The 144179-nt window shown below is 39.1% G+C and overlaps 5 protein-coding genes and 3 non-coding genes across 8 annotated transcripts in view; 4 read left to right on the top strand and 4 right to left on the bottom strand.

Annotated features, from left to right (window-relative positions):
* Nucleotides 1-18607, bottom strand: part of LOC127535052 (ankyrin repeat domain-containing protein SOWAHC-like) — a 21180-nt gene extending 2573 nt beyond the window's left edge. Inside the window, exons 1-4 of the mRNA XM_051951889.1 lie at nt 17747-18607; nt 8209-8281; nt 1021-1116; nt 1-848 (exon numbers count right to left, since the gene is read on the bottom strand). The exon at nt 1-848 is cut by the window's left edge and continues 2573 nt beyond it. Of these exons, the coding sequence (XP_051807849.1) occupies nt 706-848; nt 1021-1116; nt 8209-8281; nt 17747-17785 (351 nt within the window). The 5' untranslated portion in view covers nt 17786-18607 and the 3' untranslated portion in view covers nt 1-705. The remainder of the gene's footprint in view (nt 849-1020; nt 1117-8208; nt 8282-17746) is intronic.
* Nucleotides 18608-28978: 10371 nt separating this feature from the next.
* trnaq-uug (transfer RNA glutamine (anticodon UUG)) lies at nt 28979-29051 on the top strand. The gene has a single exon. It is a non-coding gene; the product is annotated as a tRNA-Gln (tRNA).
* Nucleotides 29052-31130: 2079 nt separating this feature from the next.
* Nucleotides 31131-95332, bottom strand: LOC110965136 (uncharacterized). Its single transcript, XM_051951541.1, has 8 exons — nt 95221-95332; nt 92115-93603; nt 73225-73384; nt 68387-68555; nt 66103-66239; nt 56457-56678; nt 36933-36977; nt 31131-31460 (listed from the first exon to the last, which is right to left on the bottom strand). The coding sequence occupies exons 4-8, from the start codon at nt 68535-68537 to the stop codon at nt 31326-31328; spliced, it is 690 nt and encodes a 229-aa protein (XP_051807501.1). The 5' UTR covers nt 68538-68555; nt 73225-73384; nt 92115-93603; nt 95221-95332; the 3' UTR covers nt 31131-31325.
* Nucleotides 50348-50420, top strand: trnar-ucg (transfer RNA arginine (anticodon UCG)). Its single transcript has one exon. It is a non-coding gene; the product is annotated as a tRNA-Arg (tRNA).
* On the bottom strand, nt 58876-58948 carry trnar-ucg (transfer RNA arginine (anticodon UCG)). Its single transcript has one exon. It is a non-coding gene; the product is annotated as a tRNA-Arg (tRNA).
* irx5b (iroquois homeobox 5b) lies at nt 75333-80771 on the top strand. The gene is made up of 3 exons (XM_022214072.2): nt 75333-75830; nt 76925-77333; nt 79971-80771. Exons 1-3 carry the CDS (start codon nt 75597-75599, stop codon nt 80582-80584), a joined length of 1257 nt encoding a protein of 418 aa, XP_022069764.2. The 5' UTR covers nt 75333-75596; the 3' UTR covers nt 80585-80771.
* On the top strand, nt 95222-129932 carry rbl2 (retinoblastoma-like 2 (p130)). The gene is given in 25 exon segments (XM_051951538.1): nt 95222-96025; nt 97577-97694; nt 106012-106142; nt 109561-109761; nt 110450-110514; nt 112053-112181; nt 113933-114093; nt 115068-115132; nt 116106-116277; nt 116353-116516; nt 116724-116836; nt 116912-117015; nt 117104-117241; nt 118500-118664; nt 118910-119018; nt 119844-119891; nt 119894-120121; nt 121724-121872; nt 121875-121922; nt 123615-123791; nt 124147-124218; nt 124301-124400; nt 125316-125560; nt 126432-126605; nt 128034-129932. Coding segments are annotated over 25 exon segments (4014 nt in total). The 5' UTR covers nt 95222-95255; the 3' UTR covers nt 128202-129932.
* Nucleotides 129933-132701: 2769 nt separating this feature from the next.
* LOC127534982 (NACHT, LRR and PYD domains-containing protein 12-like) lies at nt 132702-138842 on the bottom strand. Its single transcript, XM_051951540.1, has 3 exons — nt 137518-138842; nt 133963-134136; nt 132702-133355 (listed from the first exon to the last, which is right to left on the bottom strand). The coding sequence occupies exons 1-3, from the start codon at nt 137745-137747 to the stop codon at nt 133049-133051; spliced, it is 711 nt and encodes a 236-aa protein (XP_051807500.1). The 5' UTR covers nt 137748-138842; the 3' UTR covers nt 132702-133048.
* Between the last annotated feature and the right edge of the window lie 5337 nt (nt 138843-144179).

Raw genomic sequence — 144179 nt, 5'->3', positions numbered from 1 at the left:
TCAACATTTCCACAAAATTTAGATTTTTTTATCCCCAAATTTTGGAACTCACCAAAATTTCAAGCAAAAAAGTTAAATTTTTTTAAATGCAAGTCCAGATTTATGGTCAATATTTTTTTTATCTTCCAAATTTTTGAAGTAACTAAAAGTTTCATTTCATTTTCATTGTAAACATCAAAACGGATGCATAGTTTAGATTTTTTATACCAAAGTTTTGGACATCACTGAAAACTCGAAGCATTTTTGTGACAGAAAGTCAACATTGCCACAAAATTTCGATTGTTTTATCCCCAAATTTTGCAAATCACCAAAAATTTCAAGCAAAAAAGCAACATTTTTGTGTTAAAAAGCCAAAATTGAGGCATGAGTTAGTTTTTTTAAATTACCAAATTTTGGAAATCTGGGAAAAATTTTAGCTATAAAGTAACATTTTTGTAAAAGAAAGTCTAAATTTACCGGTCATTTGGGTTTTTCATCTCTATTTTTGAAGTCACTCAAAATTCCAAGCAAAAAAAAGTAACTTTTTGTGAAAGAAATTCATAATTGTCGTATCATTTAGATTTTTCATCCCCAAATTTTTTTAAGTGTCCTAAAATTTCTACCAAAGCAGTGACATTTTTGAGATATAGAAAGTCCCATAGCAGCATCATTTAGATGATTTGGTGGGCGGTGCTTCCACCAGGACAGTGAGGTCATACAGTGATATCATACATAGAGGTCCAAGGCGTCATGTGACGTCGACTGAGGCAGTGTCCCGAAGTCCAGGTGAAGTTGACCCTGACTACGAGATCGAGACAACAGCAGAGGAAGAGCGTAACGCTGAGTCCTCCGACTGCGACTGAACCTGCCTGAAAACACAACAACAACACAGGTAGTACCGCAGTACTTCAACCAGACTGAAGTAATACTGCAATACTGAAAGACTGTAGTACTCTAACACTGTAGCCGTAATAAGTCACTTGTAATAAAATAAATATATTTATTAAATATAAACAAATCAGTTACAATAAATTCACTGACCGGTCTGAGAGCCGGGTTTGTTGAAGACGTCGCTGCTGCCGCTCCAGTAGTGTTCGGCTCTTTTCCCGTGATAATCTCTGATGTTGGTTTTAGCATCTGACGGAGAGAAAAACACGTTACAGACATTAAAGATGGTATAGATGTGAGAGAAGGTATAAAACGTTCTAAAAAAACATGTTTGTTACGGTAATAAAGATGGTGTAGACGTGACTGAAGGTATACGACTACCTGAAAACCTGCTGGTTGCAGTGAATAAAGATGGTATAGACGTGACTCTAAGTGTAAGACTTCCTCTAAACGTGTGGTATTTTTGGCTACATGAGGACAAAAAGCACAAATTGCCTGCAGCTTTGCAAAAAAAAATCATTTTTACATGGATAATTTACAATGTTGAAAGTAAAAATAGAAATCTGTCACTTAGAACGGACATTAGAATCTGCATCGAGGGATAGTTGCTGGACACTGAGGAAATGTGGTCATTTTAACCTTCTGAACCACTAAATCTGCTGTGTCTTCTTTAAAAATGACAAAATGTCAAACTGTCAAAAGAGAAAAATTCTTCAGGTTTTTAGCTAACTATCTGACCATCCTTGAACTAATCGTGTAGTTTTGTCACTAAAATGACCGAGATCTAAGGTTAAAACTGTAATATTTCATCAGTTACATCAAAGTCTCGTTTAAAAAATGCCCCATAATAAAGTGTTTACTACAGATCCTCTAAAAACGAACAAAAAAACCCACAAAAATACTGAGCTGAAATAAAAGCAGCACAGCTCAGAAACAGTGAACAGAGGAGTAAGTTGTGAGTCTATAGAGGTTGTAAAAATGTAAATATTTCCATGCGTTCTGTCATGATTCAGGGTTCATTGCAGGTATCCGAGTGGAAAATTAGTTAACACCATCAATCCCAGTGAACCAGTTTGAATTTATCTACCTTCCACTAACAGGAGGCTCAGAATGAAGCTGAAGACGCCTCAGGAGAGTCACTGAGAGGTGGAGGGTAATTATTAGAGATAAGAGAGTGAGGGGAGGCGGGTGAGAGAGGGGGAGGAAAGGTCAACGGCTCCTTGTAACTGGAAACCTACAGCAGGATGAATGACGGCAGGTTTACTCAAGAGATGCTTCAGTTTTTATCTGAGAGAATCAGTTTGACCTGACCTCCTCAGAATCAGCTGATTCTTTATCTGCAGTAACTCTGTTATATGTATGAATCCATGCCGAGCTTTACCTTCAAACTATGAATATTTTCAGTTACAGATCCTTGAAGTACATAGAGGTGGGTTGAAATTCATGTATTAATACAACAAAAAATATGTAACAATCTATTTAAATCATTTAAATGCATTTATTTAGAAAATGTCTAAACTTTCACCTTTTCACTTTGCAAAATTTCCTTTTTGCGGTGTTGTTTCACTGCAGCATTTTGTTTTATTCTATGAACAGAATATTTCATGCACCAGGATTTTCTTGTTGCTGTAGAATAAGGCATTTGTGTAGAAGTTCCTAAGTTTAATCAGGACACATGCTGCTCGTGTTCATATCCCATCTGAGGAGGCTGGAGGCTGCTAATGGTTACAGCCGGTAACCGACCCTGGTCATTAGCGACAGTTTAACTCCCACCGTCACTCCACCCACCGGCCTCAAACACAGTTTCTGCTGCTTCTCGGAGAAATAAAAGCTCGACTCCGTGGCAGCGAGGAGGCCAAACAAACTTTTCCTGAAACTGTATCTCCACTACAACCACTAGAAACCGAGGAGCTGCAGCAGGAAGTCTGTCCTACGTTATTTAAAGGAGAAACCAAACCGCTGCAGTCAAACTGGAGCAAAGTACTGAAGTATTAGCAAAAACAAATCAAAGGAAAGGTGGTCGTTCTTCAAAGTGTTTAAATGTGGAGTCTTTAGGGTCCTGGAAGATGAGCTTTTTCAACTTTATGTTCATAAAATAAAAGCTTAAGTTAATTTCTAAAGACTTCAGGAGAAACATTTTCAACATTCTCAATAAAGAAGTAAATTCAGCTCCCTCAAAGTAATCAGTAACTGGAGAAATGTTTTGAGACAGTAGATGTTTGGGCGTCCATCTGTCATAGACAGACCCACCAACATTATCCACCTACAATATATAGACAGAAGTGCATTGAAATAATTACATTCAAACAAACTTTTCCAGCAAGTTTTCCAATTAAACATCTGTTTCTTACAAGTAAAATCATATGTGAGGCAAGTTGTGAGATAAGAATCGTACAGGAACAGTAGGAAACATACTTCGATTGTCCACGTTTAACGGAGATGCATATGTTGCTTGTATAAAATCACAATTTATCTAAATCAAATTAGCCAAACCAAACTGTGTAAGGTTGTGCCATGCTCTCCATTACCATTTACTTGGACTTTACAGTGATTATAGTAAAAAGACACCTGTATCTGGAAAGTCCAGTCATTAGTGAATCAGTTCTCCTGGATACAACTACACCATGAAGACAAAACAACACTCCAAGACCTTGTGAAAAGGTTATTGAAAAGTTTAAGTTAGGACATGGATGCAAGAAAATTTCCAAATCTAGAGTAGAGCAGGTATTCCTCAAAAACTGAGTGACTGCACAATTAAGAGACGAGTGATGGAGGCCACCACCACACCTATGACTCCTTTAAAGGAGTTACAAGCTTCAATTGCTGAGATTGGAAACTGTTCATATAACAACTATTGGCTGTTCTTCACCAGTCAAAGCTTTACGATAGAGAAGCAAAGACAAAGGCACTGTTGAAATATTAAATGTTGACAAGAATTCACCAAGTCAACTGGATGAAGGTTCTTTGGTTTGATGAAACCAAAATTTAGCTTTTTGGCCATCAAAGTAGACGCTTTGTTTTGCAGACATCAAACATTGCACGGTGGTGGCAGCATCATGATGTGAAGCATGGTGGTGGCAGCATCATGATGTGCTCAGTAGCAGGCCTTAGAAGGCTTGTAAAGGTAGAAGGTAAAATGAATGCAGCAAAGTATATACAGTGCCTATCATAAGTATTCACCCCCTTTGATGTTTTACCCTTTTATTGCTTTCATAAATCAATCATGGTCAATAAAATTTAGCTTTTATAACAAAAAAATATTGGAAAAAACTCTTTAATGTCAAAGTGAAAACAGATTTCTATAAAGTAATGTTAATGAAAGAAAATTATATAAATGAAAATAATTGTTTGCACCACCATGCTTCACAGTGGGGATGGTGTGTTTTTGGTGATGTGCAGTGTTTGGTTTCCGCCAAACATGACGTCTTGTCTGATGGCCAAAAAGCTCAGTTTTGGTCTCATCAGACCAAAGAATTTTCCACTTGACCATGGAGTCTTCCACGTGCTTTTTGGCAAACTCTAGTTGAGATCTAATATGACTTTTCTTCAACAGTGGCTTTCTCATTGCCACTCTCCCATAAAGCTTTGACCGGTGAAGAACCCGGGCAGCAGTTGCTACATGCACAGTCTCTCCCATCTCAGCAGTTGAAGCTTGTAACTCCTTCAGAGTAGTTGTAGGGGTCTTGGTGGCTTCTCTCACTAGTCTCCTACTTGCACGGTCACTCAGTTTACGAGGGCGGCCTGATCTGGGCAGATTCACACAAGTGCCATATTCCTTCCATTTCTTGATAATTGATTTCACGGAACTCCAGGGGATGTTCAGTGCCTTGGAAATTTTTTTGTAACCATCCCCTGAATTGTACTTCTCAATAACCCTTTCCCTGAGTTGCTTAGAGTGTTCTTCTGTCTTCATGGTGTAATGGTAGCCAGGAATACTGATCAGCCACTCTCTGGACCCTTCAGACACAACTGTTTTACAACTCAATCACTTGAAACACACCCACACCACTCAGGTGATCTTCATTTCACTAATTGTGAGACTATTGGCAACAATTTGATGGACCTCTATTGAATTAGACCATTAAATTATAAAGGGGGTGAATAATTATGCAAACAATTATTTTTATTTATATAATTTTCTTTCATTGACATTACTTTATAGAAATCTGTTTTCCTTTGAGGGCTGCTCAGTGGAGTAGTGGTTAGCACTTTCGCCTTGCAGCAAGAAGATCCCTGGTTTGAATCCTGGGGTGGGCCTGGGATCTTTCTGCATGGAGTTTGCATGTTCTCCCTGTGCATGTGTGGGTTTTCTCCGGGTACTCCGGCTTCCTCCCACAGTCCAAAAATATGCTGAGGTTAATTGATTACTCTAAATTTCCTGTAGGTGTGATTGTTTGTCTGTATATGTAGCCCTGTGACAGACTGGTGACCTGTCCAGGGTGTCCCCTGCCTTTGCCCAAGTCAGCTGGGATAGACTCCAGCGACCCTAATGAGGATAAAGCGGTGTATAGAGGATGGATGGATGTTTTCCTTTGACATTAAACAGTTTTTTCCAATAAATTCTTTTGTTAAAAAAGCTAAATTTTATTGACCATGATTGATTTATGAAAGCAATAAAAGGGTAAAACATCAAAGGGGGTGAATACTTATGATAGGCACTGTAGAAATTCTGGAGGACAACTTGATGCAGAAGATTTAAGACAATGACTTGAAGCAAACAGCCAAAGATACGCAAAATGGCTTAAAGACGACAAGTTGAATGTTCTGTGAGCTGAGTCAAAGCTCAGACCTCAATCCAGCTGAGAACTTGTGGATTTTATTTGAAAAGGGCTGTTCCCTCATGATTCCTGTTAAAAATGACTGAGATTGGGCAGTTTTTTAAAAGAAAAATGAGTAAAAATTGCAGCAACCAGATAAGCAAGACCTATTGAGACCAAAGCAGGCTCAGTGCTGTAGTTTAGTGCATCTACTAAATACTGACTTAAAGGGGTGAATACTTATGCAATCACCTAATTTACATTTTTTATTTTTAATTAATTGACATTACTTTGTAGAAATCTATTTTCACTGTGACATTAAAGAGTCTTTTTTTTAAATTCTTGTAAAAAAAAAAAAAAAGCAAATTAAATTGACCTAGATCAATGTTTAAAGGCAATAAAAGGAGAAAACCTTCCAAGGAGATGTGAATACTTTATTTTAGACATCGTATATGTTAGCATTGACATTAAAACACACTTGGTTTTTGTGGCTGTTAAGTAAATACAGTTTGATTGGCAGGTCTGTTGTCCTGCTGGGTGTTTTATTTTGGCGGTCTCTGAGCGGCGGCCCCGCCCCCTCCATATGGAAACATGTTGTGACCCTGTGGACCACATGTGTCGTCTGCGGTCCGCTCTGACTTGCAGCATATGGCGATCTGCAGCTAGAAGGGGAATCGAACCGGCGCTCTGCAGGGATCATGAGGACTCTATGATGGAGCGTCTGCAGGCTCGGCCGGGCCTCATTAGCAGCCGTATGAACTCCTGCCTCGCCTCGTCCCGGGGAGGCGGAGGAGGAGGTGGAGGTGTGCGATCGGGCCGGACCTGTCAATCTGAGCGTTGGGTGGGTCTTTTGTCTGGCAGCAGCGATTTGCATCAGTGGTTTCTTCACCTCTGCGAGTCTGCGAGGCGTGGAGAAGAAGAATCCCTCGCCGTTTGATTCTCAGTGTGTGAATATCAATTTGAAGCCTCATATGAAGAAAATCCTCACATGTAGCTTCACCGAAAACAGACCGAGCGGAAGGAAAACATGCGTTTTTTTATTCCAGAGGTGATGTTAGAGGCTGGGCCTGCCAATTAAATTACATTCTGCATTGAGAGTGAACAGATGGGGGATGTTTTCTGCTAATATTTAATGTATGTTCTGATTTATAGGTGATCAATAAACTGAAACAAATCCCTTTTCTGTAAAAATGCTGCCTCTATCCATCAGTCTTGGCCTTTTCATTTATCTATGCTCAAGGATGCTCAGCAGCTCATCAAGTACAAATGATGAGCAGCATCTTACAATGGTCTCCTAACAGCAGCTGATGTTTATTCGATTAGTTATTTAGTGAGAAAATGATGAAAAATATCAATTAATGCTTTACAAAGATGATTAATGTCTTGTTTTGTTCACAATCTAAAGATATTCAGTTTACTGTCATAGAGGACGAAAGACACAAGAAAATATTCACATTAAAGGAGCTGGAATCACAGAATTTAAACAGTTTTTTAACCTAACTTACTCAAACACTTTAATCAATTTTATAGTTGACAACTAATCACTTAATCAATGAATCCTTGGAGCTTTAACCACAATAATCCGGGAGACTTTTAGCTTTAGCTCACACTGTTTAAATACAAATATTTTATGATGGTATGGTTTTTGTACACATTATTCATGAGTAGATTGAAATTTTTTGGCAGATTCTAAATGGTTAATTGTATATTTCTCTTGTAATTCAAAAAACACCACAGTAACGTGTTCTCAGTTGTTTTATTTGTTTCATTTTCAGTTTGATGAGTCATTTATCTGCTCTCAAAGTAGATTAAATCATGTATTCAACTCATGTTGCTGTAGCTTTTGTAGAGTATAGCATTAACAGTAACAAATATACAGAAACCTGTTATTTCTTGCCATCAGAAACTGTGCTTATTCTACCTGGATGCATCATAAATAAGGTCAGACTGGTATAATTCATGTTTCTTGTGTTGCACACTGCAGATGTAACGTCACAGAGTCACACCTATCAAACCTAAACCCCTTTTTCCTTTTCTGCAGCTGAAGGTTTCCAGGAGACTATAAAAGATCCTGTAGATTCACAAGCTGTTATGGAAACCTGCCTTGGTGTTTCTAGCAACAGCATCAAGGCAGCTGGAGGAAGCATCAAATTATTTGTAGTTTTATTAATCCCGCACTGCTGCCTGAATAGAAACATAAACCAGAGTCTCATCTGCATATAAACTGATATTTAGCTGAAATTAGGCAGAATGTTGCCAAGTGGGAGTATGTGCAGTTAAAAAACGAAGATGCATGGGTCCTCATAGAGAGCCTTGTGGTACACCGGCAAAGAAAGAGCAGAAAATGAAGTAGAAAAGACAGACGTATACTTGAATGTGTCTGTCATCTTCACGCTCTGGTTCTGCTTTTAAATGATATGATTGATAAACACCACGTAAACCAGGTTTTCTTCCACCTCATCCAAACCGTCCAACAACAAAGATAATGCTGCTTTTAAGTAATCTTTTTTCATTTTGACACATTGAGACCTGGACATTATGGGTGTTATGAAGTCCATAGATATGGATGAGAAAGTTTACTCACTGTAAGTGTTGATCAGGGTTCGAATGATCTCCTGGTGTCCATGGATGGAGGCGAGATGAAGAGGTGTGTAACCCTGCAAATAACAGAGGTCAGGGAAATTTAACCACTTCCACAGATTTAAATAATTACTACAGAACAGATTGGATGTGGAATCAGCAGGAAGTTAAGGAATTTTTCTTAATCTGACTCAGTTCACTTAGCAATGCAAAGAGATGCAAAACAACTCCAAACAGCTACAAAACAACTACAACGATAAGAAAACAGCCACAAAGTGTCAAAAAGATACAAAAACAGCAACAAAAAGCTGCAAAACAACAGCAAAGATACAACAACACTCATAAGCAGATGCAATACAAATATAAATATATGAAAACAACCACAAAGAAAACAAAGTTACCAAAAAGAGACACAAAATCCCCAGAGACATAAAACAACCTCAAAGAAACACAAAACAAACAGAAAGAGAATACAACTAAAGAGATAAAAAACAACCCAAAGTGGCATAACACAACCACGAAGAGACACGATACAACCATAAAATAGTGCAAAAAAAACCAAAAGGACATGGAAATGACCACAAAGACACTAAAACAACTAAAGACATATGGAAACAGTCCAAAGAGATGCTAAACAACCACAAAGATACACAATACAACCATAAAAAGATGTAAAACAACCAAAAAGAGACACAAGCAACCAAAAAGAGATACAAACAACCACAAAGAGACTAAAACAACTAAAGCGATACGAAAATGGTCGAAAGAGACGCAAAACAACCACAGAGACAAATGACTGCTAAGAGACTGAAACAACAAAGATATACAAACATAACCGCAAAGGGATGCAATATACCCATTAAGGGATGCAAAACAGCCAAAAAAGGACACAATACAACCGAAAAAACAAAACAAACCAACCACAAAGAGACTCAAACAAGAGTGACAACAGAGACAAACAACCGCTAAAAGACTGACGCAACGAAAGATATACAAAAACAGATGCAAAACGACAAAAAAAAAACGGATGCAAACGATGACAGAGAGGCAAAGAGTGACCACAAAGACACAAAAACAACCACGAAGAGACCCAAAAGGACCACCACAATACTAAAACAGTCACAAAGATGCACAAACCAACCACATAGGGACACAAATGGAGACATCTTTCTCTATATTTGTGCGTTTTTTTCTGACTGACGTGGTTTCAGTGATTTACTTGTTAACAGTATTTTTCTACACTGTCGTATTGAGATGTGAGAACTTCTCGCAGCTCTTCCTGCCAACCACAGTAACGCTGATTGTTCTTCTTCGGTTCCTCCGGACGTCAGGAAACATCTCTCCGGGTGTCCATCAGCTGTCGGCTCTGATTTCCCTGATGGCCGACAGACGCTCGTCACAGCGTTTACTCTCTGCGAGGATTCGTATGAAGCGGGCGGCCGTCGTTTGTACACTTTAACACCGACGAGTCCCAGAGGACCGGCTGCTCGTCATCCAGAGCTGCTGTCAGAGTCGAACAGACGCCTGCGTTTAAACTCCCGTTAACTGACAGAAGCAGAGAGTTTGAAGTCTATGTTCATTAAGGCGACGGATCTGTAGTTTACAGAGCGTCGTGTCGTTAAACTCTCATCACGGTGTCGACTGTAAATGGGTTCTGTTTGATGTGGAGAACACAAAGACGCCTCGCCGTCACCGTCCTGTCAGCGTCTTCACCCCCATACACATCATAACGCAACACCATATGATGAAAACCTACAGCTCCCAGAGACAACTGTGATCAGAGGAGGGTGTGTGTTGTTTTTGGACAAACAGCTGGTAAACACTAAACGCTGACAAAACACCCAAAGCAGCGAGTCAATCGTCACTTTCAGGAATCTATACGTGCGCCGGTCGCCGTGGAAGACGTCTCCGAGGCCGTAAACACTCCAGCTGACATTTTCCTGAAAGGTTGAGCTGCTTTTTATGTGTTCAAATACACTTTGAGCTCCGTATCAGAGGTAAAGGTTATTTCAGCAGGAGGTCCTGAGAGCCCAGAACATCAAGGTGAGGCCTCAGCTGTGACCGAGAAGCGACGGCGAGTTCACAGATACATCAGCTTATAGAGAACATAAGACACAGGTCTGTTTGTTGTGTGATTTACTGACATCATCCTGATCCCTTATAAAATACAACACATCTGACTTTACCTGCAATCCAGCTGTTAAATAGTGGACCTGATGTTTGCACCAGATGTTTAAAAGAAACACAAACTGTTACCAGGAAAGAAAAAGTCATTCTATCAGGTGATTGTACTGCAGAAACTTCTGCAAACAGAAACCGACTACATTCAAATGAAAGAGGAGGTTTTCTAATTCAGAGGTGTTTTTTGTCTGAACCTGCACACGGAGACAAAAAGCAGTCATAAGGACATGAAAAATGACCACAAAAACACACAAAATCACCACAAGTACACAAAACAATCAAAAACATGCAAAAACACAGAGATCAAGTAACAAGATGAAAAACTGAAACGAAACACACAAAGGGGATGCAAACAACCACCAAAAAGCACAAAATAACCACAAAGGTATGCAAAACAACCACAAGAATACAATGACCACAAATACACAAAACGACTAAAAAGTGATGCAAAACCACAAGAAAGAGACACACAAAACCACCACAAAGAAACCAAAACTCAAACCAAATACCAAAATGGCTGCAAAGACACACAAAAGAATGACAAGGACACAGATGACAACCACAAATAGACACAAAATATCATGGAGATGCAGAACATATCCGGATAACGCCGTAACGAATGAATATTCAGATATTCGGGATATTCGGGTCCAGCCCTACAAGACACACAATGGCTGCAAATGGACACAAAACAACCACATAAAGACCAAAATGCCCACTAAGATTCACAAAAGCAACATCAAGACACACAAAACAACAAAAACAGACACACAATGACCACAAAGGCATACAAATTACCAAAAATGGAGACAAAACAACCACAAAAGGACAGAAAAACACCACAAAGAGTTGCACAACATCCAAAGAGACACACAAAACAATCACAAAAAGACAGAACCACAAAAGGAAACAAAACCAACAGAAAGAGACACAAACCAACTAAAATGGAAGAGACAGGAAACAACCACAGAGACACACAATGACTGCAAATAGACACAAAACCACCACATAAAGACCAAAACGACCATTAAGGTACATAAACGCACCATCAAGACACACAAAACAATCAAAAAAATAAATACAAAATGACTACAAAAGGACACAAATTACGAAAAATAGACACAAGCAACCTTTCAAAGTAACCACAAAGAGACACAAAATGACCACAAAAGGACACAAAACAACCGCAAAGAGACATAAAACGACACCAAAGAGAAACACAACAACCACAGCAACATGATGTTGGCTTTGAGATGTTCCGATTTGAAGACATGTCTTTAACATTTCCGTCTCTGGTCCAGCAGCTGCAGGGTTTTTGGATTTGTGTGTGTTTTCTTGCAGGGTTGGATTTAAGAAATACAATAATCCTCACTACGATTTAACGCCACCATGCAAACATCGACGGAGCAGCAGCTGGAAACCACGATTTCACTGGGATTTGTTCAACTGACAAGATTAAATATGAAAAAAAACGACATCAGAACGTCAACCACAAGAAGCTCCTGAAGTTTCTACCTGCAACATGTAACTGCTGCCTGATATACAAACGTCCACAGTCTGTAAGTAAATTAATCAGCTTGAGGATTCCTGCAGCTCTTTGTGATAAAACCAATGTTATTTTAAAGAGCGGTGAAAGTGATTCGCTGAGAAATGAGATTTGTCTTCTCGCTCGGAGATGTTTTGCCTCGATTCTCTGAAAGCTGCGTCTCTTCCTTCATGTTTTGCCACATTTGTGTAGATTTGAAGGTGCATTAAAACATGACTTACCCCCTTCAGCGAGCGGCATGGAGAGGTCACAGAAATGCAGAGTTAAACACCGGAGATCAAAGACAGAGGCAGTAAACTCATTTCACACCACCGCCACAGGTCATTCCACTCAAGTCAATATTTGTCCAAGCTCTATTTGCTTAAATAGCGTGACATCTAAAGGGAGTTTGCTACGACAGCTCGTCTTTGTGCGCGTTTCTGGAATCAGAAACTCACTTACATGCTGTTGTGGCGTAGAGGAGGGCAAAGAGGGAAGAAAAAGAGAGAAAAACACGGAAATTACTACTTTGAAATGAAGCAACATGAGCTCTGAGAAAACATTTTGACTTTATGAAGTGTAATTTAGCCCTGAAAGGTGAAAATAACATTTTTCTTGACTGTACTTCAGCAACACATTTACAGTACACAAAAAAGGGGCAACGTTACTGAAATGTCAAATGATTCCAGACTGTATTACCAGAAAGATATTTGCTATGAAGGAAAATTAAAAACCAACAGCTTAGATTTGGTTTATTGAAAATGCAGCCCTGCAGTTCAGGCGACATACTTGTCCTGGTCATAGTTTTTACTTCTCTTCTGGAGAAAGTCTTGTGTGATTTTGTGCTTTGGATGGTTCTCATATTGGAATATTCCTCATTTTCAACCATTTGACATTTATTTATCATTTATTGCACAGGGGTGCACTCACTTCTGTTGTATACCAGCCCGGTCTCACGGGGATTCGTGAAACTGTCACGTCAGTTTTTGTTTCGGTTTCGTGCGCACCAACACGATGTCGTCATGTTTTTCGTGCCGCTCACCACGAGCGAAACCCGCTGTGGTAATCACATCTGAAAGTGGTTTATACCGGCGGATTCATGACGATCTAAGCTGTCCATCGGTGTTTGCGGCCGCCACTGCGCCCGCCGCTGCGGCCGCCAGACATTCTTTAAATTCCTATGCAAATTAGGCGGATTCATGACGATCTAAGCTGTCCATCTGCGTTTGCGGCCGCCGCAATCCGCCGGTATAAACCACTTTCAGATCCGGCGGCCGCAATGGCGGCCGCAGCGGCGGCCGCAAACACCAATGGACAGCTTAGATCGTCATGAATCCGCCTAATTTGCATAGGAATTTAAAGAATGTCCGGCGGCCGCAGTGGCGGCCGCAGTGGCTTGCCGCAAACACCAATGGACAGCTTAGATCGTCATGAATCCGCCGGTATAAACCACTTTCAGATGTGATTACCACAGCGGGTTTCGCTCGTGGTGAGCTGCACGAAAAACATGACGACATCGTGTTGGTGCGCACGAAACCGAAACAAAAACTGACGTGACAGTTTCACGAATCCCCGTGAGACCGTGTTGTGTATACTGTTATAATAATACAGTTATTTAATTAAAAGATCCTTTATTTTATATAGTATTATGGATATATTAACAGTCTGAAGGGATCCAGATGAGTTTTACAGTGCAGACACCCCATCGCATTTTAAATCTCTCATATCAAATGTGTTTCATATCACAAGTGGCTGCATCTCACACATTTAGTTCTTTTACAAATTGAGATATATTTTTTAAACTCTTTTGGACTGATTAAACGGTGCTGAGAAAACCAGCGCTGCAGAATTTAAATCTAAATCTGCAGTTCGTCTTTATCTTTTCTCTCTAAGAAACCAATGTCCAGGTGAGTATTTAAAGCGCTGCATAGCTGCGGTGGAGAAAAACCCACCGACTGCAGGAAAATCCATTACAAAAGCATTGAAAGCCCTCCAGTGAGTCCAAAGCGTTAACTGAAACCTGAGCTATTTCTCTCCTCTTAATGCCATTCTATGGATTATTGATCTTTGATTTGCTGGCTGCTCGAGCTGAGGGTCTTTTTATCAGAGCCATTACCTCCTTAACGATTAGAGACAAAAAGTTAATTATGTAATTATGGAGCCAATAAGTGACTTGTCTGCTCCGCTTTGCTCTGGTGGGGCTTAAACATTATCTCCTGTGTGCACATCATCAACAGAGGCAGCCGGGACCAGAGCAGATTAACACTTAGAGAGGCAGATGCTAAATTGAATTCTCCAGGCCCACGGCTGTCTGGGAAGCCATTAAGTAATCACAACATTGGCCTTTTCGAATCAATCCACCGCACACTGCCGCTCTGTGTGTGCGTGAGTGTTAAACAGCACATTTTCATTTTTATCGACTGTGAAAGAAAAGAAACAAACGAGTGCCGAGACCATTTCTGAAGTGAATGAACTGTGAATAATCTGTTTCTTTTATAGATATGTGCTTTTTTTGTGTGTGTGTCTGTAGCAGCAGCAGCAGCACTGAAATGTCTTTTAACCAATGAGCTCATTCTAAGTTAAACAGTAATTATATAGAAGTCGTAATTTAATAATTTTTCATAGATTACATTTTTAGTGTTTCAACTTCTGTGGCCAAGTTTGCTTTTGCACAGTGATCACATAGCAACCTTGGATTTTTCAACTTCTTTTATCTGTTACTTTTACCTAACTAATTCACTAGTTAACTGTGCCTTTAGTTAGTTAAAATGCTAATTATTTAATGTTTATCCATTACTTTTGGCTAGCTGTGTCAACTAGTTTTTAAGCAACTAGCTAGTTGAAATGCTAACTATGTCCACTGTTGAACAGATTAAGACTTATCAATGCTTTTAGCTAGTTAGCTAAAAAGCTAACTGTTTCAGCTGTTTGTTCTTTGCTTGTTACTAACTACTTCAACTAGATACCTGTACTTTTATGTAGTTTAATTGCTGACTATTTCCGCTGTTTGTCATTTACTTTAAGCTAACTACTTCAAGTCTGCCTTTAACTAACAAAAATGCAAATTATTTCAGACAACTAGCCAAACAACTTAATTAAACTTTTATTTAAAATGCTAACTATTTTATATGCATTACTTTTAGCTAGCTACATCAAATATATATGTATGTTTTAACCTTATTAAAATGTTAATCAACTAATTGGTTTATATTTTTAGCTTACCAGTTTTCTATGCTCTAAGCTAGTTCAGTGCTAACTATTTCCACTGTAAATGGATTCATTCAAGCTAGTTACTTCAAGTATGCGTTTAGCTGACAAAAATGTAAACATTTCAGCTTTTTCATTTATTACTTTTAGCTAAATAGCTAAACAATTAAACTGAACTTTTAGTTAAAATGTTAGCTATTTAAGCTGTTCATTCATTTATTTTGGCTAACTGCATTCACTAGCTGTCTATGCTTTTAGCTGGTTAAGTGTTTACTACAAATAGATTTCACAATAGCAAAAAAAAACTTGATTGATATAAAAATTTACTATAGCAATGTTTAATTGTATGTGGTTGTTTATCTTCCTCCACATGAGGATATATGTGTTTTTAAATGAGCCATAGTTTTAGTAGTTTAGGAGCTTGTCTATAGAACAGAGGAGACTCCTTTATGTTGTGAAAATATCTCTGTTATACTGATGAAACATGATTTTAATGTTATTTAACTATTTCTCAGCAAATCAGTCTTTATATTATCCCTCCTGACTGGATTCAATAAACCAACTTGTTTGGGAGCGTGAATTTAAATGTGTTTTTGAACGTGCTTTTGAGGAAATGCAGAGACACTGTGTTTCTATTGTTCATGTAATTGCTGGTTCTGAAATAAGGAAATAATCTTACAGCAATAAGTCACCCTGCAGCTCCTGCAGTTCTGAAGGCTGGTAGAAGAATTTGAAAGCCTTATAATCCTCCTCCTCCATCTTTCTATAAGAGGAAACCGAACACGCTGTGAGAGGCTCAACAGTACAATATGAAGTAACTTAGCCACTAATATTTAAATCAAATTAACTGCACGGATGCTGAAATGAGCGTGTGAGCTGCGGCAGGAGGATTACGGCTGAACTCTCAGGAGGTGTTTGCTGCGTGTCGGCAGGTTAACGCCATGAACTTCACACGCTGACGGGGTAATTGGAGGGGAAAGGCCTCATGGGGAGTCCACTGTACATAACCTCGGGGTTAAAGGAGAGCGCCAATGATATAATTGGATAATCAAAGAGCCCCCGCAGGCTTCAGAGGATGTGAAGGAGAGAGAGTGCAGTACATCTGTGTAGAGTAGCAGGATGATGTTAAGTAAAACCCTAATGGATGAAGCTGATAGGTTCATTTTTGTGCTGTTTATAGAATTTTTTTCTAAATTGTTGTTTCTTGCGCTGTAGTGGTTGTCTTTGTTGCATGAACAAATTCAACCAGTGACCCAAAACGAAAGAAAACAGCAACTGATAGTGAAAGTACACAGCAGGTGAAAAAGGAAGCAAAGAGTAACCAAAACAAGGTAAACAGTGACCAGAAATTCAGGAAATTGCAGCTGGAAACAAAGGAAGACATCAGTCTAAAACAAAAATAAACTGCTAGCAAAAATGACAGAAAAAACTGCAACTGAAACGGAAAGTAAGTACTGAGAAAAATGAAAGAAAGTAGCGATAGAAAAGAAAAGAAGACAGCAACCAAAAACATAAGTAAAGAGCATTCAAAACAGCAGCTAATAATGAAATAATACAGCAATTAAAAACAAATGTGAAGTGCAATCGACAACAAAAGCAGCAACTGAAAAAGAAAGTAAACAGTCAGTGAAAATTAGAATAAACTGAGTGAAAACAAAAAACACTGACAAAAAACAATAACAAATTGCGACAGAAAGTAAACATAAAAAGAAATTGAACAGCAACCAAAAATAAAAGAAAAACGCAACTATAAACAGTGATCAAATACAAAAGTAAATTAAAAAAAGACAATAAAGTAAACACTCAATATGAAAGCAGTGAGTGAAAACACATTTGAAAAACAGCGAGTGAAAACAAAACTAATTGACAGAAAGTATACGTAAACACAGACTTGCAACGAAACAGAACAGCAACTAAAAACAGCAACCAAATGCAAAAGTAAATAAAACTGAAAATGAATGTAAACGGTGACCAACAATGAAAGACAATAGTGGCTGAAAACAAAAGAAGACAGAAACCAAAAACGTATGTAAACAGCAACTAAAGACAGAAGAAAACGGAGACCGAAAACAAAACAGCAACTAACAATGAAAGATAAAATAAGCTAAAAACAAAGATGAACTATAGTCGACAAAAAAGCAGCAATTAAAAAAGAAAGTAAACAGAAAGTTAAATTTAAGTGTGTGAAAACAACAGTAAATGGCAAGAAAAAGTAAATGTAACCATATAATTGCAACTGAAAGGCACTGACCGAACGCAAAAGTGAATAAAAATAGATACGAAAGTAAACTGTGAGTCAATATGAAGACAAACAGTGAGTGAAAATGAAAGTAAACAGCGAGCTAAAGCAAGGCTGAGTTTGTTGATCTGCATTTATACGTAGGTTTACTTAAAATTTTCAAACTTTTACCATAAATAACACGGATATCTGAGATCTAACAGCATATAAATGACAATAAGCATCACATTTAAAATCCCATTTTCAGTGTCAGCATCTCGCTGAAGGAAAGGCAGTTTCTGAAAAAGTGAAACTGTTCCTTTAAGGTGAATATTAGGTACGATCTGTGCTGCAGAGCTGAAGCTGTTTGGTTATTAAAGTGCATGAGGCTGCTGATACACAAACACTCACCGATCTGACGTTGACGTCGGCTCCGGAGCGAAGCATCATGTCCACGGCCTCCTGCCGGCCCTGCTTGGCTGCCCAGTGAAGCGCCGTCTGAAAACATATGGAAATATTACACCTGAAGCACAAACACACACAACTGACACACTCTGTCAGCACTGGATGTGGAAAATATTCTTTCTTTATTACAACAGATCAACTTTAAAGAGCAAAAACAGAATCAGTCGGTGTGTGTTTTCTCTATTAGTCAATCATTTGGTGCGTAAAACGTCAGAAAAAAAGGAAACGTGGTTAAAAAAACATCTTGTCTTGTCTATAAAAACTGTCAAAAACAACAAACGTGCTCTTTTCAAAGTCTTGAATTTTGGTGAAACAACTGACTATCAAATATTTGTGGATCTCTTTCCTGTCACTGCTTCTACATTTGAATATTTGCTTCTGCAGCTCAAAGAGGAGTCGAATATTCCTTCAGACTGAATCCAGCTTTAAACGTATCTGCCATGGATGAGGCAGATGTGTCCAAATATCTTTGCAGTCTTGTTTCAGAGATAGAAACGCAGCTCATTTGAATAAAGTCCCGCTTTGAAGTGAATTCATGGTTAATTAGTTTAAACAGATTTGGCTGCGAGCTGCAGACAGACGCACAAACGGCTCTGCAATAATGTGAGCTTTCATTCAACCCAATGGGAGTTAATTCTCTGCTAAAGAGCCACATTCAAGGACGGTTATCCCATCGCCATTGTGCTGTATTAAAACGTGTTGCTAATCGCGTTTGTTAATGTGTTCCAATCAATCCGAATAAGCGGCGCCATGTGAAGGACACGAGGAAGCGAGGAGTTCATTTACACGAAGCTGAAGGGGAAAAGATGTAAAATATTTTCTAATGTTTCACTCATTTATATCTATAAACTGTTTAAAAGTAAGAAAAAATGCAAATAAACAATGTTTTATGACCTTTAACACAATGCTGTAATTCATTCTACACGAGAAGTATCCTCTGCATGGTTCAAATTATATCGCCTATGAATAATCTTCTGATGAACAGTCAAAAACAAACATTTCAGAAAGATTATACTGAAACAAGAAAAGCATTCAGAGTGCAGTACTCCGCCAAGGCTGCTCAGTCATTGTATCATTTCTGATGGTTGAAATCTTGAAAAAATTTGTGGCAGAAATCACAGCACCACAGAATGTGTCCATTTAATATAGATGTACCCACAAATAAAGTGACCTTGCACTGAGCACAGGCGTGTGTTGTGCGTGTGTACGTTATGTATGGACACCGAATAGCGTGACCTAAATATGTAGCGGCTGGCTGGAATTGATGGGACTCAGAAGCACCCCCACAGTTTAATCAATTCTTCCTTGTATGATTTCTGAGCGATAGGTCCTGATAAGTCCTCAGTGGTGGATTTGTAGTAGGATCACAGTCATGTGATCATCAGCCGGCAGCTGATGTAGTGTTCACTTGTTGTCATGGTTACAATGACGCTGTTCCACTATGTCGCAATGATACAGAAATCTTCAACTAATCCATGGATCCAGACTATAAGCTGCATCACCGCCAAAGTCTAATCAGTTGGTCTTTGTGTCATTTCTGACCTTCCCTGAAAATTTCATCCAAATCTATTGGTACATTTTTGAGTAATGTTACGAACAGACAGACAGACGGACACATTGTCACATAAGTCCAAAGTTCCTTGGCAGAGTAAAAATAGGTCCCAAATTAAAAACTTGATGCAACAAAAATGAACGCACCTGTGATTTTAAATGAGCCTGATTGCATAAACATGGTTATCGGTTTTGGACCTATGGGTCTATCTGCATGTCTTCATCGTGGCTCCTCATGGAAAAGACTTGTCAGAGGAACTGAAAAATCTGATTGTGAGACTTCACAAAGAAGGAAACGAGCCCAGAAATATCGACGAGACAGTAAAAGTCAGTGGAAACACAGTTGCGGCAGTAATCAGGAGGTATAAACCGAGTCATAGTACCACTGATCATGGCTGTAGTGGTTGTCCTTCTCAAATGACACCACAAACAGTGAACCACCCTCACAGTTTAGGTCTGAAAAGCAGACGGGGTAGCATGGACAGTGTGAAGTACACATTAGAACATCAACATCTATGCATGGGTTTAAAAGGAAATACAGTTGCTTGCTTTTTAGCACAATTCCAAGGTGAAATGTTGTTAAAGAACTTAAAAAGAAGCTTTTTGAATACTTTGAGGACATTCTTGGCTCAGAAAACCTCTGTTGTTCACTGTCAGGACTGTGCGGTCACTGTGAAGCAAGGGGCTGTGAAGCTTTGCATCTACAAAGATAAGATTGTCAGACTTTTATCTTGCACCTTCTTGTTTGCACTGAAAAGGAGCTCTCCAATCTCATTGTACACTGTATTAAGACAATAAAGCACATTCTATTCTATTCTATTCTATTCTATTCTATTCTATTCTATTCTATTCTATTCTAAAGCGCTAACACTCTTTACTGATGCTACAACACAAACACACCGGGTCAAACTTACAAACTGGATGTGTCCAAGGGTTTCAAAGAGCCAAAGAGAGGAAAACAAACAATATTAGACCTCAGCAAAACAGTGAAAACCTCATTCCAGAAGTCTGAATAAATATAATTTAACTCAATAACAAGGAAGATAGTAAGATGCAGCACTGAAATACAGATTTTTAATGTGAAATAAGCTGTTTTCATGTTTACAGCTAGTTGGTATGGAAATGTACATAATTTAAGGGTAATGGGAGCAAACAAAAAAACGATGAACAGAATATATAGTATCTTAATAATCTAAATGTCTGGAGAGTATGATGGTGCTGCAGGTTCTAGAGTTTGTTTGTTTGCATCAGGACTGTATTTGTTGTAACACCAGGACGCTGCCGTCCTCCAATCACAGCAGGTGGTGTCTCCTCACACATTCATCCATTCACACGGCGGAACCTCTTCAGGCCACATCTGGACTGGATTTGAGTTGAGCAAACATCATAATCAGCCTGTAAAGATTAGCATCGCCTCCATCCGGCGCACACAGAGTCACAGTAACGGTCTGTATCCCATCTGATTCAACCATTTAACACCAACACCTCTGAACTCTCACCAGGTGAAAACAGCTCAAATCTGTGATTAAGACTCTGAGGTTGTTTTTGCCTTTCTTTGTGGTGGTTTAGCATCTTTTTATGGCTATTTTTTGTGTCTCTGCTGTCATTTTTTGGTCTATATGCGATTGTGTTGTGTCTATTTGAGGTTGTTTTGTGTCTTTGTGGGTGTTTATTGCATTTCCTTTGGTTATTTTGTCTTTTTATGGGTGTTCTGCATCTGTTCGTGGTTGTTTTGTGTCTCTGTGGCTGTATGTGTCTACTTGTGGTAGTTCCACATCTCTTTGTTGTTGTTTTTCATTGATATATGGTTATTTTTTTGTGTCTCTGATGTCATTTTTTGATCTATATGTGGTTGTGTTGCATCTCTCAGTTGTTGTTTTGTGTCTTTGTGGATATGTATTGAATTTCTGTTCATTATTTTTTTGTTTTTATGGTTGTTCTGCATCTGTTTGTGGTTGTTCTGTGTCTGTTTGTGGTGGTTTTGCATCTCTTGACGGTTATTTTTCATGCCTCTGTGGTCATTTTTTGGTCTCTATGTGGATGTATTGTGTCTTTCGTGATTGTTTTGAGTCTTTGTGGATGTTTTTGGCATTTCCTTTGGTTATTTTTTGCCTTTTTATGCTTGTTGTTCATCGGTTTATGGTAGTTTGTCTCTTTTATAGCTGTTTTGTGTCTACTTGTGTTTGTTTTCCATCTCTTTGTGGTTTTTGTGTCAATGTGTTGTTGTTTTGCATCTATTTCTGATAGTTTTGTGTCTACTTGTGGTTGTTTTGCATCTCTTTGGGGTAGTTCCATGTCTGCATCTATCTGTGGTGATTTTGTGCATCTTCACAGTTTTGTGTGTTCCTTTGGTTGTCTTGTTTGTTTTTGTTGTTTGCTTCAGATGGTTTCTCTTTTTGGTTGTTTTTTGTCTTTGTCTTTGGGGTGTTTTGTGTCTCTTTCAGATTGTTTTGCATGCCCTTGTGGTCTTTCTGTATCTTCTTTTGACACTGTTTTGTGTCAGCTTCGTGATGTTTTGCCTCTCTATGGGCATTTTGCATCTTTTGCTTCCCTGTTGATCATTTTGCATCTCATTGTGGTCATTTTCTGTCCCTTTGGGATGATTTTTGTCTCTGTGTGACTGTTTTGTGTCTTGTTGCTGCCAGGATTTAATCCCACATGAGGATTAACAGAAAAATACAAGGATTGTTTTAATTATAATTCATTTTCCTCATTTGTAGAATGCGGTTCAACTGTAGTTGAATTTACAGCCTGACATTATTTTCTCTCACAGATATTTAAGGCATTCTAAATCCAAAAACATAAATGTAACAGTTTTGTTTAGAAGGCAGCATGATTAAGACAATTTATTTCCTGCTGCAATAGTTTCAGGGAAAAATCCGAACACACTTTGATAAGTTTAATTGCGCAGTAATTAATTTGAACTCTTTACCCTCATAACTCCCTGAGACATCCACAACAGGATGCTGTAACTGTGAAAAATGGGTCTAAAAATGCTTCATTCCTCTGAGAGTTTGGACTGATTTGGACAGCTGATAAATCCTGGTCCTGACGTCCACCTTCCTGCTCCTCCGTCAGCGCCTCGTCCTCCTGTTTGGACCCCCTCCCTCGTGTTGCTGCTGTAAACTGGATTAAACAAGCCAAACATTGTTTTCTGCTGTTTTCCGCCCATTTAATTACGCCGCACTGATGTTCCTCATTCAGCCAACAACCGGGAGCGTGAAAATCGAGCGGGGCGCCGCCATCGGGGGGAGACGAGGGAGAAAAAAACCTGTCGCTGTCCACAGGATGGTTAATGGTGGTTTATTTTGGCGGCGTCCTCGTGTTTGATGCAGACTGACCGCTGAGCCTGGACAGGCGGCTGCAGTTTTCATTAGAAGGTGCTAACTGAACCCGGCCTCGCCTGCCGGCCTCTTCCGACACTCGGTGAGATTGTTTGGGCGTCCACCTGAGTCGCACACACAAACACACTCACCCTGACAGCACTGATATTACAAGCTGCTACTGATGCTGAGGCTTCACACAGAGGGCGCTTCACTGGGACTTTCTAATAAGGCATTGTTTATATAAACTCCAAAAATTAATGTATGTATTAGTGGTTTATTAACATTCACTTATGATTTATAGATCTAATAACACATTTGGATAGGCAAATTGTTAAAACTCCTCCTCTAACATGATACTTTTTGGTCCTTTTAGCTGTTTAATTGATCAGGAAGGCCCTCCAATCCATTGTTTGCAAAGTTCTGGATAATACTTGCAGAATGTCTGGACCAAAGTCCTTTCATCAAATACACTCAATTTGCATCTGTGGTTTAGCATTTTGCATTTGGTTTTGCATCTCCTTGCAGTTGTTTTGCATCTTATTGTGATCATTTAGAAGCTTAAATTATAAGTTTAACTTAAAGTTAACTGTAAATACAGTTAATTGTGAAATAGATAGAAACAGCACAATAGCTAAAAATAAATCATGCGAAATGCTTGATGTTATTTTTAGAAAAATGTATTCTCGATAGCTATTTAAAGTCCATAGCTTTATTGTGCATTTCAATCTGTCCCAGTTCCATTCTGAAATAAATATTATACATTAGTTTACAGTTTAATATGCGTAATTATGAGATTTGAGGGCAGCTTTTCCACCAAATCACGGAAAATGTACTGGTATCAGAAATTAGATTAGAGCTACTGCTAGGCTAAACTAGCTACCTTTAGCAGGGGATTAGCTGTGCTTTTTCTTCACTATCATGGACAGATTTGGCTAATACCATATTTAATTATGTGGCATAACAAACTGATGAAACAGACCAGTATAATGGACATTTTTGATCACAGTTGTGGGAAAATAATAAACTAAACTTAGTTCTCTCGCTGAGGCTAGCTAAAACTAAATTTAGCAGTGTAATTACCACCTTTTGTTGCTTTAGCTCTGTAGTCATCTGTCTGTTTCTGACTTTAGCTGTGTGGGTAGTTGTTTTACTATTATTTAGCTGTGTAGCAATTTTCTATGACTTAACCTGTATAATTAACTACGTTCTATGACTTTATCTTTGTTTATAGCGACTGTTTCCCTCTAACTTTAATTGAGTGGCTAGCTTCTCTTGATAACTTTGGCTCTGAAGTTAGCTCTGTTTGTGACTAGCGGTGTTGTTAGCTTGTCTCTATGACCTAAACTGTGTAGATAGCTTCTTTCTATGATTTTAGGTCTGCAGTTAGCTTCGTTGGTAACTTTGGCTCTGCAGTTAGCTTTGTTAATAACTTTAGTGGTGTATTAGCTTCTCTCTATGGCAGAGTGCAGTAGGCATCCTGAAGTTCAGGAATTACAACCCAGAATGCAGTAACTGTAGCCTCCACCAATACACAGACTACACATATTACACATACTGTGCTTTGATTATATTTTTCAAATAGTAGTGGGTCTGTATTGTAATTACTGCTAATTTGTGAAACATTTTCCAGAGAAAACATCTGTTTTTGTAGTGGAATTTGTTTCATATAATATATACAACAACAGATGCCAGAAATGTTTTACAGGTCATTCTGCGTGTTTGTTGTTTGTTGTGCCGTCTGGTGCTTTAAGTGTTGCCTAAAAATGTTTAACAAGCCAAGTAGAAACAGGCCACAGCAGCTCCGTGTTACATTTCCACAAACATGATGGACACCTGTCTGCCTCAGCAGGAAGCTCAGGCCTCCGTCAGCCTCTTGCAGCCGTCGTCCTCTGACAGATCCGGGGGGAGAGCTGACAGTGACCCGGCACAAACCGCCAAATGGCCACCGACAGTCGGCCACGGAGCGCCGGGCATCTGTCGGGCCTTTCGTGGCGGAGGACTGACAGGCAGGATGAGTTAGCGCTGCTCGTCTGAAAGCAGCAGGCAAAAAGCACATCAAACGGCCGTAAATCTCACTGCTTCCGTTTTGATCAAGTGAAGCATGAAAAGGAGTGTAATACTCTCAAGTGGCGCGAGGGTTACACCATTGATGTTGTTATTTCTGCATGGGGAGGTCCATGCAGCTAATAGGGGGGGAACAACAGCGCATTAGGCGAGGCCATATGGAGGGGTCTTTTTTTTGCAAAAAGCTCCTGAATAGGAAGCTTAGAGTCCCATAATGCTGTGTGAAATTCTACTTCTGGCATCGGCGGGGAGTTTTCAAAGCCATCCTGCAACAGCACCACCATATGTGCTGCTCTGAAATTCCGTCTCTTTTATTGGGTGTGGAATCACTCTTTGACTTAACAATGAATCTGAAGAACATATGCCGGGACTTGAGGAGGCGCGTCTCAAAGAGAATAAAGGAAAAATCACTCGTAAACAGAGCCGCAGAAATGAGGACAATCGCGCTCCGTCCCCTGTCGACTAATTTTCCACATCCTCGCTGTAAAACCGTGAAATCGGGGCTTCAGAAAAAATAAGGAACGGCAGCAGCAGCAGCGGAGGGAAAACAGAGGCTCGACTCCAACGTTCAAGCGAATGATTGTGTGAAGAAATTATCAGTCCCTCCCATCTGCCGAGGAGCCGAGTCGCCTCCCTGCAGGCTCAGTGTTTGCTCAAATATTAATTACCATGTAATTACAATATCATTACATCCCCACAGTCTGAGCTGCTGCAACCACACGTTGCCTGATGGAAACATCACCCTGATGCCGCGTCCAGAGGATGAGTCCAGACCAGGTATAAACAACAGACCTCTGGACATTAAGAGGCCCCCCACCGTAATACACAGGGGTAGGACCTCCAGACCGGGAGAGACACAAAACTACCACAAACAGGTGCAAAATAGAGATTAAGAGATGTAGAATGACCCCAAAGAGACACAAAATTACCACAAAGAGACACAAAACTATAAGATACACAAAACACAAAGAGATGCAAAATAAAGATTGCAGGATTCATAAAGACCCCAAACAGACACAAAACTATCACATGGAGACAAAAAATGACCACAAACAGACACAAAATGATTGATAAACGGTTGTTTTTGTCGTGTGGTTGTTTTGTGTCTCTTTGTGGTTATTTTGTGGTTGCTTTGGGTCTTTTTGTGATTGTTTTGTGGTTGTTGTATGTCTCGTGTGGTTGTTTTGTGTCTTTGTGATTGTCTTTTTTCTGTTTGCTGCTGTTTTGTGTCTCTTTGTGGTTGTTTTGTGTCTCTTTGTGGTTGTTTGTGTCTCTCTGTAGTTGTTTTGTGTATTTTTGTGGTTGTTTTGTGTCACTTTGTGGTTGTTTTGTGTCTCTTTGTGGTTAGTTTGTGGTTGCTTTGTGTCTTTTTGTCATTTTTGCATCCTTGTGGTTGTTTTGTGTCTCTGTAGTTGTTCTACGATGTTTTGTGGTTGTTTTTTGCCTCTGTGGTTGTTTTGTGTTGGGGCGGCTGTAGCTCAGGTGGTCCAATGATCGAAGGGTCGGCGGTTCGATTCCCGCTCTTGCCTAGTCATGTGTTGTGTCCTTGGGCAAGACACTTAACCCACCCTGCCTCCAGTGCACTTCACTGGTGTATGAATGCGTGTGAATGTTGGTGGTGGTTGGAGGAGCTGTAGGTGCAGATTGGCAGCCACGCTTCCGTCCCCACTCGAGTGTGAATGTGTGAGCGTATGGTTGAATGGAAGCAATTGTTGTATAAGCGCTTTGAGTACTCTGATGAATAGTAAAGCGCTATATAAGAGCAAGTTCATTCATTGTGTCTTTTTGTGGTTGTTGTATGTCTTGTGTGGTTGTTTTGCGTCTTTGTGGTTGTGTTGTAGCTCTTTGTGGTTGTTTGTGTCTATGTGGCTGTTTTGCGTCTTTGTGGGTATTTTGTGTTTATCTTATGTCTATTTGTGGTTGTGTTGTATCTCTTTGTGGTTGTCTTGTTTCTGTTTGCTGCTGTTTTGTGTCTCTTTGCGGTTGTTTTGTGTCTGTAGTTGTTCTACGATGTTTTGTGGTTGTTTTTTGCCTCTGTGGTTGTTTTGTGTCTTTTTGTGATTGTTTTGTGGTTGTTTCTGTTTGCTGCTGTTTTGTGTCTCTTTGTGGTTGTTTTGTGTCACTTTGTGGTTGTTTGTGTCTATGTGGCTGTTTTGCGTCTTTGTGGGTATTTTGTGTTTATCTTATGTCTATTTGTGGTTGTGTTGTCTCTCTCTGGCATTATTTTGTCCCTGTCTGGTTAGTTTGTGTCTATGTGGTTGTTTTGTGTCTTTGTGGTGGCTTTTTTGTGCCTCTTTTGGTCCATTTCTGTCTCTTTATTTTTTTTTCTGTCTGTGTAATTGTTTTGTCTCTTTGTGGTCATTAGTGTCTTTTTATAGTTGTGTTGTGTGTCTCTGTGGTTGTTTTGCATCCCTGTGATAGTTGTTTACATCTGTTTTGGTTATTTTATGTCTTATTATTGTCCTTTTATGTCTGTTTGTGGTCATTTTGGGTCTGTAAGGTCATTTTGTGTGACTTGTGTTTGATTTTGTGTGTCTATATGAATGTTTTGAGGCATTGTGGTTCTTTTGGTTAGTTGTCAGCATCTGTATAAGTTATTTTCTGTCTATTTCTTGTCATTTTATGTTTCTTTGTGGTCATTTTGTGTCTCCTTGTGGCGGTTTTGCATCTGTGTGACTGTTTTGCATTTCTTTTAAATTATTTTGTGTCTGTTTTGGTTATTTTCTGTCTATTTATTGTTGTTTATTTTTTATATGTGTGGTTGTTTTGTGTATCTGTAGTTTTTTGTGTGTTTGTGGTCATTTTGGGTCTCTGTGTGGTTGTTTTCTGCATCTCATTATGGCTGTTTTTTGTCTATATTTGGTCAGTTTTCATCATTTTGTGGTTATTTTGTATCTGTGTGTTTTTTAATCCCTCTTTGTGGTTGTTTTGTGTTTTATGTATGGTTATTTGGTGTCTCTGTGGTCATTTGGTATCTTTTTGTGGTCAATTTGTCTCTTATTTGGTTGTTTTTTTGTGTCTTTGTGCTTGTTTGGTGTCTCTGAAGGGTCGTTTTGTTTCTTCGTTGGAGACTTTTCTCTGTCTTTATGGTTGTTTTTTGAGTCTTTGCTGGTTTATTGTGTATCTCTGTGGTCATTGTGGTATCGTACACACAGGACAGTGTAAAATGAGGTTTTGTTTAGATAGGATAATGTGAAATGAGTTAAATTTGTGTATGTGAGATGGTGTAAAATGAGGTTTTGCTGATGTGAGATGCTGTCAAATGAGTTTTTATGTACATGGCACAATGTACATTGAGTTTTGTGTACATGAGACAGTGTTTTGTATATGTATTGTGTCTGTGTTTTCCTGCTCGGAGCTGTCAGGGCAGTTTGAAGGCAGGACTACACGCTTCGCACAGCAATGCCGCCTTTCTGCAGCTTCAGTCGACAAACCTGCCAGAAAATTGGACGTCTGCGTGAATCTTATTTACATGAGCAGCATTTTGCATTAACTCTCCTCCTCCTCCTCCTCACGCTGTTCAAAGAGGCGGCAGACGTCCGAACGTCCGACTCCTTCAGTCTGCTGTGATGACGGAGGTGAGGAGGCTGCTCTCTGTGATATCAGCTAATTGAGGCAGAAGGCAGCAGTGTGTTTGTGAGTCCCGGTGTTTAGATGATTAGTGTTAACGTGGCCGCCAGGAAAAGACAACTTACCCCCTTTGTGAGCGGTGAAGTTTACATCACACGAGGTCGACGGCGGCAGTCGGAAACAGAAACAAAGACAGAATTTTCCCGTGTTAGTGTAGAAACCTGCAGTGACACTAAATCTGCAGCACTTACTGGGATTAAAGCCACATTTACAACAGCATGAGGTCAGAATGACACAAATTTAAATACTTTTCTACGCGTTCCTCCACAGGATGGACACAGGACATTTGAACCTCCTTCCACAGAGTATTGTCTAATGGAATTTAAATTTAAAAAACTCATAACAATCTAGACTTTGTTAATGTGGATTAATGTGGACTGTTCAAGTTGGAAACGGCTGATTTTTAATGGAACATCTCCATAGGGGTACAGAGGAACATTTCCAGCAACCATCACTCCTGTGTTCTAATGCTACATTGTGTTAGCTAATGGTGTTGAAAGGCTCATTGATGATTAGAAAACCCTGGTTCAGGTATGTTAGCACATGAATAAGTGAGTTTTGATGGAAAACATTAAATTATCTGGATGACCCCAAACTTTTCAACATAGACCATGTGGCCTATTGGATAAGGCGTCTGACTTTGGATCAGAAGATTGAGGGTTCAAGTCCCTTCATGGTTGGACACTGTGACTGCTTAATGTCATGCAAATGTCCTTCTCAATCCTAAACAACCTTTTCACAGTATTGTAACTTTAAAACAATTGTTTTCAAGTAAATGTAATTCTAGCTGTATACAAGATATCTAGTTTAAGCCTCCTGTTATGTTGTTTATTTAGTATAATATTTTCCTAAACAAATGTTGGCAAAGTGATTTGAGCAAATGCTAGCTTGCTACAAAGGTCAAACTAGCCAGCTAATAAGCTAATGCTAACTTGCTTTGCTAACTGAGATTATCTTTTTGGTGAAACTTAGCTCAGTTTTTCTCTGAGTTGTATTAGAATTGTCCCGTTGTAAAGTGTGTTGGAGGGGGTCTGTCTCTGCTGCTGATGGGATTTCAGTTTATCAGGTCATCTTCTTCATCCAAACCTGCCGCCTGACGCTCAACAGCTTCTTATCCAGACTAATAGGATCATTACTCCATCCCTCCTTCATTCACGTCCGCTGCCCTCCGCTTTCATTCATTTCAATAAGCAGATTACTAACTTGTTTACTCCTCTTTCAACATTTAATTTCCTTAAGCCAATTGTTTTCTGAAAGCGCTCGGCTCTGGAAAGCCGTCGATCGAGTTTCAACGACAAAAGGGGGACGTGATTCGAGCGACCGCCTTAACACCAGCCGGCTGTCATTTAAGGAGGTATCCTCAGTTACACTCTGAGATCCACAAACATCTGCTTTTGACTTATTTAAAACCTCAAAGGAATATAAGAAACAAACCAAAGTTTATGTATCTATTCACAGAGAAAAATGGAGAAAGATCTTCAGTAATTCAAAGAAAAGAGAGCGAGAATACCTTGTGGGGTTATTGTTTTTGAACATTTTGCCGTTTCCATGAACTTTTTTCTGAACTTTATGAATAAGACTCATCTAAAACTATATGAGCCTAATCCTCTGCAGTGTTATGTTTTACTCACAGTGATGAAATCCTGGTGGAAGCAGAAAAGAAGCAGAGAAACAAAAGGAGGATGAGATTATTAACATGCATCTGAATATTTTTATATTCATTATATATTTTATTTGCCCTGTTGACATAAATACTGTCCTTGCTGACCAACGTCTGTAACCTCTTTATTACACTGGAATAATTTAGCATTTCCATCTGAAGCACCATTCAAATATCTGCCAACCTATCTGCATGTAGATGGACACTGATGATAAATACTGAGTAATAAATACTAAATGTTGATGTATTTTCTGAGCTAATATGAATCTATGTCACGCGACAGTAAAATATCTGTTATTTCACACACTTATCTCAGAGATTCAGCTTAAATTGAGGATTTTTCCAGGAATTTTTGATCCCCTTAAAGAGATTTTAGGGTGTAGTACGACAGTTACAGTGGGTTAAATCATGAAAAAAAAGGAAAACTAAAGGTGAATTTTTTATTATTATTATAGTAATATTATTAATTTACAAAAAATAATCAAATCTGAAATCAACATGTTGTGTTCATGGTATGTTACCAATAATTTAAAAAGTAGGCTTTAATTCTTTTCCATTCGTGACTTTTCTCAGCTGAGTCAGTCACAATTTTTAGTTTTTAACAGAATCTGGTAAAAAAAAACTTTAGTTTTTGTGAATTTTTAAATAGGACATGCACAATGAAGTGATTTTGATGATGTATACAAATTTAAATATTAGATTTGGTTCATTCTCCCTATGGAGCTTCACGTCACAGATGAGTAGCTTAAAGACTCTTGGAAAGTTGAAAATCTGACGTTTCTTTCAAATATGAGTCAATTTCACACACTTATCTCAGATATTCAGTGTAAAATGTTTTTTTTTTCTGCTCACACTGAGTCAGCATGTTCAATATTTTTACCAAGCGCCCACATTTGTTAACAATATTGTAAAAAAAAAAGAAAAAAGAAAAACGAAGGCTTTTCTTTTCCATTCTTGTTGCTTCTCTTTGGAAATACTGCCTGCAGTTCAGCTGAGTTCGATTTTTTTATTAAAGTAGATTAAAGTGCTTTCGATGAAATATCAAGAGCTTAATCTGACAGATTTAATTTTACAGACAAACTGGACGCCACAAACGGTTAGTTCAAGGACTATTGGAAAGTTGAAATCTGATTATTCTTTCTGTTTTTAAGTTTCTGGCTCTGAAAAATGGTGTCATTTTTGAGATTTTAAAAATATATAACATGGATTTCACACTCGCTGGTGGGCTTTGGTGTTTGAAGGGTGAAATATCTTGTTTAAATGGTGATGAATTAGTTTTTGAGTCTGTTCAGAGTCACGTCTGTACCTTCTTTAAGACCAGGCTGGGCTCCTGAGCCAGCAGCTGACGTTGGGCGGCCATGTTTCCTGAAGCACAGCTCCTCATCCAGTCCTTCTCCAGAGGATCCAGCTGCAGTCTGTGGAACAGAGACTGAGGAGGAAGAGGAGGATGAAGTCAGTAAAAACATCCAACCTGCATTTGCATTTAAACGGACTGAGCTGCTGAACGACAGCAAACCTCAAACTGTCTGTTTGTGCAGCAGCTTTCTACCATTTCCAGCAGCTTGTTGTTTGAGTTTTGAATGACGTGAATAAAACAGATCAGACTTTGTTTCTCATTTGTTTGCTGCTAAAAACAGCTTTTCTTTCTCCAGTATTCCCCTGCCAGTCTTTCTGGTCATTTTCGGTCTTATTGTCGTTTTGTGTCACTTTATGATTGTGTTTTGTGTGTCTTTGTGGTCATTTTGAGTCTTTGAGGTTCATTTTTGTTGTTTTTTGCATTTCATTTGGTTAATTTTTGTCTCTATATTTGTCTCTAACATTTGTTTGTGTTGCTTTGTGGTTGTTTTTCATCACTTTGTGGTTGTTTTTTGTGTCTCTTGGTTATTACCTCTCTCTATAGTATCATTTGTTGTCTTTCTATGATTGTTTTGCGTCTCTTCGTGGTCATTTTGGAGCTTATTTTGTGTTTTTTGTGTCTCATTTGCTTGTTTTGTGTCTTTATATGGCTGCTTTGTGTCTTTGTGTTTGTTTTTTTTGTGTCCCTTTTGGTTATTATCTGTCTCTTTAGTATCACATTTGTGTTTTTATGGTTGCTTTGTATCTCTGATTGTTTTGTACCTTTTGTTTGTTTTTTGTGTCATTATCCATCTCTTTAGCAGACTTTTGGGTTGCATTGTATCTTTTGTGATAATTTTGTGTGTCTTTGTGGTCATTTCGAGTCTCTGGGGTTATTTTGTGTTGTTTGTTGTATCTTTTTTGGTAAATCTTTGTCTCTGTATTGTTGTATGTTTTCTTTTTGTTGCTATTTTGTATCTGTGTGGCTGTTCTGTGTCGCATTGTGATTGTTTTGTGTCTATATGTGGTTGTTTTTGTCTATATGTGGTTGTTTGTGTCTTTGTTTTTTGCATCTCTTGCTTATAATCTGTCTCTTTAGTATCATTTATTGTGTCTTTATGGTTGTTTTGCATTGCTTTGTGTATGTTTTGCATCAGTGTGGCTGTTATGTGTTGTTTTGTGGACATTTTGGCTCTTTGTGGTTATTTTGTGTGTTCTATGACTGTTATGTGTCACTTTGTGGTGTGCTTGTATGGTTGGTTTGAACTTCATTGTGGTTTTTAATGATTTTTACAGCTGTTTGTGTTCCTTTGCAGTTGTTTTTGTGCTCGCAGCATCGTGAACACAGGACAATGTAGAAAAAGAAGTAGAAACTGTGCTTGTGCTGCAGCTCTCTGCCTTTTTAGCAGCTTGTTGTGTGATAAAGTTTTTAGTTTTAAATGACGTAAATATAACAGATCAGATTTTTTTTTTTCAGATGTTGTGAATATCTGATGCTAAAAACAGGTTTATTTCCCCCTAATATTCCCCCTCCTGTCTGTGTTTTCCGTCATTAGCCGGCGTCCTCGTTGTCCTTTAGCCGTGGCGGGTCTCCGGGCTGCAGGCTGACGGGGGTCCTCATGCCATTAGTGGTGTTTATTGGCCAGCAGGGCGCTGTGAAGCACCACCCAGGCCTTTAATCAGAGGCCTGCCGGGCCGTCCTCACTGTTTACCTGATACCTCCATGTTAATTACACAGGCTGAGCAGGCACAGAGGGAGGCTGTCCTTCAGCCTGACAGCAGGCCGAGGCAGCCGGCAGCTCACACAGTTCATACAGCAGGACGCAAACATGGACGGGTTCATGCAAGTTAAACTCCGAATCTGATGGTTAATTTATGTTATCCTTTCAGGATGTTTATATAATCAAACCAAAGACAAAACAGCTGTAAAGATGCAAAAGCAAAATATCGGGAACTGCAGGTGGAATTTAGCTACCAGCACAACCCTGCAGTTTTATACACCATCCCTGACACTTAAAGACAATTAACTCAAATAAAACTGCATTTTTTAAATTAGTTAACTATGCACAAGTTAGTTAACTACAAATTTATTTTATAATTAATAAATTATTTTATTTTCTGCTCTCGTTTCCTCTCTATGGGTGAAAACAGTCACTTAATTTTAATAAAATCATTTAAAACCAAATTGAACTGTACTGTAATTCTTCATTAACAGAAAATTGTGTCACTGATATGCAAATATTTGAGTAGTTTTGAAGATTAGTATTCATTTTTAGTATTCATAACATTAGCTCACTAGCTGGCTAATTACCCTTTTGCTAGCTAATATGAGCATAAGTCACTTTGCCTGATTGCACTTAACATATAATAAAAATATTTATTCAAAAAGGAAGGCAACGTACAGATGAGAAGGTGATTCAGGTAAATGACGCCATGAAAAACATGAGCAACAACTGAAGAAAACTGAAAAATATTGTCTCAATGTTCACACCAATCAATAAATGCTGGCAAAGTGACTTAGGCTAATATTAACCATCTGAAAAGCTAAAACTAGCCAGCTTTTGAACTAACGTTAACTTCATGTACTGCAATTATCTTTTTGCTAATATAATGAAGGAAAACCCAATTAATTTTTTTCTGGCTTGCTAGCTAGGTTAGCGTGTTAAATAGTTTTTTTTTATCATACTGTTAAATGCTGTAGTAATATAATCATCAATGCATGTTGGCAAAGTGACTTGCGCTAACGCTAGCTTGCTAAAAAAGGCAAAAAAAGCCAGCTAGTCTTATCTTTTTACTAATGTGAAAACCAAGTGAATCCTATGTAATGTACACACGTGGACAAAATTGTTGGTACCCCTCAGTTAAAGAAGGAAAAACCCACAATTCTCACTGAAATCACTTGAAACTCACAAAAGTAACAATAAATAAAAATTTATTGAAAATTAAATAATCAAAATCAGCCATCACTTTTGAATTGTTGATTAACATAATTATTTAAAAAAACAAACTAATGAAACAGGCCTGGACAAAAATGATGGTACCCATAACTTAATATTTTGTTGCACAACCTTTTGAGGCAATCACTGCAATGAAACGATTTCTGTATTTGTCAATGAGCGTTCTGCAGCTGTCAACAGGTATTTTGGCCCACTCCTCATGAGCAAACAGCTCCAGTTGTCTCAGGTTTGATGGGTGTCTTCTCCAAATGGCATGTTTCAGCTCCTTCCACATATGTTCAATGGGATTCAGATCTGGGCTCATAGAAGGCCACTTTAGAATAGTCCAACGCTTTTCTCTCAGCCATTCTTGGGTGTTTTTGGCTGTGTGTTTTGGATGGTTGTCCTGTTGGAAGACCCATGACCTGCGACTGAGACCAAGCTTTCTGACACTAGGCAGCACATTTCTCTCCAGAATGCCTTGATAGTCTTCAGATTTCATCGTACCTTGCACACTTTCAAGACACCCTGTGCCAGATGCAGCAAAGCAGCCCCAAAACATTACTGAGCCTCCTCCATGTTTCACCGTAGGGACAGTGTTCTTTTCTTCGTATGCTTGGTTTTTGAGTCTATGAACATAGAGTTGATGTGCCTTACCAAAAAGCTCCAGTTTGGTCTCATCTGTCCAAAGGACATTCTCCCAGAAGCTTTGTGGCTTGTCAACATGCATTTTTGCAAATTCCAGTCTCGCTTTTTTAGGAGTTTTTTTCAGCAGTGGTGTCCTCCTTGGTCGTCTCCCATGAAGTCCACTTTGGCTCAAACAACGACGAATGGTGCGATCTGACACTGATGTACCTTGGCCTTGGAGTTCACCTTTAATTTCTTTGGAGGTTGCTCTGGGCTCTTTGGATACAATTCCAACGATCCGTCTCTTCAATTTGTCATCAATTTTCCTCTTGCGGCCACGTCCAGGGAGGTTGGCTACTGTCCCGTGGGTCTTGAACTTCTGAATAATATGAGCCTCTGTTGTCACAGGAACTTCAAGCTATTTAGAGATGGTCTTATAGCCTTTACCTTTAAGATGTTTGTCTATAATTTTTTTTCGGATGTCCTGGGACAATTCTCTCCTTCGCTTTCTGTTGTCCATGTTCAGTGTGGTACACACCTTTTCACCAAACAGCAGGGTGACTACTTGTCTCCCTTTAAATAGGCAGACTGACTGATTATGAGTTTGGAAACACCTGTGATGTCAATTAAATGACACACCTGAGTTAATCATGTCACTCTGGTCAAATAGTTTTCAATCTTTTATAGAGGTACCATCATTTTTGTCCAGGCCTGTTTCATTAGTTTGTTTTTTTAAATAATTACGTTAATCAACAATTCAAAAGTGATGGCTGATTTTGATTATTTTATTTTCATTAAATTTTTATTTATTGTTACTTTTGTGAGTTTCAAGTGATTTCAGTGAGAATTGTGGGTTTTTCCTTCTTTAACTGAGGGGTACCAACAATTTTGTCCACGTGTGTAGCTTGTTAGCTAATGCTAATAGTATTTTTTATCACACTGTTCAGTGCTGTCTTAATATTATCATCACCAAATACTGGCAAAGTAACTTGTGCTAAAACTAATTTGTTACAAAAGCTAAAACTAGGCAGCTAATGAGCTAATGCCAAGTTGCTTCACTAAATGCAATAATCTTTTTAGTAGTGTGATGAAGGAAAACCCAGTGTCTCTTTGCAGCTTAGCTTGCTGGCTGCATTAATATATAAAGGTAATATTATTTTTGATACTGTTAAGTGCTGCAACCTTTGCTAAAGGTGATAAACATTTTGCTCATGGAACAAATTCTTGTAGCTTAGCTTGCTAACCAAGTTAATAAGTTGCTTTAGATAACTTAAACGTGTTACAGGATGTACTTTTTTTTAATTTTCAAAATATTGTCTATTAAATGGATTCAGTAACAACAGTAACACCTAAAACCACTAAAATATTGTCCACATCAGAGAGGATAATTTATGCTAATTATGTTAATTATGCTAATTACTCAACATATGGAAGTTAGCATCTGGCAGTTTCTAAATGCTGAAGACCTGTGATGATTGTTTTAAATATAAAAATTTGGAATACTGAACATTTTTAAGTTCACAACAGGCTGGCAAATAGATAAGAAAGTTAAACATATCTATTGTGTGCAGCAGACAAAATATCTTTAGTCTATAATGAGTCAGAATGTCAAAAGTAGTTTAAATGGCTTCTAGTAAACCAGCTTAATGATACACGAAGATCAAGTTATAGCTGCCAGAAGTCAGTCAGATTAATCAGTGGAGTCAATAATCAATGCTGAGAACAGAATCCGACCAAACTGAAACTTTTAGCTGTGAACCAGCAGGTCCAGTTTCACCAGCATCTCCTGCTGCTTCCAGTCAGACAGCAGTGGGAGGCCGTCACAGCCAATGAGCAGCCGGCGCTGCGTCCCGCCAGTGATTATGGGATATCGCCATGGGAACGGCGTGGGGGGAGAGGATCTGTTTCAGTTTGTGTGGATGCTGACAGCAAACACTGCAGGATTCACACAAACAAACACTGCACACCGATGGACGCTCTTTGTTCCGGTTTCTTGAACTCACCATGACGGACGAAGCAGCGACGCTCCTCGTGTCGTCGTCTTCACTCTGAAAAGCAAACAACACTGAATATTAACTCACCAGAAATCTGACGTTTGCCTCCAAATTTACAGAGATTACAACATTTTCTCTCAAGACTAGTTATCCATTTACTGACGACGGTTTTGGACTGGATTCAGCATAATGTCTGGCTTGGACTTTGACTCATTGTTAGACTGGTTCTATACAGGTTTTTGACTGGTTTTAGGCCTGCATTCAGACTGGTATCAGACTGGGTTTTAAACCGGTTTTGCCCTGGGTCAAGGCTAATTTCAGACGGTCCAGATTGATTTTTGGACTGATTTTTAACTGTTTTCATACAACTTTTTTGCTGGTTTTTGGCCAGTTTTAGATTGGTTTTAATATGCTTTTTGACTTGTTTTTAGCAGGTTTTATACAGGTTTTAGACTGGTTTCAGACTGGTTTTTGAATTGATTATATACAGGATATTGGACTGGCTTTAGACTGGTTATAGACTGGTTTTAGAACGGTATTTGACTTAATTTTGGGCTGATTTCACTTATTTTGTATACTTTTATTGACTTGTTTTCTGACTTGTGTTAGACTTGTTTCAGATTGGTTTCATGTTGGTTTTGGACTGGTTTCAGACTAATTTCTGGATTAGATTTTTACTTGTGAAATTGATTTCACACTGGTTTTGAACATGATTTAGATTGGTTTCAGACTAGTTTTGGACTGGTTTCAGATTGTTTTTTGGACTCATCTTTAACTTGTTTTTAGACCAGTTTCTGACTGGTGTTGGGCTGGATTCAGACTCATTTTTGGACGGGCTTTTGATTCATTGTTAGACTGCTTTCACACTGGTTTTTGGACTGGTTTTATACAGGTTTTTGACTGGTTTAAGGCCTGTATTAGGACTGGGTTTAGACTGGGTTTTAAACTGGTTCTGACCTGGGTTCTCTTAAATTTTCTAACTTTTTCTGAAAACATCCTTTCCGACAACATGTGCCTGAAATATTCTCAAATCTTCTCAGACTTTTCTGTGGATTTATTCTTGACTTATTCAAACTTTCATCAACAAAATATCAAAAATATTTATCCTTGAAATATTCTGTCTTTCAGCTCACAATATATTAACAGCCGTAATATCTTTTTCTTGTCAAATCTTACTTGTGTACGTCTCTCCGTGTTCGGTTTCTGATCTGAACTGATGAGATAAAACCGACCTGTTCTCCCACCTGGAACAATGAATGGTGCAGTAGTCTGTGTTCTCGCATTAATGATTATCTTTGGGATAATTGGTTGTGTAATTGTTTGCAGTGTGAACGTTATATAAGACTGGAGCAGACTGAGAGTGAAGCTCCCCGAAGGAGCGATAAGGGCTAAAATCTAACGAATCCATTAAATCCCTAAAAAGACGGTTAGACGTCTCAAAGGCTCCCTAAAACACACTTCAGAGGACTCGTGGAGGCTGAGGCTGCTTTCATCTCCAACCTGACATCTTTATTTACCGTCTGCAGTCGCCGTGGCAGATTGGAAAGGTCTGCTCTCACTGTGTTAATGAGCACCGTTCGATTGTCTCGTTTATTCTTTCATTCTCTCCATACATGAATAAATCCCTTTCATGTCTGCTGTTGCACTCATTGTTTCACTCATCCCTCCGTTCTGTTGGCTCTTTGTGCGATTTCTTCCCACCAGGAGGAAATAAAAGTACAGTCTGGATCCATATAGAGTAAATGTGGGAATTTTAAAACTGTAAATTTTCCCTGACGACGCTTAGTGTGGAGCTAAAAAACCCATCAGGACAAGTTAAAATCCTTCAAGACTACGATTCGTGGCATCTGCTGTGAGAAAACACTGTCAGCTTTTTGTTTATTCTACAACACCTGCTGTAATTTGAAGAGACGTCTTTTAAACAACATATTTCCACAGTTCTCACTGATTCCACGTCTGCTGCTTTTTTCTGATCTTTGTCAAAACTCACAAACTGTTCATTTCTGTGGTTGTTTTTTTGACCTGATGCAGCACAGAGTTGACACGTCTCTAGAATGGTTGTAGACTAGCTTTAGGCTGGGTTTGGACTGGCTTCAAATTGGTTTTTGACATGTTTACGGACTGGTTTTATAGAGGTTTTTGACTGGTTTTAGGCGTTTTGACTGGTGTTTAGAATAGTATGAAAAACTTAAGAAAATACTTAATTTTTGACTAGTTTCCACTTGATTCTTTGACTTGATTCAGACTGGTTCAGGGTTGCTTTTGGACTGGTTTCACACTTATTTCTGGATTGGATTTTGACTCGTCTTAGACTGGTTTCACACTTGTTTTGAACATGATTCAAACTGGATTCAGACTAGTTTCGGACTGGTTTCAGATTGATTTTTGAACTTGTCTATGACTTGCCTAAGACCAGTTTCTGACTGGTTTTGGGCTGGTTTCAGACTCATTTTTGAACTGGCTTTTGACTCATTGTTAGACTGCTTTCACACTGGTTTTTGGACTGGTTTTATGCTGGTTTTTGACTGATTTTAGGCCTGTGTTTGGACTGATTCTAGACAGGGTTTTAAACTAGTTTCAGGCAAGGTACAGATACATTTTTGGACTGTTTTCATAAGACTGTTTTTTGACCAGTTTCTGACTGGTTTTTCATTTGCTTTTTGGACAGGTTTTTACAGGCTTTAGACTGGTTTTTGAATTGACTTTATACAAGTTTTTGGATTGGTTTTTGGAATTGTCTTTGACTTGTTTTTATACCAGTTTCTGACTGGTTTTGAACTCATTTCAGACTAATTTCTGGACTGGCTTTTGACTCATTGTCAGACTGCTTTCACACCGGTTTTTGAACTGGTTTTATAGGTTTTTGACTGGTTTTAGACCTGTATTTGGACTGGTATAAGACTGGATTTTAAACTGGTTTTACCCTGGGTCAAGGCTAGTTACAGACTAGGTTCTGATTGATTTCTGGGCTAGATTTTGATGTGTTTTTAGGATGTTTTCATACAACTTTTTTAAAATTTGGTTTTAGGCCAGTTCTGAAGAGGCTTTTTACAGGCTTTACAGGTTTTTGGACTGGTTTGGGTTTGGTTTTAGACTGGTTATGAACTGGATTTGGACTGGTTTTGGACTGCTTTGAGCTCTGACTTTAAGACGTTCAGATCAAGGGTCAGCTCTGACCATGTTTTTCAGGAATCCTTGCTCTTCTCATGGCTTCAGACAGATCTTCCTAACTGGACTTGAGACAGATCATATTAACTGGACTGGCTTTAGACTGGTTTTAACTGGTTTTAGCCTGGTTTTAGATTGGTTTCAGACTGATTTTAGAATCGTATTACACTCTAAAGCCACAATGTTCATCTTGTGAAGGACTCCTTGTTCTTCTTCTGGCTGAAAACAGATCTTCCCGACTGGACAGAGAAGAATCCAAACACCTAAAGCTCGATGTTTGTATCGTCCTCGGTGGCAGAACGCTTCACATCAGGCGAAAACAAACAGCGAGGATGATGGGTAATAACGGATGAAACACTCCTCCCTCCCAGCACAGCAGGACGCTCTGCGGTGGAAACTCCTGGTGTTATGATGGACGGTTACTGTGCCGAACAGACAGACGAAGGCATGAATCCCAGGAGAGGAGGAGGAGGAGGAGGAGCTGCTCTTCATCTCCCTCATTAGCGAACCAACACACACTCACTGAGGTGTCTCGCTAAGTGATTGTGGCTCATTGCAGAGGTGAATTAAAGGTAAGAAAACAGAGGCGTGAGGAGTAAACACAAGCTGTGTGTTTGCACGCTCACATTTGAGACGCAGAAACCTGAATATGATCATTAAAATAAGATGTAAGCTGCTCACATTAGTGTTTATTTAGGAAAAGAAGGTTAATCGAAAGCAGACGGCCACATTTTGTTGTTCTAAAACTATGGCAAGAATGAGGCAATTCTTCAGGTTTGATTCATACAGAAAAAAGATTACTGTCACTGTAGAATATAACCCATAAAATTCACAATTCAAATGCTATATTTGACTGGTGTTGGTGTGCTTTTCAGCTGGTTTTAGACTAGATTCTCACTGGTTTCAAACTGGTTTGAGGCCATTTTCAGAAGTATTTCTGGACTGGCTTTTCACTAGTTGTTACCCTGGTTACACACAGGTGTTTTGTTGGTTTTAGACTGGTATCTGCAATGGTTTTTGTGCAGGTTTTTGGACTGCCTTTGATCTGGTTTTAGACTAGTTCAAGGCTGGCTTTGGACTGGTTTCACGCTGGTTTTCTATTTGTTTTTGGACTTGAGTCAGATTGGATACTGATTGGTTTCTAGACTGTTTTATTCATTTGTGCAGACAAAACTGATGGTGACCGCATTTAACTAATAAAAACTTAAATTCTAATGTTTTTGATTCATTTTTGTAGACTAGCATTGAACTTGTAATGGACTTGGTGTCATTTGGTTTCAGATTTGCTTTGGACTTGGTCTCAGACTGGTTTCAGACTCATTTCAGGGCTGGCTTTTGATTCATTGTTAGACTGCTTTCATGCTGATTTTGGACTGGTTTTAAACAGGGTTTGACTGGTTTTGGCCTGTACTTGGACTAGTTTAGACTGGGTTTTTGTGTTTTTGTTTGTTGGTAGAATCAAAGACGTACTGTGGTATCCGTGAGGAACTAGATTGGACTAAACTTTGACATGTTTTTAGATTGTTTTCATACAACTTATTGACTGTGGTTTTTTTTTAACAGTTTCAGACTGATTTCAGTCTGGTTTTGAACATGATTCAGACTAGTTTCTGACTGGTTTCAGTTTGGTTTTTGGAATCATCTTTGACTTGCTTTTAGACCAGTTTCTGGGCTGGTTTCAGACTGATTACTGGACTAGATTAGACTCATTGTTAGACTGCTTTCACACTGGTTTTTGAACTGGCTTCATACAGGGTTTTGACTGGTGTTAGGCCTGTATTTGGAATAGTTTCAGACTGGGTTTTTATCATTTGTTTCTTGCGCAGAATCAAAGGGGACCGTGGTGTCTGGGAGGAACAGGATTGGACTAGATTTTTACATGTTTCTAGACTGTTTTCGTACGACTTTTTGGCTGGTGTTTGACCAGTTTTAGACTGGTTTTAGTCTGGTTTTGAATATGATTCAGATTGGTTTCAGACTAGTTTTGGATTGTTTCATTTTGGTTTTTGGAATCGTCTTTGACTTGTTCTTAGACCAGTTTCTGACAGGTTTTGGGCTAGTTTCAGACTTATTTCTGGCTAGCTTTTCACTCATTGTTAGACTGCTTTCACGCTGGTATTTGGACAGGTTTTATATAGGTATTTGATTGGTTTTAGGCCTGTATTTGAACTGGTTTTAGACTGAATTTTAAACTGGATTTGCCCTGGGTCAAGGCTAGTTTCAGACTAAGTTCAGATTGATTCTTTGGCTAGATTTTGACGTGTTTTCCGGATGTTTTCATACAACCTTTTGACTAGTCTTGGAACAAGTTTTATGCGGGCTTCAGACTGTTTTTTTTTAATGGATTTTATACAGATTTCTGGACTGCTTTTGGATCGATTAAAGACTGGGTTTTTTTTATTGGTTTTGGACTGATCATAGACGGGTTTCTGACTTGTTTTTGGACAGATTTTATACAGATTTTTGGACTGGTTATAGGTTTGTTTTGGGGTGGTTTCAGATTAACATCTGGACTAGCTTTTTACTCATTGTTCGACTGCTTTCACACTGTTTTTTGCACTGGTTTTATACTGGTTTATGAGTGGTTTTAGGCATGTACTTGGACTAGTATTTAAATGGGTTTTTATCATTTTGTTTCTTGCATAGAATCAAAGGCGTACTGTAGTGTCTGTGAGGAACTAGATTTTGACATGTTTTTAGACTGTTTTCATGCGACTTTTTGACTGGTTGTTGACCAGTTTTAGACTGATTTTAATCTGGATTTGAACATGATTCAGACTAGTTTCGGACTGGTTTTGGTTTGTTTTTTGCACTTATCTTTGACTTGTTTTTAGACCATTTTCTGACTGTTTTTTTTTTGCTGGTTTCAGATTGATTTCTGGACTAGTTTTTGACTCATTGTTAGACTGTTGTTAAACTGGTTTTATACTGGTTTATGACTAGTTTTAGACTGGGTTTTTATCATTTTGTTTCCAGCGTAGACCGGGTTGGGTGTCTGTGAGGAACATTAATGGAAAACTAACCTGTGTCTGAATGACTGAATGATAATACTTTAACAGACTGATGAAGTAATATTAAAATGTTTGATGAGGACTATTCACACGCTTAGTTCCTCTCAGATTAACGCTGAAGGAGTTCATGTCTGAAAGAAGCTTCACTTTGTTCGCCTGTAGCCTCCAGTTTATCACGTCGTCATCCTGTCAGGAGGAATATTCAGCTGACCTCTCTCCCCCCTTCATCCTCATCCTCCAGAAGAATCAACAAGATAATAAAATCAGCTCATTCAGCGTGGACGAGACGTGGACGGGCTCCTGCGTCTCCCCCTCCTCGGCAAAGTGGCCATTGGTTAGCATAACAAAAGCCTTTCCCAGCCACTTCCACTCCTCCGTCTATTCATGCTGTCAAAACACGGCCGGCTGCCTCTTCCTCCTCCTCCTCCTCCTCAGATCCTCTGACAGCTACAGAGGAAAGCCTCCCACCTCTCATCGCCATTCACCGACGGCCCTTTTGTATGCCAATTGCCCGTCCTAATTGGTGGCGTTTACAAGCCGCTCCGTCAAACCCGGTGAGCAGTGAAATCCTGCAGAGTGGGCGGCCGGTTAAAAGAGGCTGCGAGGAGTTTAAAAAGGCCGTCGAGGAAGGAGGAGACGCTCCGTTTAAAAACAACAGAGACCAGAGTCAACTTGGTCTGCTGACATTTTCATTTTTGCTTGAATTAACCTTTTAAAGCTCCAATGTCTTTTGTTGTCTCGGGGTTTTTTGTCTCTTTTGTTGCCGTTTTCTCATCATAAAAACTGCAGATGAGAACAAAGGCAGATGAAACTACCTCTCTAATTGTCCCCTTTTCCTTTAAGAAGAAAAAGAAAGTGTTTGTTTTAATGGATTAAATAACGCGAAAGAATTCTCTGAAGACTGTCAGAGAGCTCTTAGCCGCTGTGATTCAAGTCATTACGAGCAACGATGATAAAGAAAAAAAGGCCTTTCTAGAGATTAAACAATAAAAGACAAAAAGAGATGAGACAGCAAAAAATAGATGCAGTTAGATTAACAAAGACACAACCTAATAATGTGTAAGAATGAAGAAAAATGTGAAAAAATAGGAAGGAAAGACACGAGATAATAAAAAACAAATCAGATGACATGACAAAATGAGAAAAGATACAATTAGGGTGAAATGAAATGAGACAAGCTAAACTAAAGAGACAACATTAAAAAGAAATATAAAAAATACTGACTAAAATAAGAAAAAGAGACAAAATAAGGCTAAAAAGAGATGAGATAAGCTATACTGTAGAGAAAACATTGACAAGAAATATCTGAAATACGCACTAAAATAAGAAATAGGGACACAATAAGGTTTAAAAGATATGAGATAAGCTAAATTAGAGACAAAATTACAAAGAAATATCAAAAATACTGACTAAAATACGAAAAAGAGATACAATAAGGGTAAAATCAGATTAGAGAAGCTACATTAGAGGCAAAATTTTAAAAAAATGTGAGAATACTGACTACAAAAAGAAAAAGCAACACAATAAGGTTAAAAAGAGATGAGATAAGCTAAATTAGAGAGACGGTGTCAAAAATATTGACTAAAATAAGAAAAAGAAACAAACAGTTACACAATGGAAAAGGAAAATGAGATAAGGTGAGATAAAACAAGATCAAGTATATGATAAAATTAAAAAAGAGATAAGAGATATTTCAATGAGAATAAAAAGGAAGATTGGAAAAATAGATAAAAACAGAGATAAGATGATAACAAGAGATGAAGAGATAATATAACTTACGATAAGATAAGAAAGGCAAAAATAAGATGTGATAGAATTAAAAATATGCAGCAAAATACTATAAAAAGAATATAATAAATATAATAAAAGACAATATACATGACAAAACTCAAAAAAGAAACAACTAGATAAAGGAAAATGAGGCGAAATAGGCATAAAAGGAGATAAAATATGGTAAAATAACAAGAAAAGAGATTAAATAAAAAAGAGATAAGATATGTTGACTATTGACCTAAAGAGGAAAGACCGAAAAACTGACAAAAAGAAGATAGAATAACAGAACATGGCCTGAGAAGATTAAACACCATAAAATGAGGAGAAATAATTTAAATTAAATAAAATAAAGAGATAAAATACAACTCCAAAGAGATTTTAAAAAGACATAATATGCTACAATAAGAGGAAAATGAGATACAATATGATAATATGATAAAATAAACAAGAAATAAAAGGAAAAAAGAGTTCTGGTAGGAATAAAAAGATATCTCATCCTGTCTTTCTGTCCAGAAAACATTAGAAAAGAAGAGATATGATTTAAAAAATAGTAAAAGAAATGAAATAAAACAAGAAAACAGGGAAAAGATGAGGAAAAGACAGATAAAGGAAAAAAGAGATATGATACGATTAAATAAGATAATAAGAAAAAAGTATAAGGTTAAAAGAGAAGCTAAATAAATATAACTTCAAAAAGAGGTAGAATATGATGTAATGAAATAAGAAATAAGCAAAAAGGATCTAAGATGTAATGATATTAAAAGAAATCTGATGTAGAGGTGATTAAAAGAAATTTATTACCGTGAAAAAGAGCTACGATAAGGAAAAGACATAAGGCACTACTATAGACAAGATAAGTGAAGGAAAAAGATGAAAAGATAAAAATAAAAGATATGTTAACCTATTATATGTTTAATAACGCTAACGGTTTAAATGTCAAATTTGAATGAAGCTAAAATAAAGCGAGAAACTAAACAAATCTGAGAGATATCCTAAGAACTTTATGCTTTACTTTCTGCATTCAGTATTTGTATTACTAAAAATACGTACGAAATTAATCAAATGACATTCAGTGGTATCTTATGAGTTTGAGCATCTTATGATTTATTCACTAATTTATTATAAAGAAAGTAGAAAAATAGCAGCAGGAGCTCATTGTGCGATTATTATTGTGTAATATTCAATAAAAAGAGGTCAAATATTTGAGCTTCTATATTAAAAACGGATGAAAATATGAATTTACAGAACAAAAGTACACGACTTATTAAAGCTCCTCTATATGCTGCTGGTTTACAATAACAGTGTTGTTTTCTGAGTGTTTTTTTCTGACTGATTTATGATGAAGATGATGATGAGGAAGAGGAGGGCAGGACTTCTTCTTCCTCTTCTTTAATTACAAATCAGAGCTGAGCCCCGCAGCCTCGACTCAGCGACTCCGTCTGCAAATTAAACGTCTCTAAACAGCCCAGTGAGACGGACAGAAACGTATTAAAGACGCTGATGAAGTGCGCTCCAGCGACGCGACGCTAAGCTATTCCACTTAAAAGGACTCTGACTTCTTAATCCCACAGCGCTGACTGAAGGTAGTTAACGGAGACGGAGGTCTGCAGAGGCTGAATTTTATAGAAACTCACTTTATGTTACCTGTTAAAGCAGAGAGCGTCACTGGATTTAACCTGGAAATATTAAAAAAGGTCCACAAGTCTGGGTCATCAGGAGTCATTTCTGCTACTAGAAGGTTAAAAGATCATTTCACGGACAATCAATTAGTTCCTCCAACCAGCTGATTTTTCATGTACAATAACTTTAGCATATTTGATGAAATCACACAAAGTTTTACCTTCATACTATGAATATTTTCAGCTGAAGCACACAGTGGTGGGTTCAAATTTCACTATTTTTTCAGCCTTATTGAGCCTCATAGCAAATGAAATCAACTGAAAACTGCTTTACACAGTGACTAATAACTAAACAGTGACCAAAAATAACTGAGAATGACTTTTAATATCCACTAAGACAAATGACAACAGAAACTGAAGCAGCTTTACAACTAAAAATGACTGAAAACAACTTTAAACAGCGACTGAAAATGACTAAGAATGGCTTTTAACAGCAACTGGAAACAACTAAAAACGTCTTTGAACAGCCACTAAGAACAAGAGTAAACAGCAAGCGAAAGCAACTTTGTACAGTGACTAAAAATGACTAAAAATGAATTAAGACGGCAACTGAAACCCACTAAAATGTCTAGAAACAGCCACAACTTCAAACAGCAACTGAAAGTGAGTCTAAACAGCAGCTAAAGACGAGCAAATCGCAACTGAAAATAACACAACTGGAAACTAAACGTGGCTGAAAACAACTGGCATTGACTTTAAATAATACAAACTTAGGACAAATTCAAACAGTAACTGAAAACAAAGGCAAACAGTGACTGACAACAACTGAATACGACTTTGAACATCAACTCAAAACAACCTTAAGCAGTGACTGAAAACTAGAGACTGAAATCAAAGTAGAGAGACTGAACACAACTGTAACAGCAACTGAAAACAACTAAAGCGACTTTACACAGCGACTACAAACTAAACAGTGACTAAACATGACTTCCAGCAGCAACTGAAAACAAGTAAAAGTGTTATAAGCAGCCACGAAACAGTGACTTTAAACAGCAAATTGAAAGGAAAGTGACTGAAAATTCAGCAGTGACGGAAATAATAGTAAAGTGACTAAATAACAGCAACTGAAAACAACTTTTCACAGTGACTGAAAACTAAACAGTGGCTAAAAAATACTCAAAATGACTTCCAACAGCAACTGAAAATGAAAGTATCAGTGGCTCTAATAACATTAAGACTGAATCTGAGAAAATGGAGGCAACAAACTTTGTTAAAATTTTGAGTGTCATGACTGAACTTTATTTGTTGTTTTCCTCAAAGGTAAACTGACTCCAACCTGTTTTTTTTTTGTTTGTTTTTTTGGGTTCACAGATGAGCTTTAGATTGTGTTTCTGTTTTTAATTCATCTTTTATCATGTCAAACTTCCCGACAGCTGCTCCGCTAACAGTCACCGTGGATCATTTTCATCTTTAACCGGAGGATGCTACATGAGAGGCAGCGAGAGGAGCCGAGCTGTCGGCGTCACGGCTTGTTTTCCGGCTGATCACAGGCAGTCGGACGCCTCGAGTCGCTTCATTCAACCACGAGTTTTAACCTGCAGGCGGTGCATGCTGGGAAGCGGTGTTGGAGGTCTGAAAACCTAAAATCCTGACCCTGTTATTTATACTGAGGAACACAAGCTGCAGTTTTACAGTGCGGCGCTCCGATGATCAAAAAACGCAGGAAATCAAACGTAAAAGTTGTTTGTTTGCTTTAAACTTTGGAGGAATCTGATGTTAGCAGCTGACAGCTTTCATTAAAAGACACGACGATCAAAGCTGTCAGGAAAGTCAACAAGACTCCGCAGCTGGCTCATTTTTTACAGTGTAATTGTCCTTTAAAATACACACAATTAGCTTTATATTTCAACTTTATACAAGAAAGCATCGCTTTTTAAAGTCAATGAAGCTTTTATTTCACTTAAAATTGCCTAAATTACTGGTTTAAATAGTTTAAATAAAATACAGTTACCCCCACTCATATATTTGGTTATTATAGTGTTTCAATCACATTTTGTTGAATTTTTTTGGTTTTATCTCTTGTGTTTCCACTGATGTTCCTTCCCCCAAACCTCCAAACAGTGTTTTGTGCAGCATTTTAAAAATCCTGCAGTTACTGTGCAGTTGTTTGCGTATTGTCGACTGTCTTCTGGATTTGTCATTGGACTGATTAGTGACTGGTGTAATTTATTAGCCTATAAACTGATATGTCCACGAAATGTTTTTATCATAATAAAACAGCCTAGATTCGTGATATTCTCCAAAAATGTTGATAATCTGGGTGTTTTTCCTCACAAAAGATGAACAGGAGCTGACATTTAGCTTGTTGCTTCCAGTTGTTTGTAGGAGTTTTTCCTCTGAGTCCATTAAATACCTGCAGCATCAGACAGCAGCAGGATCCATTTGAAAAGACAGAAAGCTTCACTAATCATTTAGAACCATAAATGAAGGGTTTCAAATAACTTCCAGGGAACCTTGACCAATAAAAATGGTAAACAAAACATGTTTGGCAAAGTAAACGGACCAACAGATCAATACAAAAGTGCAATTTCTACCCTTGAAAATGGTAAACAACAAAACAGAAACAGATGAAATATAGGTCATAACAGTTTGAAAAAACATTCTAGTCCTTTCTAACAAGAAACCCATTGGCCTCACAATACCTCGAAGGATATTTGAAAGGTTTGGAAGCAGAGTGGTCTAACCCACTTTTTGTGGCTTTTGAGAAAAATGGGTTCAAAGTTCAGTGTTTTCCAGAATGACCTAACATTCCACTGTAACGCTGTTTTTGTGTTGTGGGTTTGACCACTGTGCATCTAAAATCTAGACCATAGAATATTACAGAACTTATATAAATCTCAGTGTGGATTTTTTTCTGGATTAGACCATTCTGCTTCTAACTTCCTCAAATGAACCTACGACTTGCTGCAGAAACCTTTAAACCTGAAAAAGTTCATGAATACCAATGGTTGTGAAATTCAAGTCCCCGGTACCAGAACCTTTGGCTTCATAAACGAATGTTTGGGAACTTTCTGAAAAAGTTTTGTTGTTGGTGTTTCCACCATCTTTGAAATCTCCTGAAGATTATAAACACTGACTAGTCGATTGATTGACTGCTTTTTGTCAATGACAACTCCACAGGCAACACTACAACCACATCAGTAATGAGGCCATCGTTGCCAGAACTACTGAAATCCCACAATGACTTACACCAAAGGCAATACCAAAGTATAAAATGACAGAAAACAGATATATGGTTCTGTGCGTAAGACCACGTGGCCTAATGGACAAGGTGTCTGACTTTGAATCAGAAGATTGAGGGTTCAAGTCCCTTCATGGTTGGTGATTGAGATCACAGTGTAATGAAGATATCCTTCATACTGACCACCCTTTGAGGGTAATGTAACTCAGTCTTGAAGTAAATGTAATTTTTTACATATACACCATCATTCAAAAGTTTGGATCACTTAGAAAAGTTCTCGTTTTTGAAAGAAATGTTTTTTTCAGTGACTGCTTAGTCACTGAAAAAAACGCTTTAATGTGTGTTTCGCATTAAGAAGGTCATTAAACATCACAAAAGACTTTGTCATGGTGCCCCTTTAGAAGCTAAACCCCTGTAAAACTCTCTGCTTGCCGACTGGAAACTGCACTCCCTTTGATTACTACATTACAACCATCACTCCTGTGTTCTAATGCTACATTGTGTTAGCTCATGGTGTTGAAAGGCTGATTGATGATTAGAAATCCCTTGTGCAGTTATGTTAGCACATGAATAAAATCAGAACCTTTCATGATTTCTGTCTGGGTGAAATAAGACCATGTGGCCTAATGGATAAGGCATCTGACTTCGGCTCAGAAGATTGAGGGTTTGAGTCCCTTCATGGTTGGACGTTGTGATTGTCAGTTAATGGCTGTGTCTGAAATTACATACTACATTCTCAATGAGTGTATACTATGTACTATAAGTATGATTAGAATGCTGACTGTCCACACTATAGTATACTACTATGTTTCCCATAATGCATTTCAAACCTTCAACGACAAAAAACGGAAGTACGGCTATCAAATATGCCAGCTTCAGGTTGATTTTTATGCTAACAAACAGTCGCATAATTAATGTGGCAATTTCAAGCCGGCACTCCACATGCAGTTATTAGCCAGATTATGCGAATCGTTTCAATTGTAGCTGCAGGCTACTGGAGGTAGCTGCTACTTGTTCTGTATGCAAAGCGAGCTGCTGCAACTAGCTGCTAGCATTCAGTAGCACGATGGGAGACAAATTTAAAACGTTGGTCATAAAACGCCTATTTCTCAAATCTGTGGGGTGATTAGGATGACTACTTAACCACATAAAATAAAATAAAAATCGCCGCAGTCCGGCCACACATCCCGCGGAGGCTTCCATTTTGGTGGATAGCTCGCAAAGCATTATGGGGCGGTTGAGTATGACTAGTGTGGTCACCGCGCATACTTAAAAATTTTCCGGAAATACTATACATCCGGGTATTTCTCGCGTACTCAATCTTTTCATACTATCTTATGTGAACGCACTACATACTTATTTTGACGTCACACTTAGTATGAGTAGTACGTTAGTATGCGATTTCGGACACAGCAATTGTAATGCAGAAATCCTTCACACTGCTCAATCCTAAACAATTGGGTATGGTAACTCCATTTTGAAGTAAATGTAATTTCTAGCTGTATATAAGACATCTCGTAGTTTAAATGCGTTATTTCTCCTGTAATTAATTAATTGAAATTAACGCATTGAAGTCCCAGGGGTGGCATGGCTCAGTGGGTAGAGTGGCCGTCTTGTAACTGGAAGGTTGCCGGTTTGATCCTCGGCTCGTCATGCTCATGTCGAGGTGTCCCTGAGAAAGACACCTGACCCCTAATTGCTCCTGATGGGTTGTGGTTAGCACCTTGCATGGCAGCTCCCGCCATCAGTGTGTGAATGGGTAAATGTGACATATCATCATGTAAAGCGCTTTGGATAAAAGCGCTATATAAATACAACCATTTACAGGGAAAGGATTCCCTCCTGTTGTGGGTCAAATTGACCCTTTTTAAAGTCAACAATTTTTAAAAATTCTTGATTGTTAAACTTCTTATGCTTAGCTTAATAACTGTAACCAACATATCAAATCAAAATGGTTCATTTCACATATTTGCAAACCCAACGTGAAGAGAAGTGTTTCTCGTGTTGATTTACCAATGTAGCTCCATAAATAGAAAACTTTTTTTTAAAATTATGTTAAACAAACCTAACAGGAGGCTTAAACAATCAACAAGATCCCCATTGAGACAGGAAGGGAGGCTGGAGACGGGTTACCAGGTTGACTAGTCCTGACCCAACTAATCTACACTTGGTTGGCTCACTCTGCTTCATTGAGGAGACCCTTCAAACCTGTAGTGAGAGTATCTTAACCCAAACTATGGCATTTTTAGTTTAGGTGTGTAGACCTAACCGGAAGTTTTTGTGTGAAAACTGGCAGCAAACAAAATTTAAGGCTTGTGGATTTTGAGACTCTTTGAAAGTGGACGTCTTTTCCATGACACCACAGAAGAAGTTATGTTAATTTCAACAGTATGGTCACCTCACAGCACAAGTGAGAATGCATTTTATTTGTATGGGAACTTATTTGTGAGAAGGACTGAATGTTAAATGACATTTAAAGACTCCAACCACAAAGGGACTCGAATCCTCAGTCTTCTGATCCAAAGTCAGACACCTTATCCATTAGGCCACGTGGTCACTCATTCACACACACATATATCAATTTTACATAGATTTGAATTACTTTTGTGTTGGAGGTTGTAGCACTTCAGCAGTTTTGGCGCTGATTGCCACATTTCTGGTGTGCTGATATTTGTCCAAACATAACAAGGCTTTAAAACCCAATGGAAACACTTTTAGATCCCCAACACTCCTGTTTCCTGCATATTGAATGAAGTTACCACCAAAAATTGAGGTATTTCATTAATTCAGACGAGAAATTCCTACCAACAGCTGGAAGCAACAAGCTCCTGCTAATGTCTTGTATCATTAATCTAAACTGAGAGTATGAGTAAAGTTTTAATTTTCTGCTCGTAGTCCAAAAGGTTCAGCATTTGTCTTTTGTTCACTGTGATGTTTTGGGGTAAATATTGTTTCTACTTCCCCAAATCACTTCAGACAACTCAAAGTAAAGCTGTTCGTACATCTGTTAATGAAACTTCATGCATTTCAGACTCTTGCTGTGGTAAGAGTGATATAATAAATGCTACAAGATTGGATTTAGTGGGACTGCTGCAGATTTTACAGGAAACTGAGCAGTTCTTATTCAGACATGAAGTCAACACATTCAGTTGTTACGCTACAAAAGATGAGCTCAAGGACCGTCTGAAAAATCTGATGCTTCTGTCTGTTCTTACACATTCTAATTACCTCCGCCAGGAGGTTATGTAATCACCAGAGTTTGTCTGTTTATCTGTTAACAGCATAACTCAAAAAGTAATGGACAGATTTTCACCAAAATTTTGCAGAATGTCCAGAAGAGCAAAAGTAACAATCAATTAGATTTTGGAGGTGATCCGGATCACCGTCTGGATCCAGGATTTTTTTGAAGGACTATGTACAATGGAGAGATGGCCGCCAAAATTTGGTGAAAATCCGTCCATTACTTTTTGAGTTATGCTGTTAACAGAAAACAGACACACAGACAGACAGATGGCCTGGCGGAGGTCTGCGCTCTCCGAGTGCTTTTCTAATTGATAAATGGTGTCATTTTTGGCGAGTTTTTAAAGACAATTTGTCTCGAACCTACCAGCAAGTTCATGGATTTAAAGGGTTAAATAGCTAGAGGAAGATTGTTTTCGAACAACGGTTAACGTTATTATTAAATTATGCTTGATTTTGACTGTTTTCGGTCGTCGAAACTCAACAAACAGAAACTAAATAAACTTGTTTAAGTTGTTTCTAAAAATGGTGTCTCTAACACTCTGCAGAAAACATAATATCACATAATAATCTTGTTCGACTGATCATTAATAAAATGCCCACCTATAAAATTAATTGAATATTTCTTAAAAAATATATTTGCTGTTATTAAACAAAGAATAATGAACTTTTAATTTGAGGCTGTGTTCTGCATATTATGCGTTTTTACATCTAATTTGACCAAGTAAAGACACTCGGTGCTGCAAATTCTAGCCTGAAAGCAGAAAAAGGAACATTTTGGGGTAAAACTCTCATCCAGATCTGGTTCCTCAAAAGGTTCCTGCAGTAGAAACGCATCTTTAGCCTCAAGTTGAACTGTTTCCATCTGTGCCTTCATCTTTATTTATCACCGACCTTTATAAAAGGAGCTATAAGTTTTTAATTTGCTGGTTTGATCGATCGATTGATCAGGAAACTTGGTTCCAAACGGCAGCAGAGGAAGAACAAAGCGTGTGGATGAGCTCTGGTGTCTCTGCTGCTGAAAAATCGCACACATTAACATATTAATTGAGATTTCCCCCAACAATCATGTTTTTCCAATGGAAGCGTCGGTTGGAGGAGGAATTTAATGAGAGCGTTAACGTTTTGGAGAAAAAGCACTTATCTCACCCCGGTCACCCTCCCGGCTTATGTAATCTGGCCTCTCATTCACCGCCGCCGCCGTGTGATTGTTTGAAATGAAAAAGCCATTTTTACGGCATGTGCCGCTTTCTGTTCGTCGTTGTCGAAGCCTCCGAGGGGTCACCGGAGGTCGAGGGAATTATGATTACGCTACAGCCTTCGGCGCTCAAACGGGGGCTCCATATTCCCCCCGGTGACCCTTTATAAAGACGGCGATGATGAGGGCAGATCGCTCAGCGGGGGAACATGAATGCCCCGTTAGGAGACGAGAGTCGCCGTTGTTCGGTTCACGAGGTTCATCTCGACAAGATGGGGGTCGTTTTGTTCTTTTCTGTAAAACACGACGGTCTGTAAATGTAACGAGGCTGGATGGAGCGTTTACTGACATCTAGGTGATGCCGAGATTCTATCACACGATGAAAACCAACAACTCAAAATGCAAATGAGGACGGATTTCACAAAGATTATTCAATCAAATCATTAAAAATATGAATATTCTACATGTCTCATTTAAAAATTCACCAAAAAAATAAATCATTTGTTCTGACAGAGTTCTTAAAAAGCAAAAAAATTCTGTGTTTTTGTTATTTTTTAGCTCCTCCAACTTAAATTTGGAGCCTTGTTCTTTTATTTTAGCATCAACATCAGAGGTTTTTTCAGCTCGGAGTGAAATTCAGCTTTTGTGGTGGAAAATCTGACAGACCAAAAAGAAATTAAAGACCTGAGGAGAGCTGCTGCACCACATCAACTCTCAGCGACCTATTTTTAGTCAGAATTAGTTCACATTGAGTCAAACTGGTTCCATTAAACCCCTGAACCCCAAAACCCATCGGTGAGTTTTTAAAGTCAAAAACAAAGAATTATATTTAAAAAAATCACAAAAATGACAATTTACTTTAAAAACTGAAAGAATTAGTGGATTTTTAACTCTCAGACGGTCCTTGAACTACTCATTTGTTCCATCAAAAAACTTTGAAGAATAAAATCATGATACTTAATCAAAATCTGTTCGATTTACAAGTCACAGTAAAAAAAAAAAACTCTCCAAAATTGAAGCATTTTCACCAGATCCTGTCAACAAATTGCTAGATTTCCAACCTTCTGACGGTCTTTGAACGTATCTTCTGATGTACAACAAATCTAAGCTAAAGATTATTTAATCAAACTCACTTTATGTCTCATTTAAAAAATACTAAAAATACAGTATTTGTTCTAACTAGATCTTTAAAAAAAAAAAATGTTGCTCTCCTTGATACAGCTATGAAGCCAGAATTGACTCAGCTGTGATTAACAGGGACGTATTAAAAATTCAGAGAGTTTTGTGTTGAACTGCAGGCGGTGTTTATACACAGCAGAAATGAAAGTATATGGAAAATGACCAAAACTAGAAAATCTGAGAATACAGGCCTGACTGGGAACCAGTACAAGGACAGAAACAGGTTTAAGGGGTTAGAAGAATTCTCTAATGGTCTGCTGGCAGTACTGCTGAGGAATGGTTTTAGTCTGAATTCATCACATTTAGTCAGACTTGTTGCTTTAATCCACTGACATCTAAACATACAGGTGAGTGTGAAAAGAATGTTCTTTCGTAAAGAAAAATAAATTTTTAATCAGCCACCAACCCCAGAGACATAAATATTATTATTAGATATTTTATTTTATTGTTAATATTAGTAGTTTTTTTTTTTGTAATTGTATTTATATTGTTCGGGTATTCCAAAAATTTAAGAAAAAAAGTAAAATAAAAAGGAAACACTCTGTAACTGTTTTGTCTTTTTTGGGCAGTGCAACCACTGTTTTTTAAATGGAGCATTTCCAATTTAAATACCACTTTATGGAGAATACGAGTCCACCGGTGGGACCAAGATATTAGTTAATACAACAGGGCCAGCCGCCTTCTTTGTTTCTTAGATTTTGACGACTTTATTGATCCTTCAAGGGAAATTAAGTTGTCACAGGAGTGTGGATATTCAATAAAGGGGTAAACAGTAAGACAACACAGAATATTAGGTATAAAGTAAAGGGAAAATAAAGTGAAATAAGTTAAAAATACAGAAAAATAATATAGAAAAAGTCAACAGAAGATGCAAGAGTGACACAGAAATGTGCAAATTCTGTGCATTTAAGGTTAGATAGGAAGCAAAATGTTAATAATATGAGTACTGTATGCTGTCTGTACAGAGGCGTAGCTGGTCATTTATGTCTTTTACAACAAATTACATCCATTTCTGCCAGAGGTTGTTTAACTGGAGCATCTGTAGGATCTGCGGCAGTGACTGAGAGGAATTTCTGAAACATGAGCAGATAGATAAAGACTCACCCTCCTGGAGACGGCTGGTTCGCTGGCCAGAGAAATGGAGTCGCTCCTCAGAGACATGAGGTCGCTGCAGGTCATATCTGCTCCGTCGCTGCCGGAGCTCAGGATCGAGTCGGTCATCACGCCAGCCGCTGCAGGGATCACCAGATCTGATGGACGCTCTGGTTTCTGAGGCGCTGCTGCTTCTACTGGACTCACAGGTGCTGCTGGAGGAGGCATCCGCAACTGGAAAATACACAGAGTACACAAGTATACAGGAGCTGGAAATAGTAGCTTTCACTTTTAATTGCTGCTCAACATTGAATTACAGTCGATTTAGTTTTGCTTTTTGGACAAGAATGTACAAAAAAAGCCTCTTTGATGCCAAAATAAAAACTAATTTCTACCACGTTGTCTTTAAAGCGATTCATCTTATTCTACATAAGTGAAAGAAAGTGGCGATAGAAGTCACACGATTAGTAAAATAAATATCATCTGAGTGTAGTGAATGCAACTTAGCAACTGTAGTATAAAGACTCCTGTATCTTGAAGGTCCAGTCAGTGGTAAAGTGGTCTAATCCTCAACCCAAATACAGCGGTACAGTGGCACTTGGAGTTTTAGACCATTCTTGAAAACAGAAAACTTTAAACCCGTTTCCCTCAGAAAGTACCTAAAGTGGGTCAGACCACTCTGCTTCCAAACCCTTCAAATATCCTCTGAGGAGTTATTGTGAGCCCAATGGGTTGGTTTGTATAAAGCACGAGAATATTTATCAGACTGTATTTCAATTGTTTCCGTTTTGGTGTTTACCATTTTTGAGGGTAGAAATGGCACTTTTTTATTAATCTGTTGGTCCGTTTACTTTGCCAAAGATGTTTTGTTTACCATGTTTAGTGGTCACGGTTCCCTGGAATTTACTTGAAATAATGTTTTCAAGACACTGACACTGCTTGAGTTCACAAAACGTCTTAAATTGTTGAATATAATAGCTATAACTGGACTTAGCACTAATCTGTGAATGTAGTAGACAGATGAAAAATGCAAACATAGATGAAAAATAAACATTTTAGTTTTTATTATGTGTTTATTCATCGATTCAGTGTCAACTAAAATTTATTTGAATTGGAAAACTTTGCTTGTGTCAAATATTGCTATTTGATAAAAATGCGATTAATGGAGATTAATTACACAGCGTCTATTTTAAGTTTTTAATTGCACCCCACCACTACTTTTCATGCATGTAGCAATATTAGTTTACAGGTTAAAGGCTACATAGCTAGCTGGCCAAACAACTTAAAAACGTTAGAAGTTGAAAGTTATGAATTAAAGAATAGAATAGGTCTTTTTTGTCAGAGTTACAAAAACAATGAACAATGCTGTTGTATCAGCAGCATTAAAATAATAAACTGTATAAAGGAATGTTAAACACAGACAAAAATATATATGACCAAAATATATGTAAAAGAGCAAATATGGACCAGAATGTAAGCATTCACTCCACCGTTAAAGTATGGGGTGTACCAGGAAATTTCATTTTTTCCATGAAAACTCACACTTTCATTCATGTGCTAACATAACTGCACAAGGGTTTTCTAGTCATCAATCTCAGTTAGCAAAGCAAGTTAGCATTAGCTTATTAGCTGGCTAGTTTGACCTTTGTAGCAAGCTAGCATTTGCTCAAATTACTTTGCCAACATTTGTTTATGAAAATATTGTACTAAATAAACAATATAACAGGAAGCTTAAACTAGATACCTTGTATACAGCTAGAATTATATTTACTTGAAAACAATTGTTTTAAAGTTACAATACTGTGAAAAGGTTGTTTAGGATTGAGAAGTGTGAAGGACGTCTGCGTGACGTTAAGCAGTCACAAGTTGGGTTTCCATTACAGGTTTTCACAAAATAAAAGCGATATTTCTAAAATTTCGACAAAGCATATTTGCGCTTTGAACGAGTTTCCATTGAAGGTTGTTCTGGGCAGAAGCATCGTAACTCTCGTAAAATATCATCCCGCATTAGATTTCACTGCAGGAAGATGGACGCCCAAAACCTGTTGCGTGTAGGTGTTGTTATGTTTACATTGACTGCTGTTTGCTGTCTAGTATGGCAGTGATGTTTTTCTCAAGAATAATGGCAAGAAAAGTCTCGGTCTCCTCTTCTGTCCACACGTACCATGCCATGTTTACTCAGAGAGAACGGGTCATGTGACCAGCTACGTCACGTCCGGTGACGTATAATTGCGGTAAAACTGTTTCCATTGCGCTTTTGCGATATTTTTCAATATTGAAACGTCTGAAAAACAACCTCATGACAGCGTAAAAACTTTTTAGCAATATTTTAGTCCTTTTTCAAAATTCAGGTGTTTCCATTACCAGTTTTTTATTGCACTATTTACATTTTGCACATATCTAAGGGTAATCAAAATGCAGCTATTGTCTCCAACCATGAAGGGACTTAAACCCTCAATCTTCTGATCCGAAGTCAGACGCCTTATCCATTAGGCCACATGGTCCATGCTTGAAAGTCTGGGGCCATCCAGACAATTTCATGTTTTCCAAACGCCCAAAAATGTTTTACTTTCAAAAATGAGACCATTTCTAAGTGACCCCAAACTGTAAACAATAGTGTTTACAATATAGGATCAGTTGTGTGGTTAGAGACCTATGTGACACGTAAGAAATAATCCGACAGAAAATATACTTCCTTCAAAACATAAGTGAGAATCCAGTTTAGTTGTGTAGAAATGTGATTTTGTCATGACTGAGTTACCACATGACACGGACCACCATTTATCGCTTTTAATTTTTACCTGTGTCCCTCAAACAGCTCCAAGGTTTTGCCACATTAGCATATGAGAGGATGTTTGTCGCTCAACAAAATGTCCGCCTGAACACGGTGTTCATCTTTACATGAGACCGTCGCTGTGATTCACCACACCGGCCTGTTGATTACAATTAGGCCCCAGTTGGCAACAGACATCAGCAGTTGCAGATTAACATCTCACAGAGTCATGATTGTCCTTTAACTGCTGAGGACTGCAGTCCCTTGAGAGCTAATTACAGCTCAACACTCACTATTGTCCCCGCAATGCACAAAAACACACATTTACATACGCAGGGCAGCTCACATCCACTCAAACCAGGAAAGCCTGATGAAACACGTCACTCCCATCACCGTGATTCCACATAACGGCTCCAGTGCTGCAAGTTACTGTAAATAATAGCGACACTGTTTTACACTTAAAACAAGGTTCCTGCTTCTCTTTTAATTCAGATGTAATCATCACATGGAGGCCTCAGGTTTACATGGTGGGCAGAGTCACGAAGGCTCACGGCTGCAGATTTAATACCGGATGCAAACCGGAAAACCTGCAGCTAATTAGAGTGCGTTAGCATCACTGACTGTCTTTACATGGAGGACGGTATTTGCGCAGGTGAATGAAACCCCTCTGGAGATTTTCCTTCTGTCATTAGAAAGCGGGAAAGACCTCATTGTAACGTGACACAAAGCAGGTTTTAATTGGTGCTGCTGACTGTCACAGTGTGGATCAAAGTGTCCTGATACCTCAACACCATACTGCAGGCAAAACGACAAGGAGTGAGTAGTGTGATGGCTTGGAGGCGACTAAATCAACTAAATTAAGCTACGAAGAAGACTAAAAGAAGAGGATCCTACTTGTGCAAAACTCTACTTCTGAAAATTACATCCTGCCGCCTGTGACTTTAAATATCTTTTTGATTTGTCCGATTATAGAGCACATTTAAAGACAAACCCCAAACCACAGTCGCAATTGAATTCACAGTGATGTTTGATATGTTTCAGCGACAAGCAACAGCAACTTTCGTTCTACTGCAAGATCTTGGGGAAGGACCAAGATGGTGTGAAGGAATGCATTTGGCTTTTTTTAGCCTTTTAGTTTGTGTAGGATGCAACACCCTTAAACTCTTACATTAACTCAGAATGCACCAAAACCACTACAGATACTAGCGACTGGATGCAACTCCAGTTCTTTGAGAACTTAGGACACAGGACAATGACGGTTCATGTTAGTCTATATGGTGAATTTTGCATCTTTAATGAAATAAGACTACTACTGGGCAAGGACAATGTCCTCTCATTGGCATCCAGCAGTTTTTTAGGGACGCTCAGAAGTCCCTCCCATGCAGTAGGTAGTTTTTAATTTACCATGAAAGAGGTTCATGGATAGTTCTTCCACAAAGTTTTAAGACGGCCCTAAAACAGCCCAAACACCCCCAGTTTCTGAGTGTTCTTTAGGCTTTACCTATGATGCCAGTGAAAGTAGGAATGACCCAATCAAGGTGTTTTTGGTCCCCACTCCAACTGAGTCAATCATTATTGTCTCCCACTACCCAATCCAATACCATTTTCTTAGGTAATACACACTTTATGTACATTAAAGTTATTGAAATGAGTCCAACTTACAGTATATGCTTAATTTCTCCATAGCTAAGTACATCTCTGCATCCAAGCTACAGTGGGGCCAATAAGTATTGGGCAACTTAAAAATGTCCAACTTCACCTATTTAAAAAGATAAGAGAGGTTTGTAATTTTCATCATAGGAACACATCAAGTGTGAGAGACAGAATGTAAAAAAAAAAAAATCCAGGAAATCACATTGAATGCTTTTTAAACAATTTATTTGTGAAAATGGGTGGCCAATAAGTATTGGGCAGCCAGCAAAAGCTACTTTTGATACTTTGTAATGTAGCCTTGGTTGGCAATGACAGCAGTCAAACGGTTCCTGTAGTTCTTGACCAGGTCTACACACACTTTAGTTGGTATTTTGGCCCACTCCTCTGCTCAGATCTTCTCGAGAGCTGTGATGTTTGAGGGCTGTCGCTTGGCAACACGGAGTTTCAACTCCCTCCACAGGTTTTCGATTGGGTTGAGGTCTGGAGACTGGCTAGGCCACTCCAGAACCTTGATATGCTTTTTACAGAGCCACTTCCTGGCTGTGTGCTTTGGATCATTATCATGCTGGAAGACCCAGCCACATTTCATCTTCAGTTCTCTGACCAAGGGAAAGAGGTTTTTATCCAAAATGTCACAATACATGGCCCCATTCATCTTGCCATTGACACGGAAAAGCCTTCCTGTCCCTTTTGCAGAAAAGCATCCCCAAAGCGTGATATTTCCACCCCCATGCTTCACAGTTGGAATGGTGTACTTGGGATGCAACTCAGCATTCCTCTTCCTCCAAACACGGCGAGTGGTGTTGAAACCAAAAAGTGTGTTCAGGTGTTACTTATGCATCTAATCAGTTCAAACAGGTGCCATTCATACTGTTAACGAGTAGAGGCCAGAATAACTTCTTAAAGAACAAGTGACTGGTCTGTGAGGGATAGAAGAGTTGTTTGTTTTCTAGCTGCCCAATACTTATTGGCCACCCATTTTCACAAATAAATTGTTTAAAAATCATTCAATGAGATTTCCTTGAATTTTTTTTACATTCTGTCTCTCATGCTTGATGTGTTCCTATGATGAAAATTACAAACCTCTCTTATCTTTTTAAATAGGTGAAGTTGGACATTTTTAAGTTGCCCAATACTTATTGGTCCCACTGTATGTAGGTGGTCCAGAACCTTGCTGTAAAGGTCTGGTAGGACACTATCTAAATGTATTTTAGAAAAGGTAGGAAGTACTCAAACAGATAGCAAAAACCTTAATTCTCTACATGCAGATGAGATAATGCATTGTAAATCTGCTGTAGTACCTGGTTCTTCCATCAGATGGAGCTTCTTAGCGTTTAATACTTTAGAGATCAGAGGAGGCATCACTCAGACTACAGGAAGTTTACGTTAGTGAGCAGAGAGCATTGTGGGCGTGTTGCTAGTAAAGGGGCACCAAGACAAAGACTTCTGCGAGGCTTAATGACCTTGAACCGAAGCTCATGCTATGTTTAAAAGAAGCTAGAATCGACAGCTTTAATAGGGATAACTGGCCCAAGTCATGCTTGTTGTCTGAAACAGCATAATCAGGACTGAACACATTTCCAGAGTGCTCAATTTGTGTTATCAATGAAAAAAATGATTATGCAGAATTTGTATGCCTTACATCCTGCTACAAACTAAAGTCTTTCTTTACAACACCTGTGTGAGGATGAATGGACAGATGGATGGATCCATAGATATGCCGATAGACCCTGAGCAAAAATATAGCATCTCGTAGCCTAAAAAATACAAATAAAAAACGAGACTAAATACTGGTAAGAGGGCAATGCAGGATTATTGTGGTGGTACATATACAAAAGAGAAATAAGGCTTTAAGTAGGATGTCTAAAGACTGAGTGGACTAAGTAAAATACTGCGCAAAACTTAAGACACTCTACATCGCAAAATTCTCTAATAAACTATTTTTGTGTTGACAGAATTGGAGTTAAGTCGTAAAGATAAACTTGTTGTTTTGATGCACTTTTATTTGCGGTTCAAGCTGTTGGATCCAAGCAGAAAGTCTGAAAACACCATAATGATACCAAGTTTCTGCAGAGGAAAGTTGCCTAAAATGACCAAAACATCTCCAATTTAACAGGAACTGGTGCGTCTTTATCTGTGGGTATTTTCAGTCACTGTTGCTGCTTGAATCAGTCTAAAGGATGCGCATCTCGGACACGTCGTATAAACGACAACCACATAATTATTTTGTCTGAGTGAGGATGTGCTTCCTCGCTTTGCATCGAGCTCCAGTCTGGTTTTTATTTAATTTCTCTGTCGTCCTCAGTCTGAGTTTCCCTCCAGGACATGTTGGAGCAGATCTGAGTATGAAATCCAGCTGCATGTGTGACCTCTGCAGCGACAGACGTGATGCAGCAGCAGCAGCAGCGGTGGAGGCTAATACCTGCAGAAGGCGGAGGGTTAACCTCGATAAGGTGCAGCGCCGAGCGAATCCCCCGGTGAACACTCAGGCCTGTAAATTGTTTATCAGACACTAATGCAGGAGCCTAATCCTATTTGCATTCATATTAGTTCCCCCATATCGCCATCTGAGGGAATTACTTATTTGAATTCTTCTGAGGGGTAAATAACTTTATGCATGATATCAGTATCTTCATAATTCACATCAGTAAAGTCAATTTGGTTTAAGTGCTCCTCCGCCGTGTGCCGCCGAGCTGCAGAGGAAACTTATTTGGAGGCGGCTCGGCTCACTGAGCGTGCTCACAGGAGGGCGGGAGGGGGGATGGAAATCTATCGAAGAGTCGAGGCGCTCGCATGTTTCCCCCTTTAGAGGCAGCTCCACTAGCATGCGACCACTTCCTTCCACTCAGATCAGCGTCTAAACTGCCCAGTGAGGGAGGAAACGCTGCAGATCTGACCTCTGAGGGCCAAAATAAGCTGCTCGATGTTGAGCCTCCACCGCAAGTATCACATCTAATATTCAAATGATTAGTTAATTGGCAGGAAATTTGAATTAATTCTGTTTTAAAGATACAAAATTCTTAAATTTCAGCATCTCAGACGTGAGCATTATTTAGTTTCCTGGTTTCTGTGATCAGAACCACAAGATGTTGTGGTTTTCACAGCTGATCAGCAAATAATGTGAATACATGCTCTATCAGTGCTATGACATATCTAGTCACAGAAATTAGACAAAAATAGACAGACTTTATTTCCTATTATTTCCTCCACTATGTTCACATCCACTCAGAATTGTGCAACATCCCACAATAGTACAATGGTAAACAAGAAAAGCACTCAGAGAGCAGTACTTCACCAAGGCTCCTTAGTTGTATCATTTACGACGGATGAAATCTTTAAAAAATTTGTGGCAGAAATCACAGCAATGTGTCCATTTAATACAGATGTACCCACAAACAAAGTGACCTTGCACTGAGCACAGGTGTGTGTTATGCATGTGTATGTTATGTACGGATACCGAATCGTGTGACCTAAATATGTAGCGGGTAATGGGAGTTGATGGGACTCAGAAATGCCCACAATTTAATCAATTGTTCCTTATATCATTTCCAACAGGTAAGTCCTGATAAGTTCACAGCAGTGGATTTGTAGTAAGATCACAATCATGTGATCATGAACAGGCAGCTGACGTAGTGTTCACTTGTTGTCATGGTTACAGTGACGCCGTGCCAATCTTTAACAAATCCATGGATCCAGACTAGAAGCTGCATCACTGCTAAAATCTAATGAGTTGGTCCTTGTGTCATTTCTGACCCTACCTTACAATTTCATCCAAAACCGTTAGTACGTTTTTGAGTAATGTTGAAAACAGACAGACGGATGGTCAGACAAACCAATGCCGATCGACACATAACTCTACCGAAGCTCCGCCTCCTTGGCGGTGTAACAATCTTCCTCTGTTTCTCAAATGAGCTGCTTCAGGTCAGTTTTATTTTCTCATTTCAAAGCAACCTGCGCAGGCTCTTAATAGGTGCATATATTAACATTTAGTTTGTCTGGGTTACAAATAACTGGGAATCAAAGTGTTTCAGTCATTTTTTTTCTACAAATGGAATTACTGAATTACTGGATTATCTGAGTCTTTGTACCAGATTTTTGTTTAAAAGTAGCTCAGGTCTGAGGAGTCACACTGCTTCTATGCAAACAGCATATAAATATACATTTGAATATAAAGACATTACTATAAAAAGTAGCTGAAAATGACTTTTAACAGCATCATAAAACAACCTTAAACAGTGACCGAAAATGAAGGTAAAGCAACTGAACACGACTTCAAACCGGAACTGAAAACACCTATCAACAGCAAGTGAAAATGACTTTAGAAGTAACAAAAAATGAAAGTAAACAGCAACTGAAAACAAAGTAAACAATGACTGAAAGCGGCAGTAAACAGCAGTTGACAAAGACTGAAAAAGAACATAAATAGCGACTGAAAACCAAAGTAAAGCGACTGAAAACAACCATCAACAGTGACTGAAAATGACTTTAGACAGCAGCTACAGAAACGAGAGTAAACAGCAACTGAAAAAAACTAAAAATGACACTAAAAAGTGACTGAAAACGCAGAAAACACCACGACCACAACAGACTCAAACCCCAGTTTCCCGACTTACAGTCCCAAAGTTTATGACTCCTCCATCCTTTAAACACTGACACGTTTAATTACAGAAACATTTTTGTCGGGAAGTTAAAACCACGGCTGTCATCGTATTTTTTTTAAAGTTAACGTGGCTTTTTAAAGACACGTCACTGATTAATGATTACCGTCGTGTGTAAAATATCACATGTGAAAAGTTGCGGTTTTACGAGCTGTTAATGTTGGAAACTGTCAGGAGCATTTGTGATGAAAGGCGTCGAGATCAGGATCCAGCATGGAAAGAAGAATATTTAAAATAGTTCACCGTGAACAAACGCAATAATGAAAACACGCTTAAATCCGTGACGGGCGGAGACATGGATGCATAATTATGGCTTCGAAACCCACAAACTCTGAGGACAATAACAGGGAAGTGAGAGGGAATGTGCTGGGAGGGTGTCAGGCTGATGAAGAAAGGCTGTCAGGAAGGCCGGGCTTTGAACGTGATCAGAGGCGGCGTTTAGACAAAGAACAAAGGCAGCAAATGTGGAGGGAGAAGAGCTACCTGAGAGCCGCCAACAAAGACGACACTGAAGCCATGAATAAACATGAGCGCCTGATTATTTCCCATCAGGCCTTTCTGTCCCCGGACTCACCTCCTCGGCCTCCGTGACGACCAGCGATGGCACGCTGCCACCTTCTTCCTGATTGGCCGTCGTGGATGTCAGGTGACGCTCCGAGTCCAGGTGATGAACCGAGTGACGCTCTGTTCGGTCCTGATGCTGAGGTGAAGCTGGAAACAGACAGAAATGATTATAGAAACACATCATTTGATTAAACACTGACTCTGGTTGTTTGTTTACGTGTTTTTATGTTCTTATGTGTGTTTGCTGCAGGTAAAGAACATTAAAGGTGACATTTTCTGTCTTTTCATGCATTCCACTTTACATTTTCTTTTCTTTTTGTATATTTTATTCTAAAAATAAACAATATACATACATGTATATTCAGCGTATTTACACTCACACTGTCGTATACATTTACATATATTCATTTAACAGGCTTTTGCTGAAAACTAAAGTGAAAAGCAGGTGAAAATGGCTTTAAATAGTCACCAAAAGTAAGAGTAAACAGCAACTGAAAACAACTCGATATGGCTTGGAACGGCAGCTCAAAAGGAGTTCAAACAGTGACTGAAAATGAAAACAAAGCAAATCATTTCTAACAGTGTTTGTAGCTCAGACGTTCATGTTCACCTTTTTCTAGCTGATGTATTTTACGCATTTTCAGTTATTTCATGTCAACAGAACATCTACAATATACGGAACTGTCAACGAAAAATACAAACAAATCATGTTTAAAAAATATAAATCACATTTATTTTAATTAATTGCAGGTTGAGAACATTCACCACAACATTTTTCCTCTGATTCTTATTTTGTTTACATTATTTAAAGGAAAACATAATGAATATTAATATAAATACATTTTATTAGTCACACGTTTAGTTTTAAAGGCATTATGGAGGATGTTTTTTTGTTGTTTAATTTGTCTGATTCACATAAAATGAATATACTGACCTTTAGTGGACTTGTATGTATGGTCTCTAAAAGAATAATAAATAAAAAAATAACTGTGGACATGGCAGGACCTGAAAAACATCAGCCAATCAATGCGCTCGGACCGAGGCGTTTGGTTTGCTCCCTTTCCTGTCAATCAAAAATCTTCCGGCTCAGGCCTAGTTACGTAGATTACGTACGCCTTGGACTTACGTGTTTTCTGTATGTGTTGCTTTGGTATAGCTTCGTAGTTAGCTGGCGACTTGTTTTGCTCATCTTTTTTTATATGATGGCAGATAAAGATCCAGGGGGACCCAGCCGTAAAAGACAACTTCACGAGTCCTACGCAAGTTTCTGGAGGGGGGCGTTTCTTCATAAATGTTAAGAGGGGGGAGGTTAGAGGGGGGTGAGGGAGAGGTTGTATGTGCACATGCGCATGCTACGTTCAAAGTCGTAGGAAATTAAATCTCCTCAAATGCCTTTAAGTGACAATCCTGCGACCACAGATGAAGGATATCTGATAGTAAACCGAGCCTCCAGCAGATCTTTGAATTCTTCCTCTAAACTCCCTCCTGGCTCCTCGGTGGTTTCGTTGGTCGCGTAGAGACGCTTTTGGTTTCACGCTTTTCGTGATGCTGCACGGGAGCTGCAGCCTTTCAGAAAAAAGGTGTCATCGCACCTCAGCAAACGCTTCCTGTTGTGGTCGCTGGCTGCACTTTGACCAACTTCTCAGTACAAACTGCTGCTTCTGAAGAAGGAGGACTTATTGTTCTGTTTGTATTTACTGAACAAAGCAGCTTTACTTCGTCTGTGAACTCACTGAAGCTCAACAAACTGACAACAATTCAACACAATCTGCATCCAGTTGTGACATTCAGAAACACAGCTGCCTCATTGTGGCCAAAAGATCTAAAAACATTCATTTAGTGTAGCTGAAAACGACTGAAAATGACTTTACCCAGTGACAAAAAACAACAGTTCGCGACTGAAATGATCTAAAAGCAGAGCAACTAAATAAAACAGTGAGTGAAAACAAGTTTTAAAAACCACAAACAACAAGAGCAGCAACAGCAACTGAAAACTGCTGAAAGCGACTTTGCACAATGACTGAAAACTAAACAGTGACTGAAAACGACTGATTATTTTAAACGGCAAGTGAAGAAGAAAGCAACAGTGACTAAAAATACACTTAAACAGTGACTAAAAACCACTTTACACAACAACTAAAAAGACTAAACAATGACTAAAAAGAACAGCAACTGAAAATGAAAGTAAACAGTGAGTAAAAACAACTGGACATGACTCCAAACGGAAACTGGAAATTACTCCAGTTACCAAAAATGAAAACAAAAACAAATAAGTTTTGGTTCTTAGATCTTACCTCCATCCACAGAGTCCTGAATCTGCTCCAGATCTTGGACTGGACTTGGACCTGAACACTCAGGACTCTGCTGGTTCTGGTCCTGATGGAGACTCTGAGGGTCCAGTTTCAGGTCTTCATTCAGAGGAGACGGCTGAGACGAAACTTCCATTGTCCCGAGAGTTTGGATCTGAAATAAGACACACAGGTGGAAACACATTCAAAGTTCTTTAAGACATCACAGTCAATCCAAAAACTTTATCTACACATCAATTTTCAAACAAAACAACATCAGAAGTGAGTGAGAAAGCACAAAATTTAAGAGACTAATGCACAGAAAAACTATCTAATTAGACAACGACAAAATTAGAGACGCTGGTCAAGATACAGAGAGAAAATAAAACATGGAGTTTTTGTTGCCTCCAATCCAACATGAGTCATTTAATATTTGGTATCTGCCAGTACCTAATACTAGTTTTCAAGACGATACACAGTTCAAGTATTTTAGATGAGCTGTAGTCCCTGGTTGTGAGTCTTATGTGGGTTTAGTTTGTAAAGGGGCACCATGACAAAGACTGCGGTGATACTTAATGACCTCATGTGATAAATCCAACTAGGATTCAGTTTTTAAATCTGTTTTTTTTTGTATACCAGTGACATGAAGCACTGGCCAAAAGATTAGCATGTTTAATTTGTATTAGAAATGAATCAAAACTTGAATAATAAATCTGCATTTATTAAGAAAATCGCCCATATATAGGTATTTCACTGCGACTTGGTATGATCTAGTTTTATGATTCTACTCATTCTTTCATCCATGTTATTTTGCTTAATCTTATCCGTCATCTTGAAGCATTTTACTGCACTAAACTGTATAAAAGTTGTAGTTAAACAAGGTTTCTGAGATCAGCTCGTGTGAAGATAATGATTGTTTTCATGCTCATGTTGAGTGGTTAATTTGCCAGTTATCGTCTTAATTCAGTTTTGTTTAGTGAGAAAAAAGTGAATGAAACATCTATTATTGTCTGTAAATGTCTGGACCAGAAATAATATTCCGTTTCTTTTATTTAGGTTTATTATGGAGGTTTAGTTAGGAAAGGGGCACCATGACGAAGACATCTGTGACGTTTAATGACCTCCTGTCCACCACAGATATGATGAATGAAGTCATAATCAACTGGGATTTAGTGTTTCATACTGAGGGGCTCAATTGGTATTAAAAATAATGTATTTTTTGGCAATAATACTGCTTTTATTAAGAAAATCACTCAAATTTGTAACACCGGTTTGACTGAGATCAGCGAATATCTATATATAATCATTGCAAAGTTGATTTATTTTTTCAATTTGCCAAATATTATTTCAATTAATTCGGTTTTGTTTAGTGAGGAAACAGCGAAGGAAATGTCTTTACATGTCTTTTACTGTCTGAACATTAAAAATATTATGTTTCCTTTACTGGAGGTTTAGGTTTATTATGGGGATGTAACTCTGAAAGGGGCACCATGACGAAGACTTCTGTGACGTTTAATGACCTCCTGACCAGCACACATATGATAAAGCAACTGGGAATTAGTGTTTCATACTGGGATGCTCAATTTATATTAAAAGTAATGCATTCTTAGCTGATATTGCTGTATTTAATAAGGAAATTATTACTTTTTTGACACCTGTGCAACTGAGATCAGCGAGTGTGTTCAGATAATGCTTGTTTTCATACCAATGTGGATTTCTTTTATTCAATTTGTCAATTATTGTTTCAATTATTTGAGTTTTGTTGAGTGAGAAAGCAGCGAATTAAACATCTTTATATGTCTGTTAACGTCTGAATGCCAAAAACACTCAGTTTCCTTTAGGCATCAAATCATCACATCTGACGGGCTGGAAGCATAAAAAACCATTTGCCACAATTACCGATTAATTTTCTGTTGACTCTGCATCATCTCCTGTCACTTCTCTCTGATGAGTGATGGCGTTTATTCGACGGCAGCTAACATCAGATGATGTGCAGCAGCGTAAACAAACAGCGGATCCTAATGTACAGCAGTTTGAAGCCGGCGTGTAACATCTGAGGCCATTATCCACTCTGTGAAGTGTCTCACTTCCAACACTTAATGGAGAAGTCCCAGGGGTGGTAATTATGTTTGAGCACAGATAACAAGGGCTGCGTTTCATACTTGAATAATAACTATTAAAAAGAGTGTTTTCCAATTAATTAAACACACTGTCTTTAAGTAACCTCTGGACATTTGCCCCGCGGGCTAAGCTAATTTATGAGCTGCTGGGGGAAACAAACGAGCGCCGCTTTCATGTGAAAATCCTCACAAAAGAGTCGGTACCGCGGAGAATATGGAAGCAGAATATTCAACTTTGTACATGCAAATTGTTAACATAACTTTTTGATATGATAAAACCGCGGCGCAGTGTCATCTCGTGGGCAGGCCTACTGGGGGTCTCGAACTTGGCGATGATGAAAGAGTCATCCCAGCTTTTTTTTCCTCTTCTTTCCGAGCCATTGCTTCCTCCCGCGGTTTAATATCGCCGAGGAGGAGGCGAGCCGAGCTTTAATGAAAGATGCTTAAAAAAGCGTGAAAATGCCAAAGCTAATCTGCTCGACCCGTCTGCAGGAGGAGCAGCTTCAAATCGAAACCGCTTCATTTCACCCCGTCGGTGCAGCCGGGCTCGGAGAGGCTGCGTCTGCACATCGCTCAGGCTTCATTAGGCCAAATCAATATTCGTTTAGCATGGCAGGTCGTAGAGCTCTGCAGCGAGCCGCCCTAATGAGGAGTTTTTACACAGGAACTGCCAGCTCAAGCTTTTTTTTTGTTACAGTTACAGCGGCATTTTTCTGCAGGTGACGCTTCCTCTGAAAGGCTGTGTGAAGTTTAACCTCCACTGTTTTTATCATTTAAACAGAAGCTAATAAGCAGCCGAAATAACCAACAAAAAGTTTGCTAAAATCAATAAATGACAAAAAATCTTCACATATTTGCTGCGAATTTTTGCACGTTTGACTATTTAAGTGACTAGAAGCAAGTCTTTTCTGCACACATGATTGCACCTCAGTGATAAAAACTGAGATTAACGCTGCTGACAGGTTCGTTTCTCAGGAACAGAAATTATGCTCATGTTTAATTATCAAAAAAATGGCAGGAAGGGGCACCATGATGAAGCCTTCTGTGACGTTTAATGACCTCCTGGACAGCACACCTATGACAAAGCCACTGGGATTTAGTGTTTTAAACTAGGGTGCTTAATTTGTGTTAAAAAATACATTCTTAGTTGATGATGCTGCATTTATGAAGAAAAGTATTCAAATTTATGACACCTGTGTGACTGAGATTGGCCAATCACTGTTTTCATGCCACTGTTCATTTATTTTCAATTTGCCAATTATCATCTCACTTGATTACTTTGGTTGATGAGAAAACGGCACATGAAACACCTTTATATGTCTTATAATGTTTGAACGGAAAAAATATTCAGTTTCTGTTGTTTAGGTTTACTATGGAGGTTTGACTGGGAAAGGGGCACCATGATGAAGACTTCTGCGACGTTTAATGACCTCCTGGCCAGCACACATAACATAAACCAACTGAAATTTTGTGCTTCATACTGAGGTGCTCAATTTATATAAAAAATAATACATTCTTAGTCAGTAATGCTGCTTAATTTTTTTTTTAATTAATCAAATTTGCGACACCTGTGTGACTGAGATGAACTAACATGTGCAGACAATCCTTGTTTTCACACCAATGTTGATTTATTTTTTTAATTTGTCAATTATCGTCTCAATTAATGAATTGTTTTTAGTGTGAAAACAGTGAATGAAACATCTATTTGTCTGTTTTTGTCTGAATGCCAAAATATTATGTTTCCTTAACTAGAGGTTTAGGTTTTTTTTAATAGTGGTTTAGCATTGAAAGGGGCACCATGACAAAGACTTCTGTGAAATCTAATGACCTGTTAAAAAAAAATCACAATACACACCGTTTATATTTCATCACTAACTCCACTACCAACCATTTCTATCAATATTCAGAGCATTGATGCTCTTTACGTCTCACAGATTATGGTTCAATGAGGATGATTCACACGTTTTTCATTCAAAAAATGCATTTAAAAGATTTTTAAAATCCATCTTAGAGACCTACATATAAAATGCGGTGCAGACACAACCGATCGATCCAAAACTGAGAAAGTTGTGCCGTTCATGGCTCATATTTTAATAACGTTCACGCAGTTAGGCTGATTGGAAACCACAGATGGAGTCATTTTAGCTTAAGATCACTTTTGTTGCTTTGAGTTTCTACTTTGAGGTCTGCATATTCAATATTATCTTTCTAAAGTGTTTGCTTTGGGTTGTTTATAAGAAGAAAATACTCGACTGCTAAATTTAGAAAGGATGCAGTTATTATCAGTCAGTTGAACTTAGAATCATGTCCTATTCTGGTAGTGGACTAAAAGCTGAAAGCAAACAGATTACATCTTATCACAGACGCCAAGAGTTTAAGGCTCAGTATTTAGAAACTGTTTCAATTGTATGATATGGCATGCAATAGTAATTGTATGTAAGGACACCACAAAACAGAAAAAGTATGTCATGTATGCACAGATTCGCCAGCAACATAATACTTCCTGTCCATAGGACCTCAAAGCATCATGGGATTTGTATTTCCAAACCCAGTCAGACAAAACAACAAAACCAGAGCTCTGCTTCCTCTGAGATCTGCTGCATGTTTCCGGCATGTCATCCTAAATAGCTGCTGGACAGTTTAGTAATTACCATCAACAGCAATTAATCAGTGAAGCTGACGACAGCGACCCGACACCTGAAGGTCGCCGCTCTCTGCTCTCACCTGGAATCCCTGCAGCTCGGCCTCGTCCTGGAATCAGCCCGTCGGTCGGTTCATCTGGAGGAGAGTCCAGACGTTGGTTCCTCCATGAACACAGCAGTCATACGTTCAGGCTCCGGTGTTTCCTCTGACCGGCACTCAGGAAACTTTCACTCTGCTCCTGCTGAGAGGAAAGTCTGCAGTCAGCCACTGCTCTGCTAATTATAGGATCCACAAATGGGATTAGACGGAGGCTGCATGAGATTAAACACTCACACCTTTAAACTACGACCTCAGCCGACCGCATCACCTCCACCTGTACACAGATAATAGAGTACACAGCTGAGAACTGGAGTGTTTCCTGGAGAGCGATGCACAAAAGTGACAAAAACATGGATTTAAATGCATGGGAAGTCAGTAACATGGATATTGGTGCATAGAAGGAGCAATAACTTGGCTATCAATACACAAACAGGTCAAAAACCTGAATGTTAATGCACAAAACTGCCAAAAATCTGTATATTAGCTTATACAAATGCCTGAAATGTGAATGTTAATGGACAAACATGTCAAAAACCTGGACGATAATGTACAAAACTGCCAAAAACTTTCATATTAGTGCACAAAAGTGTCTAAAACTTGGATATTAGTGTACAAAAGTACCAAAAACTTGGATATTAATGCAGAAAAGTGCCAAAAACTTGCAAAATTGCGAAACAAAATTAACAATTATCTGGATATTAATGCAGAGAAGTATTGAAAATCTGGATATTAACATACAAAGTATTCTATACCAAAATGTTAACACACAAAAACATCAAAAACCTAAATACTAACACAAAAAAGTGTTGAAAGTGGAGTATTTATGCACAAAATGACCAATAACCTTGATAATAAAGTACAAAAGTAACAAAACCTGTTTATCAATTCACTAATGAGTCAAAAACCTGGATGTTAATAAACATGACTGCTAAACACCTGCATATTAGTGCACAAAAATGTCTAAAGTATGGATATTAATACACAAACTTGTCAAAAACCTGGTTATTAATGTACAAAAGTAACAATAACCTGGATATCAATGCAGAAAAGTAACAAAAACTTGGATATTAGTGCACAGAAGTGTCAAACACTTAGTAACATGCAGAAGTGTCAATAATCTGCATATTAATGCACAAAAGTGCAAAAAAAAAATCTGCATGTTTACAAACAAAGGGACAAATAACCTGGATATTAAAGCACAAAAGTCTCAATAATCTGGATAATGAAGCTCGAAAGTGTCAAATACCTGGATACTAACACATAAAGCAATCTAAAACTTGGATTTTAACACACAAAAGTGTTGGAACTGGCATATTTATGCACAAAAGGACCGAAAACTTGTATATTAAAGTACAAAAGTCTAAAAAACCTGAATATTGGTGCACAAAAGTGTCTAAAATTTGTTTTTTAACAAACAAAAGTGACCAAAACATGGACACGAACACACATGAATGGTGTGAAAAAAATGAATGTTAACACATAAGAGTAGCAAAAACATGATAACACGTAAAAATCAAGTTGTTCCAACAAGTATGTCAACATTATTTAAAGTGTCATATTCTTAATTATCATAATTAGAAGCAAGCTTTTAAGTTGATTAAAACTTTGAAAAGTTGAAATTACAATATCAAGTCCATGCAACAACCAAACAACTAACAAACTTTAAAAATAAAGTTTGCAACTTTAAAAACTCTTAAAAATTGATAAATTATTATTTTTGTTTGCTTTTTATCTTGTGACTGCTTGTAGGTAAGTGGTAGGAATTATTAAATATGATTTAATTAAGTTTGTCCAAACACACTTTTAGGAAACTGGTTCATTCAACAGCAAAACTTTTTATTCTTATTAATATTTTGCACTGCGGTTGAACACACAGCATTTAAATACTGAAAAGAACAAATTTGAGTTTAAATTACGGACAACATTAAGTCGCTGCAGGGATTTACTTTCACTTTAAGCCCATGTATCTGAGGATACTGCAGTACTGTTACTCGTGTGTTTACATGCAGTACTTTTGCTGGTACTTCTGTGTTTTTCTGCAGTACATGTGTGATAATCCGTGCTGGTGGTGAAGCGCTGCTGGAGGTGGAGCTCAGCCTCTCCTCTCTCTCCTCCCTCCGTCTCTCTCTCTTCAGTCTGTCTGCGGCTTCAGTGCAGTTCAGTTCCGCAGCAGCCGGAGCGGAAAACTCGCAGCAGAAAGCCGCTAAAAGTGAACCTGCGATGCTCCTGGATGCTCCTCCGCTTCCTCAGCCGCTCCTCTTCTCCTCCTCTTCCTCCCTCCGTCCCGCCGTCCGCTCTCCGATGTGACTTCGTCCGTGCGTAAAAGTCCGGCTCCGAGCGCGCCAAGCCCCGCCATGGCTTATCCTCAGGGTTTCCTCTTCCAGCCGTCCGTGTCTCTGGCTCTGCACTCTGCCTGCCCGTCCTTCGGCTCCGGGGTGATCCTGGGGCCGCGGACGGAGGAGCTCGGACGGTCCTCTTCGGGCTCCGCCTTCGCTCCGTACTCGGGATCGGCGAGTTCTCCCGGATTCAACTCGCACCTGCCTTACGGCGGAGAGCCGCGGGCCGCCGCCACGCTCAACTCGTTTGTGGTGAGTTTCGGAACCGGAGCCGGAGCGGGTTGAGGTTCTGGTTCTGGATTGTGGTTAAACTCAGGGGTCACTTTCGGTGCGTAAAAGGAAAGAAAACGGAGAGATCTTGTGCGTAAAAAGGATTTGGAGACATTTTATTTCTCACCCAACTCCATTTAGAGTCAAATCTAAATTTAGAATGTTTTGACTTCATGACCTAAATTATTTTATCCACATTTTTTCTGGATTGTTAGTTAATATTTACATTTTTACGAAGCTGGAGATATTTTAAAAATCGCATTTCAAATTAAAACAGTTTTATTTTAAATCGTTTGACATCAACTTCCGTGTTTATTTTCTCCTCATTTGTTCTGGAATGTTTGCGAATAATTTGATGTTTTAGTTTTTCTATGAAGCTAAAGACAAAAAAAATCACATTTTAAATTAAAACTATTCATTTCTTTCCTCTCAAATAATCTGACAGAAACTTCTGCTTATTTTCTTCTTTAGCTCTTGAAATTTTACATCTTTTTCTGGAACATTTTCAAATAATCTCACATTTTTTAAAGCTGGATTTAAAAAAAATAACATTTCAAATTAAAAGCATTGTTTTCTTTCTTCCTAAAATCATCTGACCGCAACTTCATTCTATTTTCTTCTTCTGTTCTTTTTATTCAGATTTTTGTGCAGGAACTCTTTAAATGTGTCGTAAAATCTCTGCACTTGCAGCCTTAAACTCACATCTTTATTTATACTTCAGCAGATTTAAAACCCTCAACATCTATTAAGTTGTTTCTGCGTGTTAACGTGTGTTTTAATCTGAAATGTCCTGATGGCTTGATTTAAAGGAGCTGACTTTGGCCTGTTTTTTTGTGTGCAAATTAGATTTTGTTTGTGCATTTGCTGTGATTTAACCTTTATTCGGGCTCGGTAGTCCCATTCAGATTATAGCTTTTGCCGAGGAGAGCTGCCAAGAAATAGAGAAAGCAGCTTCGGCAGCGACGGAGACGCTAAATCTGCAGCAGACGAAGGCAGAGAGATGCAATTAAAAGAGAAAAACACAAACAGGAGCCAGAAGCTGCAGATTTTAATGTCTTTTGTTGTTGTTGTTCCAGAGTCCGGGTTACGATCCCTCCTCGGGCATCTCCGGATCCTTGGACTACCACCCGTTCGGGGCCCTGGGGCCTTACCCGTACGGAGACCCCACCTACAGGAAAAACGCCACCCGGGACGCCACGGCGACGCTCAAGGCCTGGCTGAACGAGCACCGCAAGAACCCGTACCCCACCAAAGGGGAGAAGATCATGCTGGCCATCATCACCAAGATGACCCTGACGCAGGTGTCCACGTGGTTCGCCAACGCCCGGAGGCGGCTGAAGAAGGAGAACAAGATGACCTGGACGCCCCGGAACCGGAGCGAGGACGAGGAGGACGAGGACAACATCGATCTAGAGAGGAACGACGAGGACGACGAGCCGATGAAGCCCAACGGAGACGAGACGACGGAGCAGAAGAGCGACGCCGGTGAGTGATCGGTCGATTAGTGGAAAGCTCCACATAGAAGCAGCCAAAGTGGTTCCAGGTTGTTCACGGAGGAACCGTCAGAGCAGCGGAGTTCTGCCGGAGCTGAATTATTTTACATGAATCTGCATCAGAACCCGTCGCTGCTAAAATCCGACAACATCTCGTTTGTTCTGCAGCAGCTCAAAAAAACCTGCACGTCTTTCTCCTCATCTGATGAGGATTTTTATTTATTCCAGCTGTAGTTTGTAGTTTGATTTACTGTTAAAATGTTCTAAAAAGAATAAAAACCAAAGAGAAAAAAAGGACACAGACGCACAAAATGAAACTAAACATCAGAATGAATCAGTCAGCTCATTAACTGACTCATTTTACTGGTTTTTCAAGTAAAAATGCAGAAATTTAAAAGACAATTTTCATACATTTTGATTTTCTGCAACATGAAACTCAAACTTTGAGGGTTTTTGAATGAGAAATGTCAAAAACCACTTTGGACACTGAGAAACTACTTCTTTCATTTTAGATTTTTTACCATATTCTGATCAATTACTGAAAATCTAAGCAACAGATTTATCAGAAATGAAAACAACATTTGGCTGCAACATTAATCAGAATATAACTGGAACAAAATCCGATCTGATTCTGCTTAAATGCGACAGTTTGTTTATTTTCTTCAGCATCTACGATTATTTACGGCAGTGAAGGAAGATTTAAGATGCTTTGCTTCAGGAAAAGTAGAAGTAGAACGCAGTAAAAGCAGCACAGAGAGAAAGTAAACGTGTTTGTGATGCAGGAAAAAAAACTTATTAGACAACTGGATTATCATCATGTGCAGCTAGTAATGTCTGATTAAATGATCTGTTCAAAATGATTAATCAAATACCAGAACAGCTGCTGATTGATTTTCTATTGACGGGTTGATTGGCATTAATGAGTTATTACTAATATTGCATTAAAGTAACAATAAATTGGACATTGATGTTAAAAAAATAATCAGTAACTTGGATGTTAAAACAGAGAAATAACAACAACTTGAATATTAACATGTGACAGTATGAAAAAAATGAATATTAATGCATTAAAGTACCAACAACATGGGTTTGAACAAACAAAAGACTAGAAACAGGTAGAAAACTGTCAACGCATGCACACCAGAGTGTTGAAACCCTGGATATTGCACTGCAAAAATGTGTAAAAGTATGAAACACCTGAATATTGAGGGGCACAAGAATCAACAGCCCGGATATTTTTACTCAAAATATCAAAAACCTGCAATATTACTGCAGAAAAATATGAAAAATCTAAATAATGACGCACAAAAGAACCAAAAACCTAAACCTAAAAACCCAAAACCTGGATATTAATGTACAAAAACCATCAATAACCTGGATGTTAATACAGAAAAACAACAAAAACTTGAATATTAACATGCAAAAGTATGAAAAAAAAGAATATTAATGCATACAAATACCGAAAACCTGTGTTTTAACAACCAAAATACTAAAAACCAGCACAAAAGTGTCAACGAATGAAGGTATCAATAACAGAAACACACACAAAAGCCTCAAAATCCAGGATATTGCTCTGGAATAATGTGTTAAAGTAGGAAAAGCCTGAATACTGAGGCACACAGGAATCAACAGCTTGGATACATCTACTCAAAATATCAAAAACCTGCAATATTAATGCAGAAAAATATGAAAATTTTAAATAATAATGCACAAAAAACCCTCAAAACCTGGATATTAATGTACAAAAGTATCAATAATCTCATTATGTAGTCATTAAGGTATCAATAATCTCGATGTTCCACATATTTTTTGCTTCGGTCTGAATCTGTTTCCTAAATATATTTAATTTGCAGCGAGTCGTGAAAACAAAAGGATTCATCTGTAATCAATACTCTGATCATCAGCTCAGTTTTTGTTTTTTTCACATTAAAAATGAACCTTAAAATCAATAACTGATGATTATTGTTCTATCAGTGATCAATTAACTGATTGCTTGTTTCAGCTCAACTCAGTTTGTTCGGAGAAAACAAATAAATAATGAATCAACGGAGGAAATAATCAATAATCGTGTTTTTGACCTGAAGATCCTGATGATTCACGTCTGTTCAGTTCTGACCTGGTTGGTTTTAACTTGTTCTGACCCAGTTTGTTCGGTTCTCTTTTGTTCTGTCCCGTTCAGATCTGTACTGACCCAATCTGTCTTGTCCTCATGTGTTCCAGCCTAGTTGGTTCTGACCCACTGGGCTCGCTTCTGTTCAGATTCTTTGTTCTATTCTGACCCGTTCTGTTCTGTTCTATTCTATTCTGACCCATTCTGTTTTGTTCTATTCTGACCCGTTCTATTCTGTTCTGACCCATTCTGTTCTATTCTGACCCATTCTGTTCTGTTCTGACCCGTTCTATTCTGTTCTGACCCGTTCTGTTCTGTTCTGTTCTATTCTGACCCATTCTGTTCTATTCTGACCCGTTCTGTTCTGTTCTGACCCGTTCTGTTCTGTTCTGTTCTATTCTGACCCGTTCTGGTCTGTTCTGACCCGTTCTGTTCTGTTTTGTTCTATTCTGACCCGTTCTGGTCTGTTCTGACCCGTTCTATTCTGTTCTGACCCGTTCTGTTCTGCTCTCCCCTCAGTGGGTCGCCGGTCTTCGGACTCCTGTGCTCTGATGTTCCGTGACGACAGCGGCAGCGACACGGACCGCGGCTTCACCGATCCGGACTTTAAAGACTCCGGGGACCGGAGGTTGGGCCTCCCCACGGGCCCCGCCTCCACGCCGGGGGCCCCTCCTCTCGGCACCGCCCAGGGCCCGCTCAGAGCCTCAGAACCGGACCTCACGTCATCGTCGAGTCCGTCGTCTAAGGAGCCGTGCGGCGCCACCCAGAACCTGAACCCGACCCCCAAACCCAAACTCTGGTCTCTGGCTGAGATCGCCACGTCTTCGGACAAAACTAAAGGATGCAGTGACTCGGCGCCGGGCGGCGGATCGGGGCCCCAGCAGGGCCCGGTTCCCCGGACCTCATTCCCCCACAGCCCGGCACTGCCCCGACACCTGTACTACGGCGCCCCCTTCCTGCCTGGATACTCGGGCTACGGGCCCCTGGGACCCCTGAGCGGCTCCGGCCCTCATCTAAACGGATTACAGCAGACGGTTCTGCAGCGGGCCGAGGCGGCGGTCCGAGACTGTCGGCTCCGCAGCCAGAACCAGCTGGAGCTGCATGAACTGAAGCGCGGCATGACGAACGTGTAGCGGCGCTTTTATTTATTCACGGGACCAACCGGATATCAAACTGGGGCCTCGCCGGGGCCGCGGACCTTATTTAGAACCACAAATATCCAACTCCAGACTTTTTCTATGTTGATCAGATGTAATCTTTGTAGTGCGTTTCTGCACAGAACATGAAGTATCATTAAAAGCTAGTTTTATTAATACGGAACCGAGCGGCTGACGTTCTTCAGTGGAAGTTCTTTTAGAGAGCTGCTCTGTCGGGTTCTACGGAGAACCTGCAGCTGTAAGTAAAAAAAAGAAGAAAAAAAATACTTTCCTCAGCGGTTAAAGCTCCGTTTAGACATTTCAGGTGGAGGCCTGACCATTAAAAAGCAAAATAACCTGATTTAATTACACTCAAACCTCATTCAAACTTATATTTACAACGATATTATACAGATCCAAACTAAATATCTCCCTCTCCTTTAAAAAAAGAGTTTTTTTCTACAACGATTCTAAATATTTAGTAAGTTTGACTTGTGTAAACTTTTTCAATGAATAATTAAAACATGAAATCATAAATCTTTAGCAGAAATGACAGGAAACAGTTCTGAAAAAAAAAAGCATTGAAATCTTGGATATTGCACTGCAAAAATGTGTAAAAGTATGAAAAACCTGAACGTTAAGGCACACAGCCTGGATATCTCTACTGAAAATATAACAAATCTGCAATATTACTGCAGAATAATGTAAAATATAAAAATAATAATGTGCACAAAATACCAAAACTGGGATATTAATGTTCAAAAGTATAAATAACCTGAATATAAATGCACTGAAGTATCAATATCCTTAATGTTACACACAGTTTTTCCTCACTTGCCTTAACAGGTAAAGCTCCGTAGACGTTTCAGGTGGAAATGCTCATTTAGCCTGGGCATTAAAAAGTAAAATAATCAGATTACATTTCCCTCCAAACCTTTTTCAGGCTCATATTTACAATAATATGACACAGATCCAAACTAAATATTTCCATTTTCTTTAAAAAAAAAGAGTTTTCTTGTCCAGCACAAACACCTACAACGATTCTAAATATAAAATAAATTTGACTTTTGTAAACTTTTCAAAGAAATAATTAGAACATGAAATCATAAAAGAAATGACAGGAAACAGCTCAGAAGGGAAAAAAGTGTCGTAATCTTGGATGTTTCGCTGCGAAAATGTGTGAAAGTCTGAAAAACCTGAATGTTAAGGCACATAGGTAAAACAGCCTGGATATCTCTACTGAAAATATAACAAATCTGCAATATTACTGCAGAAAAATATTTAAAAAAATGTGAATAATAACACACAAAAGAACAAAAAATCTAATAATGTGCGCAAATGTGTAGCCCTGTGACAGACTGGCGACCTGTCCAGGGTGAGGATTGAGCGGTGTACAGATGATGGATTGTTGTCGCTTAGATTCGACAAATTTGTGTTTTCATACGTCATCTGATTTCTTCCGGGTGGTAAAGGCTTCCTGTGTAGTCGCTGATTTTTAGTAAGTGTGGATCTCTATGATGTTTGACATTTTCCTATCGAAGGTTTCCACCAAAGCGCCGAAGCACGAACACGCCAGCAAACACGGCAGTAAAGGCTGAAAGAAAAAACGAACGAAAACACGAAGCACGAGTTCACACTGACAACACAAGCAAATACCGAAAACAAGATGAAACGTCGCAAACACCACTAATCATTGAAACCCAAACTAAGATCTAGAAACGTGTAAATACCAGAAAAAGCATCCTAAAAGCTGACGAAGACTACATCCTTACCCAACTAAATACCAAACACCCAACAAATAACGGCACCAAAAACACGACAAAAACAGAAAATACTGAAAACATGACAAAAAACAGAAAACATTACTGAATCACTGGAACACAACCAAATACAGAGAACACTAGTAAATCCCAAAAACATGATAAAAATCCTGTAAACACATACAAATGCAGAAAATATGACAAAACACAGACAGAAAAACTCAATCCTGAAGAAACAAGTACACCCCCTGTCAAAAGTTTTGAGACGGGTTCTAATTTATTTGAATGAGAAAGTGTCTCAAAACTTTTGACAGGAGGTGTAAATACCGTTAACATGACTGAATACTGAAAACACGAATAAAGACAGAAAATACCCAAAACATGACCAAACCATGAACTAAATCCCAAAAAGACAACTTTACACCAAAACCACAACTGAATCCTGAAAATAAAAGTAAAAATATTGAAAATACAGAAAACTAAATACAGAAAAAAAATACAACATCTTTACTTTGGATATAAATCCTTATATCCTTCATCATAGCCAATAGCCGAACAAAGTCGACCAAACTATGCGCTAAATCCCAAAAAGATGAACTTAAAACACAACTGAACAATCAAAAGATAAGTAAACATTGATGACAGAGAAAACACAAATACTGCAAACTCAGACTGAACACCAAAAACACTACAACATTCTCAAAACACAAATAAATACAGAAAATACAGAAAATATGATTTTACACTAAAGATAAGACTAAATCCTGAAAACAACAACATACTGCAAACATGACTAAATCACAAAAACATGACAAAATCCTAAAGGCATGACTAAATCCTGAAATCCTGAAACTATAAATGAATGCAGGAAATACATAAACCATAAGTTTATCCTGAAAACCCAAATGACTGTACACTGAAAACACAACTTTATATTGAAAACGTGACTCAATCCCCAAAAACACAAATAAATTCTAAGAACACAAGTAAATATTTCAAATACTGAAGGCGAGTAAATCCTGAAAACATCACTGCATCCTGAAAACACAAGACTGAAAATGTGCAAGAAATGTGAGAAAGAAGTCACATGACACGTTTACGTACACACAGAGTTTGAAGAAGAAAATCTGGTTTCGTCCTGCTATAATTATACAAAAGGTATCATTTAAATAAGCACTTTTTAATTCTTGAAGAGCCGGCTTGTTTCATGAACCCTGATCAGTGTCTTTTAACATCTTTGAGCTTTTACTTTGAAAGTACATCAATCAGCCAATCAGCTGTGAGTCACCGGTTACTACAGTGAGCAGAGCAAGCAGACTGAGAATTAACCCTCGAACAAACGCTCACAGCTCAAAAACTACAAATTGAATCTGAAAAATTCTTTCACCGTGTGAAGCACAAGCTCGTTTTGAACATTCTCATGCATTTTTATGTCTGTAATCCGTTTTGTAATGATTTGGTGGCAGGTTAAACAGACTCAATGGTTCTGTTTTTAGAGCTCCAAAATAACGGGAGTCAATGAGAGTTTTGGTCAACGCTCTGAGCTCTGAGGTGATTCATGAAAAATCTATAAAACGTAGAACAATGAGACTCCTACTGGATGAAAGAGGACAAAAACATCTACATTTTTATGTGTAAATTGTTCATATTGAGAAGACAATGTGAGGAGGAGATGAGGTTATGTTTACTTTTTTCTTGAAAATTTTCTGGTCAAGATTTAGACTTGTGATGTCACCGCCTCTAGCTGAAGAAAAATTCAGGATTTTCAAAAACAGTCATGAAACTTAGGCTGCGATTGAACAAAAACCGTAAAAGATATCAAACCATGGATTTAGAGTCTGAAGTCTTGTGACTTGTTTAAACTTTAAATTAAGTTTCTACTGTAAAGTATACCAGAGCAACAGGGTTCCAAAGATGTCTGGTTTTGGCAGTTGTTCAGTGATTTCCCATTCATTTCAATGGGGATTCTTAATGCAGTTTTTTTTCTGAATTACATAAAAAGGCATACGGAGAATCACTGCAGGACGAGTTAAGCAGTGAAAACTGCTGCAGAGGAATATTTAAAAACAATCAGTCCAAGGAATAACAATAAGTGAACTTCAATTTTTATTCATTGCCACATTAAACTCTAACCACCATCATGATAGCAGCTAGTTTTAGGTTTAGTTAAACCAGCTGACTCAAAGAAAGCCTGGATATGTTGAACCTGATTTCAAGTGTCTTTTTGTGATTTGTGTGTCTGTGTGTGTTTCTGTAGCTGAAAGTTTCTTTTATCTACATACGAGATGATCGGAGGCAAAACAGCAGCGCCTCGAATAACAGGAAGTAAAATCTGAAAGCTGGAAACGGGTTCAAATCTGCAACATTTACACAGTTTCTCTGAAGCTCTCCAGGAATTAGTTGTGTGAATTTCAGATGTAGTTGCTTCACTTTTAAAGTTATTTGAATCTGATTCTGCAGCAACAAACACAAAATCTGAAGTCAAGGAGAATCCAGGCTTCACATTGAAGAGAACAAAGAATCTGTGAGGAAGAAAACATCTGCTGCTGCTTTTATCATCGACTTAAAGTCAAGTTTTTATCCTGAAGTGGTTTAGATTTACTCAAATACAGCACTGAAGCTCAATGAATGACTTTTGGATGTAAAATATGATTTAAAGCTGCATCTTCAAATGTATTAAGAGAAAAAAAAACTACAATGTGGTCACCGGTAATTAATGTAAGTTTAATGGAAGCTTTATTTTACTTCCCAGAACGTTCTGCTTAAAAACAGGATAACTAAAATCATTTCTGTAATGTTTGGTGGTAACAGTATTCCCCAGCATTCATAAAACGTTCTGTCTTCACATGAACATTACTTGAAATGAGAAATGTTCTTAAAACATTCCTTAAACATTGGATTAAATGTTTTCTTGAAGACATCATTAGAACTTGTAGGAAACGTTGGCTAACGCTGTGGGAACGTTCAATGCTTCCTGGGAAAAAAAAAAACTATAATTAGTCGTTTTTCAACGTTAGATCAGAAGAACAGCTTCTTCCTCTCTGCCAGATCCAACGAAACTAAAATTCTGATGACTTTTTATTAACTTTCTGTACAATATTTTTGCATTATGAACAGTATTCTTTGCTTTATGCACAATATTCTCAGTCATTTTGCACTAGATGTGTAATTATCTATATTTTTATCTGTAGTTATTTTATTTTTCTCTTTTCCTTCTTCCCGGAGTGACACCAACAGCTGAAACCAAATTCCTTGTATGTTCTAAATGTATTTAACACAGTATGACAGATGTTTATCATTTAAAAAGAGGATAATTCCTCGAACTAAAAGATAAATTCACACTGAAAATGCTAGCAGAGCTTTCTCATAACAGTTCTGGAACATTTAAATTCTAGCTGGGGAGTCTGAAACTTCCTGAGTTCTGTTTTTGTTTACTTCCATGTTTCCTCCTTCCAGCCTCCTCTAACTTCCAGCTGAGTTTCCTCAGAGCTGAAGCTGTCGTTCGGGCCGAGCCGTCCGACCCTCAGGACCGACCGGCAGATGTCGCGCCGTGACGCCACCGAACCCTCCGGCCCAAAAGCCAACGTCAGCCTCGGCAGCAGCAGGAGGCTCCCTGCAGCTCAAACACTCCAAATACTCCAGAGTTCCCAGTGGAGCAGCTACTGGGACCAAACCAGTCTGTCCAGAACCACAAACAACCGTTTAATGGAGATGAACACTGGATTAGCACGTGTTCATTTCATCTGTTTAAACACGGAGAGTCATTTAAAGCTGCCTCCTGTAAGTTCATCTAAATTATTTTCCATTCAGTCGCCTTTAACCTGCTGTTATTATCACTGAACGTTACTTTAATACAGTTTGTACGCTGCTGCGTTTCTACTTTTAAATAAAATGAACCAACATTAAACTAACCTGCAACCTTTTGTCACTTTTTTTTAAAGGAAAAGTACAAAATAGTACGAATAAAAGACACACAACAACCGTCAGAGATGTAAAACAGCCACAAAGAGACTCACAACAACCAGGGAGATGCACATAAACCACAATGACACACAACAACCACCATAAAGACACAAAAAATATTACAAAAAGACACAAAACAACAACAAAGAGACACAAAACAAACACAGAGACACACAGAGCCAATGCAGAGACACACAAACTTGAGGAAACGCACACAAGCCACAATGAGACACAACAATCACCATAAAGAGACAAAAAAATATGACAAAAAGACACAAAACAACAACAACAAAGACACACAACAACCAAGAAAAAATACAACTACAAACTCACACAAACACAAAGAGAGACAGAGCAAATGCAGAGACACAAACTGAGAAACAACAACCACCATAAAGAGAAATACACAAAGCAACATCACAAAAAGACACAAAACAATCACAAGAAAGCAAAACAACCATAAAGAGACGGACAACAACTACATAGACATACCAAACAAGCACAAAGAGACACACAACAACCAAAGAGATGCACACAGACCACAATGAGACACAACAACCACCATAAAAAGACAAAAAAGCATTACAAAAAGATACAAAACAACAACAAAGAGACACAAAACAAACACAAAGACACACAGAGCCACACATAGCCAATGCAGAGACACACAAACCTGAGGAAATGCACACAAGCCACAATGAGACACAACAATCACCATAAAGAGACAAAAAAATTACAAAAAGACACAAAACAACAACAACAAAGACACAACAACCAAGAAAAAATACAAACAACTACAAACTCACACAAACACAAAGAGAGACAGAGCAAATGCAGAGACACAAACTGAGAAACAACAACCACCATAAAGAGAAATACACAAAGCAACATCACAAAAAGACACAAAACAACAACAAAGACACACAACCAGGAAAAAAAAATACAAAAACTACAAAGATGCACAAAACCAGCACAAGGAGACACACAACAGCTAGAAATTCTGAGCACAAAACAATCTCAAGAAGGCAAAGCATCCACAAGGACACACACAAAAAGAAGACAGAGGACCACAAAGAGACACACAACAACTAGAAATGATGACAGAATAGCTACAAGTGACACAAAACTACCAGTAAGAGACACACAACAACCGCCAGAGGTGCACACACACCACAATGAGACACAACAACAACAAAGACACACAAAACAACAACAAACAGACACGCAATGCTACCACAAGAAGACACGGACGACCACAAAGAGACACAAAAACCTGAAAAAGCGTACACAAACCACAACGAGACACAACTACCACCATAAAGAGACAAAAAAAATTTGCAAAAAGACAAAATAACTACAAAGAGACACAACAACCAAAGAGATGCACACAAACCACAACGGGACACAACAACCACCATAAAGAGATTTTAAAAACTATCACAAAACAATCACAGGAATGCAAAATAACCAAAGAGACACACAACAAGAATTTATGACAAAATAACCACAAAGCGGACAAAACTGCCACAAAGACACACAACAACCAAAGAGACGCACACAAACCACAACGAGACACAACCACCAGCAGCAACCATTTAATAAGCAGACGATGTTTTCAGTCACTTTTTAAAGGAAATGAGTCAAATGTGTTCAAATATAAGGATTTAATGACCTTATTTATTTAATTTTCTATTTATTGGGCTCTAAGAATGCAGCAGCTGGAGTCCACACAAGTAAACAACACATCTTCTTGCAAAATAAAAAAAACATCTTGGTTGGGCATTAAAGAAACTAGATGATTTCACTTTGTTTTTATTGATTAATCAAAAAAGAATCAGATTATTTCAGTCAGATCTGTTGAGCTGCATCCACACACAGAGATTACAGAGATAAATAATTTGTAAGTTATTAAAAGCTGATTTCCCCTAAATAAATGAAAATTATTGTCCACTTAGTCTCTTATTGCACCTTTAGCCTGCTGTTTTTATCACTGAATGTTGCAGGAAACACATTTTGCATGGAATCTACAACCAAAGTAGCATTTTAAAATCATCATTTTAGAGGAAAATTGTCAAAATATATGTTTGTTTATGTAGTTTTTTGTTGTTTGTGAGGCTCTAAATGGGCACAAACATCATGTCTTGCTGCAAAAACAAAGAAACACAAGCAATGTGAGATCGTGGATTAAAGAAACTGGATTATATGGCTTTGTTTTTGTTGATTACTCATAAAAAGTCAGATTATTCACTCAGATCTCTTCTCCTGCAGTCCAGCACCAGAAACAAATAACAGATCAACGTTGTTTTAATGCCTTTGAACGCTGATTTAAAGCTGGTTCCTTTGAATTTATCTAAATTATTGCACCTTTAATCTGCTGTTATGATCAGTAAATGTTTCATGAAATACAGTTTGCATGTAGTCAACTTGTTTCCGTAATCAAATCATAGTTTTGGTCACTTCTTAAAAGGAAAAAAAATGCAAAAATGTCCTCAAACGTTAGGATTTTCTCCATATTCTTGCTTGTACATGAAAGAAATAGGATATTTTCACTTTTTTGTATTGATTTATCTCAAAAAATATCAGATTGATCAATTAAATCTGTTTATTTAAATTACTCTGAGTCTTTTCCAGCAGCATTTTGAAATAAATCTACATTATTGTCTTATTTCGTCTCCTGTTCCACCTTCAGCCTGATATTATTTCATAATATTTTTTATTTTCACAGTCAAATACTAATTTTAGATACTTTTATGAAAGGGAAAAAAGACAAATATTATAAAATATTAGGATTTAATGACCTTATTTGCTAAATTTTAAGTCACATCTTTATGCAGATAAACGCAAACAGGTTGTGCATTAGAGAATCTGGATTTTTTTCCACTTTATTTTTATTGTTTTATCTAAAAAAATGTCAGTTTAGTCGATTGATAATGAGTATAATTGGTAGTTGTAGCGATCTGTATTTTGCAGTTTAATTCTGGATGATAATAAAAAAAAAAAATCACATTCTGGATATTTAGTGATGGTCTATGGGTTGAGTTTTTACAGCTTGACGGAGCTTTTCTCAGCTGTAACACAACGTTCCTTCACTGCCTCATGTGAATATTGAACTCTGCCGTTGATCTACAGCTGGAAAAATGACACTGAACGCAGCATCTTTCCCGTTTTAGTCTGAGCTAAAGGAAAAAAACACCTGCAGCAAAATAACAAGATCTGAGAATTTAATGAAATCTAGGATTTTTTAAAAGCAGTTTCGCTCACTGGGGGTTAATTTACTCCAGCAAAATAGACATTTCTAGTCAGAAGTAACACTAAAACGCACAGATTTCTGACAAATATGGTAACACAGACTTGTTGTTTTTGTGTTTAGATCAAAAATGTCCTCAGCTGGAAAAACTGCAGCAATAAACCAAATAACACAAACCACAGCATAAAACATTCATCTTTTAATAAAACTAAATGTCTTAATGCTTCTAATTCTGCTCATCCTGCCTCTAATTCATCTATTAAACTGGAGAAGTTTTTCTGGAGAACAAACTAAATCACCTCCTGCTTCTTTCTCCGCTTTGCTCAGAGCGCCTCCTGCCGGTGGATAGAAGAAGTTCAACACCAGAGGAACGAGCTTCACCTCCCAGTTTCATTTTAAATCTTTTATCAGCATCTGGAACAGATTTGTCAAACTCATTTTAGTTCAGATCCACATTCAGCTCAATTTGAGCTCAAGTGACCAGTAAAATCAGAGCATAACCTGTAAACAACCACAACTGTTTCAGTGCAAAAAAGTGCCTTCTAAATATGTCCACATTTAGGAAGCTATCATTTTACAAAACATCATGAGAAAAACCACACAAAACAAAATTAAAGAGGGACAAAATTAGACAAAAGTTACAAAGTGACAACAAAATGGACAAACGAGACAAAAAATGACCAAAGTCAGAAACAAACGACAAAAGTCAGACAAAAAAAACTAAAACAAGATAAAATATTACAAAAGCGAGACGAAAAACAACAAAAAAGAGACAAGTGACACAAAAATAAAAAGAGAAAAAACTAGACAAAACTTACAAAGTGGCAAAAAAAATAAAACAACTAAAACGAGACAAAAATGACAAAAGTGAGAAGCAAAACGACAAAAAGATGAAGACGATAAAAGTTAGACAAAAATCAACAAAAATGAGACACAAAATGACAAAAATGAGACACAAAATGACAAAAATGAGACAAACAACATGAAACAAAACAAAAATGAGACAAAAAAGTTACAAATCAACAAAAAAAAGGACAAGCAAGACTAAAAATGACAAAAGCAAGAAACAAAGCAATAAACGTCAGAGCAAAAAACTAACAAAAGCACATTAAATCTATGCAAAATATTCCGTTTAAAATCATGTGGGACAAAGAGAAGCCTCAGATTGTGTCGCACTAAGAACCTGCATGAACACAGATTGATCGATCACCAGTCTGTCTGATCAGAGGACTGATCGCTGTATTGATTAACGTCCTCCACAGCTCAGTGGAATCAGACTGGAGGTGTAAATAAAAGCCGCTGGAGCTCCTGGCTGCAGCTCACTAACAGATGGTGCCATTTGCTTACAGCCGAACCTCCAGTGACCCTGAATGTTGAATATCACACAGCAGGAAGCTGCTCCATGTGTTTGCTGGGTGGCTTCCTGTTAGCCGCCGCTAACGAGCCCCGAACACATCTACAGCGACCAGAGACACGATCCAGCAGCGTGGAGCCAAACCTGATCCACTTTATTAACTCAGCTGGAACTGGACTCTGCAGATTTCAGAAATTAATAAACTATAGCTGCTAAAAAACATTCCAGAAAGTAGATAAACTCCACAACCTCAGATGCACTGGAATATTCTGCATTATATTTATTACACCGCCAAAAAGCATGGCAGAGTTATGTGACGATCGGCCTTGGTTTGGTTGTCTGTCTGTCTGTTTGGAACTGATGGAACTCAGAAACACTCCCACAATTTAATCAGCTGTTCCTTGTATCATTTCTGATGGATAAGTCCCGATAAGTCTGCAGCGGACAACAAACAGCAATCGTCACATCATTCCGCCACTTTCCTTGACGGATTGTGTGACGACTGGCGGTGGTTTGTCTGTCTGTCTGTTCGCAACATTACTCAAAAACTGACCAACAGATTTGGATGAAATTTTCAGGGAAGGTCAGAAATGACACAAGGACCAAGTGATTAGATTTAGGCAGTGATGCTGCTTATAGTCTGGATCCACGGATTTGTTAAAGATTTCTGTAGCAGCACGGCGTCACTGCAACCATGACAACAAGTGAACACTACATCAGCTGCCTGCTGATGATGTCATGATTGTGATCCTACTACAGATCCACCACTGAGGACTTATCAGGACTTATCCGTCAGAAATGATACAAGGAACAACTGATTAAACTGTGGGGGTGTTTCTGAGTCCCATCAATTCCTGCCACCCGCTACATATTTAGGTCACATGATTCGGTATCCGTACATAACGTACACATGTATAACACACGCCTATGCTCAGCGTGAGGTCATTTTGTTTGTAGGTATATCTGTATTAAATGGACACATTCTATGTTGCTGTGATTTCTGCCATGATTCTTTTCAAGATTTCAGCCGTCGGAAATGCTACGACAAGCAGCCTTGGAGGAGTACTGCACTCTGAGTGCCCTTCTTGCTTATTTTTGCAGCCGCTCAGACAAACAGGAAGTTGAGATACCTTAACCTGGACTCTTGTTTAAAAGACAAAGCAGCATATTGTAGCAAAAGACATGAATGCAGCAGCAACTTACAGGATGATCGGTGACGTTGGATGGAGCATCGCTTCGGATTTTAGAGGATTCAACCGGCTCTGGTTATCGCTGAGAAACCTCCAGGACAAAGTCTGAAGCGAAGAAATACACAGAGAACTTAACTGATTGAACTGATTGTCTGATGGTTGATGTCTTTGTTCTGTCTGATTGAGTCCGATATGCTTTTTTTTTTGGTGAAAATCCAGTTTTTATTGTACTTTATTGTTGCTGTACGTGTGGAGGTGTAAAATTAAAGCTGTTTGAAAATGAAATCCTGAGTGTTTGGCTGAGTTTCTGAAGCTCATATAAAACTCTGTAATGAGCCACATCTGGGGAAAAAAAACTATTTTGGATGGAGTTAATTACACCACATGAAAAAGGTTCTAAAACAGGGGTGTCAAACATGCTAACATATTTTATTATTTGCATTTTCTATTTGCTTCTGAAGTTGTCTCCTCTTTGTTTTGTGTTAACACATCCTGAAGTTCATCCAGAAGGTCTATGATTTTTTATCACATCACTGTTGGTCACAGCTGAGTCACTAAAGGCTTCACAATTCCAACAAGAAGTGCAGAATTTTTGTGTTTTTTACAGAATCTGCTTAGAGCAAACCGTATATTTTTGGCAATTTTTTAAAACAAGACATGCAGAATAAAGTGATTTTGATGAGAAATCACAGTGTGAACCTCAGATTTGGTTCATCTTACTGATAACGACGCATCAGACATGATTAACTGCAAAATATTCAATGCAAAATCCATCTTAAAAGAGCATTTCCTATTTCAGTAACAGAAGGGTTACACAAATAATGACCAAACTGTCACTAATGAAGTTTTCCTTCCCATTACAACTCAGATTCTTCCCCGTCTGCACCACAGAAAACCTCCCCAGGAATTAGTCTGATCCTTAAACCCTCTAACATTAAACTGTTTGTCTGTTTAATAGCAGCTTAGACCCAAAAAATAACATTATAAAGTCATTAATGTCCAAAATATTGTTGCCGTTGGTGTAGACTTCTGCATTTTTTTTCCACAGGAAAACTAAAAATTATAGTGTTTTTGTTACATTGTGCAGCCGTACTTTGAACTGGTTGCTTTCTAAACCTAATTAATAATAAAAACAGTTGTTCGCTACACTCAGAGGCTTCATCGGCTCCACTCGGCCTGCAGCAGTTTGTTTGTGGACATTTGTTTGGTTTTCAGAGTCTCAGGAGTCGGAGCCGCCTGGAGGAAGATGCCCCCTGCAGGCCGAGCCTCCCAGCAGCAGCCGGTCCGGGCCCAGGTCCTCCTGATCCAGTCAGATGCATGCTGGGAGCTCCGGCGCCCTCAGACAGCCTCCCAAGCTTCAGCTGTCGACTCTGCCGGGAGCGACGCCTCCCGCAGGTCGACGAGGATCGACGCTGTCAACACCTCGGCTGGTTACCGAAGAGCTGCGTCCTTAAAGCTGCAGCGAACAGACAGAACCAGCTGGACCCGCTTTAATGTGGGTTCTGTAGCAAGGACAGCAAACCACCGAACAATCACAACCTACAGAACAACTACACAATACACGCGTTCCTCTGAAACTACAACAAATCAACTGTGTGATCCAGAAAATATCAGAAAACTGGAGGAAAAAGAGCTCAAATGTCTGCTGTGAATCAAAGCTCTAAAATTAAAGTTTCTCTTCAGGTCTCATTTTTGTCTGCAGATCCCATCAATAGAGACACAAAACTACCATAAAGAGACACGAAACAACCACAAAAAGACACAACAACTAGGAATGATGAAAAAATAGCCACAAAGAGACTTAAAACTACCAGTCAATGACAAACAAAAACTGCCAGAGATAGAAAACAGCCACAAAGAGACTCACAACAACCAAAGAAATCTACAGGAATCACAATGAGACACAATTACCACTAAAAACAGATAGAAAACAGTCACAAAAAGACACAAAACAACAACAAAGACACACAACGACCAAAGAAATGCAAACAAACCACAATCAGACACCACAACCAATACAAAGAGACACACAACAACCACAAAGAGACATGATATAACCACAAAAAGACACAATACAACAACAGACACACAACACTACCACAAGAAGACACAGGCAGCCACAAAGAGATTCACGACAACGTCAGAGATGCACAAAACTACTACAAAGATACACAACAGCATCACCAAGAGATATACAACTAGAAATGACAAAATAACCACAAAGACACACACGACTACCAAAAAAAGATACACAACAATCAAAGAGATATAAAACAGCCACAAGGTGACATAACAAATTCAAAAAGACACACAACAACCAAAGAAGTGCACACAAACCACAACGAGACACAAAAATCATCATAAAGAGATTTTTAAAAAATCACAAAAAGACAAAATAATCACAGCAACTAGATATTATGGCAAAATAACTACCAAGTGACACACAAATGCCAAAAAAAGACACACAACAAAATGGAACAAAATTATTCATTAGATGTCTTCAAGATAATAAAAAGTCCAATAACTATCAAAGAAAATTGCTCTAAATTTTTTAACCAAACATAATTTCAACATTAGCAAAAATCTCCCAATGGATCAAAAGCATAAAAAATCAATATAATGTCTCAAAAATGTGCTTTCAAAAATAAAGTGTATCACATATTTGTAGTAACTGTCTATAAAAAGATCAAATATAATTAATTATATGGATGGATGGATGGATGGATGGATGGATGTCCTAAAGATTTAAATAAAAATAAGAAAATATCAATAAAATGCCTCAAAAATATAAAATAAATATACTCATAAAAGTGCCTCTTATATGTAAATATATGCTAAGAAGTGTTAAAAATATGTATATATTAGGAAGATTTGTAAAACATGTTTTCAAACGCATTAAAAGCATTATTAAAATGGTCGAAAATGTTAATAATGTGTTAAAAATAAACTAAATTACAAAACACCTCTGGATATCAGTAATTTATTGATGTGCTTTATTATAAGTACCTTCATTACTGAAATTATTAATATTTGCTAATAAAGTTTATAATAATAATAATAATAATAATAATAATAATAATAATAATAATAATAATAATAGCTGTCACGTGATTATATACCTGCTACGTCACAAGCAGGCGCTGTAGAGTCCAAGATGGCGGGGGAGGAGGTTCCGTCTCTAGCGGTTCTGCTCTGCTCCGTCCTCCGCCCGGACCCTCCGCCGTTGTTCGGCGGGCAGCTGTTCGAGCTGTACCGGCTCCAGACGGAGCTCCTGAGGCGGAGGAGGCAGCGGGAGATGATGGAGCGGGACCGGCGGCGTAGGCAGTACCTGCGGAGGAGGAGAGCCTTCCTGCTGTCGTCCATCGCCGCCATCCTGAGCCTCATCACCTCCACCAACCGGCCCGTCTGGGTCCGGAACCGAACGGCCGGACAGAACTTTTGGGTGACGGCCGAGTCGTTTGACGACGACCAGTGGAAGGCGCAGTTCCGCGTCTCCAGGGCGACCTTCGACTACCTGGTCGAACTGATCGGTCCGGCGATCAAGCGGCGCCGGACGAACTACCGGGTCCCCATCGAGCCGCGCCGCCGGCTGGCCATCACCTTGTGGTGGTTCGCCCGGTCCGGGGAGTACCGCTGCATCGCCGACATGTTCGGGGTCGGCATCGCCACCGTGTGCATCATCGTGCGCCAGGTCACCGTGGCCATCGTGGAGCGGCTGTACCGGCGCTTCGTGTCGCTGCCCAGTGGACAGCGGCTGGACGACACCATCCGAGGCTTCAGGCAGCGCTGCTACCCGCAGTGCGCCGGAGCCATCGGCGGGACTCACATCCCCATCGCCCCGCCAAGGGACAACCCAGAGCACTACCTCAACCAGCGGGGCTGGCACTCCGTGATCCTGCAGGCGGTGGTGGACCACGAAGTCCGGTAGGAGCCGTGGAGTCTGGTACCTCCAAAGCTCAGTATTGATCAGCTCATTTAGGTGATGCACGGGAAACCCATTGATCGTTATTTTTCAACTAACAGTAGTGAAAAAATGTCAAATATTTGCTGCTCTTTCTGTTATGTTTCACTGGATACTGAATTTTTGAGACTTGTTGATGTTTTATGGGTCAGACTATCAGTACATGAAAAATAATTACTTAATTGATTTGCATAGGGGCTGCACAGTGCAGTAGTGGTTAGCACTTTCGCCTTCCAGCAAGAAGGTCCCCGTTTCAAATCCTGGCCTGGGATCTTTCTGCATGGAGTTTGCATGTTCCCCCTGTGCATGCGTGGGTTTTCTCTGGGAATTCCGGCTTCCTCCCACAGTCCAAAAATATGCTGAGGTTAATTGATGACTCTAAATTGTCCGTAGGTGTGATTGTTTGTCTGTATATGTAGCCCTGTGACAGACTGGTGACCTGTCCAGGGTGTCCCCTGCCTTCACCCGAGTCAGCTGGGATAGACTCCAGCACCCCCCACGACCCTAATGAGGATAAAGCGGTGTATAGAGAATGGATGGATGGATGATTTGCATAGAATAGATAAATTATTGTCTTTAAAGTATAAAAAAAAATTCTACAGATTAAAGTTTTATTTTTTTTTTAGCTTTTGGTCATCACCGACTGGAAACTCAATGTTTGGGGCTTTTTGAAGTTTTGTTGATCAAACGAACTGCAGATTGACTATAATGAAAACACAGATTAATCCAAACCAATCTAAAATGTGTGCAAATAGACTGAAAAAATATTGATTAAAAATGTCCAAGAAATGGCCCTACAATATTAGTTAATCAAAAAAATAAATATTAATGAAAATGTGCTAAAATTGATCAAATATACAAAAATAAATAAATGTATAACAAATAAGTTGTCCCAAAATACAGATCATATTTCCTAAACTGTCCCTAGAATAGTAATAAATGTCAGAAAAATGTCAGAGAAAAAGCTCCCCAAATTGTCAAAAATATAAATAGTTTCTAAAATGTGGGGGAAAAATTATCTTGAATAAATAAAATATGAATACAGAGTGCTGAAATTGTAGTGAAATCTGCAACGATATTAATAAACTGTGAAATCAAAAATAATAAAATGCACAAAAAATGACAAGATATAAAAATTACTAACAAAATGCCACCAAACATTACTAACATGCAGAAGAATTAAAATGCTTGAAAAATAATTCATAAATTCCCAAAAGTAATATGTCAAATGTCAAAAAATATTTATTATATGCCAGAAAAATATTATTAATGTTCCAAAAATGCATAAAAATTCTAATGTGACAAAAACTGAATTAATAATTTCAAAAATATTGATTAGTTTATCTACATGAAAATGATTAACTCTTAGTTTTCAAGCAAGACAGCAAAAAAAGAAAAATATCTGCAAACTTCAGTGCCTCCAAAAAGTTAATTTATTCAGCAACCAATCAGCAGATTAATCGATAATCCAAGTATTGATGAGCTGAGGTCCTGACTGTTGTGTTTGTCGTTAGTTTCACAGATGTTTACGCCGGTTGGCCTGGAAGCACCAGCAGCGCCACGGTTCTGTCCAGTTCTGATCTTTACCTGAAGGCCGAGGACCGACCCGATGGTTACCTGTTCCCCAGAGAGGTGAGGGGGCGGGGCCTCACATGAAACAATGATTCACCTGGAGGCTTTAACATTGATGTTTAATCTGCTTTCACTGACACGGCAGATACACAGTGACATAGCTTTAAAATCAGGTTTTATTATCTGTTAGTGACTAAAATTGTAATTCCACCAAGCGACTCTTGACGAGGCACACCTGTTACTTCCAGGAGACGACCTCTTGAAGCTGACTGAGAAAATGCAAAGCTTCCATTAAAACAAAAGGGGGGCACTTTTTTTATTGACACAGAATATTTCTAAAATGTTCGTAAACTGTCCGTCAGTTGGTCACAGACTGGTGGAATCTGGAGTAGATTATGATGTCCCAAATTTATGAATGAAACTCGAGGAAAACTTTAATACAACCCCCAAAAATGTTGGGGAAAAAAAAGTTTCAAAATTTTGAAAATAAATGCCAAGACTATTTATAAAATGTTCTAAAAAAATCCCCAAAATCTCTGTAAAAATGTTCCAAACTGTAAATAAAGGCCCCAAAAATATTAAGAACATGTGCCACAAGCATTAAAACTGGAATTAACCTAAAGATACTTTGTAATTATTATCAGAGAAAGGCGCAAAAATTCATTAAATGTTTTCATTAAATGTAAAATGCTACAATTACTTAAATATCAAACTCAGATTAGCCCAATTAAAGCATAAGAAAAGTATGAAGTGCCCCTAAACAGTTTAACAAATAATGCCATGCATGTATGTGCCACAAAATAATTGTCAAATGACACAAAATATTTCTAAAATGTTCATAAATTGTCCAACAGTCGGTCACCAGACTGGTAGAATCTGATCGAGGTTTTTTCTTTAACACTTGTGTCATCCTGCTGGTCAAATTGACCCGTTTTAAAGTTTGAAAATGTTGAAAAAAATATATTTTGATGTCCACATTTTCAACACTTTTGGAAAATATTTGAGCATTTTTTTGTGGAGAAAAACAAATGTTTTAAAAAATATATTTCTTAAGAACATTCGCATAAAAATCAACCAAAATCCAGCGAATTTCGCTGGATTTTGGTTGATTTTCATGTGAATATTCTTAAAGAAAACATTAGAAGTTTTACTTATATATCTGGAATCACTTTTGATATTTTTTCGATTTTTTGTGAGATTTTTACTCATTTTTTGAAAATATTTACAAGAATTTTCTTGCCAAATTTTGTGGATTTTTTTTAAAGAAAACTTTTAAGGAATTATTGGAATTTTCAGAAATTTGGGGATTTTTTTTTTTTTTTGCTGAATTTTTGGATTTTTTTCAGACAAACAAACAATGTTTTCTGTGCCTGTAAATGAGGACAACAGGAGGATTAAACAGCGCCTGAAAGTGAAAGTAAACTGTGACTGAAAATGACTTTAAACAGCTGAAATCAACTGAAAACAGCTTCACACAGTATCGAAAAATGCCTTTAGAGACGGAAAACAACCAAAAATTTCTTTGAATGTCAACTGCAAATAAGTTTAAACAATGACTGAAAATGACTTTAAACAGTGACTAAAAACTGCTGAAAACCACTACACTACCAACACAACAGCAGGGTTAAAACATCACTAACCAGTGAGGCGATTCTTCCAGAAGTCGCTGCTGTCGGTCGGCGTGGAGATCCCGGTGCATCTGATCGGCGACGCCTCGTTCCCCCTGAAGCCGTGGCTGATGAAGGGCTACGGCGAGCGGCACCAGCTGTCTCCGGAGCAGCGCCACTTCACCTTGGCGCTGGCGTCAGCCCGGTCGGTGGTGGACGCCGCCTTCGCCCGGCTGAAGGGACGCTGGAGGTGTCTGCTGAAGAAGAGCGACATCGACGTGTCCATGATGCCCAGAGTGGTGGCCGCCTGCTGCGTCCTGCACAACGTCTGCGAGCAGCGAGGCGACGGCTTCCTGCCCGAGTGGAGCGTCGACACGGACCCGTCCGGGAACTTCCTGGTCCAGCCGGAGATGGAGGAGTACGAAGGAGACGCCTACTGCACTGCAGAGGTGATCCGACACGCCATCACCTACGACCTGCTCGCTGTGCTGCAGAGCTGAAGACACTTTACCGAATATCAGACAAAAGACTTAATTGGTTTTATGGTACTTTCTGCTTCCACTCCACGTTTCAAAGATGTTTTTTGCTTTTATTATAGTTGAAAGTGAGACAGGAAGAAGAGTGGTGGAAGGACATGCAGTAAATGGCCATGGGTTGGACTCGAACTCTGTAGCTTCTGTTTATGGGTCGACCTCTCGACCAGTTGAGCTATTAGGACACCTTCCACTCCACATTTCAGAAGGAAATATTTGACTTTCTCCTCCACTGATGGTGTTTTTAACTCACAGCAGATTAAAGGGGAGAGCATCAGCTAGAAACTGTAAAAAAGCAAAAAACAGAGCGAATCGTTGGATTTTCAACTTTCCCATGGCAAAAAGAAATCTCCACTGAACAGCATAAACAAAAAGTCTTGACTGACTGCAGTGTTTCCTCTAGGATTTTTTCAGCAGCGGTGGCAGGATCTCTGGGAGCCGTGACACGTAAACAAATGACACTTGACTGCAGATTTTACTTGCACAACCTATTTATTGAATGGCTAGTTTAAAATGGCTTTTAAAGGCTGAATGTTAAAAATAAAAATAAAAAAATTGGACAAGCTCATCTGAAAATGCAGTCAGCAGTTACATCATGGTGTAGATATTAGCTTTACTGACATTCAAGGGCGTCAGTTTGTTTTTAAAAGTGGGGGGGATGGAGACCACAGCACTTTGAGAAAATGTCGAAGAACGGCGGCAAGCTGGGTTCGAGCTCACAACCACCGTACCAAAGGCGGAGGCTCAACCTGTTGAGCTATCAGTATATGTCAGTATAGGGGCCTGTGGGCCGTTATAGTACTAATTCTCCAGGGCCGAAATTTTGCCCCTGCACGTCTCTGGTCGGAGCTTCCACTTGGCACGGGCGCAAATTTTTAACCTCACGAAGGTGTGCTGCATGTCTGTCCAACTCTCGGCCGAGTGCGGATGGTGCGTTCAGAGCGTCGGAATTTTCTATACTACTGAAAATAACTGGGTTTACAACGGCTTACATGTGAAGAATTTGAATGTGTTGGAGACAAAATGACCCCTGACAAAAAGTGGGGGGGGACACGTCCCCACCGTCCCCCCTAAACTGACGCCTATGCTCACATTAGCGACACTGAGTTGGTACCGGGCCCAATTAACTGAAGCTACCGATTAGGGCTGCACCTAACGATGCGTCAACGAGTCGTCTGAGCACGATACGTCATCAAAAGCGGAATGAGTGTTTTTGGTAGTGGCCCAATTTAGTTGAACCTATTCAGGTAAGTTAGGCCCCCTGGTTTCAGCTAAAATGGGCCACCCTTGTTGTCAGTCACACATGCACACATGTACACATTTCAAGGGAATGGAGTAGGCATTTATGTGAAAAGGATGCATCTGCCTAAAAATAATGATGATCAGTGTTTTTAGTAACAATCCACTGACTTTATCTGCAGTGACTACGGCATCTATGATGATGACGGCTTCACCTGTCAGGACTGTACCAGGCTTTGCAAAAGTTCTGTTACACTCGGTTTCATGATCTTTAGAGACGTTTACATGTCGGAGTGAAAAATTCCATTAAATAAACAGAAAGTTCTACCTTATAGGCAGGTGTCATTAATACAATTTTTTTTCTCCGGTGAAGTTGTATCAAGATGGAAGTCAAAACAGTTGAGATATCTGCTCTCCTTTGTGCTGAACATCAGCCGGATGACCGTCCACAGAGTCGCGGAGAGGCTGAAGAATGGTGAAGATCTTTCAGGTCTTCACCATTCTTGAAAGATCACTGAAAGATCTTCACCATTCTTGAGCCTCTCCGCGACTCTGTGGACGGTCATCCGGCTGATGTTCAGCTGCTTGGCTCTGTCAGACTTGTTGTGGTAACTTATTGCAACTTTCACTCAAGCAATTTCTGGCTGCCGTTTGGTTTAATTAAACTTCACTAACTTGTCCCTTTTTTGACTTTTAGACATGTAAAGTTTGGTGTCTGCAAAGCAAATATTTCGGATGAAAACGTAATAAAGACGTAATAAACGTAAAAGAAAGCCAGAGGTTGAAATAGAAGCTGAACTTTATTTTTCAATCTGTACGTGTTGCGTTTTATTGATCTCCGGCTTTATAATGCAAAAGTTTAAGAGTTTTTCACGTGGAGTTTCGTTTAAAGTCCAGCAGACAACAACAACAGGAAATAGTAGTCGTAGAGGGATTGCCCCGCCCACTAACGTTGCGCTGCGGCTGCTGCTATTCGCTAACGTACTTACGCACAGAAGTGACGTCGCGCTCTGTGGTTGGCGGACGTCCTTACGTACGCAGCGTCTCCGCTCCGTCGTACCTGTCAGTCAGAGGACATTTAAATGGCCACGGCGTAGATTCGAGCAGCTCCAGCGCCGTAATATCACCGTTATTCTGACCAACAGCCGTCCGAACAGCAACTCTAACCACTGTCGGCCGCACTTTCCCTCCACAAAAGCTGCCTTTTATCCGCTAACTTACCCCCGTGAAGCTAAAAAGAAAACATGAGCGACGAGGAGGAGTTCTTACAGAAAGCCCGGACCGGGTTTGAGGATCTCTGCCGAGCCCTGAATATGGACGAAGAGGCGAGTACGGAGGCGTGGAAGACCTACGAGAACATCAGCAGGAACTTCACTCTGGAGGTAAAAACTAAACCCAGGCTTCTAAACTCAGGTCTGTGTCCGTGTTTCTGCCGTTTGTGGTCCAACCGGACCCCAAATTCATCGCAACACCGCAGCTAGCTAAAGCTCCGATAAGCTAGCTGAGCCGCAACAGCAGCTAAGACTGCAGAAAGAAAACAAAATCTAGCCCTCTGGTGTGAATGACTTATTAATAACAGCTTATAGCAACATTTCCAAAGTGCAGGAGGAGATAGATGTGATGCTATTTTCCAACGCTGACACCATATCATGTAAACACACATGTAGCTGGACATGCCTACAGTTAAGGCGAAAATTAAGGGGAACTTAAATGCTGTTGGACCTCTAAGATAAAACATCACTGCTGTTTAAAATCCACTTTCTCTGTTTTATGTTACAATAGGACAAACCAACTTTCCTCTAAACTAAATAAAACCAGGTCTGCCTTTAAATTACACTAAACCTGGACCTGCCAAACCTGGACCAGGCCAACACTGAGAGTATAAAATACTTTATAACTCAATTTAAGTAATCGAAACATTTATTCCTTTAGTGCAAACTTAAAAATGTATCTTTTAGTTTGTTTTTTTCATCTAGACCACATCAGACCAGGTATACATCAAAAACCGCTAAACAAAGTTGGCAAGAAGATCCCACAGTAGCTGTAAACAATTTCAAACACAGTTTCAGATGCTTGAAACTTTCAAATGAATTGATGAAGAACGTTTTTACTTTTTTGTAATACATTCAGATCACAATTTAAGGTTCCCTCCATTTTCTCCCTGAACTCCCAATCAGAAGCTGACTTCAGCCCAAGTTTGGGTTTAAAACTGGTGCATTTAGTTAAATCTGGAATTTGTTGTTGTTGCAAAACAAGTTAAGAACAGTTTACATAGTTTCCGGTATGTGAAACCTTTATTCACATTTTATAAAACATGAAAAAAAAACCCGAGTTGGCACCTTTTTTATCTTCTTGTTTCTTTCCACTTGTTAAATCCAGGCTAGTGTTCTTTCTAGAGAATAAAAAAAATTAAATAAGGTTTCACATTAAGGAAAACAGAAAATGATGTAATTTAGCAGATTTTTTTTCTTCTAAATTCTAGTCATGTCAGTTGAGGTCTACAAAAAAAACACTAAACCTGGACTAGATCAACAGGGAGAGTTTAAACCTGTAAAACCCAAATCTATCTATCTATCTATCTATCTATCTATCTATCTATCTATCTATCTATCTATCTATATACTGAAGACATCAAAACCATAAAAGAATACATATGGAATTACGTTGTGAACAAACAAGTGTTAATCTTCAGTATTAATCTACAATGTAGAAAATAATACAAATAAATAAAACCATTGAATGAGAAGGTGTGTCCAAATTTTTGTTATACTATATGTATAAATAGTAAAGAATAAAATATATATTAATTTATATATCGTAAATTAAAAATATAACAAATTTTGCAAGATTGGGTTTTACAGGGTTAAATAGGGTTTAAAACATAGTTTCAGATAATTAAACCTTTATTATTGTAGTGACAACACACACAAAAAACATACGTGTGTGTGTGTGTGTGTGTGTGTGTGTGTGTGTGTGTGTGTCGTTTCTGTCGTTTTCTTTCACGTTTTTGTCATTTTCTGTCTTGTTTGTGTCCTTTTTTTGGTGCTTTGTAACTTTTTGTGGAATTTTTTGTCTCTTTAGTTTCATGTCATTTGTGTCTCATTTTTGTAATCTTTTGTCTTGTTTTGTTGTGTTTTTGTCTGACTTTTTGTCTGACTTTTGTTGCTTGTCTCACGTTTTTCTCCTTTTGTTTCTTGTTTTTGTCGTTTTGCGTTTCCTTTTTATCTCGCTTGTCTTTTTTGCTCAATTGTTTTGCCGTTTTGTTCCTTTTTTGCCATTTTTTGTCTTGTTTGTGTCTATTTTTTGTCGCTTTGTAACTTTTTTGTCTAATACTTTTTTCTTTGTTGTAATTCCTTTAGGGAACTCGGGTGTCTTGGTGATCTTTCTGTCTTCTGTTTTTTTTTTTCTAACATCTAGACTACATCGGACCAGGTCTACATCAAAAAACAGTAAACCTAAAGCTGTCAAACTTGGACTAAATGAACATTGGGAGTTTAGAGACCATTTCAAACACCGTCTGAAACCTTTATTCTATTTGTGAAAACAGAACCCAGTCGTCATGCTCGGGTACAGATCAGCTTCAGTTTCTCTTCACTGAACCAGAAACTAACTTCACTGCTGTGTAACTTAAATAAATGAATGTGGAGGAGCAGGAAGCCACTAGAGGGGAGGATTTCTAACAGCGTAACACAACACTCCCCACCGATGATTAATGACACTTCCTGCTTATCAAATGAAGTTCAGGTTATTTATAGCCTGAAGTTCTTTTATTACAGACCTGGGAAGTAACTTAGTACAAGTTCTTCTGTGCTGAACTTCAAGCTGGATTTGAAAAGATGAAAAGAATAGTTAGTTGCAGCACTGATATGACTGAAAACAACACAACAAGTCCCATGTCACAGTATTTGTGGATGAGAAATTAAACTTTCTGATGCAAAATGTGGATGAAAGGTGAGCTCAGGGGAAAAAAATCTCAATATTTAAAGATTTCCTCAAATAAATTATGCTTAAACAGTCGCAAGTACTCATTCTGATGTCCATTTTTTAAAACAAATGTTTGTATCCAACATGGGTTAAAATGATAATTACATTTTCTCACAGCAATTTGATAGAAACCTTTGATTTGTTTCCATATTTGTAAGAATATTTCTGTTGTTTTAACCTGTCTAACTGTCTTTCTTTTATGTAATTGATGACTTTATAGTAAACTGTTGACCTGTTGTATTCTCCTAGTAAATAAAAAGTAACAATACAATAGAATTTGTAGATACTTTGTTTAGGGTTAGTGAATACTTCATTCTGTTTAGTTTCTTATTGACAGCATCATTTAATTGAATTTGACAGGTTTAAAAATGTGTTTGCTGCTTCTTTTATATTTTATATGACATAAATGTTCGTAAGATATGTGTTTTTATGTGCTTTCTTATTTTAAATGTAGCTTAGAGGACAGGAAGATCGTATTCCTTCAAACAAAACAAACCTCTGACTTGGTGCTGTGCAGACATGAAGCTGGAATATTGTTTTATTTATTTTAATTTATTGGCAGTGCATATTAAGAAACACTGACACTTATCCAACATGTTATTTCACATCTGTGGTCCCAGAATCAAATTAGAATAAAAAACTGGGAGAGCAAAGCTATTAAGATGATTTAAACATGCCTGTGCATTTTTATATTCATATTTGTCTGTTGCTTATTCTTCTTTACTTTTTAGAATTTTCTTTGCTGTGTATGTATGTTTTTGCTGGATGGATAGAAACATAAAATAGAGTGTCATCTGCATATAAACGGATATTTAGCTGAATTTATACGGGATGTTCCATTAAATGAGAAGGTGTGTCCAAACATTTGACTGACAGTGTATGTTGCTTTAGTTTAAGCTGAGGTGAAGCCTGGATTCTTGACGTCTCCTGTTACATCTGATTTATTTCAGTTACTTGGATTTGTATTGTTTATATGTGTACATGCTAATAACAGTTATCATGTAACCCATGCAGGGCAGTGAGCTGCACTGGCTGGCCTGTTCTCTCTACGTGGCCTGCAGGTCCTCGGTGCCGACGGTGGGAAAAGGAACCGCCGACGGGAACTACGTCTCTCTGACCAGAATCCTCCGATGCTCAGAAATGAGGTCTGTTTGTTGGTTTACTTCTGGAGATGTAACTACACACAAGATTTTTAAAAATGAACATATATTGTAGGAAAGCCCTTAGCAGTGGTGGATTATTGGGATATTTTACACATGCTATAAGGCTTTTTATTTATATTTTACCCCCTACACGACCTCATTACCGCCTTTCAGTGTGGGCCTTTACCAAACACACTGGAATGATTGGATTATGCTTTAGAAAAACTCACTGTACTCCTGCAATCTGGAATAACCTGCAGAGCAAACTGGACTCATTCTAATGTGTTTGGGAAATTCAGATTCTTATTTCCATTTTACTTCTTTTTGTTTTAGTTGAATCAAGGGTCTTTATACTTGAATTCTCTGATCAATATTTTTTATTATTAATTTACAAACATTGTCTTTTAATATTTTTTTGTTATCTAAATTGGTTATTTCTGTGCCGACACCTTTTATTGTCAAAGTCGACGGCATAAGGTCTTTAAACACTGAGTGACAGAGTCATAGGTTTCTTGGTGGCCTCCCTCACTAGTCTCTTTCTTGTAATTCCTTCAGAGGAGTCATTGACTACGTTTATATGCCATCAATATTCGGGTTAAGGTCAATATTCCGGTTTCTGAAACATTTGGAATAACCCGTTTACATGTCTGAACAGAGTTACCCCTGTTGTGTGACGCTGTGCTGACGCTGTGTGGCGCTGTGGTGGCGCGTGTGGGTTTCGCCATGTCTGTTTACCTCTCCTTGTGTATTTCCGGTGGGTCGCGCCAGACGCGGCATACAAGCAGTTGCCGTATTCAAAAGACCGAGATTCCTTTCGGATGAAACATGCGCAGAACACAAATGAATGTTTCTTTCTATGGGGATATTCCGATGCGCGTTTATATGATGAGATATTCAGGTTCGAAAAGGAGTAACCCAGGGGTCTTATTCTGGTTTTTGCGGGTGTTTACATGGCCGTACGCAACCGGGTTATTGCTAATATTCCGGTTAAGAAAGGGTTTTTGACTGCATATAAACGTAGCCATAGGTGTCTTGGTGGCCTTCGTCAACAGTCTCTTTCTTGTAAACTCCATCAGAGGAGTCATAGGTGTCTTGGTGGCCTCCTTCACGAGTCTCTTTCTTGTAAACTCCATCAGAGGAGTCATAAGTGTCTTGGTGGCTTCCTTCACTAGTCTCTTTCTTGTAGACTCCTTCAGAGGAATCATAGGCGTTCAGAAGTGGGGACAAAGACAGCTTCAGGGCAGCTAAGCATGAGTTTGACAAAGCAGTGAGAGCTGCTAAACAGCAGTACGCAGAGACACTCCAACAACAGTTCTCTGATCATGACACCGCTTCTGTCTGGAAATGCTTGTAAAAAATAACCAATTACAAGCCATTGTCTCCCCATTCCACCAACGACCTGCGCCAGGCAAACCAGTTGAACGAGTTCTACTGTCGCTTTGAAAGTCGATGGTCAGTTGATGATCCCATCCCCCCACCTCACACCTCCAGCCCACCTCTTCACACCGGCCCCATACCCCACACCCCAGCAGGGGCTCAGAGCCCCCCACAGTCTATCACTCCAGACCCCTCCAGCCCAGAGACCCAGCTCATTATACAGGAGACAGACGTCAATAGGCTATTCAAGAGGCAGAAGCCCCGCAAAGCAGCAGGACCTGACTCTGTCTCCCCCTCCACCTTGAAACACTGTGCTGATCAACTGTCTCCAGTCTTCACTGACATCTTTAATGAATCATTGGAGGCATGCCACGTCCCAGCCTGTTTCAAGACCTCCGCCATCATCCCTGTTCCAAAGAAGCCAAGACCCACTGGACATAATGATTACAGACCTGTCGCTCTGACCTCTGTGGTGATGAAGTCTTTTGAGCGCCTTGTGCTTCCTCACCTAAAAGCCATCACAGACACTTCTTCTGGACCCCCTGCAGTTCGTCTACAGAGCCAACAGGTCTGTAGACGACGCTGTCAACCTGGCTCTCCACTTCATTCTGCAGCACCTGGACTCAGCAGGAACCTACACCAGGATCCTGTTTGTGGATTTCAGCTCTGTCTTTAATACAGTCATCCCTGCCCTGCTCCAGGACAAGCTCCTCCAGTTGAGTGTGCCTGCCTCTACCTGCAGATGGATCACAGACCTTCTGTCTGACAGGAAGCAGCATGTGAAGCTGGGGAAGCAAGTCTCCGAGACCAGGACCATCAGCACTGGCACACCCCAAGGCTGTGTTCTTTCCCCACTGCTGTTCTCCCTGTACACCCACAGCTGCACCTCCAGTCCGTCAAACTCCTGAAGTTTGCTGATGACACCACCCTCATTGGACTCATCTCTGATGGGGATGAGTCTGCTTACAGACTGGAGGTAGACAACCTGGTGACCTGGTGCAGCAGGAACAACCTCTAGCTCAATGCCTAGAAGACAGTGGAGATGGTGGTGGACTTCAGGAGGAACACAGCCCCCCCTGCTCCCATCAAGCTCTCTGACTCCACAGTGCTCACCGTGGAGTCTTTCCGCTTACTGGGATCCATCATCTCCCAGGACCTGAAGTGGGAGATAAACATCACCTCCATAACCGAAAAGGCACTTCCTGAGGTAGCTGAAGAAGTTCAACCTGCCAAAGACTATGATGGTGCACTTCTACAAGGCCATCATAGAGTCCATCCTCTCCTCCTCCATCACCGTCTGGTACCCTGCAGCAACCGCCCAGGACAAGAGCAGGCTGCAACGCATCATCCGCTCTGCTAAGGTGATCGGATGTAACCTGCCATCTCTCTAGGTTCTGTACACCTCTAGGACTTTAAGGCGTGCAACCAAGATCTTGGCCGACCCCTCTTACCCTGGACACAAACTTTTTGAACCCCTCCCCTCAGGCAGGAGGCTGCGGTCCATCAGGACTAAAACCTCTCGCCACAAGAACAGCTTCTTCCCCTCTGCTGCATCGCTGATAAACACTGCCCATGACACTCCAAATCAGCTCTGTTAAATATATTAATTACCACTGAGTAGTAACTGTATATACCTTATCTATTGTTTATTTTATTTTATAATCCTTTCATCTCTTTACTTACTATTTTATTTGTACTTGCACCAAGAGCACCAGAGAAAATTCCTTGCAAGTGTAAAAACCTACTTGGCAATAAAACTGATTCTGATTCTGATAAGTGTCTTGGTGGCCTCCCTCACTAGGCTGTTTGACTCACTTTGACATGTAAGACTCTTTTTTTGTACATTCTTTTCAAAACCATTTCTGTAAAACCATTTTGTCTGACAGTGACCAAAGTAAAAAAAACTTGGACGCAACGACAGTCTTTTCTCTTTTGACCCATTTGAATTGAACAAATGAGCCAGTTTGGGTTTGATGTCTGATCAATAAATCAGCGTGTAGAGATGTTTCTCCTCTCTGATCAGTCACTAATGGATCTTTTGCAGCCTGATCGAGTTCTTCAATAAGATGAAGAAGTGGCAGGACATGGCCAACCTGCCTCAGGACTTCCGTCAGAGCACCGACAAGCTGGAGAGGAACTTCACCGTGTCGGCCGTCATCTTCAAGAAGTATGTTCCCATCTTCAAGTCCATCTTCAAGGCGCCGTCAGAGGAACCGCCGCGAGTTCACCGCAGTCGCAAACAGAGGTAGGAAAAACCACGACCACCGTCAGCATGTCAACCTCTGTTTGCAGTTTTTTCCTTTAATGCAACTTTACATTACTGTAATTTAATTGTTCCCTACCTCCCTCAGTGTCTGAGTCTATTTGTCTTTATCCATATTTATTTATTGGTGTTTTGGTCCTTAAAGAGAACATTTTAATGATATATATCATAATGTAATATAATACAATATAACATAATATAGCATAATATAATATAATATAATATAATTTCCTTTACAAAAGTAACCTAATAAGTGTAAATATTAGGATTAAGACTCTACAGTGTTATTTATGGTATGAATATACCTGCATAATGTACATAGTAAGAATAGAAACCCTAAAAAAATTATATAAAAAAACTACCTGGCTAAAATACTTAAAAAGGCCTCAGACAATATTATTAATTATGGAGATCAACCAACCTAATTTAGATAAAAGACTCTCAGATATTAATATTTAGAAAGATTTAACTGAACTAAAGTTCTGACTCGAAAATCCACATGAAAACCCAACAAATCCCAAAACTTCCTGGAGGCTCTATGAGCAAGTTTTGTTTTTATTCGTATTTTCTGTGTATTGTTTTCAGGTTTTTGTGTGTTTTTATTTTGTATTATTGTGCGGCTTTGTCCTCAGGTTGTAACCTGTTAAAACATCACGTCTTTGTTTTGCAGACGTCATCCGTGCACCGTGACCGAGGTCTTCAACTTCTGCTGGGTGTTGTTCGTCCATGCTAAAGGTAGAAATCTCCTGCTTATTGCTTTGTTTTCTGGGACTTTAACATGACAACTAACAAACAGGTTTCACTGTTGTTAGTTACTCTGTTTTCTGAATTCTGAGCAGTTTCATGGTGTTTTTTTTTTTTTTTGGTCGCCTACACTTCTATGGAAACAGCACAACCATGACTAGAAGCAGAGAATTCAAGTGTCTATTTTGCAGTATGTCACAGTTATTACACCTTAAAGCATCAAAAAAAAGTGAAATTGTTTGATTATTTATTTTACTGTATTGAAAAAATACTGTAGTCGACATGTACAGCATTTTTCCAAATGTCCACAGATATTACAAATACTGATGAATACTGGTAAATAATGTTATAGGTATTTTTACTATGTTTTTTCAACCTCTATGAACTACTCTGTTCATCATCTGTAGAAAGATGTTTCACCGTGCCAAATGTATCTTCCAGCAGCTTGCTCCTTCGTTCACTGTTTTAAAGCCATGCTGCATGTATTTTATTGATCCATTAGCTTTGATTTTCCTCTCAGGCTAAAATGATACAAAATAATTTGAAATGTGACCAAAATAACATAGAACTAGTCCAAAATTACTTAAAAATAGACTAAAATGAACTAAAAACTATCCAGAATTACATGAAACTTGTTTGAAATTACTCGTGTTTAAAGTGGCAGTTTTTGAGTCATTATGGACAATTTGAGTCATTTTAGACAAGATTTTTGTCATTTCTAACATTTTTAGTCCGATTTTGAGTAGCTCTGTAGATCTACTTCCGGCATGGCGAAAGATGTTTCACCATGTATCTTCTCTGTTCACTGTTTCTGAGCCATGCTGCATTTATTAAATTGATCCACTGTTTACCCTCGAAGTCAAAAATTGTCTGAAATGATGTGCAACTTGCCCAAAGTAACATAAAGTTTCCAAAAATTAATTAGAAAGTTGTCCATAATAACTTGAAAATTCTCTAAATTGACTCGAAACTCGTCCAAACTAACTCAAGAACTGTCCAAAATAACCTTAAAAACACCCAAAATTACTTTAAACTTATTCAAAATGACTCAAAATTAGTTTAAAATTACAACTTTCTTGTCATTTTGGACATTTTTTTTGTCATTTTGGTCAGTTTTGAGTTCCACAAGTGTTACAAATACAACTACAAGGCTTATCAACTATTTTCCACATAAAGAGCACATGATCAACTAATTTTTCTTATACTGAGCAATTAAACACTTTTCCTCTCTAATTAGCAGCAAACTGTTCTACATTTCTTGAACATATCAGGCAATTTGCAGCTAATACTTCGGTTTTAATTTGACATTAATACAAGAGTGACTCAAGCTCTCATTTTTACTGAAAGGAAAAGTGTTAGTGCAAATTTATGTTCACTTTTCACTCCTTGTTCGGTCTTTTTACTCTCAATCTAATGACTAGTTTGAACCTGCCTGCACAGATTTGGCACTGCCTTGATCTGCTGTGCCAACTTAGCCTGCAGACACAATAATTCATTCATGTTTTTTTCCTCCTTTGCTTTTTGTTCAGGGAACTTCCCCATGATCAGCGACGACCTGGTGAACTCGTATCACCTCCTCCTGTGCGCGCTCGACCTCGTCTTCACCAACGCTCTGCTCTGCAACGCCAGGAAAGACCTGCTGAACCCAGATTTCAAAGGTACAGCTCAGTTTTGAAGCACTGCAGCAAGAAAATACACAAAGAGATCAACATTTAAAACTCACTGAATGCTTCATAACAGCAGCTGGAACTAATACTAAGTTTAGGATTGTGACTGTAAAATATCAGATTCAGATACCCGTATGCAAATATTTGTTTAGTCACCAAGAAAACGTGTACGGTTTGTTTTAGTGCATGTGTCAGATAAGAAAGGTTTTAAAACAGAACACATTACAGTACAGTACATAGAATCATGGTCAGTTTAATTAGTTTTTTTTTTATCAAGCATGGACCAAAAAAAGACTCTTTAAGGTCAAAATGCAAACAGATTCCTACGTAGCCATGGCAAATTATTTACCCCCTCTAAAATGAGTCACATGGTTATGAGGAATCTCGGCTAAAGTTTACCTGAAGGCCCGACGGAGACTCAGAAGTCAACTGGAAGAAGGTTCTTGAACTGGGAGAAGGTTCTCAATGAAAATTTAAATTGAGCTTTTTGGCCCACATGTTTAGTGGACAACAAACACTGCACATCATCAGAAACTCACCATCTCCACTGTGAAGCACGGTGGTGGCAGCATCATGACGTGAAGCATGGTGGTGGCAGCATCATGATGTGAAGCATGGTGGTGGCAGCATCATGATATGAAGCATGGTGGTGGCAGCATCATGACGTGAAGCATGGTGGTGGCAGCATCATGATGTGGAGATGTTTTTTGACAGCAGGCCCTGAAAGGCTTTTAAGGGGGTACACAATTTTTATTGACAGTGTATTTTTAATTTTAATGGTTCTTTCTAGTGGTAGTTGATCATTTTTGTTCACAAACACTGCTGTACATTAAAATCAAAATATTGTTATGTAAGCCTTACATTATTAATAATTATTACATAAAGTGTTGGTGTGGTACAGTATAGTTTCACTGATTCCTGAACCTCTTTAACCACATCCCCCCACTCATAATTCTGCTCACAGGATTGTGAAACGTGATGGTGAATGGTCATAAAACTAAATAGGAAACCTGCTTATCAGCCGCTTACAGCGTTAAATCAAACACGTGAAATAAATCAAAAGTTTCACTGAACAAATTCCATTCAGAAAAAGCTGCAGCATCGTCTATCAGCGCTGGCCTCTCATCCTGTTGACTCCTCGTGTTTCCTCCCCTTCCCCTGAATCCACCTCCATCTATAAACACTGCTTATTGTAGAGAAAGGAAGCTGCTCTGCTCTCCGAAAAGTTACACCACTGTGGAGCATTTAAACCCTAAAAATTCTCCGATCCCATCAGTCACAGCTCTGATCAATCCCGAAGGTAATTCTTCTGCCAGATATTGCTAAAAAAAAAGAAAAAAGAAATGACATAACATAAGAAATGCAGTGCATAAAAAGTAGAATAAAGATAAGATAAAAGTACAATACGTTGCTAAATTTCAATAAATAAATCTAAATAAGGCTAGAATAGAACAGTAAAACATAAAGCTGGCAATTATACTGAAGTAATGAGTGATATGACATGATAATGAAAAATTAGATGTACAAATCTGTGGATCGGAGACACTTTGAGGGTTTAGAAATCCAACAGCTCTTTGTGTCTCCATCAGCAGGTCAGAGTGAGATCTGAAATACTGCTGCAGAAACTAAACAAAACTGTAAATTAGAAAAGGGAAGGGGAGACTAAATGTGGAGATATCATCAAGCAAAAAGCACAAATCCTGGGTGAATTGTGATCGCTGCTCGTGGTCCGTCCTCTGCAGGTCTACCAGAGGACTTCAGCAGTAAAGACTTCAGGCCGTCCTCGGGTCCGTTCTGCTTCATCGAGCAGCTGTGTGAGCTCCATGACGGCCTGGTTCTGGAGGCCAAAGGAGTCAAAGAGCACTTCTGGAAGCCCTTCATCAAGAAACTCTTCCACAAGAGGGTAACAAACACCTCCTGACACCTACACCGATCAGGCAGAACATTATGACCACCTGTCTAATACTGTGTTGGCCCCCTTTTCCTGACCTGTTGATTCATGGACTCCACTAGACCCCTGAAGGTGTGCTGTGGTGATTCTTTGGAATATATTTTTTCAGTTCTTTCAAAACTGTAAAAATCAACAACAAAAACATCAGAACCAGCATTAACTTCTTGAGCAATCTGAATGACAGCAGCTCTCAGTCCACACGGCCTACCCTTCATCCCAACCTGCATCAGTGAGCCTTGACCGCCCATGACCCTGTCTCCGGTTCACCACCGTTCCTTCCTTGGACCCGTTTTGATAGATCCTGACCACCGCAGACCAGGAACACCCCACAAGAGCTGCAGTTCTGAAGATGCTCTGACCCAGTCGTCTTGTCAAACTCCCTCAAATTCTTACACATTTTTCCTGCTTCTAACATCAACTTTGTGGACACAATGTTCACTTGCTGCCTAACATTTCCAACCCACTAGCAGGAGTCATGATTAATAGACAATCACTGTTTTTCACTTCACCTGTGAGTGGTCAGAATGTAATGCCTGATCGCTGTTTGCTGCATGTTGTATAGACACGCTGGGATTCACAAAAATGTTTCAGACTTGTCAAGTTTGTTAGCCACCAGGATGGACATTTAGCTAACGTTGTGCTCGAGATCTACATCCAGGATGCTTGTTGTCTGATCCACTCACTGCACTTGCTGGTGTGAAATTATTTATTCATTCTCCAAAACAAATTCCAACGACAGCACCTCATGCATTGAATTAGTATTTATCTGAGTTAGCGGCACTGTTTCAGGTGTTGGATGTGTTTTCTAACAGCCCCTGATTGACCTCCATCATGTGTTTTCAGCTTCCTACCAGCACAGTCAGAGTATAATAGTTGTATTGTGTAATACTTATCTCACTCTCTTGGTTTTTCTTCTCCTCCCACAGATTCTCAGGGGTAAAGAGGACAGTCTGACCGGCTTTCTGGATCCCATGAACTTTGGAGACAGTTTGTGAGTGTCGCACAGCATCAGTGTTTCAATTTTGCAAGTTTGCATACCTGTATTTTAGTTTTTCACATTTTACAACAGCTTTTCTGCCAGAAAGGAAGTTTAACTTACTTTATTTTAAATCTTTCATCTTTGTTTTCATCTTTTGTTATACCTTGTCTTTGTGTGTCAGAAAGACAACAAGTTTAGTTGAACAGCAACAATTCTGTCCAGAGGAGTCGAAGATACAACCAGAAGCTTGTGGATGGCTACCAATGAACTCTGAAGCACCAAAGCAAAAACAAGTTTTAACCAGTATTGGTCAGACCTGTGTAACCAAGCCTACCATCAAGCATGGGGGTAGCAGTATCATGCTCTGAGGCTTTACACAAAGTAAATGGAGCAATGCAGAAGGAGGATTATCTCCACATTTTTAAGGAAAACCTGAAATTATCTGCTAATTATCTGTGTTTGGAGTCATTGTCAAAAAGACAATGACTCCAAACACACACCAAAAGTGGTGGAGAAATGATTTAATGAGGCTAGAATTAAGGTTTTAGACTGGTCTCCCCAAAATCCTGACGTAAACTCATCAAAAACCTGTGGACTGATGAAGAAACAAATCTGTGTCAGAAAGACAACAAATTTAGTTTAACTGCACCAGTTCTGTCCAGAAGAGTCAAAGATACAACCACAAGCTTGTGGAAGGAAACCAAAGAACCTAGTTGAGGTGAAAAGGACGTCTTAACCAAATATTAGCATCACTGTATGTATATTTTTAACCAAACAGGTTTTGTTGTATTTCTATAGGACCTGTAGCAAAGAGCCTCTTGGTTTCAATTTGTCCATCATAGAAAATTCAGAGTTCTAGGAGTCATTGGAAACTCAAAACTGCCATGACTGATATTTATGGTCTTTAGAAGTGTATGTAAACTGTTTATTGACAACAGAATAAAAAAATGGCTAATTTTGTTTGTTCTGCTCTGATCTCCCTCAGCTTGTCTCTCAGTCGGCTCTATGAAGAACATGTTTTGGCCACCGGCAGTCTGGATGAGAGGATCTTCACCGGTGAGGGGGCCAACGAGGACATCGGCACCCCGGGGCCCTGCCTCTGTGAGGGGATGGAGAACCAGGACAGCGCCGCCTACAGGCTCCACACCAACCTAACAGTGAGACTCTATTCCCATCCCTCTTTCTGTTGACTGTCTCTGCTGGTGAATCTAACCGACTGTCTCCTCCTTCAGGCCTCGGCTCTGAAGGTCTCCACCCCTCTGACGGGCAGGAAGTACGTCCAGGAGGTCAGCATGGCGTCGCCGCTGTCGTCGGCCATGAAGAGTGTCGGACGACTTCACACTCTGCTGTCAGGGACCAAACAGGGTCCGAGTGCCAAACTAACAGAGACTCTGAGGTACGAGACGACACTACTCATTGTTCTACTTTACACTTAGAGTAATCCACTGATACTGTGCACGAATCTGAAAGTGCTTGTGTACTTTCACTTTCCTCTGTCACTTTACATGAAGCTGATAGTACTCTTATAGTATTAGTGCTGGTACTTGAGACTTTACCTTAAGCTGAATGTATTCGTGTACTTTTCCCCCTGTTCCCCTCTCAGAAATTGTGCCAGAGACCCCAGTGATGTCATCAGCCGGCGCCTGAAGGACATGTTTGATTTGTTTTCTCAGCACTACGAGGACGGCAGTGCAGACAGCCGACTGATGGGGAAAGGTACGCAGTAAAACTCTAGTAAGTATTCAACAAATCTGCTCCCTCCACCTGTCCGAGTAAAGTTTGTCCTCGCAGACATGGCGGTGAAGTATTTCCACCTGGCTGAGGCGCTCTACTACCGAATCCTGGAGTCCATCATCGAGAGAGAGAAGATGATTCTTGGAGACGCTGATCTGTCGGTCAGTATGAAGTAAAACCACAAAAAATTTTTTACATTCGTTGCTGGTTGATATAAAATATGTGAATGTATGTTTGTCTGTGCTTCAGTGTATTCTGGAGCAGGACATCTTCCATCGCTCTCTGCTGGCCTGCTGCCTGGAGATCGTCATCTTCTCCTACAGGCCTCCAGGAGATTTCCCCAACATCATCGGCATCTTCCAGCTCCCTGCTTACCACTTCTACAAAGTATGAGCAAAAACACCAACAAGTGCTTAGTATTTGATTCAGGAAAACGGGTAAAATCTTGGGTCACAAGTGCTGTAACATTTTGAGTTAAACTTTCTTAAAGAAGGTGGGGTCATGTTGATTGCATGGTGGTGGCAGTATCATGCTGTGGATCGATGTTTAAAGTGCCATAACTTGGGAGAAATTGTAACTCGAGTTCTGAAATTTTGTAGGCTCATTGATATGTACATCTGGTCTTCAATAGGCAAGTAGGTTTCACATAAAATGAATATAGCTTGGCATTTTAGTGCATAACAGTAAACAGTAACATGTAGATTTAAAAAATGTTGACTCATTCCACCTCAATTTACCAAATACCCCATGCCTGACTGTCTTTTATCTGACGGTATTTTTCTTTAATGGTGAACATTTTTTGAGTTGACCATGTGTAAAATTTGGGCCCATATCTAGCATTAGTTTTTGAGTTAAAAATTATTAAAGAAGGTGGAGTCATGTCCATTTTTGCCGAGCACGGTGGTGGCAGTATCATTCTGTGGCTCAATGTTTGAAGTGCAAAAACTTCAGAAATAATGTAGCTGCAGTCCTGAAATTTTGCAGGCCCATGGAAATCTACGTCAGGTTTCCAATGGTGCAAACCAGTTATGTGATGGTGCAAAAAAATGTCCATGTTTCTGTCTGTTCTAATGTTCCTCCAGCCTTTAACCTTAATTTTTCACCCCAAGAGGCTGATTGTTTTTTCCTGTGATGGGCACCAATAGGAGCTTTAAAAATGTTGAGTATGGTGCCAATCGGAGCCGTACTTAATGAGTAAATAACAACAACAACAAGCATTACATTTTTTTGTATTTATGGCCAATATTTGAACACACATTGAGCAAATGTGATGGTGAAAACACTCCAGTAGTGTCCCAACTGGACGAGTCATAAAATGTTGTTGCTGGGCAAAAGACAAATCATGGTTTTCCGACTCACAGTGCTTCAAATGATAATAAAAAATAATCAACATCACCTAATTCAAAAAGGATGCTTATGAGCCCAGAGTTTACACATGACCACCTCAATCAGGATTCACCACTTAAAACAAAATGAAGATGATCAGCTGTGGGGCATTCGGTGAATTGAGCCCACATGACCCGTAAATCAATAATAACATTTAGTAAAAACTGAGGTGGAAGTAAAATTTTGACAGAAGCATCCAGCGACCAAGAAGCATAAAGTTGTGGACCAAGTTCATGGAAAATATTTGCTGTCTCCGCAGGTGATCGAGGTGTTGGTCCGGTCGGAGCAGGGACTGTTTCGGGAGGTGGTGAAGCACCTGAACCAGGTGGAGGAGCAGGTTCTGGAGAGTCTAGCCTGGACTAGCGGCTCCCCGCTGTGGGAGAGTCTCCGCGGGGCCAAAGACCACGTCCCTGCATGCCAGGAGGTCCGTTTATGAAACCTTACACTCATTTATAGACATCAGAAACAGTTTTTCTTTTACCTGGATGAATGTTAATGAAATCAGAACTTTGGCAACAACCCCCTCTAGTTATAACATTAGAAAAACTGACTTTTTATGACGTTTTGTTTCAGAAAAATGGTGTCAGGATCCAGTTTTTCCTGTTATTCAGATATTTTTAATGAAAAAGCAGCAACTCTTTGTGTTCTGGTTTTGTGCGTTTGTTTCAGGTGATGCCTCCTCAGTATCTGGAACAAAACGATGAAAGCAGCACCAGCAGCGTTCCCCTCACACCCATCAACCACGGAGCTGATCTCAGCACCAACAGCACCATCAAAGGCCGGTGTTGTTTCTGTCGCTTCATTTACTGTTCGTCCCACTGTCTTTACTTTCACTTGTTGAACTGTTAAATCCTGAAATATGGAAACAAAACAGACCTGCAGAAGAACAGCAGAGATAATAAGAATCGTTCAGACACTTAAACTGAGTTGTATTCTGCAATGTTTTAATTTTGTAATCACCGGATTTACAGAACATTTAGAAAACAAGTTTAAGTTATCAACCTGTTGGATTGGAAAATAATTCTTCCAGCTTAATTTCTCTTGAACAGAAATGGTTTTGTGATATACAACTACAAAGAAACACAAAAAAATTACAAAGATAAAAAGACAACTATGAATAGTTGCAAAATGACCACTGAGACAACACATTTAAAGGCATAGCATGACTACAAAGAAGAAAAAACTAGTTACAAAGAGACACAAAACTACTTCAAAGAGAGTACAGCAAGCAGACAACAACTATAAAAAGACAAAAATCAAATAAGAAGACACACAAAACTACGACAAAGAGAGTACAGCAAGCATCATCAATATCATTATCATCAATAATCCTGGAATTCACGCATAAAGCTGCCTGTTGTGGTTTGTTTGTGGAAAAGTTTAATTCATAGAAACTTCCAGAGATTAAAAAAAAACAATTCAACACTGTGAGAAATTGTCCGTGCAGCTTTTCAATGCCAGATTTTATTGTTTAGCTCCACATTCTGTTATTATTTTGTTTTATAAAATGTCCTGTTTAATGTTGTGAATAAAACGTGTGTTGAAGTGTTTACTTGCTTTGCTGTATTTAGACTAACGTAACGTAACGTTTTTCCTCCAGCAGGTGTGTCTCCCTCCCCCACCACCCTCCTGGACCGCTACAGCTCCCCCCCACCGGTCCGGCTCGCCGTCGTCTCTTTGTCGACCCACCGGGGGACGGTGAGACCGGCACCGCCTCCACCGGCTCCACCAGCACCACCAGCACACCACCCGCCGCCGCTGTGACCAAGACCGGCCAGGCCAGCCTCGTCACGGCCATCCCCGCTGGACAGACGGTGGTCACCGTAGCGACCGCCACCGTCACCGCCAACAACGGGCAGACGGTGACCATACCAGTGCAGGGTGAGGGGCTGATCATCTAAAACACTTTAGAACATCATCATCAGATTTTGTGTTATTTACTGGTATTTTTTTTAACATTAAAATACAGATATTTACAGTAAACTTGTCCAAAATGACTCATAGCTGTTCAGAATTACTCAGAACCTGTTCAAATTCAGTTAAGAATTCGTCCAAAGTAGCTGATAAATGAACAGGACTTTGTATTACAGTGAAAAATGAGCCCTCAGGACATAAAAATACCCAAAAAGTGAACAATAGAGCTGTGTGTGAAGGACGTAGTCATGGTAACAACCAGGTGAATGTTGACAAAAATCTGTCTAAAAACCTGAAAAAACATCTCAAAACTTGTCCAAAATAAAATGGACTTGTCTAAAAACAGTCTCAAAACTTCCTCATGGTACCTCGTGTGACTTTAAACATGCATACAGCGCCCTCCATAATTATTGGCACCCCTGGTTAAGAAGTGTTCTTTATCTTCTAATGAATTCATTTTTTTTCTCAATAATATAAGATCAAAATAAAAAAAGAGGAAAATCCAACCTTTAATTCAAGCGCATTTATTCAGTGGGGGAAAAAATCACACATTAGGAGATAATTCTTTTACATCAAATCATCTGTGCCACCATTATTAGCACCCCTGATGTTAATATTTTGTACCGCCATCTTTTGACAACAAAACAGCACCTTATCTTCTCCTATAATACATTTTTCTACAATTTTCAGTGCGAGCGTATGCTTTTGCAATAAAAATGCAATTTATTTTAAGGCTTTCAACAAATCTTAACCAGAGGTGCCAATAATTATGGAGGGCGCTGTATATGTTTGTTCAATTCTAGCTTGATATTTATTAAATGCTTTTATTTTGAAACTCCAGAACTTTCTCTCCAGACTGGATCTACCGATATTTTGTTTTTGTGCTACAACTTGTCAAATCTGATACCAAGTATTTCACATTAAAGAGTATTCTGTATGTTTCATTTTATGTTATTTTAACACGTAGCTACTTATGAGTCAGAAAATCTCACTAGGTGAATTGTGCAATGTCCTTTTGCTAGTTAATGTGAGCTCAAAGTCTGCTCAGTCAAAGATTGTTTGATGTACTTGTCCAATAATGCAGTGTCTGAATCAGTGACGTGAAGAAAATTATTCGTTCAAACAACCTCAGATTACAATGTGAGCCCCAGAGCATGATACTGCCACCACCATGCTTGATGATAGGTTTGGTGTTTTTGGGGTTGAAGCCTCGTCTTCTCTTCTCCAAACACATTTCTTCTCATTGTGGCCAAATAGCTCTTTTTTTCTTACCATTACAAATTCTGACTAAATGACATGATGAGAAATAACAGTGAAAATTTCAGGATTTTATCTTTTATAGTTCCTGAAATATTGTTGTCGAAACCGTCTCAAATTTCAGTGCACAAAAACGCATGCTGAAAGTGGTGAGACTGTATATATCTAAATTATTTGATAAATCAATCTGAAATTTCTCAGATATTATTCTAAATATTCATACTTTGTGATGATAAAGTTTCAGATGTTTGAGCAGAAGCCCTCTGTTGATTTGAGATGAAATAATTCTAACAACCTCTGACCTCTCTGCAGGAATAGCCAATGAGAGCGGAGGCATCACTTTCTTCCCCGTCCAGGTGAGCGTGACCGGGCAGGCCGGCGCCGCCCTGCAGCCGCTGTCCGCCCAAACCCTGACCGGCACCATCGCCGTCCAATCAGCCGTCGCCAAACCCCCGCCAAGGCAGCCAGCAGCCCGTTGAGGAAGGGATCTCTGTCGCTGTTCTTCAGGAAGGTGAGGGTCTCAAATGTCAATCGTCCGTCCTCATGTACAGCCACACCCTGATTGATCCGTGATGACTTCACTCTGGTGGTTTGGTCTGAATTCCCAGATTTTCTTTGTCATTCTGACAGCAGAAGATATTTACTGTAGAGGGCAGTTTTTATAGTTACGCAACTGAAAAAAAAATGCTACAAAGAGGCACAAAGCAACCAAAAAATGACTACAAAATGGTGTAAAATGACCACAAAGAGATACAAAACAACTATAGATGCAAAACAACCACAAAATGGTGTAAAATGACCACAAAGAGATGCAAATTTATCAGAAATAGACAAAAAAACAACCACACAGGAAACAAAAATACACACAATGACAACAAACAGACCAAAACTGCCACAGAAAAAGTCAGATGATTTTAAAAAACACACAAAACTACAACAAACAGGCACAAAATGACAACAGAGACACAAAACAACAATGACAAAGAGACACAAACAACTAAAGACACAAAAAAAATTCAAAAAGACACCAGATGACAACAAAGAGATGCAAATGTATCAGAAATAGACAAAAAATAACCACACAGAAAGTCAATAATACACAAAATGACACAAACGTTGTCAAACAGATTAAAAACTACCAGAGAAAAAGTAGCATGACCTCAAAAACACACAAAGCAACAACAAACAGGCACAAAATTATCAACATGATCAGAAATAGACAAAGAAACACCACAAAGAGACTCAAAACAACCAGAGAAAAGTAAAATGACCACAAATAGGCACAAAACAACAATGACAGATACAAACAAGTACAGATGTGAAACAGCCGCAAAGACACAAAGGACCACAGAGATGTAAAACAACCACAGAGACACAAAATGGCTAACAAAGATGTTAAAAAAAGACTATGAATGCGCACAAACAACCATAGACACTCAATGACCTTAAAAAGATGCAGATTGATCAGAAATAGACAGAAAAACACGACAAAGACAACCACAAAACGACACAAACTACTACTACAAACAGACAAAAACTACCACAAACAGACACAAACAACCACAGAAAACATAAAACGGCCTCAAAGACACAAACAACAACAAACACACTCAAAATGATCAGAAGTAGACAAAAAACACCACAAAAAACACAGAACAACCACAGAAGAAGTAAAATGACCAGAGACACAAAACAACAACGACAAAGAGACACAATTACAGTCACAAAACAACCAGATACACAAAATGACCACAATGAGATGCAAATTGATCAGAAATAGACAAAAAAACACCACAAAGGGGAAAAAACAACCACAAATTGACAAACAACTGCAAGCAGACAAAACCACCACAAGAGACACAAAACTACAATGACATAGAGACACAAACAACTACAGACACAAAACAGTCGCAAAAAGACACCAAATGACCACAAAGAGACACAAAACAGAAACATAAAAAGACCACAAAGAGATTTAAAACAACCACAGACACTCAAAATGACCACAAAGAGATGCAAATTTATCAAAAATAGACCAAAAAAACACCACAAAAAAGTCAAACAACCACAAAATGACACAAACGACAACAGATAGACAAAAACTACCACAAACAGCCACAAAAGAAAAGTAAAATGAACACAGAGAGACACAAATATCTGGTCAGCAGTGTGTTAAAGTTTGTTTCCACGTCTTCGTTCTCAGATTTACCATCTGGCCAGCGTTCGGCTCCGAGACCTTTGTGCCAAACTGGACATCTCGTCGGAGCTGAGGAGGAAGATCTGGACGTGTTTCGAATATTCTCTGGTCCACTGCACCGACATGATGATGGACCGACACCTGGACCAGCTCCTCATGTGTGCTGTTTATGTCATGGCAAAGGTGTGTTTCAAAGAGACAAAAAGAGACCAAGAGCTTCTTTTATATGACACGACATCGGCAAACAGCGACCAAAAGCCAAAAACAAGGAGACACAAAATGACTAAAAAGAGACAGAAATGATCACACAGAGTCACAAAACAATTCCAAAAACACTCAACTTACCACAAAGAGACAAAAAACTAGATTCTTCTCCGTAACATGGACAAACGATGGCAAAAAAAATTACAAGAAGACACAAAAAGAGTACAAAGAGGAAAGAACATTACCACAAACAGTCGCAAAATGTGACACAGCACCTCCAGAAGTGTGCGTAGTTTACTCCTGCTGCAATAACTCTGTGTTGTTTGTCTGTCAGGTGACCAAAGAAGACAAATCCTTCCAGAACATCATGAAGTGTTACCGCACTCAGCCTCAGGCCAGCAGCAATGTAAGAAACTGAAATACTGAAATAACAGAGATTGCTCTATCCATTCAGGGTTACGTATAACCTCTAATTGTGTGTTTTTCAGGTGTACAGGAGTGTGTTGATCTCAGTGAGGAGACGGCGTCACTCCGGCTCAAACGACAGCAACAAACCAAACTCCTCTGCTGACGGCGGCCAGGATCCAGGTAGAAAAACATTTATCCAAAACACCTTTAACCCCATCTCAACTCTTCAGTAAACATGATTTACTGTGAACTAGGGCTGGGACTTTAACACTTTAATTACCATTAACCCCTTGACGCCCAAATTTGCGACATACCACTTTCATACAGACTGCAGTTAAGACAGCAGATCCATTCCCCCAATGCCGGTTTGTGCATATTCAATACGTACCTCTGAACCTTTTGCAAGCACTGGTTTCTCATAGGACCGGTCGGAGTGGGACCTAATTTTTATAAATTTCTTTTATTGTATATCTATGTTCGAGGTGTAATAGATAAATGAACAATCTCCACTGATTTTAGTCACCATATGGAGGCTCTCTTTTTCAACATACAGTGCTGTACAATGAGTCTCCAGCCCAACAAAGACACCCTGAGTGAACACAAAATACACATTATCCAACTAGAAAAGCACTCGGAGAGCGCATACCTCCGCCATGCCGTTTGTCTGTCTGTCTGTCTGTGTGTGTGTGTGTGTGTGTGTGTGTCTGTTTGTGTGTGTGTCTGTTTGTGTGTGTGTCTGTTTGTGTGTTAACAGCATAACTCAAAAAGTCATGGACGGATTTCACCAAATTTTGGTGAAAATCCTGGTGGCCATCTCTCAATTGTCCTTCGACCTTCAAAAAATTCCTGGATCCAGACAGTGATTCGGATCACCTCCAAAATCTAATCGATTCTTACTCTTGCTCTTCCGGACATCCTGTAAAAATTTGGTGAAAATCCGTCCATGACTTTTTGAGTTATGCTGTTAACAGACAAACAGACACACACACACACGGACACACACACACAGACGGACAGACAAACAAACTCCAGTGATTACATAACCTCCTGGCAGAGGTAATAAGTCACCAATAAACAGTTCCTCTGATCTCCCAGCAGGAGGCGACATCAGCCCGGTTCCTATTCGCTCCAGCAGCACCTTGCCGGTCCCTCAGCCTGGTAGCACCCCTTCCACGCCCACCAGCGCCTCCAACAAGACCTCCTCTTCTTCCACCACCTCCTGCACTGTGGGCGATGGCGAGGAGGAGCGAGGAGACCTGATCCACTTCTACAACAACGTCTACATCAAACAGATGAGACACTTTGCTCTGAGATACTCTCCGAGTTCGCCGTCTGCAGGGGTACGAACACATGTACAGTTACACACTTACTGATCCATGAGGACTTCACTCTGCTGGTTTGGTCTGAATTTACATGTACAGGTTTTCTTTATCACTCTGACTGCAGAAGGTGTTTACTTTAAAAAGGAGGTCTGTACAGTTACACTGCAGAAAAAACACTGAAGAGGCACAAACCAACCACAACTGGACACAAAACGACTTTAAAGGGGTGCAAAGGAGCACAAAGGAATGCATTATGACCAGAAATTTGCAAAAAAGAACTCGAAAGAGACACAAATAGACATAAAACAAACCACAAAGAGACACAATCGACTTTAAAAAACACAAATGAATAAAAACAGAGAAACACCACAAAGGGGCACAAAATTACCACAAAGACATACAAAGTGACTAAAGGCAAAAAACAAAACCAAAGAGACACAAATGACTACAAACACACACACAAAAAAGCACAAAATGCAAAATGACTACAGACACAAATGAACAAGAAACAAGCACAAAATCACCACAAAGAGATAAAAACAAGCACAGCTGCCAAACAGCCACAAGGAGACACCAAATGACAACAAACATATGTAAAATAACAACAAAGAGACAACAAACAACCACAAAGAAACACACAGTGACCACAAAGAGATGTAAAATGACCACAAAAGACACAAAACAACCACAAAGAAATACAAAATGACCACAAAAAACCCCCAGAAGGACCACAGAGACACAAAATGACCACAAATAGACGTCTGGTGCAATTTGAACATTCAGATATTTCGCGTCATCACATGATAACAAACCTTTCACCAGGTGTTGGTTTGTCCTCCTGCCTCTGATGTTAAAGGTGTGTTCTGGTGTATTCTTCATACCTGTGCAGGTGGAGTCCCCCCCTCTGTGCCCGTACCCCACCCTGAGGACCGGATCTCCCCGTCGGATGCTTCTGTCCAGCAAACACTCCATTTACATCTCGCCTCATAAGACAGGTTCCGCCCTGACGCCAACAACTCCCCGGGACAAGATTTACTACTACATCTGCAGCAGCCCCCCCAACGTAAGACCAACCACACTGCACACATGGCTACAAAATAATCAGTGCTATTTTTATTGCTTTATTTTTATTGTGAAATAAGTGACTGCATAAGTATTCACTCCATTTAAAGTGGGTCAAATAATTCAATGCAGGTGCAGGAAATTAGTGCCAGAATCACACAACTAGTGAAATAAAATGATCTGAGTGCAGTAAATGTGTCTTAGAGGCTGTAGTATAAAGACTTCTGTATCTGGGAGGTCCAATGACTTGTGAATCAGAACTCCTGGATAAACAACTGTAGTTTGAATTCCTTGCAAGTCAAAGCTTTGTATAAGAGTGACAGAGAAAGCCTCTGTTGAAAAATCTCAAATTAAATCTCAACTAGAGTTTACTAGAAGGTATGTGGTAAACAAAGTCAAACGGAAGAAGGTTCTTTGGTCTGATGAGGCCAAAATATAGCTTTATCAGACTAGACGCTATGTTTGGCAGACACCAGACATTGCACATCGTTACAGTGAAGCACAGTGGTGGCAGCATCATGACGTGAAGCATGGTGGAGGCAGTATCATGATATGAAGCATGGAGGTGGCAGCATCATGATATGAAGCATGGAGGTGGCAGCATCATGCAGACCTGCCAACCTGTACGCATTTTGCTAGCAGGTACGCAATTTGACATCAAAATACGCTGGTACGCTCAAAAGCTGCAGACATCTGTGAGTGCTGTTAGAAATGTGGACGTGCAATACTCATACATGATGCAGCAGTGTAGTGGTGCAATTTCAACCAATCATCATAGAGTAGCGGAGAATAACGAGTCTGCTGAACCCTTGTTGGCCCGCTCTCTCCTGTCCTCTGCCTCCCTCCGCCTCTCTCCCCGTTCCCCGTGCCCCCACCCGCAGCAGCTGGCAGTTAATAAAACGGTTAAAAAACGGTAAAATGGTGTGTGTGTGTGTGTGTGCACGCGTGTGTACGTGTGTGTCTTTTGGCAAATATGTAGTGTTAATAACGTTATTTTCACGTTGAAAATACGATGTCATATCGGGGAAATAAGCACCGAGAGTTTTTTTTCCTATCAACATGAGCGCGAGCTGTGTGTGTGTGTGCGTGTGTATGTGAGATTAAGTGGTACGCAAAATATTTTGCCAAGGTTGGCAGGTCTGCATCATGATGTGAAGCATGGTGGTGGCAGCATCATGATGTGAAGCATGGTGGTAACAAACAACTCCCTGAGACCAGTGTCCATTCAGTAACCATAGTGATGATTACAAATTCAACACCTGCCCAGCCTCTTCTCTATGGTAACAGCAGCTGAGGTTCATGGGTAATATTCATAGACAGAAATAAAGCAAGCTAGTTCAGAAAGAGAAATGAACAGAAACCTGGATATAGCCAGTAGAGGCTGTGTTACTGACAGATAACCTCTGACCTTTAATGTCTGACCCCTCAGCGTCTGCAGGAGATCAACAGTATGATCCGGACCGGAGAAACTCCCACCAGGAAGCGCAGCATGGCGATGGAGGAGGAGACGTCGCCCAAACGGGTCTGTCCGGACAACCATTCAGCTCTGCTGCGCCGCCTGCAGGACGTCGCCAACGACCGAAGCTCCTCCCACTGACAGTAAACACATCGACTCCGTGGTAACAGGCGGTCACCATCATATGAGCAGCTTTTTATTTCTGCACTGACATTTGTCAGCGGTTGTTTTATTCGCTGGGAGCAGCACAGAGCTTCAGTGACTAAAATGAACTTCATAGTTTCCATTAAAAACAACTGTATTGTCTGTAAAAATATGATTAATCACAGAGATGTGTTCTATAAACACTGGGCTTACTGTGGATCCTGAAGCAGATGGTCTCCATTTATTGCCACTCAAAGTTGCCCTAAAGGTTAGTCTTTTACAGTTGAGTGCTGCCTTCTCAGAGCAAACATACTAACAGAACTTGGTACAGCAGAGAGCATTGTCGTGTTTTTAGCTTGTAAAGGGGCACCATGACAAAGTCTTCAGGGACACTAAATGACCTCCAGCCAGCACACATTTTGCATTAACCATGATAGTATCCATACAGTGGCATACAATCCTGAAACAACTCCTCTTCTTTTGTTGCCCTAAATGTTAGTATTTTACAGTATTTTAGTCCCACATCGATAACATTTTCCTCAATAATACAATCCCAACTATTGTAGATTAGCCTAAGGCCTCTTACAGTTTAATAACAAATAAAAAAGTGACCAGAGGAGGTGGACATTTCCTTGTCGGCTACAGGAGAGCATTGTGGGGTTAGCTAGTAAAGGGGCACCATGACAGAGTCTTTAATGATGCTTAATGACCTCCAAACCTTTACACATATGTTGATGCAAGCTTGGATGAACCATGTTAGCATTTGTACATCCTGCCGCAACTCCTGTTCCTTTGTTTCCCCTCAAAGTTGTCCTAAATATTAGTATTTTACAGTATTTTAAATTTTACTGAGTCCCAAACCAATAATACAATCTCAAGTATTGTAGATTAGCTTCAGGGCTGTAGGGTCACTGATATGGTTCATTCCAGTTGCAGATGCGACAGCCACCAACAGGACAAATGTCAAGTGCACTTAATTTGTTACACAATTTCCTAAATTATTTATTGATAATGCTGCATTTCTTAAGAACATTTCAAAATTTATGACATCCGTTTCACAGCGGACATAAACAAAGAATCCGTTTTCTGTGCTGATAACTGGCCTCGTTTTGCTGTTGTCTGTTTTATTTGTCATTTTAATCACTGTTGCATTTTACAAGATATAATGTTCAGTCTCCTCCTAATTAAAATAGTCAGAATGTGCTGTTTCTTTGCAAATGTCACAAAACCAAACATCGTAGACTGAATTAACTCATACCGTTGTTGTTTGTGTGTAAAAATCTTCATTCCATCCTTTTATTCTGATGCAGAAGTGTTCAGGAGCCATGCGATGAAGGAACTTCCTGAACTTCTCGTCCTGCATTTTAACACTTTATTTTACATTTGCATGTTTTTGTTTCTCGTTTGATTTTCTCCTATGCTCTAAACAAAACATATTTAACCTTTTAAAGAAGTTTCAATCACGAAAAGTGTTGTTTAACCTTTGTGATTTACATGTTTTTACGTCCTCCTGCTACCATGTACTCCAGCTCACCGACCGTTACCGTCACAAGTCTGTAAATATGTGTACAAAAGAGAAAAGAAAGCCTATTTAATGGAGGTGATGTAAGTTAAGTGCCTTTATTTTGTACTCCTCTGTTTGTTTACATCCTGTAAACTTTACCTTTTATTAGATTATCCTGATTGTAAAGAAAAGAAAGAAAAGCTGAAATAAAATGTTTGAACTGACTTAGTAGGGTGTTTGTCAGAATACAACACACACGACAAACTACAAAGAGAAGCGAGACAAGCACAAAGAGGCAAAGTACAACTACACGCAAACTCACAACTGAAAAAAAGCATACAAAAGAATTACAGAAAGACACAAAAGGATTACACAAAGAAACACAAATCAACCACAGAGATACAAAACAGCTACAGACACAAAATGACCACAAAAAACAACCACAAAGACTGAATGATAGAGATGAACAAATAAGTACACAATAAATGACACATGATAAATATGTGAATAAAGAAAAACAAACAAATGACACATGATAAATATGTGAATAAAGAAAAACAAACAGAATCAACTGAGCTTTAAAAGAACAGTTTATGGACTGTTGATGGTGTTCATCCCTCGGATATTTTACTGGAAAAAAACAAGATGAAATAAAGTCCTGACAACGATCAACTCTAACAGAAGCAAAGACAGACTTTATTTAAAGGCTTAAATTCTCTTATTGTTCTCTACAAGATGAGGCAGGATTCTGTTTCATCCAGATGTTTTAAAAAGGTCAGACTGAATTATTATCAACAGTGAGGTGATGCTAGTAGAACCACAAAACTAAAACATCATGATGCCAAACTCCCAGAAACAGATGAATGGATGAAAACCTGGAACTGAGAGTCCAAGTGGGCAGATATCAGTCAGAGAGAATAAAATGTGGACTTTCAGCTCAGAATCAGAGTCTGTGTTCATGAACCAGCCTCTGTTTGCTGCATGATGCTGAATTACAGTAAATCTAACCAATAATATGATGGAACTCTTCCAGCTGGGACACTATCGGAGTGGTTTCATGATCAAACCTGCTCAGTCATCGTCCTGATATTGGACAGAAATGCAGAAAACCTCATTTTACTAGATTTTCTCATCAAGTTCCTCTGACTGGAACCAAACTCTACATTTTTAAAGCTTCTCTTGGTGCCAAACAGAGGAAAATAATTCATCATCTCAGGGTGAAAATAAATGTTTTATGGTTGGTGGAGAATCAGAAGAGACAGAAACACTGAGATGTTTGGACCCAACTTCCACCTTCATAGAACTGGTTTGTATTCTTCTATCACAGCAGGTTGAACCATTGAAGACCAGACGTTCACATCAATGAGAAGATTAAACTTCAGGACTGAAGCTACGTTATTTATCATTATTATTTCAGACATCCATCCACAGACTGGAATGAAGAAAACCACATAGAAAGTCCTCATGATCTCCTTCTTTAAGAATTTTTGACTCGAACACTAATGTTACCTTTGAGGCCAGATTTTACAGGAGATCAGCTCAACATTCACACCTTAAAACACATCAGTGAAGCTGGAGAGGCTCAGACATGGAGCATTCGGTGAACTGAGGCAGAATGAGCCACGTGGACGAGCTGCTGCTGCCATGATGGATCAGCGCTCGGGTTCTGGTCCAATCAGAGCTGCTGCTGGACCTTTGAGGACTAAACTGGATTCATCTTCAGTTTGTCTCCTCAACATGATGTGATCAAAACACAGAAAAACAAACTCTCTCTGGGCACCAAGGCTTCAGCTGACATGTTTCCAGGACACTTTGTTCTCATCAGCTCAATGTGCTGCAGGTAGAGAAGCTCAACAACTTTGACTGCAGCTGGAAATAGAAAATCAACGCAAATATAATCCTGCACTGACACAAACATCCTGAAACTTACTGCACACTCTGCAACCTGACATCAACCTCCAACGGATCATGTCAACATTAACTGCAGTTCTCCATCATTCAGTGTGGAGCTGCAGCACTAAACTACACAGTGAGAACAACACACTTTACACTGGTTCCCAGTCCACCTCCCAGTAACATGGTCCAGTCAGAGTCTCTACACACCAGCTGCTGCTGCTGCTTCAACCTCTGGATCATCAGGACACACTTCATCCTCTCAGCACAAACACCGTCCTGATCAGCATCATGGATACTTCCATCTGCAGAGAGAAGAAGAGAGAACAGAGGAGATCAATGAGTCCACAGTGGAAACAAACTGCTGACAGTCATCAAGCTTCATTCCTGCACAAACTCTTCACTCATGGATTTACTGCTGCTCCATTTAAACCAACAGTCTCTGAGTGTCCATCAACATCTCATCTGCTCGAGAAAAACTCACTCAGAGTCTGGCAGCAAAGGAACACTAAATGTGTTCAAATGCTTCTGGAAGCTTCTAAACCTGGAAAAATACTGAGAATCAAACAGGAAATGTCTAAAATACAGATATTTTTAGCAGATTTAAGTTCAGATAAACAATCATTTTATGGTCAAACATTGTAAAAGAACAAATTAATATTTGTAGAAATGCAGATTTTTCATGTTGATGTTATTTACAGTTTTGGTCTGTTGTTTAATTTTACATTCACATGGAAGTTCATTATTTTCTCTGATTTTATTACTAATTATCTGCAATTTAAAAATTATCAGATATCAGAGAAACAGTTCAATTATTTACCATTTCATAATCCTTAAAATACATCATTTTCTCCTCAAACAACAGCACATATTTGTAAAATATTTATATTTTTACCGATTTCTTCACAGTACAAATATGTGATTTCAGAGGAAAACTTTGTAAAAGAACACTGATATTTGTAAAAGTATTTTATTGTACAAGTGAAAGGATTTACAGTTTTATCCTCTTTTTAATGGTTTGTGTGAAAATTTACACTTTTTTCTCCTGATTTTACTCCAAATGATCTGTAACTGAACAAACTGGTCAAATGTGTGTAAAATGAGAGGAAATGTTGAGAGAATGACTGAATGTAAAGATGCTGCTGTGAAATAAGAGCCGCTGGTTTACAGGCTTCAGTCTCACTGATCTCAGAGCTGTGACAAACATCAGACTGATCAGCTGATCACTGTTGAAATGAGACAACAGACAGAGAGATCAGATCTGATGGACACTTTGATGAAGGAGGACCACTGTCTCTGCACATCTGGAAGGCTGTCAGCTGGAATCAGCGTCATTTCCTCAACACATCAACACAACAACAACAGTCGGCTTCACATCCACTCAAACACACCATGACAACAAGCTTGTGGCTCCTCTGATTGGCTGACTGCTGTCTCTGTGTTTCTGTCACCGTTCTGCTCTCACAGCTTCACTGAGAAGCTGCAGGTTTACAGGAGACACTGGATCTTTGCTTTGATACTGACTGTGTTTAGTAGAAAACTGAAGAAAGCAGCAGAGACTGATGGAACCTTCTACTGACCTCAGAGTCTTCAGGCTGCAGTCTGGACTCTCCACAAGATCTAACAGATGTTTCACTGATGAATCCTTCAGGTTGTTCCATCTCAGGTTCAGATGTTCCAGATGCGAGGGGTTGGACTTCAGAGCTGAGACCAGAGAATCACAGCTGATCTCTGACAAATCGCAGTAGTCCAATCTGAATAAAGAATAAAAGATGTAGATCAAATCATTGATGATCCATCAGATGTGTTCAGGTTCTCAATGTGCAGATCAACATTACTTTGTCCTCATCAATCAGCTTTTCTCTAAAAGCAGCACAGTGACTTTGTCCTTCTCTTATTGTGGATCATCATCATGTCAGCCTTCTACACACATCATCCACATGTCAGCTCAACATTCATCCACCTATTCATGTCCACACATCAATAACATGCTGCATCATCAACAGGATCAGGATCAGTCAAATCAAACTCAACACAAACCAAAGAAATATTTCTGCTTCACTAAACTTTGTCACTTCAAACTGATCTGAGTTCAGAAGATCTTCTGGATCCAGATGTGACTCTTCAGCACAAATTACAAACATTCATTTACTTTAACAACTAACACTCAACATTTTCTACACTTTCTGATACAAACACTCCACTTTTGTCACAACAAACTGAATTCAGGACAAAAACAGAAAATCTGAAGCAGAGCAGATTTACAGCTTCATGGATGGAAGTTCTGTTGAACAGAAATGAGCTTCAGTTGTCATTAAACATATCAGATCTACAACAGTAACAGACAGACAGTGAACTGACTCCAGAGTCTTCAGGATGCAGTCTGGACTCTCCAGAAAACCACTCAGATGTTTCACTCCTGAATCCTTCAGGGAGTTGATGCTCAGGTCCAGATGTTCCAGATGGGAGGGGTTGGACTTCAGAGCTGAGATCAGAGAATCACAGCTGATCTCTGACAAACTGCATTTCTCCAATCTGAATAAAGAATAAAAGATGTGAGTTGAGGAGACAAAGTTCCTGATTGAAATCATTCAGAGTTTCATTTTGCCTTCAGAGCTGCAGAAATCTGTATTTCTTTTTTTTAAATTCTCTTTTCATTTTAATTGAAAAGGCAAATTATCACGATTCCAAACATGTCGTATTTACAGCAACAAAGACTGTGTTGTCTTTCCAATATTTTCATTCTTTACATCACTCTTTTTGATGCAGAACAACAACAGAACGGGGGAGCCAGACATTTGTAGTCATCTTCACAACATTTGAGAGAGAAAAAATCATTAATAAAAAGATTTTAGACAAAGAAAACTGATTGTATCTAGTTGTGAGTAGATTCAAGTAAAATCATGCCTTATGGCTTTTACATACTCAGTCCATCTTAGAGAACTTCTCTTTCTGCACTTTCAGGGAAAATGTCAACTTTTCCATCATGTAAACCTCGTGTACAATGTCAGTCTATTCCTCAGTAGTGGGTGGTTCCACTTTTAACCACTTTCTCCTCATGCTTTTCTGATTCCTTGCCAATAATATACAAAGTCATTTCTTGTCATTAACATCACAGTTGTCAAACAGAATGTCGCCCAAATACATGACTTCACATTGAAAAGGAATATTCTCCCAAATAGATTCTTTATGTGTTCATGGACCCGTTCCCAGTAAGGTCTAATAATCTGGCAGTCAGAACACATGAAAGTGGTTGGCTTCATTAGCTCCACAGAGTCTCCAACAGGTAGCACCCCGACCCAGACGTGGCTTCTGAACAGGTGGAACAAAAAATCTCACCTTTTTCCAGCACAACTCTCTCCATGTATTTGAACCTGTTGAGACCCGCTGTAGCTGACATGTTCTCTCCCAGCTCTCACTAGATATTGAAACATTTCCTTCTCTTTCCCATTTCCTCTTCATCTATTCTGTCTTGTCTTTGTCAACTGTAAAATGCCATGATAGAGCTTTGATACAATTCTGTTGAATGATCTGGATTTGAGTAAAGACACAAACACCTGTAGGAACCCTGTAGCTCCTCTTCCAGGTTCCACTTTTAAGTTCTGCTTAAAGTAATGTCTGACCTGCAAGTACCTGGAAAAGTGCTCTGACCGTAATCCCTGTTTATTCCGTAGTGCTTCAAAGCTTTGGAATGTACCATCATCATGGATAAAGGAACACTAGTTTGCTACAACTTTAAGCTCCAATTCCTAAATCTGCTGTCGTACTTATTAGGTGTAAACTCAGAGTTGTACGCACACCACCTCCACATTTTGGCCAAGTCTCCTAAATTGCAGATTTTCACAATTTCTTGCCAGGATTTCAAAACAATGTCTGACAGGGTTCCTCTGAAACCATCACTTCTTTCTGTGGTTTGCTGTCTGCTAATAGGGCCATTACTGGGATTCCTTTTACTTTTGGACCTTCTAAGTCCTTCCATCCTGCCGTGTATGTTGGTGAATAGAAACAAATGAACCGTCTCAGCTGGGCTGAGTAGGAATATTCTTGGAGGCGGGGAAGGCCCATTCCACCCCCTTCTTTTCTTAATTGTACAGTTTTAGATTTAATCCTGCCTCTTGTACGCTGCCATAGAAACCTTGAAATGACCCTGTCCCATTCTTCACATTGATTGTGTGGTATTTGGACTGGTAGACACTGAAACAGGTAAAGCATTCTTGGAGCACGTTCATTCTGACTGACTCAATCCTGGAGTAGAAGTTGAGCAGATAAAGCCACTGTCTTTACTTCAGTCATCTCACAGCTCCAAATGCTGGAAAGGATGAAGGAGAGAGTTTGTGCCACTGGTGAGCTTCCACTTAAAGTGTTGCAGTGATGAGACACACAACAGGTGCTGACAGGTGAGGAGATTCTTCTACTCACTGACTTCTATCAGCTCAGCACAGAGAACTTTAAGGACACTTTAGCTTTGACTCTGGACTCAGTCTGGACTTTATGACTCCCTGCTACATTTAAAAAGAGAAACTAGGCATCATATACATCAGAAGGAAGGTTCATCTCCCTTCCTGATTCAATCAGCTTCAATATGGAATAATCCAAGTTTAAAAATAGGAGCAAAGGTGTTCTTTTGGAAAGACTGGCATGCTGGGGGGATTCAGTTTCTTGGATGTCTCTACCAGAACAACATCCTGAGAACATTGGATGAACTGAGAGAGCTCTACAACATCAGAGGAGAGACTTCTGGAGATTCCTGCAGCTTAGAGACTGTCTATCTAAGAAAACCTCAACAGGGAATAGGTTCTCTAGACAATGCTCTTCATGCTCTAAATTGAAATTGTTGAGAAGTCGTCCACACCTGGAAAGACAAATTTACACATTTCCTATTGATCAATTTAGTGGTGCTACCAGAGGTCTAAAAGCTGTATGGGAAAGGGATTTAAAGAAACATACGAGGATGAAGAGTGGAAGAACTCACTGAAACATTTGCTGAAACCAATGAGAGATGCCAGCTCTAAACTAATTCAATTTAAAATATTTAACAGATTGTATTGGACACTGGTGAGAATGTAAAGGACAGGAATGGGACGGTCAGACCTCTGCTGGTGATGCCATACAGACAGAGGTGATCTTGTTCACATGTTCTATGTCTGTCTGAGCCTAGCTACCTACTGGCAGAGGGTCATGGTGAAGATCAGTAGCAGTGTGGGTACAGGGGCTGATTTTACTCCTGCTCTTTACCTCCTGAACAGCCTGAAAGGAAACCAAAGGATGGACGGAAAGAAAGCTCAGAGGATAAAGGTTGACCTTACTACAGCTCAGAGGGTCATACTGAGGCATTGGAGGGTGGACTGCAGCCCTGCTTATTCTGAATGGATCACTGTCTTGGCAGAAACTGCCTCTTATAAGAAACTCATAAACAAAATAAATGGGAATATAGACACCTGTGCAGAAACACCAGGGAATCAAACTTCAATGATACTTGACATATACATGAACCAAAACCTAGCTGACAGTGCAGGATGTTCAACTGGTGGGACGGAGATGGAATTTAGGTAGAGAGAAAACTGTTTCATTCCAGACATGCTTGATATCATATTATTTATAATATGGATATTTTTTGTTTGTTTGGCTCTCTTTCATTTATTAAATTATCTCCTAACTTTTCATGTTCTCTAATATTTAAAAGTACTTTTAAATTGTTCATATAATTCTACGTTATTCTCATTTTTATTTTGTGTTCAATGTATTTATGTATCTCTGCTCTCCTGTGTTATGGATGTTTCTGGAGGGAATAATAATAAATTTAAATAAAAAGAGAAACTGTTTGGATGATTCACATCAGTCATTAAAACTGATGTGAAAAAAGTAACATTCACCCAAAGATGAGAACTTTGAATCACTGAAAACATGATGTCTGACCTCAGAGTCTTCAGGATGCAGTCTGGACTCTCCAGAAAACCACTCAGATGTTTCAATCCTGAATCCTTCAGGTTATTGTCACTGAGGTCCAGATGTTCCAGATGGGAGGGGTTGGACTTCAGAGCTGAGATCAGAGAATCACAGCTGATCTCTGACAAACTGCAGCTCTTCAAACTGAATAAAGAGTAAAAGATGTGAGTTGAGGAGACAAAGTTCCTGATTGAAATCATTCAGAGTTTCATTTTGCCTTCAGAGCTGCAGAAATCTGGATTTCTTTTTTTGAAATTCTCTTCATATTTGAATTGAAAAGGCAAATTATTACGATTCCAAACATGTCGTATTTACAGCAACAAAGACTGTGTTGTCTTTCCAATATTTTCATTCTTTACATCACTCTTTTTGATGCAGAACAACAACAGAACGGGGGAGCCAGACATTTGTAGTCATCTTCACAACATTTGAGAGAGAAAAAAAACAATTAATTAAAAGATTTTAGACAAAGAAAACTGATTGTATCTAGTTGTGAGTAGATTCAAGTAAAATCATGCCTTATGGCTTTTACATACTCAGTCCATCTTAGAGAACTTCTCTTTCTACACTTTCAGGGAAAATGTCAACTTTTCCATCATGTAAACCTCGTGTACAATGTCAGTCTATTCCTCAGTAGTGGGTGGTTCCACTTTTAACCACTTTCTCCTAATGCTTTTCTGATTCCTTGCCAATAATATACAAAGTCATTTCTTGTCATTAACATCACAGTTGTCAAACAGAATGTCGCCCAAATACATGACTTCACATTGAAAAGGAATATTCTCCCAAATAGATTATTTATGTGTTCATGGACCCGTTCCCAGTAAGGTCTAATAATCTGGCAGTCAGAACACATGAAAGTGGTTGGCTTCATTAGCTCCACAGAGTCTCCAACAGGTAGCACCCCGACCCAGACGTGGCTTCTGAACAGGTGGAACAAAAAATCTCACCTTTTTCCAGCACAACTCTCTCCATGTATTTGAACCTGTTGAGACCCGCTGTAGCTGACATGTTCTCTCCCAGCTCTCACTAGATATTGAAACATTTCCTTCTCTTTCCCATTTCCTCTTCATCTATTCTGTCTTGTCTTTTTCAACTGTAAAATGCCATGATAGAGCTTAGATACAATTCTGTTGCATGATCTGGATTTGAGTAAAGATACAAACACCTGTAGGAACCCTGTAGCTCCTCTTCCAGGTTCCACTTTTAAGTTCTGCTTAAAGTAATGTCTGACCTGCAAGTACCTGGAAAAGTGCTCTGACCGTAATCCCTGTTTATTCCGTAGTGCTTCAAAGCTTTGGAATGTACCATCATCATGGATAAAGGAACACTAGTTTGCTACAACTTTAAGCTCCAATTCCTAAATCTGTTGTCGTACTTATTAGGTGTAAACTCAGAGTTGTACGCACACCACCTCCACATTTTGGCCAAGTCTCCTAAATTGCAGATTTTCACAATTTCTTGCCAGGATTTCAAAACAATGTCTGACAGGGTTCCTCTGAAACCATCACTTCTTTCTGGAGTTTGCTGTCTGCTAATAGGGCCATTACTGGGATTCCTTTTACTTTTGGACCTTCTAAGTCCTTCCATCCTGCCGTGTATGTTGGTGAATAGAAACAAATGAACCGTCTCAGCTGGGCTGAGTAGGAATATTCTTGGAGGCAGGGAAGGCCCATTCCACCCCTTTCTTTTCTTAATTGCACAGTTTTAGATTTAATCCTGCCTCTTGTACGCTGCCATAGAAACCTTGAAATGACCCTGTCCCATTCTTCACATTGATTGTGTGGTATTTGGACTGGTAGACACTGAAACAGGTAAAGCATTCTTGGAGCACGTTCATTCTGACTGACTCAATCCTGGAGTAGAAGTTGAGCAGATAAAGCCACTGTCTTTACTTCAGTCATCTCACAGCTCCAAATGATGGAAAGGATGAAGGAGAGAGTTTGTGCCGCTGGTGAGCTTCCACTTAAAGTGTTGCAGTGATGAGACACACAACAGGTGCTGACAGGTGAGGAGATTCTTCTACTCACTGACTTCTATCAGCTCAGCACAGAGAACTTTAAGGACACTTTAGCTTTGACTCTGGACTCAGTCTGGACTTTATGACTCCCTGCTACATTTAAAAGAGAAACTAGGCATCATATACATCAGAAGGAAGGCTCATCTCCCTTCCTGATTCAATCAGTTTCAATATGGAATAATCCAAGTTTAAAAATAGGAGCAAAGGTGTTCTTTTGGAAAGACTGGCATGCTGGGGGATTCAGTTTCTTGGATGTCTCTACCAGAACAACATCCTGAGAACATTGGATGAACTGAGAGAGCTCTACAACATCAGAGGAGAGACTTCTGGAGATTCCTGCAGCTTAGAGACTGTCTATCTAAGAAAACCTCAACAGGGAATAGGTTCTCTAGACAATGCTCTTCATGCTCTAAATTGAAATTGTTGAGAAGTCGTCCACACCTGGAAAGACAAATTTACACATTTCCTATTGATCAATTTAGTGGTGCTACCAGAGGTCTAAAAGCTGTATGGGAAAGGGATTTAAAGAAACATACGAGGATGAAGAGTGGAAGAACTCACTGAAACATTTGCTGAAACCAATGAGAGATGCCAGCTCTAAACTAATTCAATTTAAAATATTTAACAGATTGTATTGGACACTGGTGAGAATGTAAAGGACAGGAATGGGACGGTCAGACCTCTGCTGGTGATGCCATACAGACAGAGGTGATCTTGTTCACATGTTCTATGTCTGTCTGAGCCTAGCTACCTACTGGCAGAGGGTCATGGTGAAGATCAGTAGCAGTGTGGGTACAGGGGCTGATTTTACTCCTGCTCTTTACCTCCTGAACAGCCTGAAAGGAAACCAAAGGATGGACGGAAAGAAAGCTCAGAGGATAAAGGTTGACCTTACTACAGCTCAGAGGGTCATACTGAGGCATTGGAGGGTGGACTGCAGCCCTGCTTATTCTGAATGGATCACTGTCTTGGCAGAAACTGCCTCTTATAAGAAACTCATAAACAAAATAAATGGGAATATAGACACCTGTGCAGAAACACCAGAGAATCAAACTTCAATGATACTTGACATATCCATGAACCAAAACCTAGCTGACAGTGCAGGATGTTCAACTGGTGGGACGGAGATGGAATTTAGGTAGAGAGAAAACTGTTTCCTTCCAGACATGCTTGACATCATATTATTTATAATATTGATTTTTTTCGTTCGGCTCTCTTTACTTTATTAAATTATCTCCTAACTTGTCATGTACTCTAATATTTAAATGTACTTATAAATTGTTCATATAATTCTACATTCTAATCATTTTTATTTTGTGTTCAATGTATTGATGTATCTCTGCTCTCCTGTGTTATGGATGCTTCTGGAGGGAATAATAAAAAGTAGAATTAGGAAAAAAAGAAAAAGTGTTTGGATGATTCACACCAGACATTAAAACTGATGTGAAAAAAGCAACATTAACTCAAAGATGAGAACTTTGAATCACTGAAAACATGATGTCTGACCTCAGAGTCTTCAGGATGCAGTCTGGACTCTCCAGAAAACCACTCAGATGTTTCACTCCTGAATCCTTCAGGTTGTTCCTGCTCAGGTCCAGATGTTCCAGATGGGAGGGGTTGGACTTCAGAGCTGAGATCAGAGAATCACAGCTGATCTCTGACAAACTGCAGTCCACCAATCTGAATAAAGAATCAAAGATGTAGATCAAATCATTGATGATCCATCAGATGTGTTCAGGTTCTCAATGTGCAGATCAACATTACTTTGTCCTCATCAATCAGCTTTTCTCTAAAAGCAGCACAGTGACTTTGTCCTTCTCTTATTGTGGATCATCATCATGTCAGCCTTCTACACACATCATCCACATGTCAGCTCAACATTCATCCACCTATTCATGTCCACACATCAATAACATGCTGCATCATCAACAGGATCAGGATCAGTCAAATAAAACTCAACACAAACCAAAGAAATATTTCTGCTTCACTCACTAAACTTTGTCACTTCAAACTGATCTGAGTTCAGAAGATCTTCTGGATCCAGATGTGACTCTTCAGCACAAATTACAAACATTCATTTACTTTAACAACTAACACTCAACATTTTCTACACTTTCTGATACAAACACTCCACTTTTGTCACAACAAACTGAATTTAGGACAAAAACAGAAAATCTGAACCAGAGCAGATTTACAGCTTCATGGATGGAAGTTCTGTTGAACAGAAAAGAGCTTCAGTTGTCACTTAAAAATATCAGATCTACAACAGTAACAGACAGACAGTGAACTGACTCCAGAGTCTTCAGGATGCAGTCTGGACTCTCCAGAAAACCACTCAGATGTTTCACTCCTGAATCCTTCAGGGAGTTGATGCTCAGGTCCAGATGTTCCAGATGGGAGGGGTTGGACTTCAGAGCTGAGATCAGAGAATCACAGCTGATCTCTGACAAACTGCAGAGCTTCAATCTGAATAAAGAATAAAAGATGTGAGTTGAGGAGACAAAGTTCCTGATTGAAATCATTCAGAGTTTCATTTTGCCTTCAGAGCTGCAGAAATCTGGATTTCTTTTTTTGAAATTCTCTTCATATTTGAATTGAAAAGGCAAATTATTACGATTCCAAACATGTCGTATTTACAGCAACAAAGACTGTGTTGTCTTTCCAATATTTTCATTCTTTACATCACTCTTTTTGATGCAGAACAACAACAGAACGGGGGAGCCAGACATTTGTAGTCATCTTCACAACATTTGAGAGAGAAAAAAAACAATTAATTAAAAGATTTTAGACAAAGAAAACTGATTGTATCTAGTTGTGAGTAGATTCAAGTAAAAACATGCCTTATGGCTTTTACATACTCAGTCCATCTTAGAGAACTTCTCTTTCTACACTTTCAGGGAAAATGTCAACTTTTCCATCATGTAACCTCGTGTACAATGTCAGTCTATTCCTCAGTAGTGGGTGGTTCCACTTTTAACCACTTTCTCCTCATGCTTTTCTGATTCCTTGCCAATAATATACAAAGTCATTTCTTGTCATTAACATCACAGTTGTCAAACAGAATGTCGCCCAAATACATGACTTCACATTGAAAAGGAATATTCTCCCAAATAGATTCTTTATGTGTTCATGGACCCGTTCCCAGTAAGGTCTAATAATCTGGCAGTCAGAACACATGAAAGTGGTTGGCTTCATTAGCTCCACAGAGTCTCCAACAGGTAGCACCCCGACCCAGACGTGGCTTCTGAACAGGTGGAACAAAAAATCTCACCTTTTTCCAGCACAACTCTCTCCATGTATTTGAACCTGTTGAGACCCGCTGTAGCTGACATGTTCTCTCCCAGCTCTCACTAGATATTGAAACATTTCCTTCTCTTTCCCATTTCCTCTTCATCTATTCTGTCTTGTCTTTTTCAACTGTAAAATGCCATGATAGAGCTTAGATACAATTCTGTTGCATGATCTGGATTTGAGTAAAGACACAAACACCTGTAGGAACCCTGTAGCTCCTCTTCCAGGTTCCACTTTTAAGTTCTGCTTAAAGTAATGTCTGACCTGCAAGTACCTGGAAAAGTGGTCTGACCGTAATCCCTGTTTATTCCGTAGTGCTTCAAAGCTTTGGAATGTACCATCATCATGGATAAAGGAACACTAGTTTGCTACAACTTTAAGCTCCAATTCCTAAATCTGCTGTCGTACTTATTAGGTGTAAACTCAGAGTTGTTCGCACACCACCTCCACATTTTGGCCAAGTCTCCTAAATTGCAGATTTTCACAATTTCCTGCCAGGATTTCAAAACAATGTCTGACAGGGTTCCTCTGAAACCATCACTTCTTTCTGGAGTTTGCTGTCTGCTAATAGGGCCATTACTGGGATTCCTTTTACTTTTGGACCTTCTAAGTCCTTCCATCCTGCCGTGTATGTTGGTGAATAGAAACAAATGAACCGTCTCAGCTGGGCTGAGTAGGAATATTCTTGGAGGCAGGGAAGGCCCATTCCACCTCTTTCTTTTCTTAATTGCACAGTTTAGATTTAATCCTGCCTCTTGTACGCTGCCATAGAAACCTTGAAATGACCCTGTCCCATTCTTCACATTGATTGTGTGGTATTTGGACTGGTAGACACTGAAACAGGTAAAGCATTCTTGGAGCACGTTCATTCTGACTGACTCAATCCTGGAGTAGAAGTTGAGCAGATAAAGCCACTGTCTTTACTTCAGTCATCTCACAGCTCCAAATGCTGGAAAGGATGAAGGAGAGAGTTTGTGCCACTGGTGAGCTTCCACTTACAGTGTTGCAGTGATGAGACACACAACAGGTGCTGACAGGTGAGGAGATTCTTCTACTCACTGACTTCTATCAGCTCAGCACAGAGAACTTTAAGGACACTTTAGCTTTGACTCTGGACTCAGTCTGGACTTTATGACTCCCTGCTACATTTAAAAAGAGAAACTAGGCATCATATACATCAGAAGGAAGGTCATCTCCCTTCCTGATTCAATCAGTTTCAATATGGAATAATCCAAGTTTAAAAATAGGAGCAAAGGTGTTCTTTTGGAAAGACTGGCATGCTGGGAGGATCCAGTTTCTTGGATGTCTCTACCAGAACAAC

This window comes from Acanthochromis polyacanthus, chromosome 8 (genome assembly GCF_021347895.1).
Source record: "Acanthochromis polyacanthus isolate Apoly-LR-REF ecotype Palm Island chromosome 8, KAUST_Apoly_ChrSc, whole genome shotgun sequence".
Taxonomy (NCBI): Eukaryota; Metazoa; Chordata; class Actinopteri; family Pomacentridae; genus Acanthochromis; species Acanthochromis polyacanthus.
Note: the sequence above shows the minus strand (reverse complement) of the source record. Positions and strands in the feature narration are given on the sequence as shown.

Excerpts from the sequence above, each read along its gene's own strand:
- LOC110965136 (XM_051951541.1), bottom strand. The coding sequence starts at position 68,537 with ATGGAAGTTTCGTCTCAGCCGTCTCCTCTGAATGAAGACCTGAAACTG. Across the intron at positions 56,679-66,102 it reads TCGTCACGGAGGCCGAGGAG|TTGCGGATGCCTCCTCCAGC; the intron begins GTGAGTCCGGGG and ends TGTATTTTCCAG. Across the intron at positions 31,461-36,932 it reads TCGCTGCTTCGTCCGTCATG|TCTCTGTTCCACAGACTGCA; the intron begins GTGAGTTCAAGA and ends CTTCCTCCTCAG.
- irx5b (XM_022214072.2), top strand. The coding sequence starts at position 75,597 with ATGGCTTATCCTCAGGGTTTCCTCTTCCAGCCGTCCGTGTCTCTGGCT. Across the intron at positions 75,831-76,924 it reads CCACGCTCAACTCGTTTGTG|AGTCCGGGTTACGATCCCTC; the intron begins GTGAGTTTCGGA and ends TTGTTGTTCCAG. Across the intron at positions 77,334-79,970 it reads GGAGCAGAAGAGCGACGCCG|TGGGTCGCCGGTCTTCGGAC; the intron begins GTGAGTGATCGG and ends CTCTCCCCTCAG.
- LOC127534982 (XM_051951540.1), bottom strand. The coding sequence starts at position 137,747 with ATGATTTCAATCAGGAACTTTGTCTCCTCAACTCACATCTTTTACTCT. Across the intron at positions 134,137-137,517 it reads TGCATCCTGAAGACTCTGAG|ATTGGAGAAATGCAGTTTGT; the intron begins GTCAGACATCAT and ends TTCTTTATTCAG. Across the intron at positions 133,356-133,962 it reads TGCATCCTGAAGACTCTGGA|ATTGGACTACTGCGATTTGT; the intron begins GTCAGTTCACTG and ends TTCTTTATTCAG.